Source organism: Mesoplodon densirostris, chromosome 6 (genome assembly GCF_025265405.1).
Source record: "Mesoplodon densirostris isolate mMesDen1 chromosome 6, mMesDen1 primary haplotype, whole genome shotgun sequence".
NCBI classification, from domain to species: Eukaryota; Metazoa; Chordata; class Mammalia; order Artiodactyla; family Ziphiidae; genus Mesoplodon; species Mesoplodon densirostris.
The window spans coordinates 36,382,375-36,526,553 of NC_082666.1; the positions used below are offsets into that span (position 1 = coordinate 36,382,375).

The 144,179-nt window shown below is 40.1% G+C and overlaps 2 protein-coding genes and 2 pseudogenes across 5 annotated transcripts; 1 reads left to right on the forward strand and 3 right to left on the reverse strand.

Moving 5' to 3' along the window:
- Positions 1-1,781: 1,781 nt before the first annotated feature.
- LOC132492651 (small ribosomal subunit protein eS25-like) lies at positions 1,782-2,162 on the reverse strand (annotated as a pseudogene).
- Positions 2,163-4,327: 2,165 nt separating this feature from the next.
- ECPAS (Ecm29 proteasome adaptor and scaffold) lies at positions 4,328-113,904 on the reverse strand. Of its 4 annotated transcripts, none has more exons than XM_060101285.1 (50): positions 113,608-113,904; positions 104,161-104,264; positions 86,453-86,583; positions 77,906-78,022; positions 76,947-77,065; positions 75,661-75,810; positions 72,558-72,726; positions 69,574-69,713; positions 66,529-66,610; positions 63,650-63,769; positions 61,620-61,705; positions 61,312-61,390; positions 59,177-59,226; positions 58,087-58,153; positions 57,871-57,993; positions 55,302-55,405; positions 54,778-54,901; positions 53,078-53,158; positions 51,396-51,621; positions 50,870-50,961; positions 48,329-48,463; positions 47,353-47,515; positions 46,735-46,907; positions 45,460-45,561; positions 42,004-42,127; positions 40,578-40,723; positions 40,089-40,143; positions 39,270-39,384; positions 38,525-38,590; positions 37,145-37,262; positions 36,710-36,877; positions 34,053-34,132; positions 33,339-33,444; positions 32,303-32,350; positions 31,129-31,250; positions 29,417-29,567; positions 19,768-19,833; positions 18,472-18,561; positions 17,316-17,382; positions 16,628-16,719; positions 16,482-16,548; positions 15,840-16,031; positions 14,979-15,187; positions 14,083-14,126; positions 13,794-13,986; positions 12,111-12,249; positions 10,078-10,183; positions 9,703-9,791; positions 7,209-7,280; positions 4,328-5,759 (listed from the first exon to the last, which is right to left on the reverse strand). In XM_060101285.1, exons 2-50 carry the CDS (start codon positions 104,180-104,182, stop codon positions 5,620-5,622), a joined length of 5,520 nt encoding a protein of 1,839 aa, XP_059957268.1. In that variant the 5' UTR covers positions 104,183-104,264; positions 113,608-113,904; the 3' UTR covers positions 4,328-5,619. The 4 variants fall into 4 exon arrangements, with proteins under 4 accessions (XP_059957268.1, XP_059957270.1, XP_059957269.1 ...); XM_060101287.1 differs by lacking the exon at positions 113,608-113,904 and adding an exon at positions 112,957-113,308; XM_060101286.1 differs by lacking the exon at positions 104,161-104,264.
- Positions 113,905-124,793: 10,889 nt separating this feature from the next.
- ZNF483 (zinc finger protein 483) lies at positions 124,794-135,386 on the forward strand. Its single transcript, XM_060101295.1, has 6 exons — positions 124,794-124,841; positions 126,547-127,081; positions 127,549-127,637; positions 129,513-129,639; positions 130,016-130,111; positions 133,756-135,386. The coding sequence occupies exons 2-6, from the start codon at positions 126,694-126,696 to the stop codon at positions 135,324-135,326; spliced, it is 2,271 nt and encodes a 756-aa protein (XP_059957278.1). The 5' UTR covers positions 124,794-124,841; positions 126,547-126,693; the 3' UTR covers positions 135,327-135,386.
- Positions 132,022-132,507, reverse strand: LOC132492085 (large ribosomal subunit protein uL15-like; annotated as a pseudogene).
- Positions 135,387-144,179: the final 8,793 nt, after the last annotated feature.

Here is a 144,179-nt window from a genome sequence, read left to right on the forward strand (position 1 = left end):
GTAACTAGACTTACCCTGGTGATCATTTTGTAATGTACAGAAATACCAAGTCATTATGCCGTGCACCAGGAACTAACATAGTGTTGTAGGTCAATTTTACTTCAAAGACAAACTCACAGAAAAAGAGATTAGATATGTAGTTACCAGAGATGGGGGCTGGGAGGTAGGAAAATTGAATGAAGGTACAAATTGACAGTTATGAGTTAAATAAGTACTAGGAATATAAAGTACAACATATAAATATAATTAACACTGCTGTACATTATATATGAAAATTATTAAGTGGGGTGTTAAAATCCCCTGCCATTATTGTGTTACTCTTGATTTCTCCCTTTGTATCTATTAAGATTTACTTTATGTATTTAGGTGTTCCTATGTTAGGTGTTTTAGGTGTATGTTATGTATTAGGTGTTCCTTTATGTATTGAGGTGTTCCTATGTTGGGTGCATATATATTTACAATTGTTGTATCTCCTCTTGGATTGATCCCTTGATCCTTATGTAATGTCCTTCTTTGTTTCTTGTCACAGTCTTTGTTTTAAAGTCAATTTTTCTGATGTAACTATTGCTACTCCAGTTTTCTTTTCATTTCCACATGCATGGAATACCTCTTTCCATTCTCTCATTTTCAATGTGTGCATCTTTAGATCTGGCGTCTCTTGTAGTATATGGGTCTTGTTTTTGTATCCACTCAGCCACTCTGTGTCTTCCAATTGGAGCATTTAGTCCATTTAAAGTAATTATTGATGGGTATGTACTTTTGACATTTTGTTGTTTGGGGGTTGTCTTTGTAGCTTTCTTGTTCCTTTCTTTTTCTTTTGCGCTCTTCCCTTGTGATTTGATGACTATCTTTTAGTATTATGCCTGGATTTCTTTCTCTTTTCTGTGTATCTATTACAGATTTTTGGTTTGTGGTTATTATGGTTTATATATAGCAATCTGTATATATATATGTGATTAAGTTGCAGATCCCTTAAGTTTGAATGCATTTTAACATCCTTGCATTTTTACCCCCTCCACGTTTACTTTTTTTTTTAACTTTTTTTTTTTTTTTTTTTTTTTTTTTCCTTTTTGCGGTATGCGGGCCTCTCACTGTTGTGGCCTCTCCCGTTGCGGAGCACAGGCTCCGGATGCGCAGGCCCAGCGGCCATGGCTCACGGGCCCAGCCGCTCCGCGGCATATGGGATCCTCCCAGATCGGGGCACGAACCCGTATCCCCTGCATCGGCAGGCGGACTCTCAACCACTGCGCCACCAGGGAGGCCCTTTTTTTTAACATCTTTATTGGAGTATAATTGCTTTACAATGGTGTGTTAGATTCTGCTTTATAATAAAGATGCTACGAGAAAACTACTAGAGCTAATCACGTTTACTATTTTTGACATCATATTTTACAGTTTTGTTTTGTGTATCCCTCAACTTATTGTGGATATAAATGATTTTACGGTTTTTATCTTTTAATGCTCATACTAGCTTTATATGTGGTTGATTTACTATCTTCACTGTATATTTGCCTTTACCAATAAGATTTTTCCTTTAGTGATTTTCATATTTCTAGTTGTGGGTTTTCCACTTTTTAAAAACCAATTGTTATTCTAATCAAATAATCTGGTACTAGCTTGAAGGGAAAAAGGAGGAAAAGCATAGAAGAAAGGGAGCAGCTTAGGCTTTTTAGCTGCTACAAGAGAAAAAGCAAGGTATCTCTCACCTTCAAGCATATCTTCCACAGACTAAAAAAATTTTGATTTAATAAAGTTTTATTTTTCAAAATATACAGTTGGTGGGACCTGTTCACGCATCTTCATCAGCTGCTGGAGCATCTCCACCCTTGGTATTTCTGGTGTAAATTACTTGAGCTCTGTGCTTTGAAACCAGTTTAGTAAGTCCTTTACTAAGGAGCTCCTGAAGGGCTGCCCTGGCCAGGGAACCACAAGTCTTCAGTATCTCAGGGACAACAGCTGGAGTTATAAGCTTATAGTTGGGTACTTCTTTAGAGTTTGTCTTATGTTGCTTTGTCAAACAAGACTAGATTATTGAGCTTGTCCCGAACTTTGCCTTTGGACCACTTCTTCTTTTTGGCCTTGCCCCCAGATTTGTTCACTGGGTCTTTGTCTTTCTTGGCTGACTTTCCGGCATCCTTCTTCTTGTCGTCCTTGGGCGACATAGCGAAGCCGGGAGAGCAGCTGCTACCACTGCACCTCACTAAGATGCTGGACAAAAAGCCACAGCCTAAAATCTGTTTGGCTATTTACAACATAGGATGTACCTATAGCTCTGATATTTTATGTGCATAGCCATGTATGTTAATCTTAACCAAAAGCAGAACTGCTTGTTGTTTCTATGTGTTCATCAGGGATTACCTATATCAAAAAATCCAATCTTTCAATGATTGCTTCTCTCCAAGCATTTAACAGTAATTATTCAGGTGCCTTGCCTCTGTTTGTGTTTTGCCTTGGAACTCCCAGACACTTAAGCCAACAATTTCTGCTTGGTAGATGTAGCTCAGAATACTGCAGGCAGTAGGGCTTTTTTTGGTCTTTAAAGTATAACCAGGCAATGCCTTGGAAGTTAACTATTTTCCCAGAGAACCAGTAAAAATTAATGCACCACTTCAAAGAACTGATCATGCAGCTTTTATTTACCACTTAATATCTTCTTGGGCATGGGAAGGATTTTTCCTTTCAAGACTACCACATGCTTAGCTAGCTTAGTACATATTGCAGAGGATTCTATGAAGACTTTGCATATAAAATACAAAAATCTGTCACATATACATCCATTTAACAACAGTTTGTACATTACAATGAGTGCCAATGTCAAAATAACTCCCTGTACTTCACAAGCAGCATGAATATATTGTGGCAGCAGCAGATAGAAACTTCCCCCAACGGGCAGACAGTGTTCACACAGTGCAAATGCTACTAGAGCACAGACCAACAAGGTCACATCTTTTTTTCTTTTCTCTTCTCATTAGTGAATACACAAGTAAAAGATGGAAGGGTAAAGCAATGGGGATTTGGTGGCAATCAGTTTTATTGGGCAGGTACACTGTATTACAGGCAAACACACTGGCAATTGTAAATTAGACACAAACATTAATTAAAGAAATGGCTGCTCTTTATCACCAAAAAGACAATTTTATACTTTGTTTTGATTTCCAATTGCCAAATTTCAGGTACCTCCTTTTCGCATATCAATAAATTTGTGACGATATATCTAGTGTGATGATATATATTCCAGGAATAAGGAAGTCAGTAGACTCTCTGTATCAGTTGCCTATATGACAAGTAGCACTGAATATTCCTAGGGAAAAAAATAATAAAAATCTGTTCCACATAGCTTTGGAAAATGAAGGCCAAAGATATAAATGTTCACGGGTCCTTTTGCCATTTGTTCACTAATATCAACATTCCACAATGACAAACTCTCAGTTATTAACTCTTTTAAATAAATATGTGTGCCCATGCACACCAACACAAGCTGCATTGGGAGACCATAGTTAACATTACTGTTGTACAAATGACTTGGCTGGTCAAGATGAAGGCAGTTAAGTGTAAAACTTAGAAATGTGCTTAGAAAACTAAAACAAATTAATTCAACAGCACTAAGGTTCAAGTATCTTAGCACCTCTCTCAGCACCATGGGAAATTCCCAATATTGAATAACAAAAAGTTTAAAAAGCATAAAATCTGATGAGGTTTTAAACTTGATACGGGCCAAGAGCACAATTCTTGCCCTTACACTCTTACCTTCCAACAATACCTGACCTACATGGCACTCTTGCCTAGGAAGAGTATCCCAGGTACTGTAAATGAAAGTCAGAGAGCACTTCATGGAGGGGGAAATACAGATCTGGAAAACACCAAGTCCTATGAGGATGCAAGCTTTCTGAAAAACACCCAGAGTTGATTTTTTTTCCCCAAGCAAACACCACTCTCAAGTGGAAGTCCATGATAGTTTACTTAAAATTCATGATGCTACTAAAACTCACAATTATATTTAGTACCAGCTAAGAGGATGTTTTGGTAATAAACACTTAAATTTTCATTTGTAAACCCCTTTTCCAAACAGAAGCAACCCCAGAACACAGCATATGCAGCTAGGTTTAGGTACTATCTATGGCAGTGTTTTTCAAACTGTGAATAACGACCCATTTATGAGTCAGGAAATGAATTTAGTGGGTCTGAAAGAGCATTCAAAACGGTGGTGGGGAGTTGGCGGGGAGGGATCAAAGCAGATCACACATAGTATGTACCATTTCACAAAACATTTTATTTCAGTTAAAGATTTTATATTCATTTTTTGTTTCTCCCTCCCTCCCTCCCCTCCACCCTACACACATTGTTCTGGGTCATGATGAAAAAAGTTAGTTTTACTATGGGTCACAGTCAAGAAAATTTTAAATACTTTGGTTAATAGAGACCACAAAAAATAATAACACGGAGTTCCCACCCTGGTGTTAATGTCGGTAAGGGGTCAGTATTGAGTGTAAGCCAATTTTGTGCTTGGAATCCAAGGTGAGCTAGAGAGTTCTCCTTTTACTTTAATAAACACTTATGTTAAATGTGTTTTTTCCCCTTACCCTACATCCTTAGGCAGGGGCCTGAGCAGCATAAGGAAAGGAAGAAACCCTAGCTGCAATTATTTACTTTGAATGGTATCAGGTTATTCCCAGATGGCTAATTAAAATGCTTTCCTTTCTATCCCATAGTCATGACTGTTAGCATAAAAGTGGGTAGAAAATTTTAATTTGTCTTTACAGTTTTGAGATTATAAATGGTCTAAACCAAGCAGTCGCGATTTCGTTGTTGGTTTGTGTTTTGCAAAATACATAACAGACAAAATGAACAATCTTGTCCTAATCTACCTTCATCTGCTTATAAGAGGAGGACGATTACATGGACACCAAATTTTCCCTCCCTCTCAACCTGTAAGGTTGGTAGATATTCATTTTCTAAAAACCAGTCATCTAAACAAATGACAAGACAATGTTCAACTTCTGAATTTCAAGAATCCAGTGGTGCTTACATAATGGGTCAGTTCAGTTCTGGTGCCAGGACTGCTGTACCATCTCATCTTGGGAGTTTCTCAGGTAGGCCAGGGTTAGCACTGATTAGCAGCAGGTTGTAAAAGAAAGTGTCCCAGGCAGGTCATCCATCACACAGGTTCCAGCCTCGGCACAGGCCTCCGAAAGGAAGCTACGTCATCTCATAACCTGTTTCTTCAGGTGTAAAGAGGGCGTTAAACTAAGTAGTTGATACAACCCCTTCCTGAAATAACTTTTTAAAATTTGGATGCAGTTCTAAGATTTTTATGCAGCTTCCTCTGCAACTTCGTCTATTCCTTTAATAACAGCTTTAACTCTTTCAACAGCTATTTCTGTCAGTTTCACCTACAACCACCTCTCAAATATCCAAGGTTCCATTTCGCTTATTCAGCCCAGATACTTTTAAAACATCAAGTAAAATAAAGCTAGTAAGGAACAAAATTTAAGGCATTTTTTTTTATTTCAGCCAAGGAATGATGCATGCTACAGATTAATCTTTACTTTTCCCCACAAAGAGTACCACCATTTCAACCCCCAATGAACATGGCACTTATTTGTTTCTTCCCCTTCTAATTTATTCCAGATTTTCAAGTGTTTTCTTCAGTAACGATGCTTTCTCCTGCAGCTCCGGTCTGCTGTCTGTCTCCATAGTTGCTAAAGACTCAATCAGGAGCACTCTGCATTCAGATGTCAAACTTTCCCACTGTTTAGATTCTGAATGGAAAAAGAAAGAACAACAAAAGAATCCTTACAGAAGAAGCAAGCAGAGAATCCCAAACTATTCTTTCTGCTTTTCTTCCACATATCCTATCCCCAAAATAAATGCAAAGCAACCCCGTGGTAACAATTCTGTATATACTGATCACAGGTTTAAGAGTTGTCTCCAAACCTAATTATTGACAATAACCTGAGGGCCAATCAGGGAGTTTCATCCTCTGTCCCCAGAGCTGGTGGGACAAAGAGAATGAAGGGAGCCTGAAGCCAACTGGGAAGCAGGAAGTATCGAGGCAGGGCACACAGTAACAAAAAAGCTATTTCAGCAATTGAGCTGAATATATCTTTGTAAGATATGCTCAGTAAAAAAAAAATCCTCAATAAATTTCATAATTGCAAAGACAGTTTGAACAGATGACACTTTATTACTCCTTTCAGAAAAGCATCAGAGAACTACAGGCATACTCAAAATATCAGAAATTCATAAAGTACATCAGATTCTAAATCTTGTTTATGAGGTTCTGATACTTCCTGGTGATGTGGTTTCAAGCAAGTTATCTCACTGTTTAGCTTCATTTTCCTCATCTAGAATACATTCATACATATCTGGCAAACTGTGAGAATTCAGAGATACATCTAGGTGTCTAGCTCTTCTACTTCAACAAGGAAAAAAGGGATTATGACACGTGTAGTGTCGCTGAGTCTAAACGGCCTGTTTTACGGAGCCCTGAGAGAGGTGCTTTAATTGCTAAGCAAAGATAGAGGCAGAAGGAGAAACAGCAGATGCACAATGCTCTAGAGAAAAGTGTTCCATATGCCCCATTCTTCATCCACGTGGTTAAAATAATAAAAAGAGGAAAATGAAAAAAGAAAAGAGGCCTCCTTTTGAAATCAGTAACAGATACACCACTGGAGAAAATGCTAACATTCTTCTTTTACCAGTGATAGAACAGACCATTAGACGAAATCTGCTTCTTTGTAAGACGGTTTAGAAAAAGGAAAACAGAAAAAAAAAAAAAGGATTAAGAAAACTGCTATCAAATTTGATAACTCAGGTAGATAATTGTTAAATGTTCTCCTAACTCCACTTTTCAGCGTGTCATTCTGTTTACATGTGTATAGTGAGCTCTGTTCTGCCACTGTCAGCTTCTTGCTGTAATTAACCAAGATTAACTCAAGATTCACGATGGAAACCAAAACTTCATTGAGATAACCACAGCTTCATAATGCATTAAAAGTATATAAAATAATAGAGTACCAATTTAACACTTCATAAAATTGGAAGGTTTTAGCTATGTATATTCTACTTCCATGTACAAATATATTAATTTGTATTTTGGAGTATATGCTTATTAAAAACAAAAACAGAAAATAAAAAAAATTCCTAAAACATATGCCATAAAGTCTCCTGGCTTTCCAGTCCTCCAATGAGAAGTATCAAGAACTCACCTTCAAGTTTTTTAAGCAGCAATTCTATCACAGATAAAGCTTCTGTTCTCACAGATGAGTAGGTCTTATTTTCTAAGAAGAAAATCATATAGTTCACATTATTTGTTTTATATGCCTTACAAACAGAACACCTAAGGTTAAGTTTGTGTTACCGAAAGAAAGATGTTCGGAAATTATAAATTCAGGGAACGATACATGTGCTCCTAAGTAAGCTTCCCTTAGCCAATTATCATCAAATACTTGAAATGTGCTATATGTCCACATTCCTTACTTAAAAAAAAAAAAGCTGTCAGCCAAATATACCAATCTCCATAACAAATGGCAATATTTAAAGGACCCATTTTAGAAGTCGACTTCACAGGATACCTAAGAAAGGTCTTTAGGTTTGCATGACCTCTTCATTTTACCAAAGAACATTACATCACCCAGGGGTAAGGCCAACTCAGGGACACCTGGCTGCGACCCGACCCTGTAATGACTAGTTTCTCAGCTGCCAGTTATTTATCCAAAAGCATGTGGCTACCTCCAAGAATCACAACTGAAATATGCTTCCTTGGTGTCTACTCTAGACACTGCATCTAGTTCACAGTGAAACTGTTTACTGAAAAAACTAACACACAACCAGACCCAAGACAAAGGAAGCAAAAGATGAGCTTATAACAGGCTGTCATGCTATGAAGTACGCAAATGCTTAAAAGAATGGTGGCGAGACAGAAATAGGACAAAGGAGACAGCTCGAAGAGGCTTCCACTGGCCAAATCTGGGATAATCTGAGCAACAAATTAATTAAGGAAAATAATTATAAACAAAGGGGGAAATAAAGGAATCCATGAATCAATATGGATAATAGATAAATAAAGAGTTCGAGAGAGGGAGGGACCTTGCTTATGAGAGGATGCCAACTGTCAAATGGTAAATGTGGAAGAAGTGCTAGAGTTGGAAAATCATCTTAGTAAAAGCTGGTTCAGGAAAAACCCATCAATGCATGCTAAGTCTAGAAGAGACACTTTGAAGAGGAGCAGTATATCTGCATGGTTTTAAAGTGTCTTCTCCCAGACTGCTTAGTAGACACAGTTCTGAAGAGGAGCAGGTTATCTGAATGGTCCTAAAGTGTGTTTCCACAGGCTGCTTATCAGACAGAAGGGGGAAAAATAGTAACCATACAGCAGAGGAAACTGAGTAGTACCTTGACCAGGTAATAAAAATTAACACTGCTAACGAGGGCAGGTGGACACTGTGTGCCTCTTGATGTGAGAGGACATAACATCACTTATAGAGCAGCCCTACTGGGAATTCATAACCTGGATCTCATCACAAGGAAACATCAGACAAACACCAAATGAGAAACATTCTAGTTTTAAATGGGGGGAGGGGGAGGCTTTTTTTCAAAATTGTCAGTGTCACATAAGACAAAGAAAGGCTGAGGAAGTGTTCCAGATTAAAGGAGACTACGACGATACGACAACTAAATTCATTAAATGATTCCGGACTGGATTCCTTAATGGAGGAAAGGAAAAGATTATATAAAGAATATTACTGGGGCCTCCCTGGTGGCGCAGTGGTTGGGAGTCCGCCTGTCGATGCAGGGGACGCGGGTTCGTGCCCCGGTCCGGGAGGATCCCACATGCCACGGAGCGGCTGGGCCCGCGAGCCATGGCCGCTGAGCCTGTGCGTCCGGAGCCTGTGCTCCGCAACGGGAGAGGCCACAACAGTGAGATGCCCGCGTACAGAAAAAAAAAAAAAAAAAAAGATTACTGAGTCAACTGAAAACCTAGAATATGAATGGTTAAAAATAATGCATCAATGTTATACTATCTAAAGTTGGTATGTAAAAGAAGGCACACTGAAGAATTTAGGAGGAAAGGGGCAAGATGTAAGCAATATACTTTCAAATGGTTGAGGAAAAAGTATGTATACAGAAGTGCAAGTAATAAAGTAAGTGGTGCAAAATGTTAACAGGTGACTTTGGGTAAAGGATATACAAGTATTACATGCATTATTATTGTAACTTTTCTGTAAGTTTGAAATTATTTCCAAGTACAGGTTTTTAAAAAATACTGGTCACAGGGCTTCCCTGGTGGCGCAGTGGTTGAGAGTCCGCCTGCCGATGCAGGGGACACAGGTTCATGCCCCGGTCCGGGAAGATCCCACATGCCGTGGAGCGGCTGGGCCTGTGAGCCATGGCCGCTGAGCCTGCGCTCCACAACGGGAGAGGCCACAACAGTGAGAGGCCCACATACCGCAAAAAATAAAAAAAAAATAAATATAAAAAAATACTGGTCACAAAGGTTTTTCTAATCTAGGTGTTGAAATCCTAAATTACAGTTCCAGATTAATACATTCCAGTTTGGGGGCACATATTGAGTATATTAAATAGGAGAGTTCAGTAGTTGTTCCATAAATTTAGCTCCTAGCACAAGGCAGGGAATGTTTGAAGCTTAACTCCTTGAGCTTTAAAATGAACACTCCTTATCTATGTCAATTTGCCACTCACCTAAAGAATATGTGATTGATTTACAAGTTTCAAGGAGAATTTCAGCCAGAGCCTCAGGATCTGCATGTTCTTCTTCTAAAAGCATTAATCTGTACAAATCAGAAAGCAAGACACAAATACTAGTTATTAAGAAACATTCCAAAACCTTTCTGGCACAAACAATTTCTATCCATATATATTGCTTTATGATGTCACTTTAGCTTTTAGTTTTAAAATTTAAAAGAATGCCACTGCAGCAGAAACTAACACAGCATTGTAAAGCAATTATACTCCAATAAAGATGTTTAAAAAAAAAGAAAAATTCCACTGATTATATATAAAATGCTAAGGGGTAGGGGAAGGTTAAATAAATGACTGAACTATGAAGCAAATTACCCCTGAAAAAAGGCATTCATTGACTGTAGGACTCCCAGCTGCACTTTCCATGTGCTGAGTTTTAGCTGCTCACACATCAGTTTGCAAAGCTCTTGACGGTAACAACCTGGAAAACAAGAATGGGGCAGAGCAGGACAGAGCATGTGAAGGAGCAAGAGACAGAGCAAGTGAGGGGAAGACAGAGAGACAGAGAGAGACAGGGACAGAGAGGGGTAGCCAGAGAGAGAAGGGGAGAGGAGAAATTAAAACAACAAATGCCCTTAATTAAAGCCATGACATTTCGGAAACACTTCAGCATGACTTTATGCCCAATTCCCACAAACTTCCCTGATCAGAAACACCCCCTCCCCCCAAAATCCTATATATCTGTTCATAAGTGTTCTTTGTCAAGGCAATATCCTTTTCTAAGGAACTGACACAGAATCTAAACCACACTGCCTTTTCCCCATAAAACACCCTGAATGACAGCCAAAGAGAGCAGAACTCTGGAGGCTCAGAAGCTTCTGCATGTTGTAGGCTTAAGAGTCAACAGTGCTTTATCCAAACCTGTTATGCCAACTGCACTTGTTATTATAATTATATAATTAATATTATGCTAAGTGATGAAACAGGAGTATAAAACTCAATGTTAAGTAGCTATTTTTTAAATGCTGCAGAATTTAGTACGGTTCACAAATATAAAGATGGATGAGGGTAAAAAATCTAGAATTCTGCACTTGAATTGCCTCCTAAGAGACTGTAATTTCTTTCTCCACTATAAAGAAACAAAACCAGAAACTGAAGATAATACATTATGAGTAAGATGTATACGAGAAGCCAGTGTGGAACAAATCCTCAAAGGCCCTGGCCCTTCCCCCAGATGACAACCAATCCAGCAAATGTACATTTCTGTTCCTTATACTAAAACTGCTTTGTGTATGTATCATCTTTTTATATAATCCCCTACTTTAACTTCTTCTACCTATCAAGCAAAAGTTAGTAGTCCTAATGATGTCAAATAAGTGGACTTCCACTGCAGTCCATAACATAATACCAAGAAATAAGACCTCTTACAGATCTGTATCTTTTGGAAAACCCTCCCTATACATAGCAAATATACTTTCTGAAGTTCACACAAAGGATGGCAAGGCTCAAAGACAATCTTAAGTCTGATTTTAGAAACATCCAATCACAGTCAACAATACTTTTCATAACATTCATGAATATTAAGATGTAGGATGCCCTGCAGGAACCAACACAAGGCAAACTCCTACTAACTACAACCTAATCCAACAGTAAAGGTTTACTGTTTATTTACTTAATCCTTTGGCAAGATATGTTCAATTCTGAAAAACTCTCAGAAAGTTTCAAGTTTCTCAGGGAAATACAGATTTCATTTGCTTATTGAAGATTTGGCAACAAGGCCATTAATTTTGAGATGAAGAGACCCCACTAATAAGTTGTGTGGATTCCTCTGAATACAGCACCATAAAGAAGAGTGAAAGAATTCTTTTTGTAGTCAAACTATCTACATAAAATGTATCATGGTTGTTATGGGCTGAGCTGTGTCCCACAGACTCACATGTTGACATCCTAACCCCCAAGTACCTCAGAATGTGACTGAGTTGGGAGACAGGGTTTTAAAGAGACCATTAGGGTGGGCCCTAACCCAAGACGACTGGTGTCCTTTTAAGAATGTACTGGACACAGAGACACGGATGGCCATTTACAAGCCAAAGAGACAGGGCTCAAAAGAAACCAACACTGTTGACACCTTGATCTCAGACTTCTAGTCTCCAGAATTGTGAGAAAATACAGTTCCCTGGTTGAAGTCACCCAGTCTGTTGTACTATATATTACAGCAGCCCTAGCAAACTAACAGTCAATGAGATTATCTGCCAATGCAGGAGTAAAATTTATACTGGATAATTCTCGCCGTTAATCAGTCAGGCTCTACAGAAACAGCAGCTATAACTCGTCACATGGAACACCTTCGCTGTCATGAAGTAAGCCCTGGCCACAGCAGTTCTTCAAATGCAGGTTCTGCTGCTTACGTTGGGTCTCCACATTTCGGGGCCAGGCTTTGCCCAGGCCCTCAAAGGCTCCCAGCAGAGATTCCAGCTGGAGCTCCTTTTCCTTCTCATTCTCATCTTCATTTTTGGTTCTCTGGACTCCAATGCTTTCAGGTGAGTTCTAGGACATGTCAAAAAAAAGGAAAGCAAATTTTAATTTTTTTTTCCTTAAAGTTACAGGCATACTATTAAAACAATCAGGGTACCAGAGTAGGAGATGTTAACCAAGAATTAAATGTTACAGTCTCTACCATGAGTTTTCCTATTTGTAAAAAGATTTTGTAACAGGAGTACTACACCTCTGCAATAAATTTCGGAAATCCTCTAAAGGAATCTGTAAGCAAAGGTGAAAAAAAATACCATATATGTAGTATTTTGAGCACAACATAAAAAAGATTTGCATTAGAATCATGGAATTAAAGGAGGAAGAACCCGGTAATAATCTAAATCCAAACTCCTTCTTAATAAGATATGGAAACAGGCAGAGAAGTGACTTGTTCAGCAAGCTGGTGATACAGACTGCCAAATCCATACACTATCATTATGTATGTGACAGAAATTTTTTTGATAGTTAATTATTTTACTTTGAATTTATTTTTTTCCACTGTTTTTATTTATTTTTTTTACAAATCTTTATTGGAGTATAATTGCTTCATAATACAGTGTTAGTTTCATTGTAAAACAAAGTGAATCAGCCATATGAATACATATATCCCCATGTCCCCCCCTCTTAACAGAATTTAAACAGCTTTTTTACAACAGCAAATTAGCAGCAACACAAGAAACAGAATGAGAATGCTATTTAAGATTTTTCATGTTTCACAAAAAAGTAAATAGGTAAACCATACTCTTCTTTCTTTGAACCAGTGCCCAACCTTTAAAAACGAGCGCTTCATTTTCCAAATGAAACCAAAGTCTGCTTTTGATCAAAGTCCCCCAGCATGTGGCAGAGTCTATCTTCACTGCGGGGTGCCCGGGGTGGCTGCAGCACATGCTTTCAAGGCAGAGTTTATCAGCAGCAAGACAGGGCCTGTTTGCCCACTCCAACACCACTCTCGGGAACTCACCGCTCCCACGGCCTTGAGGTTCCCGGCTTGCAGGATGAAACCCTTGCAATAAATTCATCGTTCTGCTTTGTTTTTTTAAAAAAACAGCCACGCTTCTCCCATGGAGGGGAAACGGATACCTAGAATGAAGACTACTATTCCCAGCCTCACCTGCAGCCAGGTGTGGCCACCCGGCTAAGCACTGGCCAGTGGATTAGAAGTGAAGGGGCCCTCTAGCAGCTTCCAGGAACTCTCCTTAAGAGAGAACTGACATACCTACTTTGATCCTTCATCCTTTCTTCATCTCCTCTGCCATCACCCACCTGGAATGCAGATACACGGTGGACCGTGAAGACAATGGCCACACCCCAGGGAAGGCAGAGCTGTGAGCTGCAAAGAGCCAGACTCCCTAAACTCTTGTGTGAGAGACTAACGTCTACCGTGTTTGAAGCCATGATATTTGGGGTTTTTTCTGCTATTTGCAGCTACATGAATCCTCCTAAAATATGCAAAAAGGACACAGGAAAATCTCTTCCTTCTTTCTTTTTTTTAAATTTTTTTTTATTTTTTTATTTTTTTAAAGTATAAACCAGACCTGAAAGGATATGGCGATCATTACCTTCTTGATGAGAGGTATGACAATGTCAGCAAACTCCTGGAATCTGTCTTCTTTGGTGGCCTTTAAGACATCCCCTGCACAGCTGATTGCTGCAAGCTTGTATTTGGGATTCTCTTTGCAACACTCCTTCAGAACAGCCTGGAGGATTTCACTGGTGCCAGGCTGACTGGGCACAGGCTTCTCCAACTCTGCACTGCAGGATCCATACAAAAGCATCACAACAGTTAATAAAGGCTGCAGCTTTCAGGTGCAGTTTAAGAAATGGCACCTTCACTGAAGGAACACTTACCTGCAAGCTGTCACCACACAGGCAATGGCTTTCAACAGTTCTTCCTAAAGGGTTGAAAGATGAGGGAATACTATTAAGCAAACGTGTCACTTACATACGCTGTACATGACTATAATTACCTCATAAATTTTTAAAAATTGTGACAACAAAAATTAACCAGAGTCACCGTATCTTTGACACACTTAACTGTTTAACAAGCACATCCACAGAGTTTTACTCCAAACCACGGAAGCATGTCTTCCTCTCCATTTCATAAAGCCTAGAGAACCAACTTGTCCAAGGTCACAGAGGCAGAAGCGTCAACAATGGAATCAGAACTGTGTCTGACTCCTAGACCCGTACTTCATCTACAGTTCTGCACTGGCCACTGCTGGCTTCTACCACGTCAACCAGACTGCGTATGATGCCACAGTCTCGCGCTCCCCACTGAGTAGTCACTGTGTATAACCTACCATCACCCTTGTATAAAAAATGACTTTTACTAATTCAGAGGCCCCAGAGATGGGCATCCTCAGCCCGGGGTTTAGACACAGCTTGCCTTGCTACTCAATTTCGCATGTGCCCGAATTCTGATCTGTTCATGAGGTCAACAGGGACAAAAGGGTGACCACTTGGTTTAAGACTTCTTTTGGAAAGCTGAACATGATAAATAAAAATCAACCTCCAGCATTACTGTGCAGTATTCAAGGACACGTGGGTTATACTTCGATGAAATATCACACTTAATCAGGCAAAGTTTACCCAAAGCTTCCCAACTGCCTAGGAAATCTGGTTTACAAAAACAACCCATCTGATGTCCCACAAAACAACATTCTAATTTTTATAGAAAATGAAAGATGAAGTCATAATCCTTTAAGGATACCTTAAATTTAACTGGGCATGAATGGTTCCTTTACCTTTCCTGCCCATGTTCGTCCAGCTAGGCCTTGCAGTAATGCAGTCAGTATCATTCCCAGATACGGAGGTACCAGGGAGGTGGTTTGTTTTGCAATTGATGCCATGGCAATTGCACCCTGGGCTTTCATTTTCCAGGACTGAGACTGTAAAGCCTTCTGGGTGATAGTAATCAACTCCTGCAGGTATAACCGAATGCCACCAAAGGAACCTAAAGCAAAATGAAAAGCAACTCTTAAGTGACAAAAAAAAAAAAAAAAAAAAATATATATATATATATATATATATATATATATACACACACACACGTGTATATATATATATATATATAAACTAACTGATTTTTCTTTTCTAAGTCTGGAATAAAAGTCAGTGACCAGCGGTCTAAAGCAGTGATTCTCAATGGTTACATCACATCACTCTTTGAAAGGGAGAAAAAGTGGGTGGTGGTGTGAGAAATCGTTACAACAGCAGGACGTTATGAACTTGGATATGTCCACAGGAGGGCTCTCGTCCATTAACGTGTGTCAAGATGAAGAACAGAGTGGAGAAGCACTACTCTAAAATAATACTCAAGGCAACACGAAAATCACTGTTCATTCTCAACTGAAATAAGCAAAGCTCTGCTTCGCCTGGGCAGTTTCTATTCTCTCACATGGGCAGCAATGAGAGAGGAAAGAAAAGAGCTCTGAGCGCCAACCTGAGAACTTGGAAATTTGGATGCGCTGAGAACCCAATGGGACACACATTGTTAAGGTCCCAGGAAAGTAACTACAGAAGTTTATGAATAAAAAAATATGAGTTAAAAATTTCAACTGTGGTTCTTAAGAAACAGGTTTAATTCACAGGCACTGTTTACTAACCAGGTACATTTTCCTGCCATACTTCAGTCCATAAATTACATTCTTCTTTTTCTGCTTTCTCCTCATCAGCAATTTCATGCATGCCTAGGAATGCCAAAGGCAGAACTTCTTTGGCATGGCTCTTCAGTACATCAGGGCTGTACCGTCCAATAGCATGAACAGTCAGAGCACAAGAGGTCTTGTAGATGGGTTCTAAAGAGAAGCAGAAAAAAACAATCTTTATGACACTTACTGTGTTTAAGGGTAACTGATCAAAACAGACCACTGCTCTGGGCTTCCCTGGTGGCGCAGTGGTTGAGAGTCCGCCTGCCGATGCAGGGGACACGGGTTCATGCCCCGGTCTGGGAGAATCCCATATGCCACAGAGCGGCTGGGCCCGTGAGCCATGGCTGCTGAGCCTGCACGTCCGGAGGCTGTGCTCCACAACGGGAGAGGCCACAACAATGTGAGGCCCGTGTACCGCAAAAAAAAAAAACAGACCACTGCTCAACTTGTACCACAGCAAAACAAACCAGTAAAATCAATCAGAAATGTTCCTAGCAAACCACATAAAATCAGAAAGGGTAAGACCTGATTTGTATTGTTTCATTAGGTTGTTTACATCTAAATTAACAATAATTTAAGTAGGAAGAAAAAAGGTACCTTCTTTCTCCATATACCAGCCATTGAGTTTCTGCAGGAGTTTCTCTGTGCTGCTATCCCGTGACGTCTGGAAGGGAAACAATCCTGGTCAGTTCTTCATAATTATCAAAGTATACTTACTTAACTAAGTAAGAAACTCAACTCACCCGAACTAAATGGCCCATGGCAAATGCACAGGATTTCTGAATTACACCATTCCGATCTGTCAGGCCACTAAGCAAAGCACTCATGAGTTTACCTAGTGGAAACAAAGAAGAAAAATCTGATACCTGGCTGACCAAATGCTCGGCTCTGTTCGTAGGGCCAAAACAAACTTAACCCTATCATTAATATCTGATTTATTCCATAGTAGTCTAGAACCCTTGCATGTTACATTTGTGTATCCATTTGCTTCTCTTTGCCTGGCATAAAATTAAAAATTAATCTGTTATTAATTAATTGATCTAGACTATTATGGGGACAGTTGCAAAAACAAGAGTTAGGTACATAAAGTTCATGAGCCCCATCTAGAACCCAATCCAAGAAAAGAAAAATGCTGATGTAAAATTAAATATAAATAGTAATAAACCATTTATACAGCACAAAATAGCAGATACTCTCACCTCCTTATACCACCAAGAAATAAACACTTATAAAACAGTAAAAACTTGTTAAACTGGATCATCCTGTACCTCTTGCAAACAGAGATAAAGGTAGAAGTGGGAGAGTTTGAGGAAGAAAAAGTACACGATATCACCAAGCATGTCTGAATGATCACTGTTTTTCCTTTTAAAACCTTGTCACGCAAGACATGGCCATACAAAAACATCACCCCAGTGGTTTTGACAAACTCACCTGAGTAAGGTGTTAGGTCCTGGGGACACTGAGTGGTTAATGACACAATGACACTGGCACAGCCTCCCTACAGGGTTACAAAGGCAAAGGTCTAAATTTGATGGTCACAATGTTCTATCAAACCCTTGGTTTTAGGAGTCAAAGATTTAAAGAAATACACAAAGCCTTACAGCCCCTCCAAGATTCTATCTAGAAAGAGTAAAACTCTTATTTTAAATTATTAACACAAAGATCTCCTTCAAGACTTCCTGCAGAGGTCTTGCTGCAAGTGTACACTGCTCTCATACATTTCAAGTGAGAAGGAGACTCGTACAATCTTTTGGGAGGGCAACATGTCATCCTGTCCATCCTTGTTCTAACATTTCCCGTTCTAGGAATTTAACCAAAGGAAGCAGGTTCAGATGTGTCCAAAACCATTCATCACAGCGCTTTGTTTAGTATCAAAAAATCTGAAAACAAATCAGGTATTCCTTGATGGGTTAAAATAAATGATGTTTCAGCCACACAAGAGAGCATATGGCCATTAGAGAGGACATTGTAGAAGACACATGCACAGAAAGAGACCAGAAGGACACATTTTGAAATATCAACAGCAATTACCTATGGGTGGTAAACTTACAGACAACTTTTAACTTTCTCCTGATCTATAAATGCTAAAATTTTAAAATACAAGTAGATGTTAATTTTGTCAGGAGAAATAAACGTGAGTTGTTTGTTTTCAAAGTGTAGGGCATGGGATCTGATCCTTGAAAAATCTTGGAAAGGAAGACATTTTTCCATCTAAATACCTGCTGATTCCTCTGTGAAAAATGCTAATCACCACCTTAAGCAACCATGACTTGATAACTGGATGAGCATTTCCACTAATAACTGATTATGAACGAGGACCCAGAGGGCATGTACCTGGCAACCAGGGGACAGAAATGATTCCACTAAAAAAGTAAGACAATGTTTACTGAATATAAGTCACGTGTTTTATATTCTGAATGAGTTACATGTTTTAAGTTATTAGTGCAGTCATAGAAACAGAATAGTTAACATAAAATAAAGTCAGGTTTTAAGAAAAAAATGAATTTCACACATGATGGCTGTTCTATTTTTGTGGCCCAAACTAATGAAGATGCAAATTCCTCTTATGAAAAATACACTTGCTTACCTTAGTTCCAAGACCTACACCACTTCTGATCAGTTCACATAACCTAGGAACTAGCTCACCCAGCACCGACACATCAAGATACTGCAGGCACTTTTGGAAGAGAATAAATATAAAGTTAACCTTAGCAAATAATTCAGTCAGTACCACATCTTCAATTAAAAGCTGCCCACGTCAACTATGTACCCAACTGGTTTTGACATGAAGTGCAAAAACCACTGGTTTGATTTTGCTCCAATTTCAATGTTAAAATCATTATACTACAAACAAGAAAATCATTCATCAGTGGATCAACATTAAAAACAAAACAAAAATAATAAAAAACATTGATTTATAAAGGAGAAAATAAATAATGAGTTCCCAAGAAGAGAGGATCTCTCTGGGCCTACTTCTTCTTTAACAATCCATGTTTAGTGTAAAAGACCTAGATGAAAACTGACCTTCTTCTGTGGGCTTGCCCTATCAAGCCATCTTATTAAAGTTGACTTCTTAGCTGAATTTGCTATACTATATTTTTGAAAATGTAATGACATATATTCTATTACTGATGAGCATATCTATAAGGTGTTTGCTAACTATTCCTATTTCTTTAAGCTTTCTTTTGCCCTCATAATCCAACGAAGACATCCTTAGACCAAATTTTGGTAATAGTTCCCCAGTAAGCACTAAAAAAATTCCTTCTTCTCTTGTCTAGTCCTGTGATCTGCCCATCAAAACAATTTCCAGTAGCTCACAAGCTCTCAATTAACCACTCCAGGGCATGCACAGCAGAGTTGGCTTTTGTGACCTTAGAGACTCTTAACCCACGATTCCAGAAACATTGGAATTTCGAAATTTGGTGCCAAGCAGCTCTTTTCTGCAAATCCTCTTCCTTTAACTGAACAACCTACCAACATTGCTCAGTTCTCTCTCCCTACCTTCTATGCTTCCTACTTCACTAACACCTCCAGCTTACACCTTCCTAGGTCCTCCCAGAAACAATGCTCAGGCAGAGACAAGTATCCGAAGTTTCTAAATAGGCCAAAAGATATACAGATATAGATTTATAGGCAGACCTTTTAATATATTGTTCTCCTGTGTAACACAAAGCTGGACTAATGCAATCTAGTATTGGGGAAAGTATTCCATTTAGTAATACAGGAAAAGAAAAAAGAACTATACTAAGAAAAAACTAGAGTCACAACACCTGCCTTGACTCATCCCTTAAACCTCTACTTCATTTAATGTAACCTGAAGACTTTGAACAATTACACTCTAAGGTAAGCAAACGTAAATGTTCTCATTACGTGAGGCACTTACCATGTTGATTGTTTCCATCATGGGAGAGGATTTGGCAGCACTGAGTCGGGCACTATCCATCGCAGCCTGCGAACACGAATGCAAGCACATTCAATCAATTAAGAAGAACCTCCAGGGAATTCCCTGGCAGGCCAGTGGTTAGGACTCTGCGGTTTTCACTGCTGAGGGCGTGGGTTCGATCCCTGGTCAGGGAACTAGGATCCCACAAGCTGCACACGGCACAGCCAAAATAAAAGAAGGACCTCCACACACTCAAATTGGGCTTTACTGACAAATTAAGGAATATTTTAAAAAATAATATATAGATACAACAAATTCAGACACAAGTCTCAATAATTTCTTTTGTCCTACACTCAACCATATATATGTAGAGGTAGCATCTCACCGTAAGTGAGAAATGCAGACAACAGTTAGAAATTAACTGCAGTTAGAAAATATCATAGTATGGCTCTGAGCAAGTTATCCAGCCTTCTTGAGCCTCAGGTTCTCCCTCCATTAAATAAAGAAACAGACTAAATAATTTTCTATCTAATACACGATTTTTAATTTTATACATGTATTGTTTTAACTTTATAAAGGACCCTCCTATCTATTGACACAATAGCATTTTAATCAAATAACTATGGTATAGGAGAGGTTGACACTATCCAGACATAATAAGTGAGAAAAATTAGGCATACAGAAGCGACTTGCCTAGGGCTGCAAAGTTTGGACTAGAATTTATGTTTCCTAATTCTCAACACCTAGCAGGTGAGAACCTAGGAAAGGCAAGATTACTGCTGAAAGAGGAAAGCATGATGACTGGAGAAGGAACAGCCATATCAGAGGCAAAGGGAAAACAGAGTAAGTGATCAGAATAGAATAGTTCAGGTAAGTTAAAAACCAAATAGTGCACTGAGAGAAAACTTCTACAATCGAGCCCGGAGGAAGATGGCGGAAGAGTAAGACGCGGAGATCACCTTCCTCCCCACAGATACATCAGAAATTCATCTACACATGGAACAACTCCTACAGAACACCTACTGAACGCTGACAGAAGACCTCAGACCCCCTAAAAGGCAAGAAACTCCCCACATACCTGGGTAGGGCAAAAGAAAAAAAGAATAAACAGAGACAATAGGATAGGGACGGGACCTGCACCAGTGGGAGGGAGCCGTGAATGAGGGAAGGTTTCTACACACTACAAGCCCCTTCGCGGGCGGAGACTGCAGGTGGCAGAGGGGGAAAGCTTCGGAGTAGCGGAGGAGAGCACAGCAACAGGGGTGTGGAGGGCAAAGTGGAGAGATTCCGGCACAGAGGATCGGTGCCCTCAGGCACACACCAGCCCGAGAGGCTTGTCTGCTCGGGCCGCCGTGGCGGGCGGGGCTGGGAGCTGAGGCTTGGGTATCGGCTTTCAGTCGGAGCGCAGGGAGAGGACTGGGGCTGGCGGCAGGAAGAGAGCCTGAAGGGGTTAGTGCACCACGGCTAGCCCGGAGGGAGTCCGGGGAAAGGGTCTGGAGTTGCTGAAGAGGCAAGAGTCTTTTTTCACTTTCACTTTTGTTTCCTGGTGTGCGAGGAGAGGGCATTAAAAGGGCTGCTTAGGGAAGCGCCGGAGACAGGCGCGAGCCGCGGGTAAGGCGTGGACCTCGGAGACGGGCGTGGGCCGCCGCCGCCGCCCGCCGCCCGCCGCCGCCCGCCGCCCGCCGCCCGCCGCCGCCGCCCGCCGCCGCCGCCCGCCGCCGCCGCCGTGGCCCGCCGCCGCCGCTGCCGCCGCCGCGGCCCGCCGCCGCCCGCCGCCGCCGCCGCCGCCGCCGCAGCCCGCCGCCACCGCCGCCGCAGCCGCGGGGCCTGTGTGCGAGCGCGGGTCACTGTCCGCCCCGCCTTCCGGGGGACCTGTGCACCCCGCCACTGCCGGGGTCCCGAGACCCGGGGACGGCTTTCCCGGGAAAGCGCACGGAGCGCCACGGGCTGCTGCAACGTCACGCCGGCCTCTGCCGCCGCAGGCCCGCCCCACACTGCGCGCCCCTCCCTCCCCTCTGCATGAGTGAGCCAGAGCCCCCGAATCAGCGGCTCCTTTAAACCCGTCCTGTCTGAGCGAAGAACGGACGCCCTCCAGCGACCTACGCACAGAGACGGGGCCAGGTCCAAGGCTGAGACCCGGGAGCTGTGAGAGCAGAGTCAGGGAAATCTCTCTGTGCAGCCTCGGAGGCAGCGGACTAAAGCTCCACGGTCCATTTGATGTGCCCTGCGTCTGTGGAGTGCATGAATGGACAGCGAATCATCCCAAATTGAGGAAGTGGACTTTGAGAACAAGATTTAAGACTTTCCCCCCTTTTCCTCTTTTTACAACGAATTATTCCAAAGTAAGGAGGTGGACTTAGAGAGCAAGATTTCAGACTTCTTGCCCTTTTCCTCTTTTTACAACGAATTATCCCAAATTGAGGAGGTGGGCTTGGAGAGCAAGATTTTTGATTTTTCCCCCTGCTCTCTTTTTGTGAATGTGTATGTGTAATCTTCTGTGTAAGATTCTCTCTGTATAGCTTTGCCTCCACCATATGTCCCAGGGTTCTATCGGTCCGTTTTTTTTTTTTCAATAATTACTTTCTAATTTTAATAACGCTACTATATTTCATACTTTATTCTATTTTACTTTACCTGCTCTTTTTTTTTCTTTTTTTTTTCCTACCTTCCCTCCCTCCCTCCCTCCCTCCGCTCTTCCTTTCCTTCTTTCTTTTTCTTTCCTCCCTCCCTCCCACCCTTCTTCTTTCAACTTTCTTTTTCTTTCCTTCCTCCCTCCCTCCCTCCCTTCTTCCATTCACTCTTCCTTTTGCTTTCATTGCTCCCTCCCTCCCTCCTTTCTTTCCTTCTTTCTTTCCATCCTTCCTCACTCCCTCCCTCCTTTCTTTCTTCCTTCCTTCCTTCCCTTCTTCCTTTCTTTCCCTCTCTCTTTCTTTCTTCTACTAATTCTTTCTTTCTGCTTTTTCTCCCTGTTATTCTGAGCCGGGTGGATGAAAGGCTCTTGGTGCTGCAGCCAGGAGCCAGTGCTGTGCCTCTGAAGTGGGAGAGCCAACTTCAGGACACGGGTCCACAAGAGACCTCCCAGCTCCACATAATATCAAGCAGCGAAAATCTCCCAGAGATCTCCATCCCAACACCAGCACCCAGCTTCAGTCAACGACCAGCAAGCTACAGTGCTGGTCACCCTATGCCAAGCAACTAGCAAGGCAGGAACACAACCCCACCCATTAGCAGAGAAGCTACCTAAAAACATAATAAGGCCATAGGCACCCCAAAACACACCACCAGACGTGGACCTGTCCACCAGAAAGACAAGATCGAGCCTCAACCACCAGAACACAGGCATTAGTCCCCCCCATCAGGAAGCCTACACAACATACTGAAACAACCTTAGCCACTGGGGTCAGACACGAAAAACAACGGGAACTACGAATCTGCAGCCTGCAAAAAGGAGACCCCAAACACAGTAACATAAGCAAAATGAGAAGACAGAAAAACACACAGCAGGTTAAGGAGCAAGATAAAAACCTACCAGACCTAACAAATGAAGAGGTAATAGGCAGTCTACCTGAAAAAGAATTCAGAATAATGATGGTAAAGATGATCCAAAATCTTGGAAATAGAATAGACAAAATGCAAGAAACAGTTAACAAGGACCTAGAAGAACTAAAGATGAATCAAGCATCGATTAAAAACACAATACATGAAATAAAAAATACTCTAGATGGGATCAATAGCAGAATAACTGAGGCAGAAGAACGGATAAGTGAGGTGGAAGATAAAATAGTGGAAATAACTGATGCAGAGCAAAATAAAGAAAAAAGAATGAAAAGAACACAGGACAGTCTCAGAGACCTCTGGGACAACATTAAACGCACCAACATTCGAATTATAGGGGTTCCAGAAGAAGAAGAGAAAAAGAAAGGGACTGAGAAAATATTTGAAGAGATTATAGTTGAAAACTTCCCCAATATGGGAAAGGAAATAGTTAATCAAGTCCAGGAGGCACAGAGAGTCCCATACAGAATAAATCCAAGGAGAAATACACCAAGACACATATTAATCAAACTGTCAAAAATTAAACACAAAGAAATCATATTAAAAGCAGCAAGGGAAAAACAACAAATAACACACAAGGGAATCCCCATCAGGTTAACAGCTGATCTCTCAGCAGAAACTCTACAAGCCAGAAGGGAGTGGCAGGACATAATTAAAGTGATGAAGGAGAGAAACCTGCAGCCAAGATTACTCTACCCAGCAAGGATCTCATTCAGATTTGATGGAGAAATTAAAACCTTTACAGACAAGCAAAAGCTGAGAGAGTTCAGCACCACCAAACCAGCTTTACAACAAATGCTAAAGGAACTTCTCTAGGCAAGAAACACAACAGAAGGAATATACCTACAATAACGAACTCAAAGCAATTAAGGAAATGGGAATAGGAACATACATATCAATAATTACCTTAAATGTAAATGGACTAAATGCTCCCACCAAAAGACACAGATTGGCTGAATGGATACAAAAACAAGACCCATATATATGCTGTCTACAAGAGACCCACTTCAGACCTAGAGACACATACAGATTGAAAGTAAGGGGATGGAAAAAGATATTCCATGCAAATGGAAAACAAAAGAAAGCTGGAGTAGCAATTCTTATATCAGACAAAATAGACTTTAAAATAAAGACTATTAGAAGAGACAAAGAAGGACACTACATAATGATAAAGGGATCGATCCAAGAAGAAGATAAAACAATTGTAAATATTTACGCACCCAACATAGGAGCACCTCAATACATAAGGCAAATACTAACAGCCATAAAAGGGGAAATCGACAGTAACACAATCATAGTAGGGGACTTTAACACCCCACTTTCACCAATGGACAGATCATCAAAAATGAAAATAAATAAGGAAACACAAGCTTTAAATGATACATTAAACAAGATGGACTTAGTTGATATTTATAGGACATTTCATCCAAAAACAACAGAATACACATTTTTCTCAAGTGCTCATGGAACATTCTCCAGGATAGATCATATCTTGGGTCACAAATCAAGCCTTGGTAAATTGAAGAAAATTGAAATTGTATCAAGTATCTTTTCCGACCACAATGCTATGAGACTAGACATCAATTACAGGAAAAGATCTGTAAAAAATACAAACACATGGAGGCTAAACAATACACTACTCAATAACGAAGTGATCACTGAAGAAATCAAAGAGGAAATTTAAAAATACCTAGAAACAAATGACAATGGAGACACGACAACCCAAAACCTATGGGATGCAGCAAAAGCAGTTCTAAGGGGGAAGTTTATAGCAATACAATCCCACCTTAAGAAACAGGAAACATTTCGAGTAAACAACCTGACCCTGCACCTAAAGCAATTAGAGAAAGAAGAACAAAAAAACCCCAAAGCTAGCAGAAGGAAAGAAATCATAAAGATCAGATCAGAAATAAATGAAAAAGAAATGAAGGAAACGATAGCAAAGATCAACCAAACTAAAAGCTGGTTCTTTGAGAAGATAAACAAAATTGACAAACCATTAGCCAGACTCATCAAGAAAAGAAGGGAGAAGACTCAAATCAATAGAATTAGAAATGAAAAAGGAGAAGTAACAACTGACACTGCAGAAATACAAAAGATCATGAGAGATTACTACAAGCAACTCTATGCCAATAAAATGGACAACCTGGAAGAAATGGACAAATTCTTAGAAATGCACAACCTGCCAAGACTGACTCAGGAAGAAGAAAATATGAATAGACCAATCACAAGCACTGAAATTGAAACTGTGATTAAAAATCTTCCATCAAACAAAAGCCCAGGACCAGATGGCTTCACAGGCGAATTCTATCAAACATTTAGAGAAGAGCTAACACCCATCCTTCTCAAACTCTTCCAAACAATTTCAGAGGAAGGAACACTCCCAAACTCATTCTACGAGGCCACCATCACCTTGATACCAAAACCAGACAAGGATGTCACAAAGAAAGAAAACTACAGGCCAATATCACTGATGAACATAGATGCAAAAATCCTCAACAAAATACTAGCAAACAGAATCCAACAGCACATTAAAAGGATCATACACCATGATCAAGTGGGGTTTATTCCAGGAATGCAAGGATTCTTCAATATACGCAAATCAATCAATGTGATACACCATATTAACAAGTTGAAGGAGAAAAACCATATCATCATCTCCATAGATGCAGAGAAAGCTTTCGACAAAATTCAACACCCATTTATGATAAAAACCCTGCAGAAAGTAGGCATAGAGGGATCTTTCCTCAACATAATAAAGGCCATATATGACAAACCCACAGCCAACATTGTCCTCAATGGTGAGAAACTGAAACCATTTCCACTAAGATCAGGAACAAGACAAGGCTGCCCACTCTCACCACTCTTATTCAACCTAGTTTTGGAAGTTTTAGCCACAGCAATCAGAGAAGAAAAGGAAATAAAAGGAATCCAAATCGGAAAAGAAGAAGTAAAGCTGTCATTGTTTGCAGATGACATGATACTATACATAGAGAATCCTAAAGATGCTACCGAAAAACTACTAGAGCTAATCAATGAATTTGGTAAAGTAGCAGGTTACAAAATTAATGTACAGAAATCTCTGGCATTCCTGTACACTAATGATGAAAAATCTGAAAATGAAATCAAGAAAACACTCCCATTTACCATCGCAACAAAAAGAATAAAATATCTAGGAATAAACCTACCTAAGGAGACAAAAGACCTCTATGCAGAAAATTATAAGACACTGATGAAAGAAATTAAAGATGATACAAACAGATGGAGAGATATACCATGCTCCTGGATTGGAAGAATCAATATTGTGAAAATGACTCTACTACCCAAAGCAATCTACAGATTCAATGCAATCCCTATCAAACTACCACTGGCATTTTTCACAGAACTAGAACAAAAAATTTCAAAATTTGTTTGGAAAAACAAAAGACCCTGAATAGCCAAAGCAATCTTGAGAACGAAAAAAGGAGCTGGAGGAATCAGGCTCCCTGACTTCAGACTATACTACAAAGCTACAGTAATTAAGACAGTGTGGTACTGGCATAAAAACAGAAAGATAGATCAGTGGATCAGGATAGAAAGCCCAGAGATAAACCCACGCACATATGGCCAACTTATCTTTGATAAAGGAGGCAGGAATGTACAGTGGAGAAAGGACAGCCTCTTCAATAAGTGGTGCTGGGAAAACTGGACAGGGACATGTAAAAGTATGAGATTAGATCATTCCCTAACACCATACACAAAAATAAGCTCAAAATGGATTAAAGACTTAAATGTAAGGCCAGAAACTATCAAACTCTTAGAGGAAAACATAGGTAGAACACTCTATGACATAAATCACAGCAAGATCCTTTTGGACCCACCTCCTAGAGAAATGGAAATAAAAACAAAGATAAACACATGGGACCTAATGAACTTCAAAGCTTTTGCACAGCAAAGGAAACCATAAACAAGACCAAAAGACAACCCTCAGAATGGGAGAAAATATTTGCAAATGAAGCAACTGACAAAGGATTAATCTCCAAAATTTATAAACAGCTCATGCAGCTCAATAGCAAAAAAACAAACAACCCAATCCAAAAATGGGCAGAAGACTTAAATAGGCATTTCTCCAAAGAAGATATACAGACTGCCAACAAACACATGAAAGAATGCTCAACATCATTAATCATTAGAGAAATGCAAATCAAAACTACAATGAGATATCATCTCACACCAGTCAGAATGGCCATCATCAAGAAATCTAGAAACAATAAATGCTGGAGAGGGTGTGGAGAAAAGGGAACACTCTTGCACTGCTGGTGGGAATGTGAATTGGTACAGCCACTATGGAGAACAGTATGGAGGTTCCTTAAAAAACTAAAAATAGAACTACCATATGATCCAGCAATCCCACTACTAGGCATATACCCTGAGAAAACCATAATTCAAAAAGAGACATGTACCAAAATGTTCATTGCAGCTCTATTCACAATAGCCCGGAGCTGGAAACAACCTAAGTGTCCATCATCGGATGAATGGATAAAGAAGATGTGGCACATATATACAATGGAATATTACTCAGCCATAAAAAGAAACGAAACTGAGCTATTTGTAATGAGGTGGATGGACCTAGAGTCTGTCATACAGAGTGAAGTAAGTCAGAAAGAGAAAGACAAATACCGTATGCTAACACATATATATGGAATATAAGAAAAAAAATGTCATGAAGAACCTAGGGGTAAAACGGGAATAAAGACACAGACCTACTTGAGAATGGACTTGAGGATATGGGGAGGGGGAAGGGTAAGCTGTGACAAAGCGAAAGAGAGGCATGGACATATATACACTACCAAACGTAGGGTAGACAGATAGTGGGAAGCAGCCGCAGAGCACAGGGAGATCAGCTCGGTGCTTTGTGACTGCCTGGAGGGGAGGGATGGGGAGGGTGGGAGGGAGGGAGATGCATGAGGGAGGGGATGTGGGAACAGATGTATATGTATGACTGATTCACTTTGTTATAAAGCAGAAACTAATAAAAAAAATAGAAAAAAAAAAAAAAACTTCTACAATCATATAACAGGAGTTTGACAGTTCTAATAAAGACCAATGTAAAAACATAAACAAGTGAAAAACAGACATAGAGTAGAAACAGACAACTCACAGAAGAAATACTTATAAATGGCTAACACAATACGAAAAGACAATGGGCAACACTAATAATAGGAAACTAAATTAGAATAATGAGATTCTTGCTTATCAGACTGATATTATTCAATGTTGGCAAAGATGTGGAGAAAACAGAACTTTCGTAACTTTTGATGCCACAAAATCTCTCACACAAAAGTTCAAAATAATCTCACTGTAGGATACTATGCATGCACTAAAAAGAATGAAATAGATCTATATATACACAGGGTATTTTGTTAAAAACAAAAATCAAGTTGCAGAACAATATTCGCAGCCTGATTCTATTTTAAAATTAGTATGTTTGTTTGATTTTGCAGCCTATGACTACAAAAGAATTTGACAAAAGACCCAGGAACTGCTGACAGTGAGCACTCCTCAGGAAATGATACTGTGCTGCCACAGCAGAGGGGACTCCTAGGGGATTACTTTCTACTCTTCTATGTTGTTTTAACTTTTCACAATAAATGTTTCATCTGTAATTAAAAAAAACAGAAGAAAACTTTGATCAGAGACTAGGGAACTACAGTATACCTAAAAAGCAGAATAATTTTGGACTATGCAAAAGTCTAGCTACAAATCCTCTTGATCTGCAAAGCAGGAATGGTCCCTAGAAGGACTCTGAGGGTGTAGACCCAACCCCTAGAAAATAAACAAACATGTACAAAAAACCGTGTTAAATAAATGTATTGATATATTTTTTTGGACGGAAGTGTCATTTTTCATTCACTTCACATAACAGTGTATGAGCCCTCTCCGCCCCCCACTAAAAAAACTCTGCATGTGGTTATAGAAGTTGAGCTGTTTCAAGGGTGGTGAAAGTATCATCTGAGTCATGGAGTTTGTCTAAGGACCCTGGAAGGCCTGTTGAGTACCTTAACAGGGCTCTCCCTTCATGATAATTACCAATATGGCTGTGTCGTCAACTCACCTTTTCTTGGTCTGTAGCCCGGAGACTCAAATAATTGAGAACTTGAGGCTCCAATACACTTAAGGATTCTAGCAGAGCTGGGATGAGTTTTGGTGCATGTGGTTTCAACATGGCTCCTGCACTTTTGCTGATCTTCACGAGGGTGTTAATGCTACAGACACACAAAACACAACTCCTGAGTCCTTTTAACGAAAGCAAGAAGCCCTACAGGTCTAATCATGAGGAGTTTCTGCACTTTATTGCATTAAGGAACATACTCCCTTGGGTACAGAGCCTGGTCTTAGCTCTGTGTTGGGTTTTTTTTGGTTTTTGTTTTTACTTTTTATTATAGAAATTTTCACACATATATGAAAGTAAAGAGAATCATAAATGCAATTCTGTATGTTCTCCACCCAGTTCAACAATCAGCTACCTTTGGCCAATTTCTCACTTAGGCATCCACCATACATACAGACCATTCATATACTTTTCCCCCTGCCACTGTAGTATTTTGAAGCGTATTCCCTAACTAAACTTCTGCATGTATCATGAAGAGACCCAGACTTTTTATCATAATCAAAATACCATTTCACACCTAAAAAATATGAAGAATTTTTTTCATATCATCTAATATCCAAATTTCCTGATTGTTTCACAAGTGTCCGTAAGAGCTGGTTTGCTGAAATCGAATCCAGAGTCCATCTACACATTGCAATTTACTGCATTTCTTGAATCTTTTTCAACAGTGGTCTTTCTGTCCTCTTTTTTTTTAAGCTATTGATTTGTATTCTGATGGTGTCACTTAACAGGTTCCTCTGTAGCTTACACAGATCTGCAGGCTAAATCAAGTTCAGTTCAATTTTTTTTAAAACAAGAATTTTTCACAGGTGGTCATGTCCTGTCTCATCACATCAAGATGCTTATCTTTTTTTGTGCTGTTAAAGAGCGAAGAGCAGGTTCAAGTTTGGTCGGCATGAACCAACCACCCATTATAATGCTCCTCCCGTCAGCCTTTACCAGTGGACTCAGGAGCCACTTATGATCATTACCTGGATTATCTTACTGAGGACAGCAAAATGGTGATATCCTAATTTTATCATTCCTTTGCATTTGTTAGGTGAATCCTTCTGAGAAGAGCTTTCCCATACCAACTATTTAGTTACCATAAAATAGTGTTGGTACTATTAATTTGATCTAATTTCAAGAGTGAAATAAAAAATGGAACAGATGAAGTTCCCAGATAGCACTCTGGTTAAAAAAAAAAAAAAAAAAAAGAATCCTTCACTGCTGATCTTAACTTAAAAGAGCCATATATATCTAAATGTGTACTTCTTGAGTATTTCACAGGCAGTAAACAGTTTATTTTAAACATAATAATCTGTGAAACATTACTAAGTGGTATAACCAACAAGCAAGCTCTCAAGTACCTGAGGCGTAGCAGAATAGGAAGATGTGCCTGCTGGGGGCAGAGGCCAATGACAAGAAAATAACACACTTTACTCAAGGTTGAGGCAGAGTGGCAGAAGGCTGGACAAAAGCAAGGCTCCCATGAGAATGTCTCTGCAAAAATGTTCTGACTCACCACTCCTCACATTTGCTATTGGGTCACTCCACTGGATTCTCCTCATTTCTCCATTCTTTCAAGAATCTAACATTCAAAGAAACCCAGTTTCTACTGGGTGGCTAAGAACTAAGTAAATCCAATACATTCAATTTCATCAACTGATTCAAACCTGAGGGCTCGAACTTCTGTCACAGGACTCATCACTCCTTTGTCCAGAAGGCAGGGCAGAAGGACAGCAATGGTTCTCTGGCCAGCTGCTCCGTTGGCAGGGTCACACATTTTCACACAAACCTCACATACAAAGAGCATGGAAATTAATGAAACTGACCTCTCACCCAGTAACGCGTTCATCTGACAAAATACTTCCTACTTCCTATATCCATAGAAAAGGATAAGTGACTCTACTTTCTACGATATCACAGAAAGAAAAAGAAGATCTCATGATCTGGGATTGAGTCCTATGTCTGCCAATAACTGAACAGAAAATTGGTAATGCATTTTACTTTCTAAGCTTTGGTCTTCTAATTTGTGAAACAGGAAACAGTTGAAGATGAAATGAGAAAATGTTTAGAAAGCACTCTGAAGAAGGCTTAAGGTATTATTATCATGATCATCATCAATAACTTTGGGTGGCAGCATAACACAGAGGTCAAGAACACAAATGTGGAATAAGAAACACTTGGATTCAAAACCTTCTAATACATTAGAAGGCACTGATATACCACAAAATCAAGTTCAAGTGGGAAACCAGTTTCAAAAAGGCGGCCAGGGCTTCCCTGGTGGCGCAGTGGTTGAGAGTCCACCTGCCAATGCAGGGGACACGGGTTTGTGCCCTGGTCCGGGAAGATCCCACATGTCGCGGAGCAGCTGGGCCCGTGAGCCACGGCTGCTGAGCCTGGGTGTCCAGAGCCTGTGCTCCGCAACGGGAGAGGTCACAACAGTGAGAGGCCCGCGTACCGAGGAAAAAAAAAAAAGGCTGCCAACCTCATAAGTATGAAAGGCAGATTAACTTATAAACATAGCAATAATAAAGAGAACAGATGTTGCTTGATCTAAATGTAATGTGTACTTCAGGGTCAAGAGAAAGTCCTATCTTATATAAAGGCCCAGAAGAGCTCTCCATTTAAAGAGCCCAGAGACACACTTTGTTAAAAATACTAGTATTCTAACGTAACAGCAACCAGTTTCCCATTCATTGTTAAGAAGTGGGCTGTCACATGAAGCCAGTTACACTGCAACTAAATGTCACTTTACATGACAAAAAAATAAGTCATAATTTTCACTGTCACATAAGAGTCCTGCCCCACTTCACCCCCCCCCCAGTATAAGACAAGAGTTTTCACCTTGCTCAGCGTTTTCAGAGCCAGTTCTGCTGCTTTTCGTACAGATTCCTAAAAATGAGAAAAATATGACATTATACAACGTCAGAGTTTCCTTCTCATCTACCCCAAAATGTGTATTTAAACTGCCTCCAAATCTACACAAATTGGTGAAAAATCCTACTTTCATTACTAGGTAAAAAATGGTATTTCACTAGGCTCTTTGCCCGTCAAGGAACATACTACCATGCCATACTACTATTTTTAAAATTAGATACAACCTATTTTGACCTTACAAAAATATGAATATTAGGTATAACAGTTTAGAAACTAAATGTATTACAAAAGCAAATGTATAGAGATCTATGTGAAGATTCTGAAAGACTTAAAAAAACTCTGACGAATAAAGCAAAAAACTGAAGTGCCTAATTTTAATGGTAAGATGGAAAAATTTTAAATTTAGACTGCCGAGGCAAAAGAGAAACTGGTCACGTTATTTGGGAATGACTGATCCAACTTATGAAGCTGATCCAAGTAGAGTTATTTTGGATTATTTCTAAACTGTTATTTGTTCCTCATCAACAGCATCACAAGAACTCTACTAAAAGAAAATCAGGCAGTAGTTACGCTTTTTATTTTAACTTTAATTAAATTTAGATCTAAAGATACCTAAACTTGCCGCTTCACAGACACATCAAAACTGAAACTTTGGGGCTTCCCTGGTGGCGCAGTGGTTGAGAGTCTGCCTGCCGATGCAGGGGACGCGGGTTCGTGCCCCGGTCCGGGAGGATCCCACATGCCGTGGAGCGGCTGGGCCTGTCAGCCATGGCCGCTGAGCCTGCGCGTCCGGAGCCTGTGCTCCGCAACGGGAGAGGCCACAGCAGTGAGAGGCCCGCATACCGCAAAAAAAAGAAAAAAAAAACCTGAAACTTTGGAGGAAAATTCTGGTCTTTTAAAAAAAATTGTCTGGATATTGAATTTTGAAATATGTAACATACATATTTTAACAATTCCAATTTATGCTATTCTATAAATAAATGCAGATTTATGTATATAGTACCTTTATATCATCTTGTACTCTAAAGAGAGTTTCCCAAATTTCTGGAAGTTTATCAATGATGTCATCTAGGGGTCTTCCTCTCAATAAATCATTCAGAGCTAAACAGCTGAAAATAAACAATTTGGTTTCAAATATATGATCAAGAAAGCTCAATCTTTTACTATGAAACATTCATATCAAACAAGAATATGGATTCTGCCTATATTTCTAGTCTTAACCCCCTCACCCCAAGACGGCAACGACTACTCTCTTATTGGTGCCTCAAATATACCACAGGCACATGGCATGTACACTCATCAAATGTCTATTTCCCACAACTATAATATAATCTCTTTAAGATGATACATCATTTTTTACTTACTAATATACCTCCAGGGCCTAGCACACTGCCAAGCATATAGCAGGCACTGAATAAACATAAATTATACATGTAAAAATAAATGCTACCCTACAAAGTCATGAGAGTGTATGAATGTATCTTGATGTCTAATTTAACAAGTGATCTACTTCTGTTATTTCATACTTACAAAAACTAAGACAACTTAGGAAAACCACTGACTAGAGCTTAAATATCATTAATTGTCTAACCCAACCAGAAATATGCTTTTTAGTGGTTTTAACTTATTCCTTTTGCACAAAGTATAAAACTTGGAAATTTGAAGGGAAAAAAAATTCAATTTTATTTGACTAGTCTTATATTTCCAAAAATGGTACCTGGATTCTCGAACTCGCCACATACTGCTGGTTAGATTCTTAACCAAATCTTGAAGAATTTCCTTCAAATACTTATCCACCTAATGAAAGCAAAAGGATAAAACTGAGAATGCAAAATCCATCAATAATCAAATGATTCATCTCTACCACACTGTGTTTCTGTATGTAACAGCCTAAGTGTCTCCCTAGGCCTCTCAGTCCACAACTCTCTCCCCACTTTAGTTGCTGAAAGCTGCCCAGCTGATCATCCTGAAATGCAAACATGATCCTCTTACTTTCCTCAGTGCATGAAAATAAAGTCCAATCACCCAGGCGTGGGTACGAAGCCCTCCTGGGACCATCTAGCTCCCAAGTTCTTGTATGTCCTGTCTCACCCTCCTCTCCCTAGCACACACTACCTCTACCTCTTCTATCTCCTACTTGTCCAAGATTCAAGTCAGGCATCACCTTCGCAGACAGGACTGGCCTACTCTGCCTTATGTTCCCACGGCACCTTCTTAAGCACATTGTATCAGACAGCACAGTAACTGTCCTGCCCCTTCACACTGAGACCTCGAGGGCAGGGGCAGTGTCTCACTTGTCTTTGCCTCCCTGGTAGCCTGCACCACGTCTGGCACATAAAGAAGCACTTGATTGTTCAGAATGAAGACAAATTTAATCTTTTAAGCCTCTTTAGTTTTGATATACACTTATCCACTTGGTAATAACTACACACACCGATAGTAGATTCACTTTTTATGCTAATCCAAAGAACTTCAAAACTTACGGCTTTTCCACTTTTACTCTTGTAGGTAGGAGAGGGTTTGTTATCCTCACTTACATTTAAGAAAACCAAGACAGGGAGGAAATAACTCACCTAAGATTTAAGAAACTGATGTCTTTCTATGTCCATGTCTCTAGACAGTCTCCATAGTCATCTCATCCACATCTGTGGCTTCACCTTCCACTCACACAGAGGTGACACTCACATCTAGAGAGCCTAAGCCTGGGCCCTATTAGAACTCAACCTATTAGATCTCAGTTGACCCAGTGGTACCAAGTACTCTCCTAGAGCAAACAGAACTCACCGAACCCTCCAGGTGGAACCCTCCAGTGCCTACCAGCATCAGACTGGAGACAGAGGAAAGGGCTGCATCATGCTCAGGCATGGAAAGACAGGGTAAGGGTCATGGGGTTTTTTTAAAGTGAACTAGGAAGCCACCAAAGGATTTTAACCCAAAATGCAATCCAATTTGCGTTTTTTAAAATCACTTTTGCTATTGGTAATTAAATGAAAGAAGGCAAAGAGAAGAGAAAGATGACAACCTGTTCATCAGGGAAGAATTAGGAAAAAAGAGAATAGATTCAAGAAATACTTTGGAGGGAATTCCCTGGAGATCCAGGGGTTAAGATGCAGCGCTTTGGGCTTCCCTGGTGGCGCAGTGGTTGGGAGTCCACCTGCCAATGCAGGGAACACGGGTTCGTGCCCGGGTCCGGGAGGATCCCACATGCCGCGGAGCGGCTGGGCCCGTGAGCCATGGCCGCTGTGCCTGCGCGTCCGGAGCCTGTGCTCCGCAACGGGAGAGGCCACAGCAGTGAGAGGCACGCGTACCGCAAAAAAAAAAAAAAAAAAAAAAAAAAAAAAAAAAGATGCAGTGCTTTCACTGCTGTGGGCCTGGGTTTGATCCCTGGTCAGGGAACTGAGATCCTGCAAGCCACACAGTGGAAGGAAGGGAGGAAGGGAGGAAGAAAGAAAGAAAGAGAAAAAGAGAGAAAGAGAGAGAGAGAAAGAAAGAGAGAAAGAGAGAGAGAGAGAGAAAGAGAGAGAGAGAGAAAGGAAGGAGGGAAGAAGGGAAGGGAGGAAGGGAGGGAGGGAGAAATACTTTGGAAGTAGAATCCACAGAATTTGCTACTGGATTCAATTGAGGGTGAGGGTGAGACAGACAATAATCAAGGATGATGCCCAGTTCCCCAGCTGGGGTAAATGAATGAACGCCGAGGAGAAGAGAGGGGGAAGTTTGTTTTTTTAAGTCCTGTTCTGGACATATTAAGTCTAAGGTATCTCGAAACAACATCCAAGCGACAATGTCAAGCAGGCAGTGAGACAGACAAGTCAGGAGCACAAGTCGTGCCTGGGCCAGAAGTAAAGACTGGGAACCATCACAATCAAGATGACACGTAAGCCCTGGAACTGATGAGCTCATCTAACAAGAGAAAGTGGAGAGAGTCAACGGTACTCAGAGGCAAGCCCTGAGAAATCCTAGTATCTCACAGTGAAGGAGGATATGAGAAGCAGCCAGATGAGAAAAAAACCAAATATGGTAACTGCCTGATTCCTTATCTACCTCCCCAACTACGTGAACTCCTTGAAGGCAAGAACCACGACCTGTTCTCCGCTACGTCAGTGGTTAACTATCGACCGACATACAGTTTTCCATTTGTGTGGATACACTGCCACTTCCTTAACCATCCACCCAATGGACATTTAGATTGTTTCCATTTTTGAGATTTCAATAAATGTTGCCATGAGCATCTCTGATACCTTGAAAGAAGGAAGAAAGCAAGGGATGAAGGGAAAGTCTGTTTGTTTAAACAAAAAAGTACACCAAGTAGAAAGGAAGATGAGCGTGGGTTTACATGCCATGTGTCACCTGGGACAAGGGCTCACAGATACTTGCCGTTGACTTGTCAGTGACCAGCGCGTTCCAAATACTTGTCATGGCCTGTCGAATGCCAAGGTTGGGATCAAACTGATAACGATAAAGACGAGGAACCAGCTGAGGCAGGAAAGGAGCTAGCTGCTCTCCAGCTCTGGTAGCAATTACATTAAAACCAAAAGCAGCACCCTAAAAAAATAAAACAACGTGGCTCAGATATGATATCCACATATCAAATATCACAAAATTCTTCCTCCTGTCCTTGTCCCTGAATAGAGCCTGATTTACTGGATGTCCAGCTTTACCAATCAATAATAGCAGCTATGTGGTGATCTAGATCTCCCTAATCACAGACTTTTACAAAACACATTGCATAACAGTTGTCCCCGTCTGCCAATGCAGGAGGTTTGATTTGGAGGGAGGAAAAAAATAAAATGTCCAGCAATAGCCACTTACCTTCCTAGAGTTCCACATTGCGTGATGGTTGGCTAGATTCATAAATTTATACACCAGATCCGGCTGACTAAGATCACTTGCCAGAGAACAAAGCTCCTTGTAAGTAGAGAGGCCCTGGCTTGAAAACAAAAATGAAAAAGTATGCTGTAATGTATTTCTCCACCTCCAGACTATTAAAAAAATTACATTACCAATATTACTAGGACATTTTAAAATTATGTTTTCGCTAAATTTCCAATATTGAGTTATCTCATTACCACAGAGGCAGAGAACCAGGGTGACGAGAATATAAAAAGTCGCCTACTTCAGTTCTCAGCAATGGCTGGTAAATGACCTAAGGCACCTGTGATGCCCATGAGGGTGGAGCCCTCATCACCTCAGGAGACGGCAATAATTCTTCGGTACACTGTGCACCCATCTCTCTCAGGATCCTAAGAAGACCGTCTGAAGACAACTTCTGTCTTCCCTACACCTTTTCTAAGCTACAGCGTCCCAATCCTGATAACAACTTCTTCAAGTCCTGTTAACGTCCCTCTGTATTTGCTCAACTACCTGATCTTTTCCATTATTTTGTGAAAAGTGAGCACTTTTTTTTTTAAAACTCAGAGGGAGTCTAGAGGGAGGATAAGTGGAATGAAACAACTTCAGTGTGAAAACACGGAGCTTCGGGAGAGACAGCCTGAGGCAGGGCTCTGGGGACTCCCCAGCAAGGCCCAGCAAGCTGCAGCTGGACCTGAGGGTTTTCAGAGGAAAAGCAACAGTATCAACCATGATGGAATAATGGTAAGACAAAAGAGGTATAAGGCTCTGCGAAGTAATTTGAAATGCCAAGTTGGTGGACTCCAAAACACCAAGTACAGATGCCCCCCAAAAAACTAGGTGCAGTGGGTGCCGATTCCTCCCTGAGGACCCACTGGCTGGGAGCTGACAGAAGTGCCCTCAGTCCAAGGTCAGGTCCTCCCCGAGAGCAGCCCACCACCAACGGCTAGTCGCTGAGGGGGTGAAAAGACCTGAGGAGGGGACACAGAGCAGGACCTCCCTGCAGGCCCTCCCAGCCCAGTCCCAGAGCTCCGTGACGGGTCACGGTCTCGTGAGCGGGGGCAGCAGTTCAGCTCCTCCTCGGCCACTGGACCTGTCCTGCCTCCTCACTCCCCCAGGGTGACGACCCCAGGCACCCTTCAATAAACTTCCAGCACACACACCTCCATCTCAGTCTGCTCCCCCAGGAAACCCAATCTTAAAACACTAGGCTTTTTCACTGACATTTTCTTCTTCCACTAACACACAACACCTCCCACGAGGGTGGAAATCAACCTGGTGAGCACCTTTTCCAACGGAGAGATGTCTACAGTGACTGATCAATGGATCGGGCACACTTACCCATCAGGGGTTTTGCCAAGGCCTCCTTGAAACACCACTGTCTCTCCAGAAACTTCATGCTTAGTTCTAAATGAAAACAACACCAAGAATTTAAATTAGCCTCAAAATTTTCATACCACCATTCAACTAATGCATACATTTCATTTGTAAACTGATAAAATCAAATTCCCTATCAAGTATCTACAGTGTGCAAGATGTAAAAGTCAACTAACCCTTCCCATCAGCCAGAGAACTTTGTAAAATGAAGTCTAGGAAGAACAAATAGATATAAATGACATCCCACATAAAGTTACACTGAATTAAATGTGGTCACACACTGAGAACTATTCTTCCTACAAGGAAGGTAACATAAAGCAGCGACCAATTACAAGAATGACTGCCCCCCTCTTCCTCTTCACAGATCGGACTTGCGTGACACACTTCCTCTCCACGTCTTCATTCCATTTAGCCAACGGTAATTACGGTACTTCTGTAATCCAATGCTTTACCTGTCCCAAGATCATTCAATTTTCAAAGCCTGAATTACTGGCCTGTTTCTAAACAGTAGTTTAGTTTACTTTCTAAACAGTATACACTGGATAATTAAACTGCTATCCACAGTATAACAATCAATGACTTGCAATTTAGAAAAGGCTTAATAAACAGGAAAATCACAAGCTGAACTTTCCTTCTTCCACTTCATATTCTCAGTATGTGCAAAACTTGCCCTGCGTGTTCAAATCTGAAATTTTCAAGTTCACTGTACCTTTTGCCAGTCATCAGTGTTTCTACAAGAGTAGAAACCAACTCCTGCTGATCTTGTTCATTGCCCAGTTCATACACCAACCCAAGGCCCTTTGAGGCAACATCTTGGCTAAGTTCTACACAGAAGTCAGACAAAACAATATTCTTTTAAGAAAAATTTGTCCTCTGGCCATCAAGTAAAAAAAAGTTAAACTTGTAACATTAACCCAAAATGATATCAAAGTAAAGATATGAAAACATAATCAACCTGTCTATTTTGTTAAAAACATACTAAATCATCTGAGTGGACATGACACCAGCAAGTCTCTGTAAATGAGAACTACATTCACAGAACATCCAACTCACAAGCCAAGTCAACCCTGCTGGGCCTTAGTGTGCAGTGCATGGTTGACAAAGGGTCAGTGGATGCACGTCACATACATGAGAGGTAATCACAGGATTTCAGGATGCCCACGTGCAATTTTTAAAATGAAAAGTCAACATCAGACCACATGTTTAAAATTAATAAAACAAAGCTACTATTTAAATGTCTAACACAAATATTTGCACTCTCTCCTGGCTTAAATCACAAAGAAAAAAGGAATTCTAAGTAACAGGAGAAGAAAGCTATTATTTGGTACAAGTACGAACGTTAAAGAAGGCCTCGGCTCCACTTTTAAATGCAAAACTGATCTAATGAATAAATGATCTAATTAATAAATAAATACATTAAGAATCAAGTTTCCTGTAGCCTTCTTCTATGTTCATTAATCCAGATTTTTCAAAATTTAAAATACAAGTTTAAAGAAGTTTGGAAATCAAATATTTACCAATTACTTACCATCATTTTCTGACAAAACAGAAACAAATGCACTCTGAATTTCTTTAAGATGAGACTGAAAGAAGAAAAAAGGCATTCAGAACACTGAAACTCCACCTCCTTGGGAGAATAAAAATCTTGCTCTCAGGGTACACAACCCCTGTGAAGTCTCACAACCAGAGGCAGTCACAAACCCTGCTGTGCTCTCACCTTCGAAGGTGGCCAAATTACCTGAAGGCTGTAGCACTTACAGGTGGTCTAACGCACACAGTCTGAGCCTCCCCATCCTCACCACTTCCTCTGACGTTGTACCTTCAACTTAAGAATCACCTTCCAGCCCATATATATCAGGTACCATCCTTCATTCCTTCACGTATAGCTTATTTCAAAATATGTGTTACTGGTTAGTGGCCCTCACTCCCATACACTTCCCTTCCTCCTACCTTTCTATTAGAAATATTTCATAAACAGTTTCCAACAGAGCTGGATCACATTTACAGAATGGCTTACCTTCACTTCTTTATGGGTACTTAGCTTCCTCACAAGGGAAAGGAGCCAGATGCAAGCTGCTTGCCTCACATGTGGGTTGGAGCTGATGATATGTTTATTTAAAATCAGATCCAACACCCAGGGGACCACATCATTAACTTTAGCTCCTAAAGGGAAAGGGAAAGAATGATAAGAAGCAATTAAAATAACTGAATAGAGCTTCCTGAAAAAGACTAAATTTTAATCAACGTTTACTCAATACAACATATTAAGATCTAAATGACTAAGGTGTTTAAATAAATTGCTGAAGGAACTGATAATCACTCACTTCAGAACCTAGCATAAACGAAATAACCTTTTAAAGGTACTCAGATAACTTTAGTTCCCTAGAATGAAGAATTATCACCACCACGGGGGAGGCCAGGCGCGCGCAGGGGGAGAGGGTGCGGGAAACCGCTGCACCTTCCTCTTAACGTTGCTCTGAACCTAAAACTTCTCTTTTTAGAAAACTGTCTTCAGTTTTTTTAATACCCATATGATTAATGTAATTTTACTCATTTAAACAGTGATAGCAGGAAAGAAAAGTATTTCTCTTCCTTTCTATTTCCTTTTAGACCTTAATTGCACATGGAGTTCTTAAAATAAGTATTTTTTTCTTTTATTTGTTTGTTTGTTTTTAAATTTTTATTGGAGCACAGTTAATTTACAATGTTGTATTCGTTTTGTCTTAGTTTTTTTTAATTATCCCCATTCGTCCTAGTGTCAGCCATTTTTCTTTCTCTCCCGTATCTTTCCCAACATCTCCATCTAAACACTAACAGGCAAACCAGCCTCTATCAACCTCACTTTCCTCCTCCAGCTACTACGCCATTGTTCTCCTTTCCTTTGTCACTTCAGAGTTCCTCAACCTTGGCATTACTGAGGTTGGCAGGACACTCTGCTGTGGAGAGCCATCCTGTGCCCTGTAGGATGTTCACAGCATACGAGACATGTGAAATCACAGTACCTGTAACACGTCATCAGAAAACGCATGCCCCTTCACCTATGTGGTCACTAAAAGCCACAGTGACTTAGTGGAGAGGCACCTGCTGCACGACCTGCACTGTGTGATAAAGGAATAGGGGACACAAAACTTGGAAACTGCTAGGCCTAACACTGGCTAAACACACCAATCCTCACGAATAGAGCACAAGTCTGAAGGTAATCGATAGCTAACTCCCCTGCCTGCTTGCCAAAGGACTAAAGAAACAGTTCTCATTCATTTTGTGCTCAGTCTCCTTTAACCAACTGTCTTTCTTGACTGAGCCAAATTGATAAAGACATATATAAATATTGGAAAGAGAGTTAAAATGGAATGTATACATTTTTTTCTTTTGCTCAAAGGTGATAACAAGAACAGAAGAGGGTTACTTGGTGGTAATAAACTGATTAGCTGACTATATGGTACCGGCAGGGGGCGTATATTCTTCTTCAGCCACCAGCCAGGCATCCCGGGCGGCCACAGAACTAGTTCCTATTGCAGCACTGGTGATGGCTTCGCCGATAGTGAACTGAAGCTCTATCTGCTTGGCCTGCAATGAAGGGGATAAAAGTGAGGAGTCAGAGAGAACATTGCCCCAAAACATCCATTTCCACAAAAAGCCTGCTTACTGTCTTGTTTCTTGGCATGCTTTGTTTTTACTCTTTTGCCTGCAATGCTCTCAGATAACGGGATGGCTGGCAAGTGAGGCAGGGTGAGGGAACGGAGAACCCAAGAATGACTTGAGGATCTTTTCCCAAGTCTGTGCTGCACTCTTCACCCTCAGCAGAGAACCACTAAGCAGGGATTTTTAATCTTTGGAAGAATGAAACCATTTACTTGGCGGAGAAGGGCATGGACTGTGAAGCCATATGGATCTTGGTAGAAATTCTGTTTCTCATCAGCTACATACACTTATGTAAACTCTGAGACTCAACTTTGTCATTTGTAACATGAGCATAAATAATACCATCATCCACCTCATCAGGCCATAGGGATTAAATGAGGTTAATGTACATAAAGCATCTAGTAGACACGTGACTGGTAGTAACTGCACCCTTAACAGCGGCCTTTATCATTTACTAACAGCTCCTCTCTGCACGCTTAAATTACATGATATCTGCAAGTTCCTCTCAAATGGTTCAGAAAAAAAACCAGAGAATGACAAAGCAAACGTGGTAAAATACTGTAATTTGGTAAGTCTGAATAAAGGGTATACAGGAGTTCTTTACATTATTCTGACAACCACACTGTAAATTTGGAATTGTTTCAAAAATCAAAAGTTTAAAAAATTCTAAACTATACATACTCAAATTTTTAAAATCAGATTTAGAAATTGACACATCTCACAATTGTGAATCACTGACTAATATGGAATTGGGCCAGCCTCAGCTCCCTTTGGCATTTTTCTCTAATGTTTGCTGGGAATCAGAAAAGACCTAAGAATAGGAGAGTAAGAAGAGAATGAAGAACAGAGAATATGAGGGGTATGGGAATATGGGCCTTTTGGGAGAACACTGTAAAGCATACAGACAACAGTCTAGCCATTTCCAAGCTCAATCAACTAAATGCTCTAGGCTTGCTGAGGTATTAAGTGCTGATACCACACACTTCCTACTCGGAGAAAAAATATTTGAAGGCTTCAGTCCTACAGCTTTCCTGGTTAAAAGTTTCTCTTGGCAACTCTAAGCTGAGAAAAGGTTATCTCAACACAGAGGATCCCATATTAGGGAGTCATTTTATGTGCCTGTTTTTACCTGTTTACAGTTAATAACAACATGGTTGGCATTACAAACAAAAACAAAACTCCCTAACTCTATTTGTGAGAATGATATCCAGATTTTGCTTTAAATATTCAATAAATAAAGAGTGGGTAAATAGGGATCATTATATTATTATTCTCTCTACTTGTGTGCATGTTTGAAATTTTCCATAATAAAAAGTTAAAAGAAACAACAACAAAAAGAACCTTTAGAACTTTGTCTTAGATGACTGTGAAGACATGTTGCTTCTCTTGATTCCGGCTTTTTTTAAATTCTCCTCCTTCAGTCTCTCTAACATGCTTCAAGCTTTTCATACAGTTCTGTACTTCTAAACTCTTAAAATAATGTCTTCAGTAGCAAGTTAAGAACCGAGACAAACCTTCATTTAAACAAAACTGGAAGAAACCCATCTCTATCATAGATATATAAAAAGAAAAGGGCTTCCCTGGTGGCGCAGTGGTTGAGAGTCCGCCTGCCGATGCAGGGGACACGGGTTCGTGCCCCGATCCCGGAGGATCCCACATGCCGCGGAGCGGCTGGGCCCGCGAGCCATGGCCGCGGAGCCTGTGTGTCCGGAGCCTGTGCTCCGCAACGGGAGAGGCCACAGCAGTGAGAGGCCCGCGTACAGTAAAAAAAAAAAAAAAATAAAAAAAAAAAAAGAAAAAAGATGAGAAAGGAGACATCACAAGATTTTCTCCAAGACGTTACAATGTCAGTGACATCCAGGGAGAATGAGATATGGTTATAATTTCTTGTCAAAAAATTTCACCTTAAAAATACTCCATCAAGAATCCAGAGACCTGCATCCTGATGTCGGCTCTATCACTCAGCTGCCTTATTACTCAACCACAGCTCTCCTCTCTCCTCCCTCTCTTTCTTCAAGGCCCAGCAGCGACTTTGCCACCAAAAAACGTGCACCAGCTCCCCCACACAGAAGTGCTCACGCCCGCCTTCGTGAGTCCACTGCCTTACATGCAAACATCTCTTCATTCAGTTACTCTTCCAAAAATGTTTGAGGTCCTGCTACTACCAATTACGCTGCCAGGCCCCTGTTTTATAAGGGGGTGAGGATGGGGGTGCAAAACAGACTTTGCCTTCAGCCTAGTGGGTAATTAGCAACTGTGATAAATGTTGTGAAGAAAAGTACAGAGCAGCATGAAAGCACAAATAAATAAATAATCTACTCTAGTCTGAAGGGTCAGGAAACTTTTCAAAGAGCTATAGCAACAACCTGAGAAAGAAGGAAGCATGGGTCTTTCAAAAGCTCAGAGCAAAGAAGGACTAGAGGCTGGTGAACAAAAGCGGCTGGTGAGTAAGTGACAAGAACCAAGGCCCAATCAGGGGCCACATCAGACTGTGTTAGGTCACTCATATTGGCTAGCAGTTGTCTACTTATAGGTCTTCTCCACCACACTGGACATTTATCTAGAAGACAGAAGCAAAGTCATCAGACTCAAGGGCAACCAGAACACTGGCACCCACTCGCCACATCTAGTTGAATGGGTACGTTTCCCCTTCTACCTACAATGCACCACGCTTTACTCAAAAATGATGAGAAGGGCTTCCCTGGTGGCGCAGTGGTTAAGAATCCACCTGCCAATGCAGGGGACACGGGTTCGAGCCCTGGTCCAGCAAGACCCCACGTGCCAGGGAGCAACTAAGTCCGTGCACTACAACTACTGAGCCTGTGCTCTAGAGCCTGCGACCCACAACTACTGAGCCCGCATGCCACAACTACTGAGCCTGCACTCTAGAGCCTGTGCTCCACTACAAGAGAAGCCACTGCAATGAGAAGCCCGCGCACCGCAACGAAGAGTAGCTCCCGCTCGCCGCAACTAGAGGAAGCCCGCGCACAGCAACAAAGACCCAACACAGCCAAAAATAATAAATAAAAATAAATAAATTTATTTTTTTTTAAAATCATGAGAAAAGGACTTCCCCAGAGAGGTGATTTAGTCAATGATACGATTACCACAGTGATGGGCCCACAGATGGTACTCAGTAAGTACTTGGTGAATAAATGAATAAAGTTTTAATTTAAAACCTCACAGCACGCAAAATTCCAAGTTAAGAAAAATGCCTTTTGTTTGAACGACTAACAACCAGATAGCAATATAAATACCTCCACAGAATCCATCAGACCTTGCAAGAGGAGTTTCTGGTGAGGAAAATCTCCATCCCCAACTGGAAAATACCCCAGTGTTTGGATAGCTCTTTCTTTCATCTGGAAGAACACAGAATTTTTTTTTTTTTAAATGAAGTATATAACAGTTTGGTCCCAGAAAAAATGTTTCCAAAATGAGAAAGCAGGGAGGAGGAGTCTGTCTAACTAATGCATCAGCACATTTTTTTTTTTTAAGTATCCAATTTTACAGAATTATGTCTATACGACATTGGAGGTAGAAAGACATAAAACTGAGTTCATTAAGGGTCTACAGCTGCAAAAGAAGGAAGAACAAAGTCTTTAACTAGTTCATTATCCTACAAGCTATAACAGTTATAAATGTAGATTCTGGGCCCAGAGGACCTAAGATCAAGGCACAGCGCGACCATTTTTATAGCCTTTACAACTGTGTGACCTCAGGCAAGTTACTTCACCTCTCTGTGACGCTATTTCCTCATCTCGGAAAACAGAGATGACAACTGTACCTACTTCACTAGATCTTTTGGGGATTCAATTAATTAATGCATGTGAAGCACTCAGCATATGCTTGGCAGATTGCAAGTGCTCAACAATGGATGGTAATGAGTAGTTGCTAACATCTAATAAAAACTACTGTGATCTCAGAAAGTTTTAAATAGTAGCTAGATCAAGAATAAAATTACATATTTATTAAACTTGTAGTAAACTGATTTTTCTGTTCATTAAATCATCTTATACTTCAACACTGAGGTGTTCTTATCCCAAAGAAAAATTTTAAAGTCTATGAAAGTTTTTATCTAAAACTAAAAAAACCACAAGTGTCCTTTTCCTCAGAGATTACTCACACTGCTTACTAATGCCCAGATTTCTTAAAACCAAACCAAGTACAGGAAGTTAAGATTTAGATTGGGTCTGAAATTACAAAAATCGTAAAACTATTTAACACTTTATTACCCCCCTTTTGCATGACAAAAGAATTACCTGATGCATTTAATATTTACCCAAATCTTAACAGTTACGGGCCTAAATTGGAGTAACTGGGTCAAACGGTACACACACAAAAGCAGTACACAAATCATCCCCAACTCAAAATTAAACAGTCACCTAGACTTTCTTCTTTATCACTCTTTTTCACATTCAATCCTTCCTCCAGCTGTAACGCCATCTATCCTGACTATGATTCTGTTTTTATTCATTTATTTATCTATGAATACAAAGAATTTCAGAAAAGAAGGATAAAACGAAGAGACTTGCCTTATTTGTTTCTTTACTGGAGGGTATTCTATTTAGCAGGCTTTCCACAAGATGCAACTTAGTAAAGCCAGATCCCTCACTAGGGATTGGGAGTGGACCATTTCTGCCGATTTCACCCAGGGCTGTACAGGCAGCAATTGCCAGGAGGGGTGATGTACTGTCCAAAAATGAGCCTGTAAACACATTTAGACAAAAGAGAATTTTATATCATTACCCATGGAATGCAAAGCAACCAGCAATGTACTCAAGATTTTTTTAAAGACAGCAAACCAAAATCAAGGTCTATAACATATTTTCCAGTTGATAATTTGTTAGCATTTCTTTAGTAATAAAACACCAGAGTCATGCCCTTTCTTAATGTTTACATTTTTTCCCATAATGGAATCATCTCTGTTAAATAGAAACATATAGAAAAAAAATATATAGAAAAACTAGAGTACTTGCATTGTTATTAAAAACAGAATTTATTTAGCATCAAGATTTTGTGGAAAAACCTCGTGTATTTAGAGTTCAATGCTATAAAAAGAAATTTAAATGTTACAATAAATTTTAACCTAATTCAAAAAAATTGTAACCTACTTATGCTGACATCCAAATCAGCATAAACACATTAATTACCGATAGTTTCTGTGGCACTCTGAATGAGCTCCTCTTGTTCGGGCAGAAAATCAGCATTTGTCTCCACGTCTTGCTGCTCTGCCATTTTCATTTTCTTCTTAGCCAAATATCTTCCTACTGTGAATCCCAATGCAAGCAAAGATCCGTGCTGTATCTCCGGGCTCTGGATTTAACAACACAATACCGTACGTCTGTCTCTCTCACACGTGCGTGAATGCAATGAAATAACTGTGTGTTTACTACAGTCATCTCCCCAATAAAATATAAGGCCAAAAAATGAAGTGATCATGTGAGGCTCCACTGGATGTTAATAAATCGGTTAGGCAAGAAGAGAAAACTTGAGTTTCAAACACAGAATTCTGAGAAGTTAAGCTGAGTCCTGACTCACTTGGATTTAGATTCCCTAATCCGATACCCAAATCCAACTCTGGGTGAGGTGACTCCATAAGTGGGTGCTCTTATAAGCACCCACACTTTCTTCTAGCTTATAAATAACACTTAGGTAAATACACCGTCATAACTTTCAAGCACAATTTTCCTCTACTGCCAACAAAATACAATGAACGGATCCTATTTCTAATTGCTAAAACCTCCAAATGCCAATAAAATATTTGAAAGCACATGGTTTCAACAGTGTTTCCTAACGGGAAAGGTACAATGAGAGGTGGCAGTAGATGGGGAAGAAAAAGGAACTAACATTTCTGAGCACCAAGCACTACTAGAGCTTCTCATGTATCCACTCCCTGCCGTATTCGTAGCACTTAAAACAATGCCTATGAGACACAAGGCACTCAAAATTTGTCGACTGAACTGACTGAATCCACGTATTATCTATCTCATTTAATCTTTACAATCATAAAGGCAAGAAATTTATGAGTTCATTTTACAAGTGAGAACACAAAAACTAAAAATATATTAGATGCTTTTGTAAAACTATTTCCCACAAAAAAGGATAAAGACAAAACTGATAACATACATGATTGTCTTTTGTAGTCTTTATAAGCTGTTCTACCATTGACTTCAACTCGTTTCCTGACACTGTAGATACCACCACAGAATAAAACAATGCTGCCAGTTCACGCATCTCTTCTTTACTGCTATTCATCAGACTCTGAGCGGTGTAGAAAAAGAAATACACACATAATATATGATCATCTCCTTGCTGACAACGTCTAACATTTAAAACATTATAATGTTCAATCTACTGGTAACTATGAGAAAAGAACACAACAAGCTATTATTTCAAAATGAAATAAAAGCGGAGGTATAGACCAAAATCTTACGTGCATTTTCATTAAAGATACAAAGTATAGGGCCTCCCTGGTGGCGCAGTGGTTGAGAGTCCGCCTGCCGATGCAGGGGATACGGGTTCGTGCCCCGGTCTGGGAGGATCCCATATGCCGCGGAGCGGCTGGGCCCGTGAGCCATGGCCGCTGGGCCTGCGCGTCCGGAGCCTGTGCTCCGCAACGGGAGAGGCCACAACAGTGAGAGGCCCGCATACCGCAAAAAGAAAAAAAAAAAAAAAAAAAGATACAAAGTATAAAACAGGTGGAATTAATACAAAGCTGATCTGAAACAGAGGTGAGCATGTGTTTTCTGTAAAGAGCCAAATCTATCGCAACAATTCCACTCTGCTATTGTAGAGCAAAAGCAGTCATAGACAACAAATGGGTGTGGCTGGATTCCAGTACAATTTTACAGACACTCTAATTTTCACGTCAGGAAATTTTATTCATCTTTTAATTTTTTTTTCAACCCTTTAAAAATGTAAACAGGGCTTCCTTGGTGGTGCAGTGGTTGAGAGTCCGCCTGCCGATGCAGGGGACACGGGTTCGTGCCCTGGTCCGGGAAGATCCCACATGCTGTGGAGCGGCTGGGCCCGTGAGCCATGGCCGCTGGGCCTGCGCGTCCGGAGCCTGTACTCCGCAGCAGGAGAGGCCACAACACTGAGAGGCTCAGGTACCACAGAGAAAAAAAAAAAAAATGTAAACAGTATTCTTAGCTTGCAGCCCATACAAAACAGGAGGCGAGCCAGATTTGGTACATGGACCACAAGTTAATGACCCCTGATCTACAAGATCAAAGGTCAAAAACTCTAAGATCATTTTAAAATCAGCAAATATTCACAAAGAATTTAAAAACCTTTTTAAACTAGATGAGACTTCATGAGACTAGATTTAAACTTCATGAGACTAGATTTTCCAGAACAGTACAAAACTCACTCCTCTTGGTAAATTACCTCACGCTTTCACACTTAAATAATTGGTACTTTTTACATTAATTCAAACTGCATTTTCCAAAAAGAACTACATTATGTAGCACAAAAGGTATACAAAACTATATGAGCCAGACCTGTAATAAAAAAAATTATTCACTATTTATCTGAAATTCAAGTTTAACTGAGTATCTTGCTTTTTTTTTTTTTTTTTTTTTTTTTTTGCAGTACGCGGGCCTCTCACTGTTGTGGCCTCTCCCGTTGCAGAGCACAGGCTCCGGACGCGCAGGCTCAGCGGCCGTGGCTCAGGGGCCTAGCCGCTCCGCAGTATGTGGGATCCTCCCGGACCGGGGCACGAACCTGTGTCCCCTGCATCGGCAGGCGGACTCTCAACCACTGCGCCACCAGGGAAGCCCAGTATCTTGCATTTTTATTTGCTAAACCTGGTAACCCTTTTGGTGTGACCACGGGACAAAAATACTCTCCAACATGGCCGGTGGGAGTGTGAATTGGAACTACTCATATGCAGGATGTGCATTATCTATTAAAATTGCATCCATGTGTCCTCAATTCCACTTCTGGGGAATCTATCTAAAAATATACCCACTCATATTCAAAATGATGGATTGTTCATTGCAGCAGACTGGAAGTACCCTAAATGACCATCAATAAGGACCTACAATAAATTATGGCACATTCATGCAGTGGAAAACAATGAAGTTATTAAAACAAAGAGGATGTTCTCTCTGTAGTTATATAGGAGTAACTCCTTGTTCTAAAGCTAAGTGAAAGAAGGTACAAAACAGTGTGAAAAGTATAATACCCTTTTGTGTGAAAAAAGGAAGAAAAATCAAAAATGCTAATTTCATTTGTGAGTATATGCATAAGTAAACTCTAGAAGGGACACCATATACAAATAAGTGATAACCTACGCATGCCTGTCAGGTGAGAGAGGAAGAGGCAGGAAGGTGAAGGGATCTGGGTAGCTGAGAGACTATGCAAAGGAGACGTCTTACATAATTGCTTACTTAAATTATACATATTTATTACTTTTTTAAACTTTTAAAACAGAAAAATAATTTTTTCTCACTTATAAGACTCTCAATTCATCTCCCCCTCTCACCTAAATGGATCACTGCAATACATGGGCCTACACGTTTCCCAGTAAGTGTTTAATGATGAGAGTTTCAAAATGACCTAAAGGCAGAAAAGGCCACAGAAACACTGGTAGGAAGGCGACATCATGAGATCAAAGTTTAAAATATACAGAATCAAAAAGAAATACACATGCACAGGATATACCTTTATCCATTCGGTTTTGTCTACAAATTTGGTAGCCAGCTTTTCCGGATACACTGAGACAGCTTCCAATAGACAGTACATGACTGGCAAACCTAAATAAGAAGGAATTCAGAACCATTCTGATTTCAAGAAAAGCAACAAACGTACAGGGATCACTAAATTCCTTTAAAGCATAAGGCTACAGCTTTAGGAGGCATTCCCCAGTTTTACAAAACAAAAGTTAACCTAAATACAGTATGTGATTCAATACAGCAAATTTACAGACTTATTGTCTATAAAAAGATGCCCTGTTCTTCACACCCACTTCCAAAGTAAAAATATATTACCTATTGTTCAGCATTTCTTTCTGAAAAGAGAAATAGTGTATCAAAGATGAACTCAGGAAAGTTTAGAAAAGAAACAGAGATTCATGTTCAGTTGTAGGAGAGAAGACAGAAAATAATTTTGCTATAAATTCTCAGCTGAGTTTAAAATTAGATTTTTGTTTAAGTGCTTTAGTATAATCCTCAGCGTCATGACCTCCTACCTCCAACACCTGCTAACAGCTGCTGAAGCAGGCCGATGTAGATCTGAACAGGGTTGGTTTCCCCACTCTTGGAAGAAGACGAGGAGGGTATTGCCTGGCTGCCCGACATTAAAGTCCGTATATAGCGTCCAATGGCTGGGGCGTGATCTTGCATATCAGCCAAACTCTGAGAGGTGGGCACCACTCCCGCACTGTGAGCCAGGCACATGCGCAAGTACAGGACTATCTACAGACAGAAGGAAGAAGGACACCAGAGAAGCGTCTCAAAAAATCAAGGTGGGGGGGCTTCCCTGGTGGCGCAGTGGTTGAGAGTCCGCCTGCCAATGCAGGGGACAAGGGTTCGTGCCCCGGTCCGGGAAGATCCCACATGCCACAGAGCAGCTGGGCCCGTGAGCCATGGCTGCTGAGCCTGCGCGTCCAGAGCCTGTGCTCCGCAACAGGAGAGGCCACAACAGTGAGAGGCCCACGTACCGCAAAAAAAAAAAAAAAAAAAAATCAAGGCAGGGGCTTCCCTGGTGGCGCAGTGGTTGGGAGTCTGCCTGCCAATGCAGGGGCGTGGGTTCGTGCCCCGGTCTGGGAGGATCCCACATGCCGTGGAGCGGGCTGGGCCCATGAGCCATGGCCACTGAGCCTGTGCGTCCAGAGCCTGTGCTCCGCAGCGGGAGAGGCCACAGCAGTGAAAGGCCCGCGTACCACACAAAAAAAAAAAAAAAAAAAAAAAAATCAAGGCAGGAGATGTTCTTCAAAGTGACAGTTCCCAGTTTTGATTCCCCACCTTCCTTCATAAAGCTATTCAAAACCCTCACAGAAGCTGGAAAACACGACTCAACGTGTGAACTGAAATTACCACAATGGAGCAGAATTTATATAACCAGCTTTTATAATCCAAAGAGTGCATTTTAACAGAGTTTAATGGAGTTAAAACACAAACTCCACTTTTAAAGTCTAAAATATAACAAGGAAAATCATTATTTTTTTTTAAAGATGTGTGTGTATGTATGTGAGAGAGACAGACACTGGGCAGAAACCCAGGACCAATGATCTGTTCGTGTGGAACTTGAGCTGCATTTAATCTCCACTGACATGAGAATTTGAGAAAATGGGTTCAAATCATCTACAGAAGAGTAGCTACGACGTCATTAAAAACCTCTGACATAAATTAGCTACTAAGGAGTCCTCTGGAAGCTCTTTCCTTGACAGCTAGAACAGGACAGGCAGTAATTTCATCGTGGGTCTCCTTACTCACTCTGAACAAGATTATCTCTTGGCATTTAATTAGTGCAAGTCAATGACTAAAACAATAGAATTTCCCTTAGTAAATGAGATAAATTAATCTAATTCTCCAACCTTCAAAACTGGATAATCGAAATAACCTCAATATATCGTTGGCTTTAAATTTCAAATCTAATTTGCTGTAAATTCCCAATAGCAATCAATGCAGAGCATCTATTTCCTTCACGAAGAGAATCTCACTGAGATAAATGTATTTCTAGACACCACTATGATTTAAAATAATACCAATTACTAAGTACTGTTTTCCTAATAAACAACCTGGTATAAAACAATGACGTCACTATATGGGTTTACCTAGAACACAAAAAATTCACGGTCATCTCTTTGACTGTGACATTACCGTTAAGAACCTTTAGCGAAAGCAAAATAGAAATATATGTCAGTCCTACCTCTCCAAAGGCTGCTGGGTTAAATGGAAGGACAGTGGTCCCAGTCATGTACTTGGCTGGCGTTTTCATTCGATGGGAAGCCTAATAAAAATAAACCCCAAAAATCAATTACTGGAAAACAAAGCACGTGTACCCTTTCTCAACTCAAAAATAACTATTTCTAGCTACATTATTGCCTGCTACTGTTTTTTTTCTAGTCAAAACATTTTTCCATTAACCATGCTTGATTGTGCATGGACCTCAAACCCTAAGTTACAGATGTGTTACCTTCTAACTGGCTTGTTTAAAAAAAATAAACCTGGGCTTCCCTGGTGGTGCAGCGGTTGAGAGTCCGCCTGCCGATGCAGGGGACACAGGTTCGTGTCCCGGTCCGGGAAGATCCCACATGCCGCTGAGCCTGCACGTCTGGAGCCTGTGCTCCACAACGGGAGAGGCCACAGGAGTGAGAGGCCCGCGTACCGCAAAAAAAAAAAAAAAAGAATAAACCTATAAATCAACTATACTTTAAAAAGAAAGGAAAAAAGAAAAAAGCTGCAAAGATGACACAGTAGCAAGTAAAAAATATAAAATAAAATAAAAAGAATAAACCTACTCCAGGCATCTACTGACAGTCACCCCAGGGCGCTGCATGCCAGTTATTTTCATTAATAATAGAGGCAGAAGGAAAATATTAGCACAAAAGCATCTCTGCCCACAAATATGACAGTGTTATGGAGAAGAGAATCATGGTTGCTACATACTGACCTCCAGCACCCTTAAGATGTCTATCTAAGCAAAAAGCTAAGACCACCAGTAGAGGTGAAAGGCTGTAAGGTATCCCCCCAGCACACTAAGAGAAACATCAATGTAAAAAGTAGGATAGTGTCAGGGTGGGGGGTCATGACTGTCAATACTCTGATCTACCAGCAAAAACAGGAGACTTGCAAAAGCAGATGCAATGCTCTCTTATGATCATGGTGGAAAAAGTCTGAACTGCTCCCTGAAGCATTCTTAAACTTATGCTGCCCTAAATAGTGCCCTTAAAAATAAAGAAGATATATTTTAAGCATGTCATGCCAAGGGGAAAAATTTTAACCACAGCCAATAAAAATAATGGTACAAATGAACTTATTTACAAAACAGAAATAGAGTCACAGTTGTAAAAAACAAACTTATGGTTACCAGGAGGGAAAAGGGGGGAAGGGATAAACTGGGAGATTGGGATTGACATATACCCACTACTATATATAATATAGATAAATAATAAGGACCTACTGTATAGCACAGGGAACTCTACTCAATACTCTGTAATGACCTATATGGGAAAAGAATCTAAAAAAGAGTGGATGTATGTTTATGTATAACTGATTCACTCTGCTGTACAGCAGAAACTAACACAACAGTGTAAATCAACTATACTCCACTAAAAATTTTAAAAATAATAATAATAATAAATAAAATAAACACAGCCAAAATGTTGAAAAACATAAAAGGAATTGTAAGTAATTTAGATTTGGGCAAAACAGATTAATTACATTTGAGATTTATATTTTTCTCCTCACTTCGTACCTTCCTCTTATTGTATTAACATTGTTAGAAACTTTACGAACTATTCAACATTTAGTGATTAGCATTTTAAAATGTGTCACCTAAAAAAATATAAGTTTATTTTCATCATTCACTATATGACTTAAACTATTATCTGAAGTTAAATACCATACCTTTTCCTGGATATAATATACCATTTCTGGAAAAGATGGCATCTGCTTAGAAGTACTTTCTTTTCTGTTTCTACCAGGAAGACACCTTAAAACTCGTTGTGCCTCTCCATGAACTTCCTCCCGTCTTTCAGAAAGATAAATAAGAAACATAAATAAATTTCACCAACTGGAGAATGATCATATGAAGACTAAGAACAGCAATTTTATTTGTCATCTGTCTTAAATATATTTTTGGCTCTCTATGCAAAGAGGCATAAAATACATGATAAGCAATCGCTTCTTTTTGGAAATTTCATTAAGATGTAGAGAGTCATGTGGCTTTCATCTTTGAATTTTACCCACAGGAAAAAACAAGACAGGGTATGACTACAGGTCTATGTATTGTATCAAGGGAGCCATACTTTTAACTCTAATAAATTGCTCCTAAATTCCACAGACGAACACTGCAAACAACATAAATTTTATTCAATTTTCAACTAAATTTTAAATGAACCCAAATTCAAATTAACACCTTTGAAACTTACGGATCTCCTGCAGCTAATAAGAGCAAATATCTGGACGGTATATGATCTGAGGGAAACACCGTGCTGGCAAATTTCACAGCCACTTGTCGAACTTGAACTTCAGGCTATTTGACACATAAACGTACAAACACACACACACACACAAATTAAAAAAAAAAAAGAATTCAATTACCAACAACTCATTCCAGTCGAGTCATTTTAATTGTAAACAATCAAAATTTAAGTTGATATTTCAATAAATATATCTAAATAAATAAAACATCATTTAGTCAAGATCTTTAATCATGTTGTTTAAGAGTCTTTGGACAATGACATTATTTAAAGAATACTATTATGATCTAAGAGGATGCTCCAAGTAGAGCAGGAAACCCCACCAAGACCATAACCATAATCTCTCTGTAGGTGTACATCCTCAGCCCAACCATCAGACCAAGGTCACTGTGGCAGTTTCTAGCCACCACCTCTGCTTCTCCAACTCTTAAACTCTCAGTCACATGAGTGAAATTCAGATATTTTGCAGGGAACACAAACAGAGCTTACTTGGAATCCCTACAAATTTAAAGCAAAATACCACCAACGCTTTCAGATTAGCTCTTAAATTAAAACTGACTCCAAAGCAAAGCTTCAACTACATAAATATATCCAATTAACTTAAATAGATTAAGACTGTAATCTATGAATAGGAAGTTCAACCAGAAAAGCAATTGTAGAGTCTACTGATGCTTAAGCTTTATTCTCAGGTATCTTCCCCCTGGGTCATTCCTCCAGTCACAACATAAGTGAGATGAGAGATGCTTAGAAACATGTACTACCTCATTTATTCAGGTGTTCTTGCTCTTTAGCATTTTTGGAGCTACTGTAAAGGGCAATGATATTAAGGACCAGTCTATATGATTTAGCCCAGGGTCTGGCTGCCTTACATGTAGTCTGAGAAAAGAAAATAAATTACCTTTGGCTTTGTAATACTGTTACATGATTTGATCTGCATAAGTATGACCAGCACCCATGTGCATTATACAAGCATTCCATTTCCTTGTACGGTTACCTACAAAAAGTTTTAAGTATTTGACTCTAATAAGCTTCCAAATAAGCCTATACTTCTTTGTCCATGTTATATGATCATGAACCAGGTACACTGAACACCAAGAGCATTTGACAATGGGTCGCTATATATAATAAGCCTTCTGAGTGTACATAATTATCCTGTCATATTTCAACAGAAACCAGATACCTTCCTGAACCTTTAATAATTCCTCAGTATAAATGTGTTAATAAACATGGCTGAAGACCTAACAAAGACCCAATGCAGCCAAATTTCAGTTAAGATGTAATTCATATTAATCTCACCAATATTTGACATCATTCCCTCTTTAATCTCCCTCTCTACTCCTAGAAATGGAGGACAAAGAACTGACTAAAGCAAATACATAATGTATTATTTTATATTGCATATTATATATCATGTATACATATGTGTATATAACCACAGATATTAAAAATTCTCCTGCAGGGCTTCCCTGGTGGCGCCGTGGTTGAGAGTCCACCTGCCGATGCAGGAGACACAGGTTCGTGCCCCGGTCTGGGAAGATCCCACATGCCGCAGAGCGGCTGGGCCCGTGAGCCATGGCCACTGAGCCTGCGCATCCAGAGCCTGTGCTCCGCAACGGGAGAGGCCACAGCGGTGAGAGGCCCGCGTACCGAAAAAAAAAAATAATAAAATTTCTCCTGCAAACTCCCATGGCAGGCAAATGAAGAGGACTAGAGGGAAGAAGAGTATGTATGATGGTACTGGCTTACTTCCTACAGACTCATTTTGATCCATAAATTGTGTCTTTCTTTCCTTCTGCTTTTCTCCCCCAATGTTACCTACAGAACTCTACCTCAGTGAACTGTAGTGCTCAGCTACCACTTAAAACAAACACTTGCAACTGGTAGAGCATGATATTAAGAACAGTTTTCCAACAAGGAAGGCTTTAAACATAAGGCCTCTGTGAATATCACTACTCCTTCTTCCCTAAAATCAGATTGCAATAACGAAGAATTAAAAACAGATCATAAATCACAGTCCAAGTGAAAGCAAATATTCCTCTTCATTATAGAGTTAAGGCAAAAAGCAACTCAAATTTTGATCTTAAAAATGTAGGACTTCCCTGGTGGCGCAGTGGTTAAGAATCTGCCTGCCAATGCAGGGGACACGGGTTCAAGCCCTGGTTGGGGAAGATCCCACATGCCACGGAGCAACTAAGCCCGTGTGCCACAACTACTGAGCCTGCGCTCTAGAGCCCGTAAGCCACAACTACTGAGCCCATGAGCCACAACAGCTGAAGCCCATGCGCCTAGAGCCCGTGCTCCGCAACAAGAGAAGTCACCGCAATGAGAAGCCCACACACCGCAATGAAGAGTAGCCCCCGCTCGCTATAACTAGAGAAAGCTTGCACACAGCAACGAAGACCCAGTGCAGCCATAAATAAATAAATTTTTTAAAAAAACTGAGAGCTTAAAAAATGTTTAAAAAAAAATGTAAAATGCATATACCACCAGCCACTGTAGTTCACATAGCTGGACCTACCTTTATTAAGTACGAAGCCACAAGTGCCTCCATGAGAGTCCGCTGTGCTCCTTCCAAAGTACTATAAGCTCCAACCATCATGGATAGTGCTTCTTGAATAGCGAGTCGCGTCTCGGGCTCTTCCTATGAAGATGATAAAAACAGTGTTTCCCTCCCTGTTGGGTTTCCAAGTGAGCATCCAAACAGAAAGCATACACTTGTCAGGTCTTTCCCTACCTTACATAGGGCTTCAAAAAGCTGCTGCACAAGAGCTATATCCTTAGTGAATAAATGGGGCATTCGACTGTAAGAGAATATGAGGTCATCATTACTATCAAAAATTTCCATAAGATGGAAAAGAAAAAGAAACTAAACACAAACTTTCCTAAACTTGCACTTTCACTTCTGAACCATGTGAGCATCACTGGATTACCTCCCCCAAAGAACCAAACACTTTTTAAAGTAAATATTTAATTCTTCAACTGTCTAATAATGTAATTCTAGATTAATATACCTATTATCCAGATATTCTCACTAGAATATTCCATGCATTCAGTTAACATTTCTGATTTTAAAATAAAGAAAGTAGATGAGACTAAATGCTATTTAAACTAATGACTCTGGTGACAAGGAGCTTTGTCACTTCATGCCAACACACAAGGGACAAGGTTTGTTGACAACCCTATGCTGTATCAGCTGATCTGAAGTGGCTGTCTTCTGAGTCCCCCAACTCCTTCCCTACACAGTGCAGAAGAGCAAGACCCAGTCTACACAGGCCAACACAGAGCCTGTGCCAGGGTGTAAGCAGCACCTCCTACCACTGAGGATGCTGCTCCTCTATCTCCCTGCTCTGAAATACAGTGAAGGAAGAGGAAACAAGGAGGAACTGGGTGCAGGAAACCATACTAAGCAGAAGAAAAAAAATCCAACTTTGGAAACAGGGCCACTCAGAATCATAATATAATGCTATCAGAAAAGAGAATCACTAGAAAAACTCTTGATTATAGAGATTATAAACACTGGTAGTAAGTAGCAACAAGAACACTTAAGGTCAATCAAATGTCTCTAGGGTACAAGAAAACTGTAACACATTATGACACAATCCAGTTCAAAATCTCATTTCAAGACTGCCATTTAATGTGGTAACACATCTTCAGATATAAGTTAAAATGTCTCACATTCATTATCCTTCTACAAGGAGGACATTTCTAAACAACCTATGACCCTTTCAGAATCATAACAAATTTATTCTCCATCCATTATTAAATGCCACAATTGTTCTTAGTTTACCAACAGGATATCTCTCACTGAAAAAGAGTTTACTCACCTGGAGAGTTTTCCAACAGCTGAATATGCCATTGACAGTAGCTTAGGGTCCTTGAAATTAAGGGGAAAAAAAAGAAAAGAACAAAAAGCAGACAGAACAAAAAACACAGTAAACAGCAAAACCTTTTTGCTGCAATTAAATGTATTATTTTACTCCTTGTTAAACCTAGGTCTCACCCTGCCTAACTATGTGATATCAGCATCTGAACAAAACAAATAAAAATGTCCAAACCCAGAATGCATCACACTACTAAAAGGAAAAACAAAACTTTACCTCCCCAACTTACTCCAAAAGGAAAATGCAGTGGTCATATATGAAAAGGTTCTCTTAGCTGGTGCTAAGTGCAGGATAGTTTCAATACTATATAACCTGCAAATACCAAAATTCACCACCAACGTACTAGGAAAACAGCTTAACTTATTAGAAAATTCACCTGCCCAACAGGCTAGGATCCACTCTCTCTCACCCAAAATTGTAGTAAGCTGGGGAGCAACTGTCTAAAAATCTGCACCATAGGAAACAGCTTCTTCTCATATCTTCCACCATAAAAAATTAAAGGGATCATAGTATTCAGGTGAGTTAACAAGGTTCCCACTCAAGATACGGATAGAATTTTACGTGGTTTTATGAAAACCAATAGTCTGACATTACTTAGAACATAGTAACACTTCCATGAGCTGAAGTTTATACATTTAACATAGGATTCACACACCTACATGGCCACTCTTACAGACTCATCTGTTGGGAAGACAGGCAGTGTCATCTGGAGGTAAAAGGATTACAGCCCTGTAGTTTATCTGGCCTCTCTAACCTATCTTCAAATATACAGTTCCTCCCCTAGAAGCCCCAAAGCATTTTTATTTCTACCAACCATCCAAAGAATCTGACTACGCCATAAAAATAATCTGAAAGTTTCCCAAGGCCTTAAGAACCATGCAAGCTCTATTCAATCAACAGAAGAAGACAGGAGAGTCAGGCCTAACACTGCCCCAAAGCACAGCTGCACAACAAATGAATAGCTCTTCATTAATAATATCTACTAATATGCCTTTACTGTGCTGAATAATTTACATGAATTATCTCATTTAATCTTCACAATAATCCAATGAAGTGATACTATTATCCTCATTTTTCTGATAAAGAACAGAGGTCCAAAGAATTTAAGTAACTCACCAAGGAACAAAACTAGAATTCAAACTCAATTCTAAATCCAAATGGCAAAATACTGGTCATTGTACTAATGCAAACATGCATTCATGTTTAGCTAAGACTTAGGAAGAAATACTAACTAGAGTTCTTGAAACCTTACCTTTTTTAGCAAATTCCCCTGAAATACTAGAAATGGTAGGAGTGATACAGCAAGGAAAAACAGGATTTGAAAATCTACAATCCAAGGAATCCTCATTCCACTTAGCTTAAGGAATCAAAAATTTACTGAATGCATGTTCTGACAGAGTTTGTTTGTTTGTTTTATCATCTTTATTGGAGCATAATTGCTTTACAATGGTGTGTTAGTTTCTACTGTATAACAAAGTGAATCAGCTATATGTCCACATATATCCCCATATCTCCTCCCTCTTGCGTCTCCCTCCCACCCTCCATTTCCCACCCCTCTAGGGGATAAAAAGCACCGAGCTTGTGCTATGTGGCTGCTTGTGCTATGTGGCTGCTTCCCACTAGCTATCTATTTTACATTTGGTAGTGTATTTGGTAGTCTGACAGAGTTTTGAATCAATAAAATCTCAGCCCCTAAGAATTAACACTGTTTCTCAAAACAAGCAAATCCAAATAGACCTATATGGAAATAAATCATAAAGTAAAATTTACTTCTTTTCATTCCATTTTTGCACAGTGCCTAAAAGTAACATAAAATGTACTAGCTTTTTAAAATGTTATTTAAAGAAATGATAAGACAACCTCAAGATCCGTATCAGTTTTTAATACTTATTTCAAAAAAAAAGGGCAAAAGATGGTGGTAATTTCTGAAATTTGCACCACTTCAATTAAAAATGTTAAGAAATGATGGAACAACAGCAAACTTTAACTATATCAACATACAGACCAGCAAAGTTTATAACAGAAAATACTTTAAAATATAAAATGTTAACAAAAATTTAAAAAAACAAGTCACTTACTTCTTTATATTCATTGATTAGCTTGGTGAGGCCATTCAAAAGCATTGGACCTAATGGCTTAATCTTGATTTCTGGACAGCTTTTTGAAAAAATAACACATACAAAGCAAGATATAAGAATCTCATAATTACAAATCTTTTCAGATTATTAGTTAAAATAGAGACATAACTGAAGTAAATTTAAATAATCTATTAAAATATGAAATATTTTAAGATAAACAAACAAGATTTCTTTCTAGGTAAGATATACTTGCATCACTTCATCACTCCAACAGCTTGAAAACTTTATAAATAGTTCAAAAAACTTACGTTACACAAATGTGATGCACAAATTGCAGGGATAATGTTCTTAATTTTGAATTTGTATTTGTACCAAAGAGTCCATCATACACCACCTATGAAAAAAGAACAACGTCAAGAATACCAATTAACAAGAACAGCAATTTACTATCTTCAAATACTATTAAGGATTCAATCAAGAGTAGGTCTTTTGCACTACACCTTGTTCTTCAAAATTAATGCAGTTCTCTTTCATACAAATATTTTAGCTGACGGCCTTAGGAAGCCAATCAGTAGCTTCAATTAACAGTCTGTGGAGTAACAACAAACACAATGGTAGATGTTACAAGTCTGCAAAATTTGTGGGGCTACCACTAGAAAGCAACACAGAGTTCACGCTGCAGTGGGCTGCCACTCTCACGCAGGGGCCATGAGCAGAGAAGGTTATTTTGGGGGTATTAGGTTTCTTAATTACACGTGGACTCATTTTGAAAACATAAATAACTACAAATAAAGTGTACACCTACAGGATGTCTATGAATATTCTGCCACAAACTTCTAGCTGCTTATTATATAATGTAGTGTTACTACAACCAAATTTTCTGAACCAAAATTATCAAAACACTGTCAGGGAAACAGTGCCTGGAAAGTGAAATGGAAGAAGCTCTGTGATTATTTTATGTTTATGGAAACACAGAACAGAGTACTTGAAATCAGTCAAATATTAGAGAGCCAGATACTGGGAATAAAAGTTGTATCACCTAAAAGGAGGAAGCAGCCACTTAAACAAATAAGCCTTAAGAGGGAGAGATGTGAAGGCAGAAGCCAATGTCTACCACACACATACAGTGAGCAAGAGGACAGTGTTCTTACTTTGGGACTGAAAGAGATGAGAGGCAGGAAATGGAAACACTTCAGACAGGAAGGGGCACACCAGAGCAAATCCTGAAACTGGAGTAGATGTTTACCAGGCTACAGTGGGGAGGGCCACTATGCCAGGAGTGGAGACACAGAGCCATGAAAACAGCATGCTTAAACAGCAACAATCTCTGTTGGAGCATAAGGTACAGGGCAAGGGTATGGTGAGATACGAGACCAGAAGGGAAATAACTGCTGCCTTTCCACCATTTACTGAGAACTTGCTAACTGAATGAGTACTAGCCACCCTGCTCTAAAGCTTCTACCTGCTAACCTACTCAGTCTTTACAACATTGCTATGAGGTAGCTGTATCATTACATCCATTTTACAGATTTTTTTTTATGTTTAAAGAAAAACAGGAAAAACCCTGAGTTTTATTTAAGATCAAAAGTAAGTAACTAATGACAAAATTATGCTCAAATGAATCTGTCTCCAGAGCTGAGCTGGTCATGACTTGGACCAAAAGGCAAGAGCTTTTCCGGAGGGGCTCACATCCCACACCAACAGAGGACAAGAGTTTCCAACTGCAAAAATAACTCTGGTGGCAACACACAAAACAGACTGGCTGTGGGGAAGACTAGAGGCAGGGCAACAAGGAAGACGACTGTGGCAAGCAGAACAACAAGTGACAATCCTCATTAACGTCAGCATTCGGCAGACGGGGGTGAAGACACTGCGGCAGCAGCATCCAGAGGCTGTGGCCGCTGCCCTCACGAGGGAGTCCCGTCAAGGATGACTCGCTTTTCCACCGAGGTGACCAAGTTTCTGGTGCTACCATTTTTGGAAAAAAGCCACTCAGAAAAGCACTAGTTTGAAAGGAATTATCACCGTACTTTTAGGGTGAATGGTAACCACATACAGCATATATTCTATAATAAAAATTTATAATATATATATTATATATACTATATATTTATATATAATAAAATATATATTACTATATTAATAAAATATATTTTTATTATAGCTATAATTAAAAAGTATTTTCTGCAGCTAAACTTGAGAGAGAAAAAAGAAATCTCATTAACCTTGTTATACATATCAACCTACCTCCTGAATATCCATTAACACAGTTCTTTGTCTAGTTAAACAAACATGAAAGTTGTAAACAGGCCATTTTTCTCGGGAAAGAATGAGTTACCTGAATGTTAGCCGGGAACGTTTCAGCAGCTTGTCTAGAACGAAGGAGGTGGGGGACAATCTTTAACTTAACCCTTGTACTGACTGGGTCCCTTTTCAGCTCTGGCTTCAGAACTGCTCCCTGTTGAAAACATGTGTGATTATAACTCAGCACTTCAAAATTATTGTGAATTGAAAAAAATCATGAGAGATCATCTACATCAATGGTCGCTCAAACTTTTGTTTCAGGATCCCTTTATACTCTTAAAAATTACTGAAGCTTCCGAAGAGCTTTTGTTTATACTGAATACCTATCAATATTTAATATACTAGAAATTAAAACTGAAAATATTTTAAGTACTTATTCACTTAAAAATATTAAACCCATTATATACTTTCATAAATAACGTATTTTTAAGAAAAATAAAAAACTATATTTTCCAAAACAAAAAACTGCACTGAGACAGTGGCGTTGTTTTATATTTTCTGTAAATCTCTTCACTGTCCACCTTAATAAAAGAAAGCTGGATTCTTATATCTTTGTCAGCATTTAATTTGTTGTAATATGTTGTTTTAAGTATGTTAAAAAAAACAGCTTCACAAAGATATGTGACTGGAAAAGTGGGGATGATTTCAGCCTTTTCAGATAATTACAGATATTTGATGCCACCCCCAAACTTGATATGCAATAGGTTCTTAAAGGTTAACTGCCATGTAGATTTGAAACCATATCAAGGGAACATCTGCATACTGTTCTACTAAATTCCACCAGTCTATCTGCATACTGAATGGCTCCCTTACCCTGTATGCTTCTGTAACATCACTGGTCATTTGGAAAATACTGGCTCACCGAGTTAAGCAAATATTTCATTATAAAACATCCACGCACACACACAAAAATCACATTAATATCATGACCAATCTCATCAGAAAAGTCTGTAAGCACTGACAAGCTGTCAAGCTCATCGTGATGAATACAAATTTCCCAAAATTCTAGCTTTTGCTTAAAAGCTCAACTTTCATCTTTGCCAATAAAGCATGTTAACTGCTTTCTTGAAGCCTCATTTTTTCATTTTAAAAGAGAAAATACATGCCAAATACCCATCTCAATAACTAGAGTTTGCCTCTCTACTCTTTTTTTTAAATAAATTTATTTTTATTCATTTATTTTTGGCTGTGTTGGGTCTTCGTTGCTGCACGTGGGCTTTCTCTAGTTGCGGCGAGCAGGGGGCTACTCTTCATTGCGGTGTGCGGGCTTCTCATTGTGCTGGCTTCTCTTGTTGCAGAGCATGGGCTCTAGGCATGCAGGCTTCAGTAGTTATGGCTAAAGGGCTCTAGAGCACAGGCTCAGTAGTTGTGGCGCACGGGCTTAGTTGCTCCGCAGCATGCAGGATCTTCCTGGACCAGGGCTCGAACCCATGTCCCCTACATTGGCAGGCGGATTCTTAACCCCTGTGCCACCAGCGAAGCCCAGTTCTTAGTTTTTTAAGGAAATTCCATATTGTTTTCCATAGTGGCTGTATCAGTTTACATTCCCACCAACAGTGCAGGAGGGTTCCCTTTTCTCCACACGCTCTCCAGCATTTACTGTTTGTAGATTTTTTGATGATGGTCATTCTGACCGGTGTGAGGTGATACCTCATTATGGTTTTGATGTGCATTTCTCTAATGATTAGTGATGTTGTGCATCCTTTCATGTGTTTGTTGGCAACCTGTATATCTTCTTTGGAGAAATGTCTATTTAGGTCTTCCACCCATTTGTGGATTGGGTTGTTTGTTTTTTTGATATTGAGCTGCATGAGCTGCTTGTAAATTTTGGAGATTAGTCCTTTGTCAGTTGCTTCATTTGCAAACATTTTCTCCCATTCTGAGGGTTGTCTTTTGGTCTTGTTTATGGTTTCCATTGCTGTGCAAAAGCTTTTAAGTTTCATTAGGTCCCATTTGTTTATTTTTGTTTTTATCTCCATTTCTCTAGGAGGTGGGTCAAAAATGATCTGGCTGTGATTTATGTCATAGAGTGTTCTGCCTATGTTTTCCTCTAAGAGCTTTATAGTGTCTGGCCTTACATTTAGCTCTTTGATCCATTTTGAGTTTATTTTTGTGTATGGTGTTAGGAAGTGTTCTAATTTCATTCTTTTACATGTAGCTGTCCAATTTTCCCTGGAGCTAATATGATTTTTTAAATAACTATTAATGGTTTAGAAAGCAAACAAATAATCTTGTATGTCCAGGTTTCAACTTGGAACACTTTTAAACACAGTTAACTAAACAGATAACTTATGTTATTAAGCAAACATCTTATTTCTAGAATTCAGAAGAACCCACCTATTGTTCTAGATTCTAGACCACGGGTCAACAAACTACAGCCCATCGGCCAAATCTGGCCTACCATCTATCTTCATAAGGTCTGTGAGTTAAGAGTAGTTTTTACATTTTCAAATGATTTTTTAAAAATCAAAATAATATTTTGTAAAAGTATTATTTCATGAAAATAATATGAAATTCAAATTTCCGTAACAATAAAGCCTTACTGGCACACGGCCACGCTCATTCAGTTCTGTTCTGCCTATGGCTGCTTTCATGCTACAGCAGAGTTGAGCAGCTGCAGCCTCAGAACAATATATTCAATAAAGCCTAAAATATCTACAGGAAAAGTTCATTGAGGCATAATCTGGACAATCATTATTTAAGCATCTGAACTGAAAACACCAGATCAGGTAAACAAAGTTACCAGGAGATTTTAATCCACCTAGACTAGTATGGCTTAAAACTAGTATCAATATTTCCCATAGCATAGGTTCAACTTAAATCAAAATAACCTGGAGAAAATGTTCAAATACATAGAGCCATGTCAATAAAATGCTTTTTATGATGATGTGAGAGTAAACAAAAAGAACCTACCTCTTTTGTCTTCAGTGGTATATCTCCAAGGTATACCTTGTACATCTTATTAATGATGGCAGGATTATTCCAGTCAATCAAGCTACAGAAGGTTTCAACAACGCTTGTTAAAATTATTATTTTTTTCTCCCACTCCAATAATTTCAAAAAATCATAGCCTTAATATGTGTTACCAAAGAAAAATATTATAAATACACAAGTGAAATGGGCAACTGACACTGCAGAAGAGAAGGAAAGGGATTAACTTCTATCAAAGTTAGTTTTCAAACAGAAAAAAAAGTCACTTATCCCACCATGATTCAACGTAAGATAGATCAGTGTATCCAGTGGCCCAATTTGGTACTACTCAAGAAATCTGGACTGTCTTCCACTCTCAGGGCCAATGCCACAGAGCATTCCAACACAGCAGAGCCATACTACACTTGTTCAAAGAGCCCTGAGGCACGATTCTTCTGTTCAGCCACTTGGAAATTCAAAAGTAATACAGAAAGTGACAAAAAACATTTTACCCATTAAAGCCACAACCCTAGGAAGCCTGCAACCCACGGCATTTCTCAAATACCATGGCACTGTGATCCCCAGTATCCCCTCCTTATCTCCCATCATCCACTTGCAATTTTAGCACCTAATTCTACAGAGCAATCCTGCTGCCCTTAGTCACTAAGACTTATTCCTAATTGGGGACCACAATAAGGTGACTTACTATTGATGGTCACCCACCCTCTGCAGCAGCCCCTGCCAGTCATTTTACAAACCCAGCAATAACACAATCCTGCATTTCACTTGATTAGTGAGATTTAACCATACTCTATTCTCTCTTTTGACAATGATTCTGCTTTCAAACTATGCTGTATTTGTGCAAACATAATTTATCATGCTGCTTTGACTGTTTTTCTAATCCATCTCTTCCTTCATAGCTAATCAATCCACCTCTTGTTTGTATATCCACAATTCCACTAGCCTCAAAGACATTCTATAATTCTACTTATTATTTACCTATATCTTTCCTCAGCTGATTGCTACTAACTAATCCTCAAGCTCCATCTTTGTTTCCTTCCTATAAATACTTCAGGTTTAGAGATTTTTGACAAAACACACACACACTTTAGTAAAACAAACTAAAAACTTAATAGTGATTAACTAATAAGGATAAGGATAATTTTCACTGTTTCTTCTACTTTTCCCCTTGCCACCTTTCTAGTTTTAGTTTTCTGATTACATGCTTGTGAAAATTCAGAAATGAATAACACAGAAAATAAAATTCCTCATAATCTGCACCATAACCCTCTCTATTCCTTTTCAGTAACCACTAACTTAGGTGTATCTTTTTCTAGACTTCTTTCCTATGCATGTAAAATAGTTGGATGGGCATGGCAGGTAGATAAAGAAACAGACGTATCACTTGAAGAGATACTTTTATTTAACAAAATGGGTATCTACATATTGTTCTCAACTCACTTTTTACCTCTTAACAATGTTATGCTATTTTTTGGAAAATACAATTGTTTTAATAGACAAAACCAAAACTAATTAGAATACTTCAGCACCACATTTATAGTTCCAACAATCCAATCTATTGTATGGTGTAAAGAATGGAGTCAGTTCAAACACAATGAGAAGTTTTAAAGGAAGATTTTTTGGAAAACAGAATGGAGGTTCCTCAAAAAACTAAAAAGAGAGTTGCCAGTGAGATCCAGCAATCCCACTGCTGGGCATATATCCCAACAAAACAATAATACAAAAAGATATATGCACCCCTATGTTCACAACAGCACTATTCACAATAGCCAAGATATGGAAACAACCTAAATGTCCATCAACAGATGAATGGATAAAGAAGATGTGGTACATATATACAATGGAATATTACTCAGCTATAAAAAAGAATGAAATAATGCCATTTGCAACCACGTGGATGGACCTAGAGATATCCCACTTTGTTAACTACATTTAGCATTAAAATAAATTCAAAAAAGAACTATTCCATAATTTGATTTTTTTAACAAAGTATCTTCAATTTTTCATGTGTTCTCCAGTCTTTGCACATGTCATTTATTAAAATCAGTACATATATCATTTTCTATTATGCTTTATTCATTTGCCATTACTTGGAGGCAATTTACATGTTGCTTTATTATTTTTATAATTATTTGGGCAGATATATAATATTCCATATAGGTCACATAATTTATTTATTTACCTATTGTGGAAATCTGAATTTGTTTCCTTTTTTTTTGAACAACTATAGGAAATGGTATAATGAATGAATCTGTAACATTTTTCTAAATATAATATTTTTCTTCTTTTGAATGATTCTCTTAGGTTAAATTCCCAGAAGATTCAGATAAAAGATTGTAAATATTTTTATGATTCATTACCTAATACAAACTACTTTCCAAAAATTATTTCAACTTACAGCGTCAATCAACAGGGTATAAGAATAGCAGTTTCAACAGAAACTTAAATGGAGTAATCAAACGTTGCACAATGTTATTTACCAATGGGTACAAACTGGCATACCACTGTTTTTTTGTGCATGATTTGATTTCTTAAACACAATATTTTCTATGAGCCTATTTACTATATGTATTTCCTCCTGTGTAAATTAAGATCTATTCAACACCTCTTTTCACAGGACCTGATTTTCATCATATTAACCATAATACCTACATATCCTTTATTAAAAGTCATATCAAATAATTTGATAGGGGAAGAATCAAAAATGAATAACTTCCGGGTTCTGACATTTTTTTCTTAACATCAGTTCTTTAAGTTCACTTACCTAGACAAAGGTTTCAATTCTTACAGTTATAATCCTAACCCATTCCAATTTTAAACTACTTCTCCAAACAGCTTTTCTTCTTTGTCTTATACAGAATTCTGCTCTTTAGCAAACTGTCTTTCATACAAATTAGGTATATTTCACAATCTCATAAACTGAATGTCTCACTACACAAAACCCAAAAAGAACAAATATGTGCTGAGCAAGCTTTTAGAAATCTAGCCTCTTTTTAATTTCAAAAGTTTAAAAGGGAAGCAGTTTACCTTTGCTTGCTTTTCAACTCCAGGTCCGCTGCTGTGGCTACACTGTGGCGTGTGTCACTAGAAGCAATCACCAGATGAAGAACAGCTTCGAGCTCAGGCACCTGCTCAGCTTCTATGAATTTCACTATACCCAATTTGCACTGTAGATAAATGAAGGGAAGGAAAACCACTTATCAGAGAAACAAAGACCACCAGCCTAAAACATCTGTTTCACATATCAGTATGCTCATAAACCAAAGATTAATAAAACAACAGTAGCCACTCCTATTTAGGCTTACAGTGTGCCTGGGACTATACTAAACCATATATATTCATGATTTCATTTAGCCCTCACAATCTGTGAGATGAGTATCATTATACCTATTTTTCTGATAAGGAAACTGAGGCAAGGCTGAAGAGATTAAGACACAGTTAGTAAACAATGAAGGCACAATCCAAACCCAAGTCTCGGACTCCAAGGCCATTATGATACGAAGCCTTCCTACTTAGGTTAACAGCCTCTCTAAAATGATGAAGCCTTGAACTGAAGTCCAAATCTGGAGCCTCCAGGTAGAAGTGGGGTACATCAGAAGTAAAGTACTCCATGGATTATTTTGACAGTTCAGAAAGAACTAAACTCACAGTCCATGAAGTTCTAATCTATTGTTAACATACTAACTCTGTCCTCAATATTCTTACATACTGAAAAAAACATGATTTCAAACATATGCAAGAATTGCAAATGCAAGTGAAATTCTAATCAAACAGTATTCAATCTAACTGGCTAAAATGAAACACAGACTGAAGAGAGAGTCTGCTTAGAACTTCATGCAATGTGAAGGAGCTATGAATTTCAATACAAATAATTCTATTTAGGATAAATATACCTGAAAAATGAAACTTTACCTTTAAGAATCAGTTACATGATAGCTCTCATGTATATGAATTAGGACTGATAAAGTGTACAATAACTAAATGACAAAGGATGCAATTAAAAAGGATCATAAAAATGCCTGCCTTCCCTCCCCATGTTCAACACAACTGACCTGCAACAAGAGCTACAACAGAGAAGATGCAAGCATTCACTGCACCCACAGTTATGGAAGTCAACTACACAAAGATATACACAAAAAAGTGTGCAAAGGAAGGGCTTCCCTGGTGGTGCAGTGGTTGAGAGTCCGCCTGCCGATGCAGGGAACACGGGTTCGTGCCCCAGTCTGGGAAGATCCCACGTGCCGCGGAGCGGCTAGGCCCGTGAGCCATGGCCGCTGAGCCTGCGCGTCCGGAGCCTGTGCTCCGCAACGGGAGAGGCCACAACAGTGAGAGGCCCGCGTACCGCAAAAAAAAAAAAAAGTCTGCAAAGGAAACTGAGAACAATACTTATGTCCAGCAATAGGAGACTAGTTTAAAAAATATGTGGTTTACACATAATTACATTTAATACAGACATTAAAAAGGACATTATTTTAAAACCTGATATACTATTAAATGAAAAAAATGAAGTTCAAATAGTGTGTTATGTGATACGTAAAAATGTATTGTGTAAAATTATATTTGTGTACACACACATGTACACAGAGCAGGCTGTAGGTGAATGACAAACTAAGGTGGCAGGATTCCAGGTAATTTTTAATTTCTCGTTATAATGTTCTATATTACTTGAACATTTACATTATCACTAACTTTATCATTTGAAAAAAATAAAAGCTGTCTTATCTGAAAGAAAAAAATGTAAAAAACAAAAGAGATATTTAAAAATTAGAAGAAAACAGCTTTCATCCTTGAAACTAAACTGTTCAACACTAGATCATGAAATTGACAAAAGGCATACAGAAGCCCTCAGAAATCAGCAAATAACGGCCAATGTAAGATTACAATTTATAATGTTAACAATGATTCTCCAGCACTTATAGCTTTAGCCCTCAGACAGACCTAGATTCAAAGCCTACTACTAGGAGTGAGACTGTGGTGAATCTCAAAACCTCAATTCCTTTTACAAAATGGAACTAAATTTCTATACCTTGTCAGGTTGCTGTGAGGATTAAATGAGATAATGTATTCAAAGTACTCAGTATAGTGCCTGTCACATAGATCACACTCAATAAAGAGTAGCTTCTGTTACTATTTACCCTTCTTTCTTACTTACATCATGGTTTAAGAAGAAAAAAGATCTATAAAGCACGAAGATGTTAATCTAATCAAACAGAGCCCTTGCTGAACAAATCATTCTATAAATTTGTTGAGTGGCAAGAATGCCCACTTGCCTTTTTCCCTTTCCTGGGAAAACTGTTTTGATCAGTGATCACTTACACTGCCAAAAAGAAAAGGATCAAATCATTTAGACTGCCATGGAGAGATAAAGGAAGGATTGGAAGACTAACCCATGTTGCTTGAATTCCAAAATAATTACATACTGATCTCATCTGTTCTTCCCTGAGGTGCCTGATGACACAGACACAGTGAGGCACCTTCTCTGTAGAGCACCAGTCTTTTTTAAAAGCTGCTCAGAGAACATCTGTGTCCTGTTTAAATCCAGAATAAAATTCTTAATGCCAATTTTTCAATTCCCAGGAAGAAATATAAAAGGGCGTCATGCTTTTCCCCCCATATGGTCACTTGTTCCTCACTTTACACAAAATGTACAGCCCTAAAAAGCTGAATAATATAAGATAAATTGTATTTCAACTGCACCAAAGCAGCTAGATAATTATTAAACCTGTAATTAAAAACTAAAATGAAAGTTACTCAACTTATAAATGGGCTGTATTTTATACTTGGAACATGTAAGCAGTATTAGAAAAACTAAACAGCATTTCCCACTCCTCCCTTTCCCTGGGGCTTTAACCAATAAATGACGTGATGACGAGAACACATTACATCAATCGTATTTCATTACTTCATTACAGAGCCTGAATACGCTGGAATTATGTAACACATGCTTCCACGGACTTCAAAGGGGCAAGTGTGCAGGGTTAAGCTCCGTATGAACAAGCAGTGTGTGATACCTGTTCCAACTGTTCAGGTGTCCATGGGTTATCTCCAATAACTCGTTTAGCTGCATAAAAGCTCATTCCTGGGGGAGGCTGTGGTATTCCAGAACCTCCCCCACTATTTGAAGAAGAACCCTGTGCTGAAGATGAATTTTGGCGACTCTGGGATTCATTTAACACATATCTGGAAAGGAAATAGGAATTTAACCCCTCTATAAACACATACAAACACATGCATATATATAGCACATTCAATTATATACTTTCCTCCCACAGAATTTTGTGAGAAGAATAAACACTTGAAATTAAAATTTTATCATAAAGAAAAATTTCAGAGCTATCTAAAAAAGGTATCTACATCTTCAGCAAATTAACCATTAGAGTACATCTGCTCAACCTGGTTACAAATGAACTGTAACAGTTACCAAAAATGAATATATTCTGTTCACTCTCAATCTATAAATAATTGTTCTAAAAGCCACTATGGGCCCACTACATTTTGAGTTTTTAGTTGACAAATACAAAGGTTTACTGACTGTAATGGGGTGGAGGGGGAACTACTGTTTTATACCCAAAGCAGAGAATATTTATAGTCATTCCCATTTCTGTTCAATTCTCCTTGAACTCCTTATTTTCTGCATTAGAAAACCCACTGAGGGCCCCCCTGGTGGCGTAGTGGTTAAGAACACACCTGCCAATGCAGGGGTGACGGGTCTGAGCCCTGGTCCGGGAGGATCCCACATGCCACGGAGCAACTAAGCCCATGCATCGCAACTACTGAGCCTGCGCTCTAGAGCCCACAAGCCACAACTAGTGAGCCCGCGTGCCACAACTACTGAAGCCCACACGCCTAGAGCCTGTGCTCCACAACAAGAGAAGCCACAGCAATGAGAAGCCCGCACACCGCAACAAAGAGTAGTCCCCGCTCACTGCAACTAGAGAAAGCCCGTACGCAGCAACGAAGACCCAACGCAGCCAAAAATAAATTAAATAAATTTATTTTTAAAAAATAGAAAAAGAAAACACACTGAAACCTCCAAACCACTTACCATACAAGCACATACACCCCAAAAATGAAAAAATTCAGAAGGATCCAAAGAGGAAAAAAATTCTAATAAGGACCAGCTTTTTCCATTATATGTTCAAAGCACACAGCTTTGCAGCTAGTTATTAATTTATCATCCCATTTCTTTTTTAGCTTCTATAGATTAAAAATAAGATTCCTTATAAATTCATTTTGAACCAATTAAACTAGGATTCCTCATCTACAAAATGAAAATTTTGATATGAATATTAATTCAAGTCCCTCTGAACTCTAAAATTCTATGCTGACAAATTACCAGACTGGATATTAAAATAAAATACCTGTTATAATAAAAATTAAAGAAAACACCTGAAGCCTAATGGCACAGTAAATTATTCCACATTACTATATACCATATTTGTTCCATTCCTAAATTCATCTAATTTTTTTTTAAAAACCTGTTAAAGAATCATTTTAATATTTTTATATAAACAAGGCAAATTCTCACTGGTAAGAAAAATGTGAGTAACTACTGGCTTGGGTACATTGTGTGCCTAAGTTAAATTTGGATTTCAAAGTTAAATTACCAAAGCCATCATCACCTGCCAGTTCTGGCTGCCTCCTGATTCAACAACTATAAAAGGAGGTTTTCATTTATTTCTCAGTTATAGCAAGACTGGCAGCAGTTAGTAAGTCAATTAATAACTACTGAACAGCTAACATCGTGCAAAACACCATCCTAAGCACAAGACAGAGGAACAGCAGGAGGTGTAAGACTGAGTGTCTGCCATCTGGAGCAAGTTGAGACAATAACAACACAACATGTGCAAGAACATATGATGTTATCAGATGACAAAGAAACTGCAGGGAAGTAAGAAATGATATGACAGAGGTAGTGGAAGGTCCAGAAAATAAAGCCGCCAAATTAGAGGAGTGGGAGGAGAGCAAAAAGGAGAGGAAAGAAATCGTACAGTGTGAACTCTCGTGGCTGGATGGAGGGACAGGGGATGTGGAGACCCCCATGCCACGCTCATAGTGTATCCTGCATTTTTAGTCAGGGAAGAAATGTAATGAAAGCAATACGTTAGAAGAATCTCTCTGGCAGCAGGACAACCTAGAAAAGGAGCAGGCTGGAAGCAGATGACAACATGGGCGCGACGCCAGGAACCAGAGCTAGAGTAAACAGCTCCTGACTTCAAAGCGCTCCCAATCTATTAGGACGGGATAAGCCAACGACGCAATAAAAGCACAAAGTGGCACTTCAGATGGGTGCTTAGCCTTATGAGGACAAGGAAGAGTCCTGTGCCTAGGGCAGGGATTTAGTCAGAGACAACAGAACTGGCCTCTAAGCTAGTTTGTGAGGCTTTTTCAAAGTGGTTTTCCTGGCTGTCGTTTTCTGTTGTTTTCTTTCTTTCCTTCTTCCTTTCTTTCTTGATGGGGAAGCATTCTAAGCAGAGAAAACTGTCTTCTCTTAAAATGTAGACAGGCAAGGAGATACAGAGTACATGAAATGCATGAGTGCATGTAATGACTGGAAAATAACAGCCCAGGGATTTTAAGGGGTCACCTGATAAAATCTGTGTTTTAAAAATCAGGAAACTCTGTGGCAGTGTAGAAAGTTTTGAAGAAGAGCAGCTGGCGAGAAAGTCATGAAAAGACTTGAAAAGAGCCGAAACTAGATGGCAGCAGTGGGAATGGTTCCAGGACACATGGAGGAGGAGGAAGGAGGTCTTACGGAACTGATACTGCAGCAACGAGGAAGAGAAAGCTAGAGGCAACTTATAACTGAGCGCCTACAAGGCTAAGAGAATCATCACAGCACTGATGGTAGTTAAAGAAGAGAAACTGTGTTTACTGGGAAGCCTGATTTCAGCTTGGACGGGGAAAGTCTGAAAGCACAGCAGCAGCTCCACACCCATAAAGTCAGTAAGCAGCGGCGCTGGAGTTTAGAAGAGGTCAGGGCTGCAGCAAAGCAAATCTGAGACATTCATTTTCAAGTGAAAGTTGAATCACTGAAAAAAGTACTTGACTGCACACAGTAAAAGCAATCAAGAACAAGGTTGCTTTGTTTCGTTTTTATTTTTTTTTACTTACCCATAAGGCATCAAAAGGACATCTAGCATGAAGTCCAAAAGCAGCTGCACAGTCTTTGGTTTCTCAGCAAGGTTAAACGGAGAAGCTGATTTTGATGATTCAACAGGGTATTTCATGTGAAAAAGGGTTGGTATTAAAAGATGCATTAAGCTGAAAAAACAATTACATTTATTGCAACTATTTAAAAAATAGGTTTTTTTATACATGCAAATAACAGACAAAACCAAAAAAAAATTCACATAACAAAAAGTAGCAATCGTAGCAAGGGCCATTCATTTTCAATACCACTAATTTACAAAGTCCTAATATAGGGAGTGGCCTAGATTTCATTCTTATTAAAAGCTCAGGATATTGAGTAATAAGTGACATTTAGCCAATCTGGCTCATCACCAAAAACACCTGAGAAAAATGTACATAATATGGGCTCAGTGTTAATATCTATTACCACAAGAGATTTAATATTAAACCTTAGGTAAAGTTCAACTTATAACATGTCCTGTCAATCATTTTTTTCCTTTCCACATTTAATTAAAAATAAAGTCATTCTAAATATAAAGAAATTAAACATCAATCATGTCAATATTTGGAATATAATATTAAATTTCCACTGTGAATTTAAGTAACAGATTCTTTTCTTCTTTCACTATACCTGTTGCTATTAAAACGTGAAAATTTCAAACAGTGTTTACAATGTCTATTAATTTTACTTGTAAATATCTGTATTATAATCTTTTAAAAACGTTTATGCTCTAAAAAGTGAAGTGAAAACATGATTTAAATCCATCTTTCCTCCACAACTTCTTTTCATGGTTGTCACCACAACAGGGCTAGAATACAGAAGTTTTGAGCTAAGCCTAGAAACTAAGGATGATATTCCTTTTCACCTCTCCAATTCCCATATTAATACAAACGAGTAATTAGTTCCTTAAAAAACTGCTCTGAAACTTTATATCCTCCAAGAAAGAAATGTCTGATGAAAAGCATATTAGATCTCAAATTTTTGCAATCACAGAAAATCAGTTGCTTCAAAATAACTAACCGAAATAAAAATGCATTTAGATTGAGAAAAATGTTAGTTCTACACATTTTTTGATATGCTCACAAGAAATTTTATAATTTATAAAATTAACAAAACAGTTATGTTGAGGTAACACAGAACTGTCAACTCAAAGAGCTCAACTCAAGCCTTTGTATTTGCCCAAGTGAAACCAAATGTGTGGATCTATTTTTGAATGGCAGCTGTTGACTCTCACAGGTGGGCAATAAGGTAACTGAGGAAAGCATACCTGTCCTGCTGGGGCTGAGGCTTCCCTTCCATGGCAGTAAGAAGTGTAGGAGCCAGCTCACATTGTTTTTCCACTGGTAGGCGAGGATAGCCCATCTTAACATAAATTATAGTAAAATTCTAATGCAACAAGAGAAAGTCAAGTAAGTATGAAAGAAATACTCTAGAATTTCAACAAAAACACATGACTAATAACCTAGGCAGCTTTGTTATAACAAAGAAATTGAATCCTCCTTCCTCATGTTTATCACCTGTTTATTACAGCTTGACCAACTAGTATATCTCAGGAAGAACTCCAGCCCCAGTTATTCAAAATGCTTACTTTTAAGATGGGCTTCATATGAGAGAGTATGATCTAGTCTAAAGCACTTATACGTATATCAAATCATCACATTGTACACTTTAAATATAGACAATTCTATTTGTCAGTTATGCCCCAATAAAGCTGGGGAGAAAATAAAGTACACATATGTGCAATTACTTTTCACTGAAAAGAAAAAAGTAATCATTTGACCTACCTAAACCTACATACTACACATCAGTATCAGCTCTCCCAGTTTGTTACATTAATCCTTTCAAGCTAAGAGGAGACCCCATGTTAAACCCTAGGCTGCCATTTCCCAACTGGTCAATTACTAAAATAACCTCTTTTTAATTCAGACTGACCTCTCATAATCTTTTACTAAGAATCAATCATTCTTTTGTAAATCAACATACCTGACAAGTCATTACACCAACATTCCTTTGCCCTGTGTAAACGGCCATACATTATCCTGTTCCTACCATTTCCTCCAGATCAATACTCAGTGGAAAAACAGTGTGTCCTTTTGAAGAAAAACACCTCACGTTTCATTTAGTCTAAGGTGAAATTCTAGGCTGGCCAATATACTGACGACATCTAATAAATGTTATGAAAGAAAACTTCCTGTAAGTCAGAAAATATTCCAAGATAACACTCACTGTGACAAAGGAAACTGCAGCAGGGTCCTGGTACTGAACCAAGAGTGTCTCTACTGGGAGCTGTATCTTGGGGCGGCTTTTTATACGCTTATTGAGATGGACCAATAGTTCCATTACCTAAAATACAGGAAGATATGAACTGACATTATTGATCATATCTTAAAAACGAATTCATTTCTCAGATATTACTTATTTTAATGAATAGTAGCTACTTTATTCTCTTAAAGGAGGTAAATTTGACATCCCAGAAAGGGAGTATACAATATTAGAATCTTGTTCCAAAATGCTATCCCCAAGAATCCATGCACCAGATTTTTAGTAGTGAATTTATTTTTACAATGTCCTTTAGTTAATTAAACTTGAGATTCCAGATGGGCCTACACTGAGGCACAGTCTCCCAGAAGACCTGTGAACAAACGATAGCAACACACCATGCTACAGACTGAATGTCTGTGTCTCCCAAAATTCACGCTTTAAAGCCCTAAACCCCACTGTGACGGCTTTGGGAGGTAAACAGGTTTGGAGGAGGGCGGGGTGGGGTGGGGGCACGATGGGATGGGTGCCCTTCTAAGGGGATGAAGGTATCAGAGTTCTTCCTGTCTGCCGTCTGAGGATAAAGCAAGAAGACAGCCCTCCGTACACCATGAAAAGTTCCCGACGAAGAGCCTGACCATGCTGGCACTCTGATCTCGGACTTCCAGCCTCCAACACTGCGAGAAACAAATGCTGTTTATGTCATCCAGTCTGTGGGATACTGTTATAGCAGCCCAAACTAACTAAAATACAACATGAACACTACAGCAAGAGAAATATACAAGGTACTGAGAGTTTCAGGAAGAAAAAGTATCTACTAAGATCAAGGAGGACTTCTGGGAGGAACTGACAGGAAACTAAGTCCCAAAGAGCAGATGAAATTCCAAGCAGGAGATCAGTTATCAGAAGGTATAAGAGGTCTAAAAGAACATGGTGCACTGCATCTGACTGAAACACAGAGTGGTAAGAGATAAAAGCAGGACCTAGATTACAAAAGGATTTGGGTAAAATGCTGAAAATTTTTTACTTTATTTTGAAGATCATCTGATTCTACTAAAGAGTTTTAAGTAAGTAATATCAAGCTTCCTCTCCTTTATGTGGGAAAAGACAGAAATAGAGGTCAACAAGTCAACAATACCCATGGGTGGAAAGGAAGCTGCAGAGGTTTACAGTCAAATGACCCCTAGCTTACAATAAAAGTGGGATTATCTTGCTAAGAAAGGAGCATTGAGATATATGGTTTTTAGACTTTAGATTTAAAGACTCAAGAATTTAAAGTGACTATTCCAGAGGGCCAGGCTTACACTATTCTCCATCACTTCTGAAATTTGAGCTCTAGCTTCAAAGCAAGTATTAAGGAGAGCTGTAGGGATGTTCACAGCAACAGCAAAAGTTCAAAGTTATCTACAGCAATCATGAAATAAGTGAATTTAAAAAATAACAACAAATCTAAAAATCAATATTTGTTAAATGAGTGATAAGAATAATCGTAAAATAGCTGACATTTACTGAGCAGTTTCCACGCAGGACAGCTCTTTGCATTCCTTATCTCATCTGATTCTCACGACAACTGGAGAGGTGCTATTGTCATTCCCATTTTACCCGTGAGGAAGCAGAGGCTCCGGAAGTGAAGTGAACTTGTCCAAGGTTACGGAGCCAGCAAGTGGCATAGTGAAGATCTGACTCCAGAATCCATATTTTTAACCTTATCAGACACTGACAGCTGAGCTTAATTCAGCTAAAGTGTCTGTCACCGTGAGACACCCTTGGGAGCCCTCATACATTACAAAGACCTAGAAATTTGCATTACCACACATACCTCACCCAACCTCCTGCCTGTCCAGACCTGTGATTCAGCTGGATGACAGGGGAAAAAATCAGGAGGAGCCAGGCTAAAGGAAACAGCCCTCTTCTGATGCTCTAAGCTAGGCCGATTCCTAGAAGGATCCTATGGAAAATCATTATTGATGGTGGTAGACAATCATGCCCACAATGACATACTTTCTTTTTTATGACAATTTTTAAAATTTTAAGTAGATTAACTACTTAATTTTCTTCTAGCAATATTATCACCTTAAATATTGACTCATTTCCTAAATTTGGTTATCCACTGCCTGCAATCCTCTATAAACCCATAAAAATTAAGAAATCCGCTGAACCAGTCCTTCCCCCAGCTTAACTGACAACAGTTAACCTCTGTCAGTAAGCCTGCAGAATTACCAGCCTCGGGTATATAGTATTTTGTCCCTATCAGTTCCCCTTATTACTCATTCATTTATATTCATTTACTCATTAGTAAACTTTTTAATTGAAGTATAACATATAGCTGAAGTGCAAAATTGAGAATGTATGGCTTAATAAATTTTCACAAAGTAAACACACCTTTGTAACCACCAGAAGTACAAAGGCCCTGCACCCCACTCACTAACCCCTCTTCCTGACTTCTAACACCATATTTAAATTTATATAAATGGAACAAATAGGATGAACTCGTGTGTTCTTCATTCTATATTATATCTGAGATTTATCCATGTTGTTGTTTACTTTCACTGCTCTAGTAGGAAAAAAACAGAATTTATCCATTCTCCTGTATCATGATAGATATAAGATTATTTCCAGTTTGGACCATTACGAATAATGCTATGAACGTTCTTAGCTATGTCTTCTGGTGCACAGGTATACACACTTCTGTTGTATACAAACCCAGAACTGGAAATGCTTGGTCATGAAGTATACATATGATAAGCCTTAGAATATTTCCAAACAGTTTTCCAAAGTGGTTATACTAATTTACACTCCCGCCAGCAGTGGTCAGTTTTTAATTTTTACCTATTCTAAGAAGTCAGAATATACAAGGTTCGCTGTAAAAGAGAATTCTACATAACATATCTCATTTTCCTTAAAATAGTGATATGTCAGTATAAGTCTAAAACTTATTTCTCTTGGGAATTCCCTGGCAGTCCAGTGGTTAAGACTCGGCGCTTTCACTGCCATGTGGCCGATACCTGGTCGGAGAACTAAGATCCCACAAGCCACACGGGGCAGCCAAAAAATAAATAAATAAATAATAAAACTTATTTCTCTTTCACCCAATTTATCCACAAATTATCAGCTGCCACTTTACAGGTATCCTGCTTAAGCCTAACAAACATTATGAAACTGACAGTTAGGAGCCCTAAAATTACAGAACTGAAAGTCAATACTAGATTAATCCCTAGTGTCACTGACTACAAAATTTTAAGCTTTTATTAAAAAATACTCTGCTTTCACATGACAGTCTTATTTTATACGGTAAAAAAAGGTCTAATAATTGTAACTGCATTCTAGATTTGTGATCAGTATCTATATCCTTTGTTTTATTAACCATTATATAATAACCAAAACTCCAATTATCATATTGGTTCTATTTGCAAGAGGTATTAGTATGAGTACAGGACTGTACAAATCATGAAAGTCTGAACAGGTAGCTATATTTCAAAGTAAATAAAAGTCTGACCGAGTATCTATACTTAAAAGTAAATAAAAGTCTGACCAAGTATCTATACTTCAAAACAAATAAAAGGGAAACACACATCAAGCCTCTACTACTGGGAGTCAAAATAACATGCAGGCAAAATTATGTTATTGCTTTCAGACATTCTTTTTATCCTCAACTTTCATTCACTGACCCCTCATGTACTGAATTCACTTTCATACATAAGCTAAAGAATGAACGTGTCTGCCATCATGTGAAGGCAAAGCCTGGCAGAAATCATTTAGTCTTGGAATTCTCTCTCATGTGTAAAGTCCCTTGTTAGTCATGTGACACAAAGCAAGTTATTTAACTTCTTTGAGCCTCAGTTTCTTCCTAGATAAAATGGGAATAACATGAGCACCTATACCCCACAGAGTTGTTAAATGAGTTGTAATGAACTGAAACAATGCCCCCATAGGCATTTAATGCTTTGCACTATTATCATTTTCTTAATCACTTTCCCCCATTTGCAGAAATCGAATGATAACATTTCACAGGCTATTATGAGGATTAAATGGAAGGATATGTCAGAGTCTAGCATACTGCTTAGAATGTAAACAGGTGTCTCAGCTGTTATATCTATTTTCCCTTATTCCAGAAGTTTTCAAACTTACTTAACAACAAAACCCCTTTACCAAGAGAAATCTGATATGTAAAAAAAGCAAACAAAATTAGTATTTTACAATATAAATTAAATACATAAGTTCACAATGATTATATCTTTCTTTATTCTATTTTCTTGCTTTTTCAAATTATAATAGAAAAACACATTTATTACAATAAATTAAGTGAAAAATCATAATTATCCATTTTCCCTATCCATTCATAGCCACTCGAAGACACCAGTATTAATACTTTGGTGTTCATCTTCACATCTTTCTCTGTATCCACAAAAACTTCTACAAACATATTTACATCTTTATTTTTTTTAATAGATCTTTATTGGAGTATAATTGCTTCACAATACTGTGTTAGTTTCTGCTGTACAACAAAGTGAATCAGCCACATGCATACATATGTCCCCATATCCCCTCCCTCTTAAGCCTCCCTCCCATCCTCCCTATCCCACCCCTCTAGGTCATCACAAAGCACTGAGCTGATCTCTCTGTGCTATGCTGCTGATTCCCACTAGCTATATCTTTAGATTTTACTTGTTTATTTTTTACAAAAATGAGCTATATATCATTCACGTTAGCACAGAGTCCACTTTGTTTCCAATTAAAAATATATAAGCTTCTTAATTTAGACCTAAATCATTCTTTGTAGTAGTTGCATAATATTCCATGGGATTCAAAGTTGTTTTTAAAAATCATCTGGGGCCTCCCTGGTGGCGCAAGTGGTTGAGAGTCCGCCTGCCGATGCAGGGGATACGGGTTCGTGCCCCGGTCTGGGAGGATCCCATATGCCGCGGAGCGGCTGGGCCCGTGAGCCATGGCCGCTGAGCCTGCGCGTCCGGAGCCTGTGCTCCGCAACGGGAGAGGCCACGACAGTGAGAGGCCCGCATACCACAAAAAAAAAAAAAAAAAAAAAAAATCATCTGTACGACTCATCAAAGTAAACACATTTTCATATATTTCCTTCAAGCTTTTTGTAAAAAGGTTAGAAAAATTCACCAATAGATCAAAGTCAGCATTATTTGGAATATGAGAAGAAAAAATCAAAGGAAAATTTCTAGGGAACAACCTAGTAAGAAATAATAAGAAATATGGGGATATACATAAATGTATAGCTGATTCATTTGTTATAAAGCAGAAACTAACACACCGTTGTAAAGCAATTATACTACAATAAAGATGTTTAAAAAATAAATAGATAAATAAAGGACAACATGAAAAATAAATATAAATTAAAAAAGAAGAAAAAAGAAATAAGAAGGTAATTATTATTTCTAGTAAGAAATATAAGGGTAAGGGGAGAAGGAAGAAATCTGAACAAGATAAAATACTTTACTTGATGGTAACTGAGTAAAACATCTTGTTTACTTAGATACAAATTTATGACTGAAATGTTAAGAATGTGGATAGAATTGCTTGATTAATCATTATATTAAAACAGAATATAGGTTATCAAACTCTTAAACAGAAAACGTGTGGCAGGAAGAGGAGAGAAGGGAGAAGAGGGAGAGATGGAGAGAATGAGAACAGATCAAGTGATGAGAAAGGTTAATAACCGGAACAACTGATGTACATGCCCTCAATCCAAACCTCAAAAAAAATGTGACATCTCAATTACATTGATGAAGATATGTAGCTAAAGTAAATAAGGTTAAGATTGCTGGCTGGGGCAAAGATTCTTCAATCTAACTTACACCAAAGGAAAACACTGGCTACAATACTAGTCTTAGATGATAGAGGTATTGGGGAAAGAAATCTTAAAAGAGATTTGAAAGATAAGAAAAGTATGTAATACAATACAAATTACTAAGAAACACAAGATCTTAAACTTGTGCGTCAAAACACATCAAGGAAGCGCAAGAGGGAGGGGATATGCAGATATATGTATGCATATAGCTGATTCACTTTGTTATACAGCAGCAACTAACACACCACTGTAAAGCAATTATACTCCAAGAAAGATGTTAAAAAACTCATCAAGGTGAATCTATTAAAACTAAAAGGAAAATCAGAAAAACTACAATAGCAGCAGGAGATTGTAATTCACTATTAATTTACAACAGGACTGGAAGACAGGTTTCTTGAGAAATGAGAGCACAGTGTTGAGTGGCCTATCCACACACTGAACTCCATATTCCACCAAGAGGAAATATTTTTTTAATTTTATGAATAGCTTTTATGAACATCAGAAATAATATGCTTTAAAAGACTAGAACATTTGCTCACTGTGGTTTCAAATCAGAATGCAGTAAAAAACAGACAAATTTTACACTATTTTGAAACCAAAAACAATGTTCTTATAAACTAATTATTAGGTCAAAAATAAAATAACCTAATACTGCTCACCAGTGGAATTATGGGGTATAACCAAAATAGTAATCAAAGAGAAATCCGGAAACTGAGGTCGTTTTCCGTTCTGTTTTTCTGTTATCTGACCTTAATGAAGTCACTTAATCATTCCAAGCCTCAGCTTCATCTATAAAATGGAAATAACACCTACACCTCACATAATCTTATGAGTATTTAAATGATTAGCATTTTTCCTGGCACATAATGACCTTTACCATCACGTACTTTACAAACTGAAATCTTATGTGAAAAAAACATATCAAAGGAAAACAAAAAAAGGAATAATTTGAATAAAAATAGAAGAAAAATACACTTGAAAAAATTAATATAAAAGCTCTTTTTCCTTTTAAATTGGCCCATTAAAAAAAGCAAACCTTTGGTAGTAACAAAAAAATTAGAAACAAGAATGGAATTTCTCCACTTGAATGGTAACAGAATATTAAGAATAATTGTATGATAGACGTGAATAATATACAACTGAACATATAAAGTAGACAGTTAGAGATGAATGATTTTCTACAAAAGATAAAATACAAGGAAACATAAAACTCCTAAGTAAATAAGTTAAAAAAAAAAACCAACCCTATTGAAAATACTCAGCCTAGAAGCCTGGACTAATGCAAAAACTTCCTTCTGTTTACTCTCCTTTTCTCCACTGCAAGTCTTTCTCCACCCCACAGCCAGAATGATTATGTCACTACCACCAATACCCTTTCAAATGGCTGCCGCTGGAATCCCCATGCCTGAACTCCTATCACTCTTCCTCTGGTGCACAGGGTGCATCTCTGTGGGCTTCTTCAGCTCCCTGAAGGTTTCACACTCAGTTCCAGCTCAGAATCTCTACACAGGGCCTTCTCAGCCTTTAGTGGTCTCCCCATCTCTATGCCTGGCTACTTCCTACACACCTCCGTTACACCCTATACTTAATTTAAATCAAGTCCCCAAATATATTCTTTCATACAATTCTTTGTCATCTTAGCATTTATTGCCATTTTAACTCTATACTCTTTGCCTTATTGTTTAATACTCATCTCCCCAAGTAGACGTTTCTTTCCTTCACCAACGTATCCCTAACACCTGGCATATAGAAGGTACCCAGTAAATATTTGCCAAGTAAATGATGAGACTGATGAAGCTAAATAAGGAAACAGAAACCAACACATGAAGGCCTTTTATACCTAGTTATTCTTAGGGTAAGAAAAGGCCATAGAAGAGTTTTAAATAGGAGAATGACGTGATCAAACACGTTATCTATCTTAGCAAAGCAGTATTAACAACAGGCGTGTCAAATACATGACAAGAATGCCCTATTCCTTACTGTAAACATAACAGACATTCTTAAAGATACTCTTTCTCCACTGAACTCAAATCAGGCCTCAGAATCCCTCTCAGGGCAGACCTCTGGGAAGGTCACTGCCAATCAATTACAGTGGCTCAAGGACTGAAACCTGATGATAGCTCAAAAACCCAAAGGTCTAGTATAAATACACAAGAAGACAAATGAATTATTTTAAAGGTGAAGCGTCCAAGTGTTCCATGTAGAACATTAGGTTAAGAAAGAAAATCTCGATGTGACAGTTACCCAGCTTTTACTAATAGTTCTTCAAAAAATTCTAAAACAGGAGCTGTATAACAGTATCTTGCTTTTAAAAACATTTCTTTTGCTTACTTTTAATTAAGGCCATAATCACAGTCAGCCAATGATTAAAGAATGTTTTTGACCCATTACCACCTGACTTTCATATTGGACTCAAGGGCATAGATTTTAAATCAGACCTCCATACATTCCAGAATAATTATCTCAATTATGTCATCCAGTACTGATGCCAAGTGTACAGCTGGAGCTAAATGCAGCTGTGCTAAGCATACAAAAGGTACTTTTAAATCATGGAAGCTGGTCCTAGACTTACTGTCCATTTTGAAAAGCTTAATTGGGATCATGAAGCTAGATTTCAATAATGGGAACAGGAAACTCACTTCATAAAATACATCCATTTATTCACTATTTAATTCCCCCAACTGTCCCAGCATGCTTACCTTTTTACGTACACCTTCTTGGGTGCTGGACAGCTTGAGCAAAACAGGAGGAAGGAATTTAGATATAATATTCTGTAATTGTTCATCTGTTTCAGCATGGCCAAGTCGTAAAAAGACTCGTTCAAGCTGATCTACAATATAAAAAGAGAAAAGGATAACTTAGCAAATCAAACAGAACTAAGACTAATCACTTTTATAGCTTAATTCTTTTTTCTATATTGCAGATCCTTCAGCCAGAACTTTAACCATAGCTAGCCCTGTATGCAGATGATTTTGACACAGCAATGAAACAACACTAAAAAGGTTTACTAGCTAATTATACTGTCTTACAACTGTCCTGGTCATTTAACCTATAGAAGAGAGGAAAACAAAGACATGAACAACAAATTTCTCTCCTATTTACAAGGTTATTCAGTTTTTCTAAAGGATGTGGATACCAGAAAAGATACAAAAGTTTTGAAGAAATCGTCTAGACCTAGCTAGCAGAGCCATGCAGGAGAACTTTAATCAGATACCAGGGATAATATTATATCTTTAGTGAAACCATCTTACTGATGAAATTTCTTCAAAGACAGAATCACTGCCCATTACTGTTGGAATTAGCCAACCAGAATGTGAGAGACAAATTTCCACCAAGAAAGCCACTGAGAAACATATTAACACCAAAGGGATGCTCTCAGCAAAACCCAGGCAACTACAGAACAAGCAACTAACACACTCAGAGCTTCTGTCTCTTCAATCAATACATTGCAGGGGAGGGGAGAGTGCTGAGGTGAAAGGGGAACCTACCAAGGGCAAATGACTGGATACCTGATTTTTTTTAATTATTGTTAATTTTTTAGGTGTTACAATGGTATTGTGGTTATGTTTGTTTTTTAGAGGTTCTTACAAAAATTATCCCTAAGTGATTAGGGAGCATTCTAAGGAGCTGGAAATGTCCTACATCTCAATCTGAGTGATGATTACACAGCTATATACATTTATAAAAATTCACAAGCTCTATCCTTTCATACTTTCTACTGTATCTATTATACCTTAATTTTAAAATTTAAAAATAAAAAACAAAAAAATTTATTTAAAGGAGTCCTTTTTTTCAGAGATAAAAACTAAAATATCTACAGGTGAAATAACAGTTACTTAGATTTACATCAAATAATCAGGGGTGTACTGGAAATCTGCTAAGAGAGTAAATTTCAGATGTTCTCACACACAAAAAAAGGCAACTGTGAGAAATATACATCTTAATCAGCTTGACTGAAGTAATCATTTCATTATGTATATGTGTATCAAATTATCACATTGTACACCTTAAATATATACAATTATTTCAGAATTATTTCAAAATAAAGTCATGGCCTCATTCAGGTCCTCATTTTAAAATAAATAAATAATTGGGGGTGCTGGGGTGAGAATGGGGAGGGGCCGTATAAGTGAAACCAAGATTGGTCACTAGCTGATAACTGTTCGAGCTATGTGATAGATACTGAGAATTTGAACTTCTGTATATGCTGGAAATTTCCATAATAATTTTTTACAGGAAGAGATATATATATACATATAGATATAGATACATAGATATAGATATGTATCTCCAGAGGGAGCCTAGAAGCAGTCACAACCTGGCACAACCTAGTAGCAACAAGCACACCCAGCACCCGGATCTTGGGTTTTAAACACCATTCTCCAGTAAAAGGAGCCAGACTTGGGGGAAATGGCTGATTCTAGGGCTGGGGCAGGGAAAAAACAAGATGAACCTGAAGCATCCTGTAGGGCCAGAAAGGAAACAGGCCCTGATAAGTCAAAGGGATGCAGGAACCACCCTGAAAGAGCTCCATTATAGCCAAGGCTTGAACAAATTTGAGGAACAAAATAAATAACATAGTATTGGATTCTAACCCAAAGTATAAAATAAATTTACATGACTCCATGATATAAATAAATGACTGAATGATTAAATGCACTGGGGAAAAGAGACAAGTCTTTCTTACAGAATTCCAAATAATTATGTAGATACCTCCCCCTACAGGAGGTAGAGCTTAATTTGTGTCTCTACGCACCCCTTGAGGGTAGACTAGATTTAGTGACTTGCTTCCGAAGAACACAAGAGGGAAAAAGGAAAATGTTAACTTTACAGTGGCGAAACCTGATAAATACTGTTTTAACCAAGCGATGCCATGTGGTATCAGGATCACTAACATGACAAGAAAGGCATTTCACCTCTGTGGTATTCCTTCCAAAAACTCATAACCCTCATCTACTCATGAGTAAAACAAAAAACCAACAAAAACACCAAGTTAAAATACATTCTACAGGCTACCTGGCCAGTATTGCTCAAGACTCTCAAGATCGTGAAGAAAAAAACAACAACAACAAGAAAGACTATGAAATTGTCACAGACTAGAGGAGTCTGGGGAGACAGGACATCTAAATGCAGTGTGGTGGCCTGGACTGGATCCCAGAACAGAAAGAGGACATTAACGGAAAAACTGATGAAATCCAAATAAAGTCTTGAGTTTAGCTTTTAAAATTAATAATAAGGGAAGGAAGGGAGGAAAGGCAGGAAGGCTGACTCTGAGATTATCAGACCAAATGCTTCTACTTGCTAATAGTTGAATGCTACTATAAAAGGAGCTCTTAGGAACAGTGGATTCAATCCACAACATCCATGGAAGTTACAGGTAAGGAGTCTCTGCCCCAGCGCCTTACAGATCTTAGGCAGTGGAAACTGCCTACAGATTTTAGCTACAGAAACTTAGAAGAACTGTCCTGTGGAAGAAGGCCGAAAGTTAAATTCTTCATAACAAACTGACCTGCAAAATCTGTGCCAAGGGCTTAAAAAAAAACCAAGTGATATCTGGTCCTTTTCATTTTTCATACAACCATTTGGGTGCTTCCTATGTATCCCCAGCATAACACCTAACACTTTCTAATCTTCCTCACTAGAAAGGAAAAGATAACATCCTCAACACAGTAAAATTGTTTATGATGGGAACGTGGGAATGGAAAGAAAGGGCACCAAACATCACACAGGGGTCTTTTTTTTTTTTTTTTTAAAGAAGATGTTGGGGGTAGGAGTTTATTAATTAATTTATTTATTTTTGCTGTGTTGTGTCTTCGTTTCTGTGCGAGGGCTTTCTCCAGTTGTGGCAAGTGGGGGCCGCTCTTCATCACGGTGCGCGGGCCTCTCACTATGGCGGCCTCTCTTGTTGCAGAGCACAGTCTCTAGATGCACAGGCTCAGTAGTTGTGGCTCACGGGCCTAGTTGCGCCATGGCATGTGGGATCCTCCCAGGGCTCGAACCCGTGTCCCCTGCATTAGCAGGCAGATTCTCAACCACTGCGCCACCAGGGAAGCCCACACACAGGGGTCTTTGTCAAACAGGTCAAGCATAGCCAAGGAAGAGGCAAAGGAGGAGGATCAATGTAACACGGCTGCGTCCTTCTGACCAACATCTATACTTTAAATAAGCGATCATCAAACATGTTCAAACTTTATGAAAAGAGATGTACATAAAAGTGCAGATATAATCAACCACTAACTTTTTCAGCCTACCAAAGTTAGCAAAATATGGGCAAAGATTTAGCAACAGTATGGTGCCTGAATCCTGCTGTTAACGGCACAGAAAGGTGAACCCTGTGCCTTTACCCTCAACCCTGGAAACTGAGCCCCGTGAAAGTGACAATCCAAAATAGGCCTTTGCCCCCAAACGTGTCTATTCAGAAACAAGAAGGGATGTAACCAAAAGTTCTGAAAATTCAAAAGGAATCTAAAACTCAAGTTCACCTTTCACAAGGACTCAGTGTTTAGTTGTAGGAACTGAGATCCTCCAGGTCATCACCAAAGTATCTGAGGTATGACAAACATTACTTTAGAGTCGGGGCAAGTTCCACCCTCTCCACAATTTTGATATTATTCCTCTTACTCAAACTCATATTGAGTTAATTTCGCTTACAAAAGAATTAAAGACATCACTATAACCTCAGATAGTCACTGTTAAATGTGGGGAATATATTCTGAACTATTTTTTCCTATTCATACACTAACATTATTTTAACCTAAAAACTGGAATATGACACATACTGTTTTACAACTTGCCTTTTTTTTTTTTTCCTTTTAGTTAACACAAACACATTATCTAAAACCCTTGGAGCAATAGATGTCTCAGGGCTTTTCAGATTTTTGAATTTAAATAAAGTGTATATGCTGTGTATTTCAAATAACCCTATCCACCCTGTGTGTTCTAGGGCAGTTCCTATAATTAAATACATTCAGATTACTGCAATAAGACATATGGATGCTCACACTAAGTGGGATAGTCAAAGATTATAAAGAACCTCATATCCATTCAGGTCAGGTTTTAATACCCGAAGAATTACACTAAAAAAAAAGTGTGGGTATGTATAAAATCTTAAATATCTCTGCATAGCACTAAATAAAGATCTAATTGATAATGGCAACTATGTCTATAGAAGTAGTATGATTTATTTAACTATTTGTGCTATTACCAGATTTATAGTACCACAAACGACGCTCCAAAGAACATCCTTAGATATGGGGATATATGTATATGTATATGTATAGCTGATTCACTTTGTTATACAGCAGAAATTAACACACAACAGTAAAACAACTATACTCCAATAAAGATGTTTAAAAAATGTTAACAAGGGCTTCCCTGGTGGCGCAGTAGTTGAGAGTCCGCCTGCCGATGCAGGGGACACGGGTTCGTGCCCCGGTCCGGGAAGATCCCACATGCCGCAGAGCGGCTGGGCCCATGAGCCATGGCCACTGAGCCTGCACGTCCGGAGCCTGTGCTCCACAACGGGAGAGGCCACAGCAGTGAGAGGCCCGCGTACAGCAAAAAAATTAAAAAATTAAAAAATGTTAACAAAATAAAATAAAAAACAAAGAACATCCTTATCCATGAGTATCTGTGCACTTGTATGGGTTTCTGTAAGCTAAAACCCTAGAAATGAAACTGCTGAGTCAAAGGGTAGGAGTGCCAAGTTTAAGAGATTTTTGAAAAATGTCCTTCAAAAAGGCTGTGCTCATTTATACCACCAGCAGTATATGTAAGTACCAATTTCCCTATACTCACTCCTACAATGAGTAATCAATCTTACAAAGATTGTAAGTAATCAACCTTAGCTGAATATGATAAATTTTAAAAAATCTCACTGTTGTTTTATATTTTTTATTACTGAGGTAAAGTTTGTTTACTTATTTATTTATTTATAGCTGTGTTGGGTCTTCGTTGCTGTGCGCAGGCTTTCTCTAGTTGCAGCGAGCAAGGGCTACTCTTTGTTGTAATGCACGGGCTTCTCATTGCAGTGGCTTCTCTTGTTGCAGAGCACAGGCTCTAGGGCGCGCGGGCTTCAGTAGTTGTGGCACTTGGGCTCAGTAGTTGTAGTGCATGGGCTTAGCTGCTCTGTGGCATGTGGGATCTTCCCAGACCAGGACTTGAACTCGTGTCCCCTGCCTTGGCAGGTGGATTCTTAACCACTGCACCACCAGGGAAGTCCCTTATTGGTCATTTGAAATATCTTCTTCAGCAAATTACTTTATTCTTTTGAGTTGCTGACTTCTAAAAGCTTTTATACAATATTGAAAAAACTACCCCGTTCTTCCATACATTAAAATATTTTTTTCCTAGTATGCCTTGTGACTCTATACTACATTCTTTCTTTTCATATCTAAGTTTTTTAAACATAAATTTACCATTCCTTTGTTTTATGGCTTCTGAGTTTCTAGTCATGCTCAGAAATGCCTTTTTAACTCTAAGATGATAAAAAATATTATATTCTGCAGAGAAGAGTTAACACAGCGGGCCTGAGACTGCTATCCTTACAAGGCTTTGTTTGCCAAGGCTGGTCCTTGGCTGCCATCTGGAGACTTGGATTTCAGGAGGGTTCCCACCATTTCCAGAACTGATGAGAGTTACTCGCTGTGCCTGAACTGTTTGTGCAAACAATATGCTTTATGCTCAACCGTGGTTTCCTCCTGCGAATCCAGAATGCTAGTACGTGTTGGGCAGAAGGTGCCAACGTGACCAGCACCAAATAAAAACCCTTGGTAATGAGTCTCTAAAGAATATCCCCAGTAGACAACATTTCACACGTGTTGTCAAAACTCATTGCTGAAGGAATTACGCATGTCCCATGTGCCTCAACTGGGAGAGGACTCTCGGCAGCTTGCACCTGGTTTCCTGCAGACTCCACCTCATGTGCCTTTTCCCTTTGCTCATTTTGTTTTTTATCCTTTTACGGCAATAAATGTTAGCCATGAGTACAAATATGTGCAGAGTCCTGTGAATCCTCCTAGCAAGTCATGGAACCTCGGGGTGGTCCTGGAAAACCTGACACATATATTTATCTATGTTTTCTTCTAGCTCTTATGATTCTCCTTTCTGTATCCAAGTCTTTAATCCAGCTGGAGTTTCTTTGGCACATGAGGGATGTAAGAAACCTAGTCTTTTGTGGGTTTTTAAAATCTTTTCTTCATTGTGAAATAAAACATTTAGAAAAATGCGTACAAAACATAAGTGTAGTTTAATGAGTTATTATAAACACCTATGTAACTACGGCCCAAGTCAAGAAAAAAAAATTTATTATGTAACTTGTACAAAGAAAGGTTTCTACTCCACTTGGAGTTGGAGAGGACTGAAAGACTGCTGAATATAAAAAAGCACAGTGAGTTTTAAGGTCACGGAGGTAATTGCAGTCAAGCAAGAACGAGAATAGGGTCTTCTGACCTTCAGTCTAAAAACCCTTACCTACCTATGCAACTGTCTACAACGATGACCCTGGATTTTATATGATACTATCCCTGTATACTGCACCTTCTACAGGGAGCCCTGTTGGAGAGAATCACCAAAAGGTCATAAGAATTTGCCTCATTCAAGTGGTATTTATGACAATGGGAAAATGTACAAATTCAAAGGTCAGAAAACAACACCAGAGAAAGCTCACTACTATGAATAAGAAGCTAAGACCAAACATGTCAAACTAAATTTACCCTTCTCCCTGCTCTGCCAAATTCTCTCCTCCATCGAGACCCAGCACCCTGCTATCTTCACCCTGTGAAGCACTAATTCCCCTATCTAGATCACACATTCACTCACACACTCATTCAAGTATGTACTGAAGCCCTACTGTGTGCCAGAGCTTGGTGGTCATGGGTATAGAGTAGAGAAGGAAGAGGCAAGGCTGGTGTCCAGGTTTAGCACACGTGTATGGTAACTGCAGTAGAAAGAAAACAACAGAAGGCCTGAGATAGACTGCTCAAGACAAGAGCATTTAAGGATGGAGGAAGGAGAGTCTGAAAAAGGGAAGGATAGGCAACAGACAAAAATAGGAAGAAAATTGAGTATGGGGTCATAACAACTCAGGAAAGAAAAAAATGGACTAGTCAGGAAGAACTGGAAAAAATGTGTTTCCCCATTAAAAAAAAAAAAAACTAAAAAATCCTTGCAGGTAAATTAATGACACAAGTGTAAGAAGCAAGATTTTAAAGCTTTTAAAAGAAAACTGAGAAGAGAAAATTAAAACTCAAGCACAAGGCATTAAAGACTAACAGGTTAAGATTTTAAAATATCATAAAACACACCATAAAGTAAAAGAATAAGCTATAAATAGCTACAATGTTTTTTGGGGGGTATTTTTTGGTACGCGGGCCTCTCACTGTTGTGGCCTCTCCCATTGCAGAGCACAGGCTCTGGACGCACAGGCTCAGCGGCCATGGCTCACGGGCCCAGCCGCTCCGCGGCATGTGGGATCTTCCCGGACCGGGGCACAAACCCGTGTCCCCTGCATCTGCAGGCGGACTCTCAACCACTGCACCATCAGGGAAGCCCCACTACAATGTTTTCAAATGAAAAGAAATTGAGTACAGAATATACTTTAAAAATTCCTACAAATCAAGAAAAAGCAAATTAATCCAAAGATTTTAAATGGACAACGAATCTAAGCAGGCAATTCAGTGATGAGAGTCATATATTTAATAACACATAAAAAGATGCTCAATCTCACTGATCAGGAATACGTAAAATTAACACAATAATGAGATACAATTTTGCACCCTACACATTAGAAAAACTCTTCAAATGTTAGCAAAGACTGGAAACCAACCAAGAGGAACTCAGGCTCACCACTGATGGGGTGTACACTGATACAATCTCTGAGGAACAAAGCTCTAGTTAAGTGGTCGGTCTCTACTGAGGTTCAAGACGCACATCCCCTTCAACCCGGCACTCCTGCTCCAGGGGAATATACTCTAGAGCAGTGCCCAGCTGCAAAGTAGCGCAGCTGCAAACTGTTTGTCACCAGCCCTCTAAGAGAAAAGGAACATTTCTTGCTTCACTGAGAAAGTCTTACCAGGATAAGAAATGTTAAATAAATTAACAGTGATTGTTGATTTACATTCTGCCGCAAGTTCCCTATTTGCAAGACATAATTCCCCAGTCCTCAGACCACACTTCTTTGTGTATCACTGTCCTGGAGAAAAACTCCCAGGGAAAGACAAGCACAAGGACACTGTAATAAACTGTTCACAGCCACGGGGTCAGTAAATGCAAAAAAAAAAAAAAAAAGAAAGAAACAATCTAAAGGTCAGTCAACAGGAAAATGGATAAAGAAAATGTGGCAGGGTCATACAACAATGAAAATAAGCAAGAGTCACATGTCACATGGACCAACATGACAGTATCTTAAAAACTAAGATCAAACAGAGAAAGCAAGTTGCAGGATATGTACATTATGGTTCCACTTATGTCAAGTTTTTAAATGCAATATATACATTGCTTATGATATGTACAGCACAGGAATGACAACCCTTGGTCAAGAAGATAAAAGAGAAGAAAAAATGAAGGGGAGAGGAGAGAAAAAAAAGAAAGAAAAGGAAAATTTGTAAGGGGTAGCACAGGGTGTTTGAATTGTATCAGTAATGTTTATGTCTTTAAAAAATAAAAGATCTGGGGCTTCCCTGGTGGCGCAGTGGTTAAGAATCCGCCTGCCAATGCAGGGGACACGGGTTCGAGCCCTGGTCCGGGAAGATCCCACATGCTGCAGAGCAACTAAGCCCGTGCGCCACAACTACTCAGCCCATGCTCTAGAGCCCACGAGCCACCACGACTGATGCCACATGCCACAACTACTGAAGCCCATGCACCTAGAGCCCATGTTCTGCAACAAGAGAAGCCACTACAGTGAGAAGCCCGTGCACTGCAACGAAGAGTAGCCGCTGCTCGCTGTAACTAGAGAAAGCCCGCGTGCAGCAACAAAGACCCAACGCAGCCAAAAATAAATAATTAAAATAAAAAAATTTTTAAGTTAAAAAATAATAATAGCTAAATAAATAAAAGACCTGAAGCTAATAGCAAAAAATGTACAGATTTGACAAATATGAGTGGGACGTACCTAAGTGTTCCTAAGGTAATTCTCTATACTTTTCTTCATACTTGAAATATTTCATTAGTTAAAAAGAATATATACACCATAATAATTGTTTTATGATACTATATAAAAAGAAGAAAATACATCAGTAATTTTTCTTCTTTATATTTTCATGTACTTTTCAAATGCTCTTCAGTAAAAATACATTTCTTTTTAGAAAAAATAACATACAGAGCAAATGTTTAAAATGAACCCATGTTTCGAGGATAAAGAAATTTAAATCACAGAATTTTACAACTTGAAAGGAACCTTAAAGAACATGGAAGTGGACTTCCCTGGTGGCGCAGTAGTTAAGAATCCGCCTGCCAACGCAGGGGACTGGGGTTTGAGCCCTGGTCTGGGAAGATCCCACATACCGCGTGGCAACTAAGCCCGTGCGTCACAACTACTGAGCCTGCGCTCTAGAGCCCACGAGACACAACTGCTGAAGCCCATGCACCTACAGCCCATGTTCCACAACAAGAGAAGCCACCACAATGAGAAGCCCACGCACCACAACAAAGAGTAATCCATGCTCCCCGCAACTAGAGAAAGCCCACGGGCAGCAATGAAGACCCAATGCAGCCAAATAAATAAAATAAATATATAAATTAATTTTTAAAAAAAGAATATGGTAGAACAAAAATAAGAACGTTTACTGGTAGAAATGCAAAACGGTATAGCCATTTTGGAAGATAACAACTTAGGAAAACTAAACATACTCCTACCATACAATCCAGCAATCACACTCCTTGATATTTACCCAAGGAGTTGAAAACTTATGTCCACACAAAGACCTGCACATGGATGTTTACAGCAGCTTTATTCATAATTGCCAACACTTGGAAGTAACCAAGACGTCCTTCAGTGGGTGAATGGATAAATAAACTGGTACATACAGACAATGGACTATTACTCAGCGCTAAAAAGAAATGAGCTGTCAAACCATGAAAAGACATTGAGGAACCTTAAAGGCATATCACTAAGTGAAAGAAGCCAATCTGAAAAGGCTACATACTGTATGATTCTAACTATATGACATTCTGGAAAAGGCTTAACTATGGAGACAGTAAAAAGATTAGTAGTTGCCAGGGAGGAAGAGGAAAGGAAGGATGAATAAGAAGAGCACAGAGGATTTGTAGGGCAGTGAAAATACTCTCTGTGCTTTTACAATGATGGATATATATCATTATACGTCTGTCCAAACCCACAGAATATACAACACCAAGAGTGAACCATAATGTAAACTATGGATGTGCGGTAATTATGATATGTCAGTGTAGGTTCATCCTTGGTAAAATATGTACCATTCTGGTGAGTGATGTGGATAATGAGGCTGGCTATACAAATATGGGGGCAGGGGGTATATGGGAAATCTCTGTACCTTCCTGTCAATTTTGTTGTAAACCTAAAACTGCTCTTAAAAAATAGTCTTTAGGGGCTTCCCTGGTGGCGCAGTGGTTGAGAGTCCGCCTGCCGATGCAGGGGACACGGGTTTGTGCCCCGGTCCGGGAAGATCCCACATGCCACGGAGCGGCTGGGCCCATGAGCCATGGCTGCTGAGCCTGCGCGTCCGGAGCCACTGCTCCACAACGGAAGAGACCACGACAGTGAGAGGCCCGTGTACCGCAAAAAAAAAAAAAAAAAAAAAAAAAAAAAAAAAGTCTTTAAAAAAACATTCAGTCTCAAAGGAAACATATCAGAAACACAGATTCTTAAATCCCCAAATGAACAAACAAACAGTAAAACAAATCCCAGTTTAGCTTATGTCAGCTATTACATTCGTGTGGGGGAAAAAAAATCTACTAAGAATAAATATATTGGGACTTCCCTTTTGGTGCAGTGGTTAAGAATCCGCCTGCCAATGCAGGGGACATGGGTTCGAGCCCTCGTCCAGGAAGATCCCACACACCACGGAGCAACTAACCGTGCACCACAACTACTGAGCCTGCATTCTAGAGCCCGCAAGCCACAACTACTGAGCCCGCATGCTACAACTACTGAATCCTGTGTGCTTAGGGCCCGTGCTCTGCAACAAGAGAAGCCAACGCAATGAGAAGCCCACGCCCCCCAACCAAGAGTAGCCCCCGCTCGCTGCAACCAGAGAAAGCCCATGCGCAGCAACGAAGACCCAATGCAGCCAAAAATAAATAAGTAAATAAATATTAAAGAAAAAAAGATTTTAAAAAAAGAATATATACATTTACTTTCCATTAAATAATTCTCTAATTCATATTATTCGCTTGTCTTTAATTTCTCTATCTAAAGGGAAAGATGGGACCTTCCTTCCTTCTACCCCACAGGAAGAAATAACCAGTAAAGGTTTAAGGACCTCACTTCAGTGTTATCTACCATTGGCCACTGATAATTCTGAAAACATGTAATTATTCCTGAGAAATAAAACTGTCCACATAAATCACTCATTCTTCATACCTCTCCAAAAAATACAACTTTGGCTTCAGAGTCAAGGAAGAAAGGCTATTTTTTTCACAGGATTATAAAAGGCAAATACTGGCTTTTCACTCATATCATCACTTGTGGAAAAAATATTTTAAAAAATAAAAAAGAAAGAAGGAAAGAAAAAGCAATAAATCACTTTCCTTAGATGAATCACCTCTTCATGACAACTTGAACATCAAAACATTCCTTAGAAAGTATGCAAGAAAAACATTACTCTCAAAAAGACTAGGGAAAGGGCTATATTTAAGGTAGTGATTATCCTTATGTGGTGGAATTTCAGAGGATTCTTTTTTGGCTTACTGGTTTAATTCTATGTCATTACTACCTTACTTCATGAGCGTGAATTACTTGTGTGAATTAAAAAGAGAAAATGGTTATTTCAGTGTGACAGGTTTCAGATTTCTTTACATTTGTTTAAATTTTCTACAAAGAACATCATTTTTTTCTGAATGTGAAAGTAAATTTTAAATTATAAATCAGGTTAGAAGCCTTAAGTGGAAGCTGAGTTTGAAAGGGAAAGCTGAAAATACTTGGACCACTGCCCATTGCATCATAAATCAATTAATAATCTAATGTTACAGGATATTTTGAGAAAGATCTGTCAAGTTAGTACCAAAATACACTAGACTATAACAGAATAATTTCACAAGGAAAACAGTCTCCCTAATAGTATTTAACTTCTTCTGCTTCACACATATGTAAATACATTATAGTCACAGAGCAGTTTCACATGGCCTTCTGAGCCTCAGAAAAACACTGTGAGGTGGGCAGTGATTATCTGCATTTGTAGATGAAAAACTGGGGCTCAGGATCTGACTGACTTGCCAAAGGTCACCAAGCTAATGACACAAAGAATCACAAGTTGAACCAAGAGAGGTCTTTATCCTCCAAGTGCACAAAAGAACACAGTACCTCCCTCTAAAGTACTATTTATTGAAGTAGGTAATATTAGCTTCAACTTACAGATGAGGAAACAGAGCCTAGAATTCACTGAGAATGTTGACCAAGATTACAAAAGTTGGAAATGAGTGGCAGGGCTAGGATTCAAGCTCCAGGCGGTCAACTGAAAACCCAATGCTCCTTCTAGTATGCTAAATTACAGCACAGCTGAGGCAGAGAAAGTAGGCGGGGATGACACTAAGCCTTACTAGATAACTATGCACAACATGACTGTACCCTGACCACAGTCAATGTGACAGGAATGGTCCCTGACTCATTTATCCTTTCCTCAGGAGCTCAGAATTGGGACCAAAGAGTCAAGCCTCCCTTGAGTGCCTGGACCTCTAAGAGTAAGCCAGGAGATATGACATGGGCATCTTCAGCCTACGCCATGGAGCACAAAATCAGAAGAAGCTGGTCTGAAGAAAGAATGGCAGGGGGTGCAGAGAGAAGGTGGAAGAACTGGAGGACATCTAGTCCTTAGTTCCAAACCCCTCCTGAGGGTCCCTCTTATTTCCGTAAGACTCCATGATTCCTTACAGTAAGTGCCCCATTTTTGCTTATACCACCTTAACACTGTGTCCAAATGCAAATGGAAGGTTTTTACCAAGGGAGAAAAAAAAAATCTACTTCCATAAAAGCACATTAAAAAATAAGCAGCTAGCACATGTAGCATATGCCGGAGGTGAATATCAGATGAGAGAGGAAGTCCTTCCTAAGAGTAGACCAATCTAGCCACAAAGAACCTTCTTGACCATGCATCACACTGCTCCCCAACAGCTGTCCAAACTGCAAGAGCTTCGTAAGTGCACCATATGTTCTTCTTGTACAATTCTTTTGATCAACCAAGTCCCTCATCCAGGAATACTCTACCAACCTCTCCTGACCATTTCTCCATCTCCACATATCCAAATCCTCTCCATTCAAGATCCAGCTCAAATACTACATGCTCCACACTTACACATCCCATCCTGGCCCTACAAACTCCCACAGACCTTTTCTACATCTCTCCTGGCACTTGTTATCTTTTGCCGTACATTATGTAACTGCCCTATCATCCCTTCCCTAGACCATAACAGCTCTTTGAGGTGTGACTCCACCTGAGTGCCTACTCATTTGCTCCATCCATCTCTAGAGCTCCTCAGGTTGAGAAACTGTGACGTAGTCTCTTGGTATCCCAGCATTTAACTCAGTGCCTTGTAGAAAGAAGTTGCTCAAATATCTGTTGAGTGTATGAAATATTAATTCCTCATGTTTGGAAAAGCCATTTAGAAGTTTATACATCTAATATCTGTGGCAAAGGAAAGGAGGGGATTAGCGGCAATTCATAACACCTGACATCAGAATCTCTTGGAAAAGGGACTATATGTTTTTATTTTTTATTTTTTCAATTTATTTTTATTTTTGGCTGCGTTGGGTCTTTGTTGCTGTGCGTGGGCTTTCTCTAGTTGTGGTGAGCGGGGGCTACTCTTCGTTGCGGTGCACAGGCTTCTCATCGCGGTGGCTTCTCCTGTTGCACAGCACGGGCTCTAGGCACACAGGCTTCCGTAGTTGTGGCTCACGGGCTCTAGAGCGCAGGCTCAGTAGTTGTGGCACAGGGGCTTAGTTGCTCCGCGGCATGTGGGATCTTCCCGGACCAGGGCTCAAACCCGGGTCCCCTGCATTGGCAGGCAGATTCTTAACCACTGCACCACCAGGGAAGCCCTATGTTTTTAATATCATGATAAGTGCTTAAGGTTTTTTAAAAAAAAAAAAAAAAGAAGAGAAGGAGATAAATTCCGGAAGGTCTGACTGTGTGACAACTATTCTGCTCCAAATCAGGAGTGGTGCAGTAGTTACTGCAAAGAGAAGGACAGGAGAAAAAAAAAGATGGAAGGGGAGGACAGAGCAGGAAAGGGCAGAAAGTCAAGCCCTTTCCTCATGACTCACCACATCTAAGAGCTAAGAGCTCTTGAAGCGCTGAGTGAATTATTGAAATGCTTGGGAAAAGAGGACTCCGTGTGTGTGTGTGTGTGTGTGTGTGTGTGTGTGTGCGTGTGCGTGTGCGTGTGTGTGTGTGTACCAGTGAAACAAGCGGGTTTCACGTCCAAACTGACATGGGTGGAACCAAAACACCATTTTCAGAAATGGGAGCCCAGAAGCTAAGAAAAGCATAAGTTAAACTAAACTAGGAAATTCACAAAAATTGGATGTGATAGATTGCCTGGGTAGGTGGGTGAGTACCTCTGGACTTTGACAATCTGCAATTAGGAGTCTGAGGCTAAAACTACGAAGAATAAGGAAGCCCTAGCTGGCATCTAAATTTTGTATGTAATACTCAATCTCTTCTGGTAGATCAATCTACCAGAATTAAAAATCTAGGACTTCCCTGGTGGCGCAGTGGTTAAGAATCCGCCTGCCAATGCAGGGGACATGCATTCGCTCCCTGGTCCGGGAAGATCCCACATGCCACGGAGCAACTAAGCCCTTGCGCCACAACTACTGAGCCTGCGCTCTAGGGCCCACGAGCCACAACTACTGAGCCTGCACACCACAACTACTGAAGCAGGCGCGCCTAGAGCCCGTGGTCCGCAACAAGAGAAGCCACCGCAATGAGAAGCCCACGTACTACAATGAAGAGTAGCCCCTGCTCTCCCCAACTAGAGAAAGCTCGCATGCAGCAACGAAGACCCAACGCAGCCAAAAATAAATTGATTAATTTTTTTAAAATCTAACCAAATACTAACTGGTAGTTAAAGTCCACATCATCTATTGGTTCCTATATACCACTTCAATTCACTAAATGCCACTCTAATACTTGGCAAAATCTAAATGAGGCCAGTAGGATACTTCTTTAGGAATTAATGCTTAGAACTGTGATGTCTACTTCTGTGTTTTTAAATACAGGCTTGCCCCCATTCCCTACTTTTTTAAAAAAGAACTCATTAAACACCAATGTATTAAAAGGAAAATGTTGAATGTTGAAAAGTCCAGCAGTAAACACAAATACAGTAAGTCAGGGGCTGGGGGAGGATTCATTCCCAGAAAGAGATAATCCATCATGGTTCCTGTGGGAGTTGCCCCCCTCCACCCAGGGCAGCCCAAGAACCAAGGGGTCAGTAGATAAGAACCTTTGCAGGCAATGAGGTCCTGAGCAGGAGGTTCCTGCTGACAAAGTCCCTGCTGATACTCCTTTCCCCCAGAACTAAGGCAATCAGACAAGCCATCTTCCTGTTCCCTAGCCCACCAGTCTTACCCCCAGGGCCCAAGCAGATACCCCAATGTGGAAACTCCCGCATCAGGATGCACTAGTGACTAGACTGTTTCCAGGGAAGGGGAAAGAAGCCTTTCTTCTGCCACTTCAGAAGTCCTAGCCATTTGCATATGATGTCAGGCTACTTTAAGCCCCCTACCAACCCAGTATAGCCCAAAGTAAGGCGATGCCTCCCTGTTCAGACACAGCCCCTGCCCATCACTCCCCAACCCCCCACAACACCACACACAAAGGAGGAGGGACAGAAGACATCACAGAGTTAGCCTGGCAGGGCTGGGTCAAGTGAGGAAACAGCAGCGCTCATCTGTACCCTAGATTTAATGAACAAGTGCCAGACTCCAGATGCACCGAGGTCCACAAACACTTCCAACTCCCAAGGAGGCCCTTTCCCCCAGATACAGCAGCTGGCAGACGCCCAATTAGAAATCAGTGTTAGTAGACTGATGAGCAGAAAGATTAGTTCAGCTTATGAAAGTCAGCTTAAAGGAGATGATACATTCTATGCAAGAGTTCAGACTGCATACAAGTCAAATGTATGATAGTTAAGATCCACCCAAAGCGGCTAATTACCTAGAACAATACCCATCTGGATGTGTAAACTCTAGAATGTTTTTTATTTAAGTCACTATTTAAACCCCAGCATTGTGGTTTGACCTGCTTGCCTTCGCTATATTGCAATTAACACATCTATACAGGTCCAAAAGCTCTAAAAAAGAATCTAGGTGTAAATAATGTCATTTCTCTTCTAAACACTTTCTCCAACCTTCCAATTTTCCATTTCTCTATAATGGAATGAAGATATGTGAAATAGTAAAAATAAGCCAAAGTTTATTCTAAAGTTGAACTTTGGTTTATAAAATATTCCATTCATTCCATCACTCAAAATTTCACCTAATGAATTAAGGCATCATACACCACTGGCAGCAACATACACACCAAAAAATAAGAGAATGCACTGAGGGAAGGGGAATCCAGTAGTTACATTGAAAGACGGCAACAAAATGCACCTTTGGATTGAAGCTACAAAATCTCAGGTACTCCCTGGATATTGAGCTCATGATATCAGAGAATTACAATCTGAATTTACAGAATTTCAATCAAAGGACCATCCAATATCATCCAAGAGTGAAAATGACACCATACTCTTGTTCAGCCTCAGAACAAAGTAGAATTAAGTGGCTTTTCCATCACACTGCATGTCAAAATGGCAGAATCAGGAATATCCAAATACCATGATGATGCCTTTCTCCTTACCTCTTTTCACAAATAAAACAATTAAATCCATGATGACATTCCTGGAGCACATAAAATCATACTTCGTGGTCGTGGCAGACAATACTACTTGTAAACTAACACCCACAGGCTTTTCCTTGCACACACTGCTAAAGGACATCTTCCAAGTTTTATCTTTTGCTTGCTAATTTTTTAAATTAATGTTTATGTGATGACAGAGAATAGAAGCTTCAAGCATATATAAACTAAAATGAACTTCACTGATTCTCTCAGGATAGCTAAAAATGGAGAAAAACCCATGAAGATCTTGGGGGGAAATTGCTACTTGATAACCTACGCATTTTTAAATGCTACTACAAAAAATGCACACATCCTAAGGAACTAAATCTACTAACCTCTACAATCAATGTGATACATGGTTTATCCAGTCTTGACAAAAATCCTCTGGATCACCAATGGTGTGTTCATCCACTCGTACATATGCAATTGTATAAAGAATCTATTATTTGGAACACCAGGGGAAAAAAAAACAATTAAAAGATTTATACTTATAGCTACCATTTAAAAAAACAAAATAAACACTTTTCATTTCCATGCTAAGAGCTCCTAATTTGATGCCCTGCTTTGCAAATTCAGAATGAGGGGGGGAAATCATAGTGATTACCAAATTGGAGAAATAGTAAGGAATAAGTCCATAAATAAAATCTGGTGTGTAGAAACAAGGTCCTACTGTACAGCACAGGGACTATATTCAGTATCCTGTAATAAACCATAATGGAAAATAATATGAAAAAGAATATATGTGTATATATATGTGTGTGTATAATTGAATCACTTTGATGTACACCAGAAACTAACACAACATTGTAAATCAACAATACTCAATTTAAAAAAATTGAGTGTGTAGAACAAATATGTTAATACTTAAAATACATACATACTGCTAGTTATTCACTGAAGGCTAAAAAACTCCAATACAACATACATTGTGGGTGTGTACATATATATCATAAACATGCAAAACCTTACATTAAAATTAGAACAAAGTGTCTGATTTACACAATAATCTTATAAGAAGAGTATCAGTGGATGGGCACACTTGATTAACACATTATAACAACTGAGAATGCAAACATTTGATAGTCATAACCCTGGGAAACCTTTGCCCTCTCTAGGCACTTCTGATCCCCTTCCCTGGTTCTTTTCTGTCTTCTTCTCATCCCTATATATTCATAGCCCCCAGACAGCTGTCCTCTGGACAATCCGTCCACCATCACCCCACATTCTCCCACGTTTCAGAACCAAAGCTCCCACACACCTGTAATCCATGTGCCCAACACTATACCAAGTTCTTAACATGCATTATCTCTTCCCATTCTTACAACCCCATAAAATAGTTTTGTTATCCCATTTTACAGATGAGAAATCCAAGGATTAAAAGTTAGATCCCTTGACATTAAAACTAAAAAGTGGCAGAGTCAAGATTCAAAATCAGTTCTGACTTCAACACCAGAGGTTTTAGTCACTATTCAAAACAGTCTCCCTAAACCACTCGACATGGGTGCCTCAATAATTCAACCCATTCATTCAACAAATGATTTATTTCTTGAACACAAACCTGCTTTCTCTTCTCTCCACTCTTACCTCCCCAAATCTGTCTAGAGGCTGTACTCTCGACCCCCTTAATCTCCAGGTAGATTCTGGGAATCCTCTCTAACTCCTTCTGTTGAATAAATCTCCACTACTCAGCCAATAGTTTCTACATATTTTAGGGATTCTAGATTATATTACCTGTCAAATCCACTTCCACTATCCCAGTTCAGAGCCTAAGTTTCTTCTAACTTGGCTACTGTAATATCTTCCTTTTAGTCTTGCTGCTCTTGGTCTCTGGACCCCTGCAATCAATGTTATACCACTGCCACCTGTTATCCTTATAAAAGGGTCTACTCAGGTTACACCCCTGCTTGAAAGCCTCTGATGGTCCTCTACTGTCTATAGAACAAAGTTCAAACTAGTTGTGTTGGGCTTCCCTGGTGGCACAGTTGTTAAGAATCCACCTGCCAATGCAGGGGACACAGGTTCAAGCCCTGGCCCAGGAAGATCCCACATGCTGCGGAACAACTAAGCTGGTGCACCACAACTACTGAGCCTGCGCTCTAGAGCCCACGAGCCACAACTACTGAGCCAGTGTGCCACAACTACTGAAGCCCACACGCCTAGAGCCCATGCTCTGCAACAAGAGAAGCCACCGCAATGAGAAGCCCATGCACTGCAACAAAGAGTAGCCCCCACTCACCACAACTAGAGAAAGACTGCGCACAGCAACAAAGACCCAACACAGCCAAAAAATAAATAAACATTAGTTGTGCTGGCATTCCTAGACAAGCTGGTCCCAACCTTATCCTTAGCTTTTTCTCCTACTACCCCCTCCACTAAAAATAATAATCTATACAGAATTTAATTGTTTACACAGTGCATTAACATGTACATTAAGCCTAACAACACTATGAGTATTTCTAATTATCCCAATTTTATGAGAAACTTAAACTTAGTGAAGTAAAATAATCTGCTCAAGATCCCAAATTGTAAAAGGCACAAAAGGCCAAGTCTCAGACTCCAAATTTTAACTCGTTTCCTAGGACTTCATGCAGCCATGGTACCCCCATTCTAGCATATCAGACTCATTCCAACTTTCCCTGAAAATGCACAATAGTTTTCAAATTCTATGACTGAGCTCAAGCTATTGTTCCCTTAGCCTGGAATACTATCCTCACTCCTTGACATTTCTAAAGAACTGTGTTAGGCATTTTTCATATCATACTTCCTATTAGCTATTTACAGTTATATATAAATCTGCCTCTACACTGAATTATAAGCCGTGTGAGGCCAGGACCATAAGTTAGTAACTCCATTTTTTTTTTTTCCTTTCTCTGCGGCATGCGGGCCTCTCACTGTTGGGGCCCCTCCCGTTGTGGAGCAAGGCTCTGGACACGCAGGCTCAGCGGCCATGGCTCACGGGCCCAGCCGCTCCGCGGCATGTGGGATCTTCCCGGACCGGGGCACGAACCCGTGTCCCCTGCATCGGCAGGCAGACTCTCAACCACTGCGCCACCAGGGAAGCCCAGTAACTCCATTTTTAAAGACTGCTTATTGAATTGGAAAATGTGTGGGGAAAACAAGTCATATAAGATGGCAAGCATCAAGGCAGAGACCGGCCAGGCTTGAAAACAGAGACCACCAACTTAGATCAGACCATTTGAGCACACTGGCAGTGCCTACAGTTTTAACATCTATCTTCCGAACAAGGTCGAACGCCCCAGTGCCAACTATTCTCACCAACACTGGCCTTTATTAAATATTACAATTTACTGAAAGCATAATTCAAAACAAGATGGGGTAGAAGTGGAAAACTAGAAATTATAAAAAACAGAAATATCATCACTATTTTCCATTTTAACCTTCCGATCTGGCTAAGTACCCAAAATTAAAATAATACAGGCTTGATGCAGCCTTTCTACATAGCTCAGCTCAGCTGCATATATGGCTGTCACTAAAGCAGACATCTCTCTGGGGCTGTTTCAGTATGCTCACAGAATCACGTTCACCTACACAGCTACACACACAGCTTCCCCATCTCATCCTCTAAAAGAGCCACTAGGATGTCTGGCACTGGCAGAGACTCTCTCAGAAGACACCTGACATGTTGATTATCTGGCCAACTTTTGCAACTGAAGTGGCTGTGTCGAATGGTCAAATTGAATAGCATCAATGTGCTTTAAGATTATAGGCTGTTGCTCCTTCATGAGCTGTCTTTATCCCAATGAAGATCAGATTCTAAGGATGCCTTAGAATTACAAAGCCCAGAACATGAAACCAATGAACAGCTGACCAGGTGAAAAGCCTCAAATGCTTCCTTCCCTCTGTCAGAAATCTCCCTACCCATTGCTGAAATATAACTACAATGTCAACTTTTCCATGAACTGGCAGAGGATAATATTAGAAGAAAAACTAGCCCACATGCCTTGCATTGAATTTCATTCCATTCCAAACAGTTATATTATCCTAAATATAAAGAAAGAAAACTACAGACTATGACCTTAAGTAATTTACAAACTAGATTTCAGAAATGCCTTTAACAGTCAGAACTAATTGTTCTCTATTTTGGCATCTTACCCCCAAATCTAATATGTCCTCTTCAATGAACCAGAATATTGCCATATTTTATACACTACAGCAGGTTTCTTCTGGAGGTTAGCAAGACATTGGGAAAAAAGCCATGTTGACCTTCTTATAAACTATACTTTCCCTTTCAGAGACACTAGTACAGTAGCAGCACAGAATTAACATAAACTTTGGAATCAAAAAATCTGAGTTCAAGCCCTAACTCTGTAGTATGAGGGAAGCAACACCAGATAACAATAGTACCAAAGTCACAGGGTTGTTGTAAGGATTCAATCAATTAATTCATACAAAGTGATTAGAACACAATGGTAGGCTCTCAAAAAACATTAGCTTTACCATTATTCTATTACAATCACCTGACTCAAAGTGACAATTACAGGATATTTTTGAAAGGATAACAAACCCCAACCCAAGATTATCCTGCTTACCTTTTGACAACTTTCATACATGATACTACTCGAAAAAAAAAAAAGAAAAAGAAAAGAAGAAAAAGAAAGAAAAGAAAAGAGATAAGTAAAAGACAAACCTGTCAATTCTGCTTCTCAGGAGCTCCTACAGAGTGTAGTATCAGATACAACTGAAAGCAGCTACAGATTTCATTTAAATTTATGACATGTATATCACTTCAAATGCAAAGGTAAAACGCATTGATTTAAAATCTATAGAAAGGCAGTGTCACGAGTTATACATCTCAAAATCACAGACCTGGGAACCAAAAATGATAATATTACTCTAGCATTACTAACTATAACAAATCATACACTTTGGTCCTTACATATCTGTTTACAAGTATTCTTCCTCTTTCTTCTCAGTAGTATTATAATTCCATCAGTAGACTTTTCATGTTTCTTTTGTACACCATAGCAGTGTTCAACAGCAGTCAAATAATTGGATTAAAGTAACAAGTAGCTAAGAATTTAGCAGTGCATCTGATTTTATCTCTTCATCAGCATGAACACTCTATAGAACACGGAGGTAACTCAGCCTAAAGGCTGGTTATGAGTGCCTGTGAGCCACCTGGAATCCAGTTCCAACTCCACCACTTACTAGCTGAGGGACCTTGGGAACCTAAAATGTCTGTTTTCCACTCCACAAAACAGCAATAAGAACTTTACCTACCTCTTAGGATTATTTTAATGAATAAAAGAATATAGGAGCTTCCCTGGTGGCGCAGTGGTTAAGAATCCACCTGCCAATGCAGGGGACACGGGTTTGAGCCCTGGTCCGGGAAGATCCCACATGCTGCAGAGCAACTAAGCCTGTGCACCACAACTACTGAGCCTGCACTCTACAGCCTGCAAGCCACAACTACTGAGCCCGCAAGCCACAACTACTGAGCCTGCATGCCACAACTACTGAAGCCCACGCGCCTAGAGCCCGTGCTCTGCAACAAGAGAAGCCACCACAGTGAGAAGCCCGCGTACCGCAACAAAGAGTAGCCCCCGCTCACCACAACTACAGAAAGCCCGCACGCAGCAACAAACACCCAACACAGCCAAAAATAAATAATAAATAAAATAAATATTAAAAAATCTTTTTAAAAAAGAATATAATATACAAAGCACTTAAAACAATACTAGTGCAAAAAAAAAAACAATGCTAGTGCTGAAATATTTAGGGGGAAGGGTACTGATGTCTCCAATTCACTCTGAAATGCATCAAAATAAGATGGATTGAGTACTTAATGCCACTGAACTGTACACTTAAAAATGGTTACAATGATAAATTTTATGTTATGTATGTGTAACTTATCACAATCTTTTTCAAATAATAAAATAACTAAAATAACATTTTTAAATGTGGCTTGAAAATGGACAGATATGTGATAAAGTTAGTAGTAAAATATCACATGTAGAATCTAGGTAGTGGGTATATGAATGCTCACTTTCAATTTTTCTGTATTTTTGAAGAGTTTTATGATAAAATATTAGGGGGAAAAACAATGCTGGCATCTAGTAGTTTGCTTTATCATCTACCAGTCAGAAATAATAGCCAGCTAATATTCAGATACTTAGCTCCTTTCTTTTATAGCAGAATTCTAAAAAGCACCTTTTTACCAGCCATCTCTCCTTTTACTATAACCTTTCTGAAACTGAAAATGGCTTATTTGAAGTTCCTTATATACATGTTCGGTATGTATGAGTGTGATTTCAAGTTAAATTATTCCAAGGTACCAACTGCCAAGTATTTCATCTCGCCTGAAGAAATGCAGAAACCAAGTCAACAGACATCTGTGGCCAAAGACTGGTGACTTGACCAAACAAAACAATGAAAAAGCAAGCACTGGAATTATTTCTTCCTAACTTTTCCAGTAGCTGCTAAAGCCAATAAATTCCTCAACCAGAAGAACTAAAAACGTTTTAACAGGTACCTGATGTACAGGAGCACAATGCATAAATACAAATACATCAGACACTTAAGAATGATATCCAATTCTTCCTCTAGTTTTGTTCCCCATTCCAACTAGTAATTTATATTTTAATGTGTTTAGTGCTACATGAACTCAAGATATCTTGCTGTAGAACAACTTAAAACGTCAGACCACCTCACACCCACTGGGATAGCTACTATCAAAAATATAGAAAATAACAAGTGTTGGCGAGGTCCTAGAAAAACTGGAGCCCTTGTTTACTGCTGGTGGGAACATAAAATGGTATAGGCACTGTGGAAAGCAGTATGGCACTTCCTCAAAAAATTAAAAATAGAATTACCATATAATCCAACAATCCCACTTCAGGGTATATATCCAAAAGAACTGGAAGCACAGTCTCAAAGAGAGATGTGTACATCCATATTCATAGCAGCATTATTCACAATAGCTAAAAACATACAAGCAACCCAAGTGTCCCTCAACAGATGGATGAGAAAATATGACATATGTATACAACAGAATACTACTCAGCCTTAAAAAAGAAAATCCTGTCACATGGTACAACACGGATGAACCGAGGACATTATGCCAAGTGAAATAAGCCAGCCACAAAAAGACAAATCCTGTATGAGTCCACTTACATGAGATACCTAGAGATATCAAAATCATAGAGACAGAGAGTTCCCTGGTGGCGCAGTGGTTAAGAATCCGCCTGCCAATGCAGGGGACATGGGTTCGATCCCTGGTCCAGGAAAATCCCACATGCTCTGGAGCTACTGAGCCCATGAGCCACAACCACTGAGCCTGCGCTGTAGAGCCCGTGTGCCACAACTACTGAAGCCTGTGCGTCAAGAGCCGGTGCTCCGCTACAAGAGAAGCCACCACAATGAGAAGCCCGCACACTGCAACAAAGAGTAGCCCCGCTCCCCACAACTAGAGAAAGCCCGCACACAGCAACAAAGACCCAACACAGCCAAAAAATAAATAAATAAATTTATTTTTTTTAAAAAAATCACAGAGACAGAAAGTAGTACAGTAGCTGCCAGGGGCTGGGAGGACGGGGGAAAGGGAGGGTTTAGTGGGCATAGAGTTTCTGTTTTGCAAGATGAAAAGAGTTGTGGAGATAAACGGTGGTGATGATTGCACAACAATATGAATGTCCTTAAGACCACTGGCCTGTACAGTTAGAAATGGTTTTGATGGTAAATTTTATGTTATGTGTATTTTACCGCAATAACAAAAAATGGAAGAAAAAAGATCAGGGAGCTGATCTCCCCAAAAGGCCTGGTGGTGCTCCAGCTTGGAACTGACACACAAGCAATCAACTCTGTGGCTATCAGGCCCTGTTTATCTCTAACCACCGCATGAGACCTTGTCTACTCAAGACTCCCCATCCTGCCCAGGGTGACACCAATTCTTTATTTCAGCCTCAAAATGTGCAAACACCACTGCTGCTACACCAGTTTTGTGTCAAAGCAGCAAGGAACTTATCTCTCTAAGCCTGCCTCCTCTTTAAAACAAGGATAATTACTACCTACCTGCCTTACTAGGCTGTTAGGAGGACAAAAGTGAGATCATGTATATAAAACTATCTTTAAACTGCCAAGCACCAAAGAAACAGAAATTACTGTGCGTATAGCTACTTTCATATGAAAATTCAGAGGGGGCTGTAACAACAGAAACTTCACAAGGCTTGAGACACCTCACCCAGGCTTCATTCCATTTAAAACCCACCTCATCCCTAAATAACACCTTTCTTGTTCTTCATAAACTGAAGGGCAGCGTTGAGAAAACACCTAAAGCTTTTCACCTAACCACCCCAAAGGCAATCAGAAATTGTCTTGCATGTCCTAAGAAAATTCAATTTTTATGACCCCGGCGTGGGCCTGCGGCGCCCGGGGACTACACTTCCCATAAAGCACCGAGGCGAACCCGGTGGCCTGCGAGGTGGCCTGCGATTCAGGGTGACCACCGCTCTCCCCGAGCGTGGATCGCCGTCCCCCGGAAAACTGCAACGTTTAAGGTCAAGTGTGCACTGGCTCTCCTTTCTGAAAGCGCTGTCACCCCGAGGTTTCCCCTGCGGCTAGCGCCGCGACCCTGCCTGCTCGCCCGTCCTTCCTGCTCCACCTGAGGGTCACCGCCTGTTCCTGACCTTTCCGCTGATTTCTAGTGTCACAACACGGCACCTTCTCCTCCTCCCCGAAAGCTCCACTTCTAGAACTCGCCCAACAGTTGGGCCCGGGGTCCACGGAGGGGTCAGACGGGCCGGCAGACACAGCCCGCCCCCCTGGGGCTCCGGCCGCCCAGCCAGCCCAGCCCCTACGGGCAGGGGGCTAGGCTCCCCCCACCCCCGGGCCGGGGCGGATCGCACACCGAGATGGCTCCGCCCGGGGCTCCGGTTTCAATTTCGCAACGTGACGGTGCAAACCTGAGGCCTACAAACGCCGCCGGCGGCCGCCGCCCCGCCCGCCCGCCCAACCGCCAGGCCCGAGCGCCCCAGCCCCCCGCACGCCGCGGCCGCCGCCCGCCCGCCAGCCCGGCCCTGCTCCCCGGCCCTCCCGCCCGGCCCCGGCCGCCGCCCCCGGCCCGGCGCTGCGCCGGCTGCGGCTCGCGGCCGCAGGCTTGCCGTGGCACTTACTCAGCTCGTCCTGGGAGGCGGAGGCGGCGGCCGCAGCCATGTTGCGCCGGGGAGGGAGGGAGGGGCCGGAGGGGGAGGGCACGGACGGGCGGCACGGGGGGCTCGCCGCTCTCGGTGCAGCAGAGGCCGGCAGCCGCCTCTGGTAGTTCGGCGCGGGCCGAGCTGCGCCCACGAGGCCCGCCCGCCGTCGCCGCCGCCTGCGTCCTCGCTGCACGCGTAGTTCTCGCCGTCCCCCGCGAGCTCGCGACTCGGGCGCTCCCGCAGTCCGGCGCCTCTGCGGAGCCGCCGCTGTCCGTCGGCCGAGGCCCGGTACGCCCGGCCCGCGCGGCTGCTCTGCGGCTCAGTGCCGCGCTCGCCCAACTCACGCCGGTTTTATATTTAGAAAGAGCTGAGCCATCCTCCCAGCGGCCCCCCCGCCGGGCCCCTCGCGCGCCCGCCCGCCCTCGCTCGCTCGCTCGCTCGCTCGCGGCTCGTCCTGCCCACCTGCCGCCGCCCGCCCCGCGCGCGGGAGCCGGCCCGCGAGCGCTCCCTGCGCGGACCCGGCACGCGGCGGCCTCCAACGGCGGCCCGGCCTAGCCGGTCCTCGCCGCCCCTCCTTGCCCGCGTAGCCTCCGGCGGCTCCGGCGCGGAACGGACGCGCAGGCCTCTGACCTGAGTCCGAGCCGGTCTCCATGACGGGGATGCTGCGCTCGGCGCCGCGACGCGGGCGCCCAGAAGCGAGGCGAGAGGCGGGCTCGGCCTCGGGGAGCCGCGCGCCGCAGTCCGTGAGGGGCTTGGTCGAGCTGGCCCGGGCTGCCCCGGCCGGGGGAGGTCCTCGAGGCGGGACGGGAGCTCTTTCTGTAAAGGTCTGTGGTTGTCACGTTGGCTGGTCCCGACCTGGTGAAACACGCCTGTCCGAAGGAAGAGACGTGGACTCGGAAAAGTTGAGCCGGGTTCGGAGTCGGCGGGAGGAAGCTCCGCCCTGCGCCTCCCGCTGAACTTCTCGGCCCCGCCGCTGACTCAGTCCCGGGCGAGCCCCGGTGCCCAGGGCGCCTTTTTTTACTTAAAGATAGTGATAAAGTGTAGGTTTCTGATGCTCTTCGAAACTACAACTAGGACTACCGAGTGAGGGAAGATCACTAAGCCCCACTAAAGTTCAATAAGCCAAGATTTTTAAAGTTCAATTTCAAGTATATATGCTTATAGGAGTTGTTTTCTTAGATTTTAATTCTAATCCCTACGTTCTTTTTGGTAACCCGAGTGATTTATTTTGAATATAACGATTTTAACTTTATGCCTTCAGTTTGTCCGTGAGTTCACTTAGTGAAAAACACTTGCAATATGGAATTCAAATTAGGGGGTTGCATAATTGCTGTACTTTAAGTGATAGTACTGTCATAAATTAGGTACAAGGTCATACACTTTTTTTTTTTTTGGTATAAGAGGAAGAAATCAAGATCCTAACTAAAGGGAAATTGGTTTTATCCCTAAAAGAAATCTGTAAAGCCCTAGTTAATGTCTTGAAAAATGAATATATGTCATTCCAGATGTAACGGGCACGTACAAGGTACTTACACAACATTAAAGACATTTATGTCCTTTATTGCTTTTATTATAGAGATTATACATGATCTTTGTAAAAATTGCAAATGATTCAGAATTTTAAAATGAAAGTGAAAGGCCTTGCTTCCCCTCCCAGCATCCCACTCCCCTGAGAAAACTATGGTTAACAGGTACAGTTGAACATGCACCCTCCAAGGCCTTGTTTCTGTGCACATGTGTATACGGCCCCCAAAATAACGAAGTGGGGAGGGGGTTCAGACTCATGATAAAGTTCTGTATCAGTGTTTTTCCTCCATAGACATTCTTCCACGTTAACTCAAAAAGCTCTACACCACCACCACTCTTTTTGTTAATGACTTCATAGTATATTAAGTTAACCAGTCCCTTTTTTTGAGAACATTTTGGCTCTTTTTGTTTGATGGTGACACAAAATCGATGCGCAATGAAGTATCTGCAAACAATACTGAAGTGTATAAAGTAAAGGTTGTCCGCCACCTTGCTGCTCACCATCCCCTCATCGTACTCCCTAGAAATAATCCCTGTTAACAGTTTGGTGCATACAACTTCTCCTGACCATTTCTATGAATGTATAGAGTGACTGTACCAAGGACTAATATGGGGAAACTGACTTCCCATAACTTCCAATAGATCCTTCTAAAGCCAAGCCGCCCCCACCCCCCAACCCCCAACCCCTGCCAAAAGTAGAGAATCTAAGTTAAAAAAAGAAAAGTTCGTTTGAAATTTTAACTTCCAGTCAAGGCCAGTTAGCATCTCATAAATTCCTCCTATATAGACATTCCAGAATCCCACATGTGTGCAAATCACATATAGGTATTTATACGCAGATTTTGTTTGACAAAAATGGAATCCTACTATACATATTACTGTGTAACTTTACCTTTTCACCAAACTATATATCACAAGTATCCTTCTATATCAGTAATAATAGCTAATAATAATTGTGCCAGGCACTATTTAAAGTGTTTTACTTGGATGAATTCATTTAATCCTTACAACAATCTTATGAAGTAGGGATTTTTATGATACAGGATGACTGAGGAAAAAAACTAAATTGCCACCAACTAGTAAGTGCTGAAGCAGGAATTTGAACCCAGACAGTGTGGATCCAGAGTCTACATTCTTTTTTTTTTTTTAAATGAATTTTATTTATTTATTTATTTATTTTTGGCTGTGTTGGGTCTTTGTGCTGCACGGGGGCTTTCTCCAGTTGTGGTGAGCAGGGGCTACTCTTCGTTGCAGTACATGGGCTTCTCATTGCAGTGGCTTCTCTTGTTGTGGAGCATGGGCTCAAGGCATGCGGGCTTCAGTAGCCGTGGCTCATGGTCTCTAGAGTGCAGGCTCTGTAGTTGTGGTGCATTTGCTTAGTGACTCCGTGGCATGTGGGATCTTTGCGGACCAGGGCTCGAACCCGTGTCCCCTGCATTGGCAGGTGGATTCTTAACCACTGCGTCACAGGGAAGTCCCCAGAGTCTACATTCTTAACCATTCTGATCTGTATGTGCAGAATTACCTCATTCTTTTAAATGACTGCATGATAGTCTTTTCCAAAGACTTGCAAAAAAAAACCTTTCATGATAAGTACATGACAAAATTTAATCATTCCCCTATTGATGAGCATTTAAATTTTTACAATTTTTTACTACTGCAAACAATACTACTATAAAACATTCTTATAAGTATATCTTTATGAAGTTACATATTTCTATATGTAGACATGGAATTGTTAGGCAAAAAAAAAGATGGCTTTAACATCTCATTATATACAGTAGTTTATAGCAGCTTACAATGCTGCTTCTAATCACTACTGTTTAAGCTTTTTTATAGTTGCTTCTTCCTTCAAACTACTTATAGTTTATTTTTCCCACTAAATAACATCATCATCTTACTAGGCACTATGGTTTTGAATAGTAGCCTTGAGATACTTCCTATCTAGAATTTATTTCAACTTTAAAAAACAGACAGGACACTTCTCTGGTGGCACGGTGGTTAAGAATCCGCCTGCCAATGCAGCAGGGGACACGGGTTCAAGCCCTAGTGCAGGAAGGTCCCACATGCTGCAGAGCAACTAAGCCCGTGCACCACAACTACTGAGCCTGCACTCTAGAGCCTGCGAGCCACAACTGCTGAGCCCACGTGCCACAACTACTGAAGCCCGTGCACTTAGAGTCCATGCTCCCCAACAAGAAAAGCCACCACAATGAGAAGCCTGTGCACTGCAACGAAGACCCAAAGCAACAACAACAACAAAAAAACCCAAGAAAGTCCCTCATGGACCACTGGTAGGAATGGTAATTGGTGCAGACACTATGGAAAATAGTATGGAGGTTCCTCAAAAAATTGAAAATAGGGGAATTCCCTGGCAGTCCAGTGGTTAGGACTCCGTGCTCTCACTGATGAGGGCCTGGGTTCAGTCCCTAGTCAGGGAAGTAAAATCTAACAAGCTGTGCAGTGTGGCCAAAAGAAAAATTTGAAAAAAAAAATTGAAAATAGAACTACCACATGATACAGCAACTTCACTTCTGGGTATTTACCTGAAGAAAACAACACTAATTCAAAAAGATACATGCACCCCAATGTTCATAGCAGCATTATTTACAATAGCCAAGATATGGAAGCAACCTAAGTGTCCATCAATAGATGAATGGGTAAAGAAGAAATGGATACATGTATACAGGAATATTATTCAGCCATTAAAAGAAAGAAATCTTGCCATTTGGGACAACATGGATGGATCTAGAGGACATTATGCTAAGTGAAATAAGTCAGACAAAGAAAGACAAATACCATATCATCTCACTTATATGTGGAATCTAAAAAGCAAAACAAAGAAAACAAAATGAGGACTTCCCTGGTGGCGCAGTGGTTAGGAATCCGCCTGCCAGTGCAGGGGACACGGGCTCGATCCCTGGTCTGGGAAGATCCCACATGTCGCAGAGCAACTAATCCCGTGTGCCACAACTACTGAGCCTGCGCTCTAGAGCTTGTGAGCCACAACTACTGAAGCCCGCACACCTAGAGCCCATACTCTGCAGCAAGAGAAGCCACCGCAATGAGAAGCCCGCGTACCACAACAAAGAGTAGCCCCTGCTGGCCACAACTAGAGAAAGCCCACGCACAGCAACGAAGACCCAACCCAGCCAAAGATTAATTAATTAATTAGTTAATTAATTAATTTTAAAAAAAGAAAACAGACTCATAGATACATAGTACAAACAGGTGATGCCAGAGGGGAGGAGACTGGACGGTAAAATGGCTGAAGGGGATTAAGGGGTACAAACCTCGTTATAAAATAAATAAGCACAGGGATGTAAATATACAGCATAAGAAATATGGTCAATAATATCATAACTTTGTATGGGGACAGATGGTTACTAGACCTATTTTGGTGATCATTTATTTCATAATGTATGCAAATGTCAAATCACTATGTAGTACGCCTGAAACTAACATAATATTGTACATCAACTATTTTTCAGTTTCAAAAAACAGACAAGAAGTAATTGGGGGAGGGTAAGAGGGGGCCAAGAAAGGCCAATGAGAAACCAAAATAATATATCACAAAATCCAGGAACTAAAAATTTGTATTTTACTCCTTAGAAGTCCCCTCTTGTAGGTCCTACTCACACTAAATATCTGCATGATTCTGATAAGGTGAACAATCTTGCTTCCATAGTCAGTCAAAGCAGACTAGAAGCAGAATATTAGAGGGCACTCTTGTGGGCAGGTACATGGATGACAAAAGTACTAACGGACACACTGAAATCAAGGGAAGAAGAAGGAAAACTATGAAAAGAAGCTATAAGAACTCAAAAAGCAAAGCACGTTGGGGTTATTTATAAAGCACTGAAAGCACTACCCACCACATAGGTCCTGAAATCATTTCACTTGAATAAGTGATGTTTATGGTGCTAATCCTGACATCAAGAAATGGTGAAATAGGGACCTCCCTGGTGGTCCAGTGGTTAGGACTCCGTGCTTTCACTGCCAAGGGCCTGGGGTCAATCCCCTGGTTGGGGAACTGAGATCCCACAAGCTGCGTGGCATGGCCAAAAAAAAAAAAAGAAATGGTGAAATTATGTCTAATTTCAAGCAACAAAAATCAAGGAAGTATGAAGTATATTTTACAAAGCTTTTCATCTAAAATGATTATAATAAGTAAGCAACTTCTGGTGCTTAAAAGTTTAATTCTAAGCTATCTAGAAAATCCAGCTATCCTAAAAGATTCAATTATCCATTCCCAAAGAGCCCCAGACAAGCCAAAATTCTATATAAATAAGTCTAATATAAATAAGACTTATATAAATAAGTCTAATTGTTTTGGTTGCTGAAAAAGTTAGGGACTGGATCCAATCTGCCAACAGAGGCACAACCCTAATGATCTTCTTCTCTGCTCTTTTCGGTCAGTTATTGACTGAAGACATATTTCACGGCATATCAAACCATGTCATGACTCAAAACATTCCACTTTCTAAAACTTGAACTCAGAAACATCAGTCTCTAACCACCATATAAATCTTTCCTCTCTTTTACTAATTCCTGTGGATTGGAGTACATTTTTTAAATCATTGAACATTTTTTTTTTTTTTTTTTGCGGTATGCGGGCCTCTCACTGTCGTGGCCTCCCCCGTTGCGGAGCACAGGCTCCGGACGCGCAGGCTCAGCGGCCATGGCTCACGGGCCCAGCCGCTCCGCGGCATATGGGATCCTCCCAGACCGGGGCACGAACCCGTATCCCCTGCATCGGCAGGCGGACTCTCAACCACTTGCGCCACCAGGGAGGCCCGAACATTTTATTTTTAATTTTAATAACCAAGTAAAACAGTAGGCTTGTCATAGCAAACTAGAGAATTAACAAATTGGGAGATAGAGGAATGCTAAAAGTATGACTTTCAGAAGAATTAAGAGAGAGAAAATACAAAAAATGAGTTTGAAAACATAGAAGCTTCAAACTTCTCTATTAGAAGACTAGGTGGAAAGAACATAGAAAATTGTGGAAAAGCAATTTTTGAAGCAATTCCAATTGTGGAATGGCTGACTGCATCTAGAAACTAATGCAATAGCTGTAATTTGTTTAGAAGGGTCTGAGTCAACAGATATGTCATTTTTGCTTCCTGCCTTTTCTGTTAATTCTGCCTGGAATTTAGACAACGCTGGAGCTCCAGTGACCATGTTGTGAATATGACATACCTACAGGCCATTTAAGCAGAAACATAGCACGAGGCCAGATCTCTGAATGTATTGTGAGAGCTGCCATACAAGCTATGGTCAGCCTGATTCCGATTTTATTACTGAATGAGAAAAACAAAATCCTGATTAGCTTAAGCCTCTATTTTAGGAACATAGAGTACATTTTAGATCCTCATCATCACCTGGAAGTTTTTGACCACTTTATGTTCATGGCAATGAATCCTTATTAGCACCTTCAAGTTTTTCTTTCCTTGATTTCTCTCTTACATACAGTGCCAATCAGTTCCCAACCTTGGGCAAACCCCACCATTCATTTGATTTTTCCCCTCCCAAATATCACTGGAGAAAGGCAAAAAGCTCATCTGGTCCAGTATAATACTACCCGTTGCATTTTGGAGAATGAGGCAACCTGTGCCCTATCCTCTAGAGATAGGATTTATCCCTATACCAGAAGATTCTACCTCCTCTGATTTCCTTAGGACAGTGACTTCACAGGTTTTTGTTCACGTCTCCCCCCAAAAAATTTTTTTTGAAAAACAATGTAGCTCATTTGCACATTTTTAGGTTGGCATCTAAAATTTCCCCTTATTACTTAAATAATTGAAAAGAAGAAATTTTGACAATGAATTCTATTGTAAATAGTAGCATTTTAAATAAAGGCCCAGGGACTTCCCTGGTGGCACAGTGGATAAACTCCACAGTCCCAATGCAGGGGGCCTGGGTTTGATCCCTGGTCGGGGAACTAGATTCCATATGCATGCCGCAGCTGAGGAGCCCGTGTGCCGCAACTAAGATTCCAAGCAACCAAATAAATAAATAAATATTTTTTAAAAAATAAAATAAAATAAAGGCCTGGGACTTCCCTGATGGTGCAGTGGTTAAGAATCTGCCTGCCAATGCAGAGGACACGAGTTCGATCCCTGGTCTGGGAAGATCCCACATGCCACGGAGCAGCTAAGTCCGTGTGCCACAACTACTGAGCCCATGCTCCGCAGCAAGAGACGCCACCGCAATGAGAAGCCTGCACACTGTAACAAAGAGTAGTGCACAACAATTTACACTAAGGCAATATAGTTTTTTTTTTTTTTTTTTTTTTTTTGCGGTACGTGGGCCTCTCACTGTTGTGGCCTCTCCCATTGCGGAGCACAGGCTCCAGACGCGCAGGCTCAGTGGCCATGGCTCACGGGCCCAGCCGCTCCGCGGCATGTGGGATCCTCCCGGACCGCGGCACGAACCCGTGTCCCCTGCATCGGCAGGCGGACTCTCAACCACTGCGCCACCAGGGAAGCCCTAGACAATATAGTTTTAACCTTGAAAGTCTTATTGTTTACTTTATCATCCTTTTCTTCAACAAAAATATGTATATAAATTTAAATATTTGAAAATTTTTCTATGGTTATTTTAAAAATTACTATGACTGAATAATCATAATTAATTGTACACAACTTATCAAAAACAACATAAATACAACATTTTTAAGGTTTCAACTATTAGTGATTAGCATATTTTTTATGTTACAGCTTTTTTTTATGTTACAGCTTTTGAAAGTTATTAAACATGAAAAGTAAAATTTTATTGGAAATGTATCTCAATGAAAAGGACAGGTGCTTTAAAAAAAAAAAAGATACCCAGTTGCTGTTATTCACTTCCTCATTACCTAATATATCAAATTGTCCCTTTGATGGTAGTCGTCAAGTTCTTCCTCTGAGGACAATCAACCCTCTTAGTCGGGAGATGGCTGAGAGGCATGGCTTGCTTTTGTAAAGTGAGAGAAGGGCCATTGTGAAATAGGACATCCTGATTTTTAAAGGCATTCTTAGGCAAAGCAATTTGAAGAAACACTATATATGATCTAGAGATTGATTTTCTTAGTACTATCCATGCTCCTATATACTAAGAAAATCTTCATGTACTCCTGAGGACCCTTGTTCCAGAACAATGTGCATCTTCAGTGTTCTTCCTTCTTATCCTATTCTGTCCCTAGTCTCTCTGAAAAAATAACCTACCCAATACCTTCTCTTTCCATTCTCATATTCAGGCTGCACCTTTATTCTTTCCCCAACCGCCTGGACTTCCCTGAAATTAATTGCCTGAGGATCAACCAACTGCAAACTCCGTGGCCATTTTTTCATTCCAATCTCATTAGAACTATTGACTCCATCGTCCCTTTCAAAATTCTCCTCCGTTGGTTTTCCTTTACCAGTTTCTCCTGATTCTTTTCTACTTACCAGTTAACTTCATTGCCTTCTCTCTCCGTCACCCCCTCAAAGTCAGCATTTCCTTGGGTTTTAACCACAGACCGCTTCTCACTCCACCTGCTCTTCATTGCAATCCTCACTCCCTCATCTTCAATTACTAAATTACTCTTTCATTTCTTTCTCCAGTTAAGTCATCTCTACCTAGATGTCCCACATGTGCTTCAAACTCAATGTATCTCCAACTGAATTTTAATCTTCTTTCTCAAACCTTCTTCCTGTGTCCCTTAGTGTATGTGGAACCAGCATCCAGTTGATCAAACCAGAGACCCTGGAGTAGCCTATAATCCTTTCTTCTCCCTCACTTTTATTCACTATCTACATATTGTCACTGAGTACTGTCAGTTGGGGTTTCTCTGGTTCCTGGCACAGAAAAATCTCATGTATGTACAAAAATATTTGAAGAAGAGTACTGGAGTAGTTCACAGAAACAAAGAAAAACTAAACATTATGAAGGATAGGAACTGGGCAGCTCCCAGGATCTCTGCAACAGAAATTGAAGATCATACCCCAAGGAACTGCAACCAAATGATCCAGCAACAGCATAGCCTTTCATTTCTGGATGTTGCAGAATGAGAATCTGAAGTCCCAAACTTTGATTCAAGCTTGGTTGAAATTAAAACAAACCGTACGTTGAAATGATAATAGATAAGAGGTAAATGACCTTGTTGACATAAGTTCTCTGGGAATCCAAAGTACTCTGTTGGTCTAGCATTTCTCAACAATAGAAGAGATAATTAGAAAAATTGCATTCTGATGACTAGAGGATCACAATGAATAAGAGATTAACTCTTAAAGGGGCAAAGGTCATGTTTAAATTTCCAACCTATGAATTTTCTATTTCTTTTATTATGATATAGGTCTTTTTTTTTTTTTTTTTTTTTTTTGCGGTACACGGGCCCTCACTGTTGTGGCCTCTCCTGTTGCGGAGCACAGGCTGCGGACGCGCAGGCTCAGTGGCCATGGTTCACGGGCCCAGCCGCTCCGTGGCATGTGGGATCCTCCCGGACCGGGGCACGAACCCGTGTCCCCTGCATCGGCAGGCGGACTCTCAACCACTGCACCACCAGGGAAGCCCTGATATAGGTCTTTAATAAGAGGTCCCTGTCTTAAGCAATTGAATTTTCTTTTTCTTTTTTTTTTTTTTTGGCTGCATCAGGTCTTCATTGCTCTGCGTGGGCTTTCTCTAGGTGCAGCGAGCAGGGGCTACTCTTCGTTGTGGTGCGTGGGCTCTAGGCGCGCAGGCTTTGGCACACGGGCTTAGTCGTGGCTCGTGGGCTCTAGTGTGCACGCTCAGTAGTTGTGGTGCATGGAGCAACTAAGATTAGTTGCTCCATGCATGGCATTTGGGACCTTCCTGGACCAGGACTCGAACCCGTGTCACCTGCATTGGCAGGCAGATTCTTAACCACAGCGCCACCAGGGAAGCCCCCTCCAGCTTCTCCTTGATGTCCCCTTCATTTTCAGCCAGTCAAGGGGAGGTGGTAGAGGAGAAGAATATGCATTCAGACCTGGGACTGGACAGCTTCTTGACTTCAGGCAGCCACGTTTCCTCGGCTTGCCTTGCTGTCTGTGAGATGAGTGCAGGGGTTCATTTAGTTGAGCTTGTTCTGTTCCTTTAAAGTCTCAGAGCCTTGACTCACCCTGCTCCTTCAGTCTAGAATGCTTTTCTCTCCCAAGAGCACCGCTCCAAAAGTCACTTAGTTATAGGACACTCCCAGCAATCCTTCCGGAGTTCGTCAGCCCTTTTTGCTATTCCCCCAGTAATCCCTGCAAGTACCATTCACATATTCAACAAATATCTGTTGAGCACCTACTACATGCCAGGTACTGTTCTAGGGCCTGTAGAGTGTATTTCCATGGAACAAACCAGATAAAAGTCCTTATCCTTGTGGAATTGATAGTCTAGCGAAAAAAACAGACAATAAGCAGTAATCAAGTAAGAAAATGATATATGTTGAAAGGGGAAATAGGAGTGGGGATGGGATTCCACTTTAGGCAGAGAAGTGACAGAGCTTCACTGAGAAGATATGAACGGATGGGAACGTTAGCCATACAGGATACCTAGGCGGGCAGCAAGTTAGCCATACGTGCCAGGCAGGTTGGAGGGAGAGGGAGAGCGAGGAGGCCATTGTGACTAGAGCAGGGAAGTGGGGGTAGAGGTCAGGGAGGTTATGAGTGGCCAGATTCCATCGGCCTTGTAGCCCACTGTAAAAATTAGAATTTCTACCCTGGGTGAAATGGGAAGCCTTTAGCGGGTTTTCAGTAGAGAAGTCTATAATCTGTTTTTCGTTTTTTAAGCATCTCTCTGGCTGCAACGTGAAGAGACAAGAGAAGAAAAGTGAAATCAAGAAGCTATTGCAATAATCCAGGCGAGACATGATGGTGGTTTGGACCATTATGGTGGCAGGTGTGTAAGCCATAAAATTAATATTTGTTTAATTCAAGTTGCGGCATTAACTATGGCTTGCAGTGAATGCATCACTAATATGCTTCTGCGGTGGGTTTTCGCAGCCTGGATTTCGGAGAAGGGTAAGGAAGAGGGGAGGGACGGTTTGAGGTTACCAAGGAAACAGAACATCATAGATCTGAAAACCTGAGATGGCTCTAGGCCTTTAGGCTTCTGGCGCAGCAATAATTCCGCAGCTGAGACCACCAGCGCTTCCCAAAGACCATGCGCAACAGGCCGGGCTGGGAGCCTATGGAAAGCACGGGAGTTTCGCAAAGCGGGACAGGCGCATCCCGGGAATCGTAGTCCTGCGCCCCTGCGCAGGCGCAGTGAGCCCCCCGCCGGTGGGGCTTGCGCGCGCAGCTCCTGCAGGACCAGTTTCTAGAAGCTTGTTGCGGTGGCGTGGGTCACGGCTGCAGGTCCTGACGCAGGTAGTGGTTACCCCGGGCCCTTAGTTTGGGGCTGTGGCCAGGTCGCCGGCTTCGAGGGCGCACCTTGGGTGGGGTGGGGGCCGAGGGCAGTCTCGCTGTGCACACCCAACGGCGCAGCTTCTGCGGGAGGTGGGCGCGCTTCTGGATGGAGCTTTCCTCCATCGCTTCCCTGCGCCCATGGTCTTGCAACTTCGCTACTTTGGTATTTTGGGCGGGAAAATTCATTGTGTGAGCATGGGGGTAGGGGACTGTGCCGTGTATTGCGGGTTGTTAAGCAGCCTTTCTGGCTCCACTCATTAGGTACCCGTAGCATCCCTCCTCCTTAGTCGTGATAGCCAAAATGTCTTCAGACATTGCCAGACGTCCCCTGCGGGGCAGATTCCCCGCCTCACCCCCCTCGTTTGAGAACTTCTTACTGCCTGCGTCACATTTTCGCAGAGCCTTTATTGTAAGCTCCCTGGAGATCGTGACAGGTGCCTTTCTTAGCCACTGCAGAGTCTCAGGTGTCCAGCGCGGCGCCAGGTACGTGGTGGGCGCCTAATATTTGGCGGAGGAATAAATGACGTCATGCATACTGTGTGCCGGCCTTTGTGCTCGGAGGTGGGTAATTATTGGTATGATAGTTGCAGTTGGAGGACAGTGTCCTCACTTGCTGGAGTGAAGCACATCTCAGACTGTATTGTCATTTCTTGGATGCTCTGTGAGGGTGGGGGCCCTGTCTGTCCGTCCATGCCTGTCTCCTTTGTGTGCCGCTCTCAGGTCATTGTATATGGTCAGTTATTTGTGGAATGAGAAAATGCATGCAACACAGGGCAGGCTCTGTGCAGAATAGCACTTGGGGATCAGAGAAAGCCTCATACAAGAGGTGACAGTGGAAAGGAGTCAAGTTTTAATGAGTAAGCTTGGTAGGAGAGGAAAAGAAGGCAGCATTCCAAGGAGAGAGAATGGCTCTAGTGCAAAGGCAGAAGGAGTTAGAGTTTCTGGAAATGGAGAGATACCTTCTTACGGCTGCAGTGTCCATCAGGGGCAGCTAGAGCTGCAGGTGAGGTCATCAGGGCAGGGTTTCCATCAGGGGCAGCTAGAGCTGCAGGTGAGGTCATCAGGGCAGGGTTTCTAGACCATCACTTGTGGCTTCAGTGTTTGAATTTTATATTGAGGCAGTTGGGGAGTGATAGGACCATATCTTGCATGTTAGAAGGACTCCTTAGGCTTTGGTGTGAGACTGAATTGAAGAAGGCTGTACTTAGGTAGTTTCAGTAGGAGAGAATGGAGAGGTTCTTATGAAATAAAACCACCAGAACTTGGTTATTGATTTTGTGAAAAATTTGAGAGTCAAATATGAAGTCGGGTTTCTCAGTTGAGCGGCTGGTGGGAAATTGTGTGGCCATTCATTGAGAGAGGGCAGGAGTGGAATAGGTTTGGATCCTCTTGTAGCAGTGAGCCTTTTCTGATATGTTTTGCTGATGAGGAGTATTTAGTCTGAAGAAACTGTTTTCTTGGAGGGTACCTTTAATTACCCTCAAGTAACTTCTCAACTTTTCACCTACAGGGAAAATTATTCTTTTAATACAGTAGGGTGGTTCTAGGCCTCTGAGAATGTGTGTGTGTGTGTGTGTGTGTGTGTGTATCAGAACCAAACTAAGAACAGTGTTTTTTAGGAGTCACAATTTGTTTCATTTATTTCATAACTTATATTTCTTGACAGTTTCTGCAAGACCATAAAGTGGATCCTTGGAACACTTGATATTTTGCTGGAGAGTGCCTTTTGGTGGCCTGTGTTGACACTCAAAGTCTAAAGGGAACCGAATTCCTCCTGGTGATACACATTGCAATCCAAAGTAGCCTGAACGAGATGACAGCCATCTCCCCAGATCTTCACACTTTGGTCTCAAGTGAACAAAACAAGGTGCTAAGAATGGAGACCCCTGGGGGTCAAGAAGCTCTCCTAAGAGGAGACACTGCTGACCCAGAGTTTTTCAGACAGAGGTTCAGGTGCTTTTGTTACTCCGAAGAGGCTGGACCCAGAAAAGCCCTGAATCAACTGTGGGAGCTCTGCATTCAGTGGCTGAGACCAGACATCCACACGAAACAACAGATTCTCGAGCTTTTGGTGTTTGAGCAATTCCTGACCGTTTTGCCAGGGGAGATCAGGATTTGGGTCAGGTCACAACATCCTGAGAGTAGCGAGGAAGTGGTGACCCTAGTGGAGGAGTTGACCCAAGTGCTTGAAGAAAAGGAAGGTGAGATTAATAGATGGAGGGAGGAAGTGGGAGAGAGATCCTCAAGATATGAAAGTAAACTCCCCAAAAGAGCACTTTCATTTAATAAGTGATTCTTGCTCAAGCCACTGTGCAAGGACTAAGAAAACACATTACTACATAAAACAGATGTGCTATTTCATCTTAATATACCTTATAAATATTTCAAAGATTATTATGAAAACTAAATACATTAAAACAGTGGGTATATGGAATGAATGAAATCAGATTTTGTGAGCTTAGAAATTGAAGGGATATTTTATGAGGTGGGGGGGAAGCTTGGGTTTTAATAGGAAACTGTATCTTTGGCTGTCCTCTGTGTCTTCAAAGCGTAGGGAAAACTTTTTTTCTGTTTTTTCTGACCTTTTTCTCCGGAGTGACATATATAATAATTTCTAGTCTGAGGAGCTCATTTAAAAGGTTGGACTGTTTTTTTTCCCCCTTCCTAGATACGATCTCTCAAGATTCTGTTATTTCCCAAGAGGAGAACCCTGAAGAAGATAAAACAGTTTCTGTTCCTCCAAATACTGAGTCCCAGGTAAGCTTCCTTTCACTGGTTTTCATTCATTCATTTTTTTTTTTAACTGGAAATTTTCATTCTTTTTAAGTTAATTTGTTAATTGAGGTCTGATTGACCTACAACATTGTATTGGTTTCAGGTGTACGATGTAATGATTCGATATTTGTATATATTGTGAAATGACCATCACAGTAAGTCTAGTTAACATACATCACCATATATGGTTACAGGTTTTCATTCTTAAGTAGATACTCACTGAGCTCCTCCTGGGTGGTATAAAGATGCTAGAATAATTAAGACAGTCTCCTTTTCCTCACAGTCTTCACATTCTTAGAGCTCATTCTTCATATGCTATTTTACTTCAGTTACCAGAATTGATCATGTCTGACTCTAATAAAAACAAAAATATTTATTAAAATTCAACAGTTATTCCTGATAAAATTGGTCAGGTGGAAATAGAATTATATTTCCTGAACACGGTAAGAAAATTCTCCAGCTGGATAATGTTGGAAAATTAAAAGCAGTCCTCACAATAAAAAGTAAGAAGATAAGGATGTCTTACCTTACTGCTATTAATGAGTATTTTCTGAGTATTCTAGCCAATACAGTGGTAGAAGAAGGAAATGAGGTAAGTACAGATATGAAAGAAGCAAGTGTATATTACTTACAGATAATGTAGTCTTTTTGGAAAACCTCAAGAGAATCAACCGAACATGTACTGAAACTCAAACAATAGCTGAGAAAAGTAGCTGGTTACAAATCAGTAAGTTTCCTGTATACCAATAATTATCAGTCAGGAAAAAAAAATCTTATTCACAATGGTAAATAATAGTGCTCTGGTAGGCTGATAATGGCCCCCTGAAATATGTCCACTTCCTAATCCCTGGAACCTGAGAATGTTCCTTTATTTGGAAGAAAGGTCTTTGCAGATGTGATAAAATAGGGATTTGAAATGAGGAAATAACTCTGGATTATATGGGTGGGCCCTAAATGCCATCACAAGTGTACTTAGACAGAGAGAGTTTGAACACAGAACAGGAGAAAGGGACATGGCGATTGGAGTGATAAGGCCACAAACCAAGGAACACCACGGAATGCTGACAGCCAAGGAAGCTGGAAGAGGCAAGGAATGGATTCTCCCTCAGAGCCTCTGAAGGGCGTGCAGTTCCCGCAACACCTGGATTTCAGATTTCTGGCCCCCAGAATTTGGGAGGATAAATTTATGGTGTCTTGAACCACCAGAGTTGTGGTAATTTGTTATAGGAGCCACAGGAAACTACTCCAAGTGCTAATAGTCGCTCTGCTGTACTGCCTCTCAAAATGTCATGCTGTAGAGGATGCTATGCAAAGTGTGTTTTAATGATTAATTGTGCTCATTTGTAATTTGGAGTAATTGTAAGTGTGAGTTTGTCACTGAACACAGATCCTTGTTTGATTGTGATAGAAAATAATTGCTACTTAGAGCCAACTAGAAATTACAGTTTAGAGTATAGTCACTGATGTTACTCTTACATATTTAATTATTGCCTGTAGAGCTTACATTAATTCTGCAGATTCTGGGTTTGGGAATGTAATTTGTATCATTCATTTAATATTTTCTGTTAATCCTAGAAATCAGTGTGTTAGGGTGGATTTGATCAGTGTTAGACATTCCAGAGAATCCTGGTACAGCATTTCACACCAGGAACTAAATGGCAAAGGCAGGGATTGTTTCATAATCTTGTTCTGTGTCACTTGTAATAGATGTATAACAGCTACCTTGAAGTTTGCTTTGGAATTCTCAAAAACTTGAATACCATCAAAACTAGTACTTTATATCCTAACTACTTCTCTGAATTCTTAGGATCTGTTTGGGAATAACCCAATGCAAAAAGGCTGTCTTTGGTGTTCTAGGAATCCATGACACTCAAGGATGTAGCTGTGACCTTTTCCAGAGGAGAGTGGAGGACGCTGGAGCCTTCTCAGAGGGAGATATATAAGGAAGTGCTGCTGGAGAACTATAGGAACCTAGAATTTCTGGGTAAAGACATCTTCTCTTCATAATCGAGCATCTAAGCTGGGTATCTTTTTGTCCATTCTTATTGAAAGATAAATGCTATTAACTGTTTTGGCTGGGCTTACAGGGGTGATGTGACTAATCCTAAAAATGGGTCCTAAAAATGTACTTTTCTACAATGTTTTCTCCAAGAAAGAGTCTTTGCTTCATTGAGCTGAAAATGTTGAGCATCATTTTGCTCTCGCCAAGGCCATACCTTCCCTGATGTTCTCCTCAAATGCCAGTATTGAAGTCTCTTTGGCAGCATTTTTTCTTCCCTGGAGAACCAGAGGCTGTGAATGTTGGAATGTCTTTGTTCTAGGCAAAAACAGCCATTTTCTATTCTTTTCTCTGTGAGCAGGCTTTCCAGTTTCCAAGTTAGATTTGATTTCCCAGCTAAAGTGGGCTGGACTACCACAGCTGCTGCAAAAACAAGCCTCAAGAGGCTCCAGACCAGGTGAGTTGGTGAAAAGTGGAGGAGGAAATTGAAGTAGTTGTTTTACCAAGCCATTCGGAGGAATTTTGGAAATGTTGGGTGGGCTAGGTGCTAACATAGAAAGATGATTAGAATATCCACCTTGCCTTCCTGGAATGTTCATTTTAACAGGGGAGACTGTTAGTTTGGGTCCTCGAGAAGCAGGTGCCCAGATACGATTAGCCAGGTCAGAGACTTACTGGGGAGAATTCCAGGGAGGGAAAGCGGGGAGGGGACTGGAAGAGGCTGGGGTTGCTGTTCAGAGTGTGATGCAGGTCTGACACCTGTGACGAGAGAAAGAAGGAAGGAAGGAAGGCTGGGTAGGACGAGTCTTAGGTTGAAGTGCAGGTTGAAGAAGTCTTGGCAAAGGCAAAAAAGAGTGTTCCCGCCAAGAGTCACCTATCACAGTCGTATGCCTCACGGAAATGGGCCTAGTATCCCTGCCATACTTGTCATTGACTGGGAGCAGCCGTGGGAAAGCGGCCTTGGTGTGATGCTGTGGTGGTCAGTGAGCAGCAGCGGGGGGCTGTTGGGTAAGCACCCCAGAGGAGGAGCTCTGAGAGGCACGTTTCCATGGATGCCATAGATGCAGACATCAGAACTAAACGTGTTGGTAATGGGATGTATGTCATAATGATGGCATGTGTAAGGAGCAGTGGGAAGATACAGGAGCAAGGGCTTATTAACAATTGAACTGAGTCTTGGAGAAGAAATATTTTGTTCAATGGACAGCATGTATAGTATAATCAATTTGTTAAAAGGAAAAAAATACACATACATATGTTTATATGTATAGATACATATGGGGTTTTACTGTCTGGAGAACATTCATGTTAACCCTGGTTATCATTGAGGGATTACATTTTTTCTTTATTCTTCCTTACACTTTAATAATAAGTTTGTATTTTTAAAAGTTAAAATAAATTATTACTTATATATCAATACCTTGGTTTAAGGAAAAAAACAATAATTTACTTTGCTCTATTCCATCTTATTAACCATTCATTTTAGTCAACCTATTGGCTGTTTCCAGCATGGTTACACAAATAAAGGACAGCAGTTGTCTTTTTATGTTTAAGTACATTTGGGAGAGTTATTTTGAAAACGGATTCTAAAAATGTTTTGAGTAAAGTCTAGCAGCATTGGTATAAATACTGCCTCTTCCCCCAAGATGGTTATGTAAAAGAAGCATCATTTAGATGTACAACTTATTTAAAAAGTCATTTACAACGGAATGGAGAAAAAGGTTTTGACAGACAAAGCCAGAATCAAGGGCTATGATTTATAAAAAGCTTGTGCAAATCAGTAAGGAACACTGAGTATGTTAGAAAAATGAGCAAGGAACTTCAGCAGATAGCTAACCAAAATAACTGACAAAAATAAAATTTAAATAGCTGTTAACATGAAAAAAGTGTTCCAAACCACTGGTCAACAATGTAATTTACATTTAAGGAACAGTACTATTTATTATGAATCAAATTTGCAAAGGTTTAGAGAAAAAGCATTTGACCATAGATGAGTAGTCAGGTCCTTGTCATCATGTATTATGTGGTGATAGAATTTTTCTACCCTTTGGTTCAGTGATTTCACTTTTATGACTCAGTTCTGAGGAAATATTAATCATTTGATAAACATGCCATAAGGAAATAACTAAATAGTAATATATTGATGATGGATTATTATGTGATTAAAATCCTGAAGAATTAACCAATGAGATGGGAACAAATTATGAATTAAAAAAAGTAACCCTACATATTATACATAGATATTCTATTCTACAATGTACAGAAAAACTTCCAGAAGAAAATACACAGAATTTTTAATAATGGTTAACTTCTGGGTAATAGGATTTTATGTCTTATTTTATTTCTTTATTTTTTGAAAAGCACTTGTTAGCATTTAATGAACCTCCCTCCATGTAGCTTCAGGCTGCCAGGACAGTGCCCCCGCCCCCACCCCGCTCCCTGCCAGTCTTCTCAGCTCTTCTGCTGAAGAATTTGGCCTTCAGAATGACAGGCTGCTTTAGGAGCTCTCTCTTCCCTAGAACTTTGTAGTAGCCTGATTGCTCCACATTAGTGATAGGAGCAGCTCCAGTCTTGTTTTTGGCAGCATTTAGTGTATCTGCTCACTGACCAAGGTCCACAGTTTATCCAGGTTGACATTGGGGCAGAAGCTCTAGTTCCTTGCTAAGTGGTAATGCCTCGTACCAACTTTCCCAGAGTAACCCTGGGTGATATTTGTTGAAATTGACCCTGTGGTGACATGTGCCACCAGCATTACCCTGGCCTCCCAGATGCTTCTGGTGTTTGCTGATGTGGTCATGGCTGTGGCTCATGTGGCCCCCTAAGCTTCCAGGTCTTCCTTAGTCTGGATGGCATGTTGGTGACTGTCAAGTCTGGAGAGCCATCCAGGGTTTCATATTTTATAGTTACCTGGTTAAAAAAACAGTCTTACGAAAGTGACACTGGAATCTCATAACTAAGAGCCAGGATGAATGATGTGGTTAATAAAGGAATTCAGGGTTCTGAGAGGAGCACAGATCTCGAGAGGGTGGTGTTGGAGATTGTGGGACTCGTACCCTAGGCCCTATCAGATTTCTGTGTTCGTGATAGTGAAGGTGCACAGGGATTGAATTCTAGGCAGTATGAAGTAATAGGATGCGGTCGTGTAGTAGGGACTCTAAATGGATGCCTGGTTAGAGTATTCATAAGGTTGGTAGGGCCAGATTGTGGTAACCTTTGAAAGTCTCCCCTAGGTGTTGTTGCATATCTGTGATGTGATTAACATTGTCTATAAACTTAGTTCTATTTGGCTGCTTTGAGGAGAGGCAATATGGTATAAGGGTCAAAAATGTGGGCTTTGGGCCTCCCTGGTGGCGCAGTGGTTGAGAGTCCGCCTGCCGATGCAGGGGATGCGGGTTCGTGCCCCGGTCTGGGAGGATCCCATATGCCGCGGAGCGGCTGGGCCCGTGAGCCATGGCCGCTGGGCCTGCGCGTCCGGAGCCTGTGCTCCGCGGCGGGAGAGGCCACAACAGTGAGAGGCCCACATACCGCAAAAAAAAAAAAAAAAAAAAAAAAAAAATGTGGGCTTTGATGTCAGACTGGGTTAAAAATCTGGCTCTACCACTTACAGTACATGTGACCTTGGGAAAGTGGCTTACACTCTTTGTGCCTAGTTGTCACATCCATAAAAGAGGGATAATAATAGGACCTACTTCATAGGGTTATTGTGAAAATTAAGTGAAATACAAGTAAAGTGCTTGGTATGGGACCTGGCATTTGGTAATTATTCAATAAATGTTTGCACTATCATTATTATTTGGAAGGAGAATAGATTGGATGGTAAGAGGAATAAGTTTGAACCTATTATAGAAATTTGAAATGAGGGTGAGAACTTGCATCTCTAACTATAAAGCACAAACCTTTCATCTTCCTCAGTATTTTTCCTAAGCTCTAAGTTTCCCCAGTTCCCTCATGTCACTTTTCCCTTCCCTGTTTTATGAGACTCTGAGAATTGTCCACACCCTGTTCCTTACAGTCTGTACTGTCTCTATTCCTATTTTAGTCCCAAATGCAGCAGCTTCCTTTATTGCAAACAGGAAATATTCTATTTGTTATTTCTTTTAGAGTGTGAACTTAGCGGTGAATTGAAGGAATCTGGCGGAAATCAAGATGTTCTTATGGAAGAATCGACTTTAGATAAAATAATAGAAAGGTATCTAATGAGTGGTGATTGTGACTTGACAGGAGAATCCTGGAAACATTATGGCAGACTAGAGGAATGTCATAGCGATAGAGAACATTCACAAGTAGCAATCACACAAAAGAAAACTCATGGGAGAGGCAATAAGGGTGAGGAATTTGACTCAGAAAAGAGCCCTTTTGGAAATAACTTCAAACCACCTTCAGACCTAATTAAACATCTCAGAGTCTACTTAAGGAAGAAATCTCGGAGGCATAATGAAGGCAAGAAACCCTTCAGTTTTCATTCAGACCTTGTCCCGAACCGCAAGGAACACAGTGGAGAAAAGCCACGAAAATGTAATGAAGGCAGGAAAGCCTTAAGTCACTCTTCATCTCTGACTGAACATCAGAAACATCAGAAAATCCATTTGGGGGAAAAGTCCCAGAAGTGCAGTAACTGTGGGGTAGCCTTTACTCAAAACTCATCCCTTGGTAAGAGAAAAAACTCCTCTACGTGCGAAAAATGTTGGAAAGATTTAGGTCAAGATGCAGCCGTAGATAAAGACGAGGGAACTGAAACTGGAGAAAAAACCCATAAATGCAGCAAATGTGGAAAAGCCTTTGGCTATAGTGCCTCACTGACCAAACATAGGAGAATTCACACTGGGGAGAAACCCTATATGTGTAATGAGTGTGGAAAAGCCTTCAGTGACAGCTCATCACTCACACCACACCACCGAACCCACAGTGGAGAAAAGCCCTTCAAGTGTGATGATTGTGGAAAATCTTTCACCCTGAGTGCCCACCTCATTAAACATCAGAGAGTTCACACTGGAGAGAAACCCTATAAATGTAAAGAATGTGGGAGGCCCTTCAGTGACAGTTCATCTCTTATTCAGCATCAGCGAATTCATACCGGCGAAAAACCCTACACGTGTAACAACTGTGGAAAATCCTTCAGTCATAGCTCATCCCTTTCCAAACATCAGAGAATTCATACCGGAGAGAAACCCTATAAGTGTGGTGAGTGTGGGAAAGCCTTCAGACAGAATTCTTGCCTTACCCGACATCAGAGGATTCATACTGGAGAAAAGCCGTATTTGTGTAATGATTGCGGGATGACTTTTAGCCATTTTACATCTGTGATTTATCATCAGAGACTTCATTCAGGAGAAAAACCTTACAAGTGTACCCAGTGTGAGAAAGCCTTCCCTACCCATTCACTCCTTAGCCGTCATCAGAGAATTCATACGGGCGTCAAGCCTTATAAATGTAAGGACTGTGGAAAATCCTTCAGTCAGAGTTCATCTCTTAACGAACATCATCGAATTCATACTGGAGAGAAACCCTATGAATGTAACTACTGTGGAGCAACCTTTAGTCGAAGCTCAATCCTTGTAGAACACCTGAAAATTCATACTGGAAGGAGAGAATACGAATGCAAAGAATGCGAGAAGACGTTCAAAAGTAATTCTGGCCTCATCAGGCATCGGGGATTTCATTCTGCAGAGTAATTCTTGGAAATATAGTATGGTGGAGGGTGGGATTTAGTCACAGTTGTCCCTTATCAAAAACCTGGGGTGTAAACTACCACAACATTGATTAGTAGGAAATTTAGTCACAATTGTCCCTTATTAAAAACGGGGTGTAAACTACCACAGCACTGGTTAGTAGGAAATTTAGTCACATTAGTCCCTCATTAAAAACCTGGGGTGTAAACTGCTGCAGCATTGATTAGTAGCTGCAACTTTGATGGGTTGGCAGCTAGGCAAAAGATACTTTTTGTCATTCACCCCTCTTTGCAAGGATGTCAACTTTTGGTAGATAGTGATTCAGGTTAGTTAAGTCACATGAAAAGAGAAGAAAGTAGTAGCATGAGATGTGAAATGATTCTGAAAAGCCAAATGTGAATTTAAAAAGCAGGAGAGGGGTGCACAGGGCCCATCTTACTAACCTCTTCAGATTTTCTTCTCTCCTAGCTTCCGCTTTCACTACCATGTAGTTTTATAGAAAGAGGACCTGACTGTAGTCAGGTAATCTGGGTTCTGTCCCAGTTTGCTGACCAAATTCCTGTATAACCTTGGACAAATCATTTGACCTTTCTGAATTTTAGTTTCTTTACTGGTAAAGTGAAGGAGTGGGACTAATGATTTCTGAGGTTTCTTTCTTTGGTACTTCTTGTACTTTCTGAAGCTGTGGGAATAAGTTAAACATTTTTGATTCTGGCATTTTCAAGTTTCCCTAGTAGAAAATAACTCATTTAAGCTACTGAACTTCTGGCTAAGTGACAACGCAGTATGCTTTTTGGATACTCGATGCCAGAATTGCTCAAATGCTGTGCACAGGAACAAGTCAGTAGAGCTCAAACAAGTTTGCTTTCAGGGAATGTTTTGATTGGACAAAGCACCCTAACCTGTTTTTCCTCTAGATTTTGGCCGTGGGGATTGGGAATCTCTGTGGCATGCTCCTGGGCCGTCTCAGCCATGAGAGTAACAGTCCTAGGAAAATAGGTGAGGGGTTGGGGGGGTAAATGGGTACTGAAAACAGCTATTTTGGCTGGATTCTCTTTTGCAAAATAGAATTCTATTTTTTAAAAAGTTTGCCTATACTAAGTACAGCTTCTTATAAGTGCAAACATTCTGTATGGCAAAGGTCACAAGCTAAGGTTGGGCCCTTTTACATGTTTTAGTTGGCCTATATGGTAAGGTGGTCGTGTGTGTGTGTGTGTGTGTGTAATTAGTTGTCATCATTTAAAAATTAGGAAATTTCATACCCACCAAAAAAGAGTCTTGTTTTGAAAAATTATAAGGGCTGACAGTACTGGGCCCATATTTCAGTGGGGCAGTCAGCTGGTTTCGGATGTCAGCTTTTTTCGGGTAGCAACTGCTACCATTATATGGGGAATCTATTCTCGTACTTGCAGAGTTACCTCATTTATGTAGCTTGACTTGCCGACCGTAGGAAAGTGACATGATCCCCTACCATCTGGAGAATACATATCTTAAAATCTAAAGGGACTCCACTGATAGTAAAATTCAAGAAAAGAATGTAGAAATGATACAGAATAAATTTTCAGTTAAGTTTTCTGTTATGAAATTAGACCTCACAAGAATAGACTATACAGATGTTAGTGGGTTGCATCTTATGAATGTCAGTGGTGAAGTCTGAATAATAATTTCTAACTGTGAAAAAGGAACTGAAAACCCTGGGTCAGTTAGGTTTGGGTCTCAGGTCATAGGGTTCTAGAGGAGCCCCACTGACTCAGCAGTGGTGTAAAGTTCCTAAAGTTGAAATTTGAGGCAGCTCCTATAGAAAGAGAACGAAACGGGTAAACTTTCGGCTTGCGGAAGTGAAGAGATGCTTAATGCTCATCTGAGATTCAGCAATATTTGCTGTGATTTAATGGGTTTAGTTTGCAATGCTACTTCTGGATGATGTTTTTGGTTTCTTCCTTGTGCACCACCCCACGGTAGTTCAAGTGTTGCTGTGGGATAAATTAGTCTGTAGTTACTGCTAAGTGGAGCAGCCAGAGACATTCTAGTCATGAAAGGAATATGGCTTATCAGAATTATTCACCCCGGCTTAGGTTTTTTTCTGAAAGGATAGAAACCTTGGTTTTTTTTCTGGAAAGATATCATCTATAGAGAGAATTAAATACATAAAAATCTTGAGAAGAGGCTTGTTCCAGGATGTTTACTTGATACATTCCCCAGCATTCATAAGAGGAAGTTTTATATAAATACCAGTTGGGAATCCGGAACATAACCCCCCCGCCCTTTTTCTTTAATGTGTTATTGAGGTATAAATTATATATTGTAAAAGTCATTCAAATGTATAATTCAGTGAGTTTTAGCCAACTCACTGAGTTGTACAGTTGGTGCCACAATCTGATTTTAGAACATTTTATCGTCTTGATAAGATCCCTCACACCCATTTAGAGTAATCCCATCCCTACCCTGATCCTAGGCAACCACTAATCAGTCTACTCTCTGTCTCCTTAGAGTTGCTTTTTCTGGACATTTTATTTAAATGTAAACATATGTGATTGTCTTTAGTTTTTCATTAACTTGTTTCCGAGTTCATCCGTGTGGTTTTCTGAATTCATCTGTGAAGTAGCATATCGGTACTTTAATCCTTTTTATTGTCAAATATTATCTGATTGTATGGATGTGCCATATTTTGTCCATTCACCAGCTGAAGGACATTTGGGTTGTTTTCATTTTCTGGCTGTGAAAAATAATGCTGCTTTGAACATTAGCGTGCAAGTCTTTGTGTGGACATGATGTTTTCATTTTTCTTAGATGCCTGAGTGGAGTTGCTGGGTTATATGGTGAATTTTAGTTCAACTTTTTAAGAAGTTGCCAAGTTGTTTTCCAAAGTGACTATGTCATTTTACGTTCTGAACTTGAGTGTATGAGGGTTCCTGATGAAGTTACATCCTCACCAACCCTCATTATTGTTTGTATTTTTTATTATAGCCAACATAGTGATTAAAGTGGTATCTCTTTGTGGTTAATGATATTGAGAATCTTTTCATGTGTTCTTTAGCTATTGATGTACCTCCTTCGGTGAAAGGTGTTGTCCACATGTTATTTTTATTATTAACTTGCAGTTCTTTTTATTCTACCTTTAAGTCCTTTATCCAGTATGAACTTTCTAAATACCATGTACTAGCCACAGAAGACAACCTCAAATCCTGCTGTACAATATTCATCAAAAGTTTGGTTTCAGTAACTGCTTACATAAAATTGCCTAAAGTATATTTAGTCTGGCCTATTATCTAAATATTTAACTTCATTTTGGGGGTTATATCAGACCATCAAAAGGTTTTAAACTTCTTTGGATTCCTTATAGAATTGCTTTTATTAACCTGTTTTACTCTATGCTCTATCTATGACACATTTTACTTTAAAATGAAGAACTTGCATTTAAAAATGTTTCCACTTAATGAGTTTCTATTGAAGAAATTTCTTTTCAGTCTCAGGACAAGACAAGGCTTCTCCTATCAGTTAATTCACTTTTATTTACTTATTTTAGAGTTCCTTTTAAAATTTATTTTTTATTTATTTTTGGCTGCATTGGGTCTTTGTTGCTGCGCGTGGGCTTTCTCTAGTTGTGGCGAGCGGGGGCTACTCTTCGTTGTGGTGTGCAGGCTTCTCATTGTGGTGGCTTCTCTTGCTGCAGAGCACGGGCTCTAGGCACACGGGCTTCAGTAGTTGTGGCTTGCAGGCTCTAGAGCACAGGCTCAGTAGTTGTGGCACATCGGGCTTAGTTGCTCTGCAGCATGTGGGATCTTCCCGGACCAGGGCTCGAACCTGTGTCCCCTGCGTTGACAGTTGGATTCTTAACCACTCTGCCACCAGGGAAGTACCTAGAGTTCTTTTTAAATGTGGTAGAATATACATAATATAAAATTGACCATTTTAATTCTTTTTGGGTGTACACTTCAGTGGCATTAAGTACATTCACACTGTTGTGCAATCATCCCCACTATTCATCTCCAGAACTTTTTTCTTTGGCCACACTGCGTGGCATGTGGGATCTTAGTTCCCTGACCAGGGATCGAACCCATGTCCCCTGCAGTGGAAGAATGGAGTCTTAACCACTGGACCGCCAGGGAAGTCCCTCCAGAACTTTTCCATCATCCCTAATTGAAACTTAGTCGTTAACCATTAGCTCCCCATTCTCTCCTCCCCCAAGCCCCTGGTAACCACTATTTGACTTTTTTTCATTCGTCTATGATTTTGACTATTTTAGGCACTTCGTATAAATGGAATCATTCAGTACTTGTCCTTTTGTGTCTGGCTTGTTTGACTTAGCATGGTGTTTTTAAGGTTCATGTTGTATCATGCATCAGAATTTCATTTTTTTTCATTATTTTAACGCTGAGTAATATTCTGTTGTAAGTATATACCACATGATTTGTTTGTGCATTCATTTTTCAATGGGCATTTAGGTTATTGCCGTCATTTTGGCTCTTGTTAATAACACTGCTGTGAACAGTGGTGTGCAAATACTGTTTGAGTCCCTGTGTTCAGTTCTTTGAGATACATACCTAGAAGTGGAATTGCTGGATGCCCTCAAGGTTCATCCATGTCGTGGCATACAACAGGATTTCCTTCTTTTTTAAGGATGAATAATATTCTATTGTATGTAGATATCACATTTTCTTTATCCATTCATCCATCAGTACACTCAATAGGTTGCTTCTATCTTGGCTGTTTTGAAAAATGCTGCAGTGAACACGGGTGTGCAAATATATCTTCAAGATCTATTTTCAGTCTTCTGTGTATATATTTAGAAGTGAGATTGCTGAATCATCATAATTCTATTTTTAATTTTGTAAGGAATTTCCATGCTGTTTTCCACTACAGCTGTACCCATTTCACATTTCTACCAGCAGTGCTCAAAGGGTTCCTGTTTCTCCACGTCCTTGCAACACTTAACTGTTTTCTGTATTTTGATAGTGGCCATCCTAACGGGTATGAGATGATATCTTGTGGTTTTGATTTGCATTCCCCTGATGATTAGTGACGTTGAACATCTTTTCGTATACTCATTAGACATTTCTATGCCTTCTCTAGAGACGTGCCTGTTCAAGTCCTTTGCCTCTTTTTTTAATGAAAAATTACATTTCTTATTCTATTCCTTTTCACTGCTTTGATTGTTTTCTTTGCTATGTAGAAGTTTTTGTGTTTGATGTAGTCCTATTTGCCTGTTTTTGCTTTGTTTTGCTTGTGTTTTTGGTGTCATAGACAAGAAATCATTGCCAGATCCTATTTCATGAAGTTTTCCTCCTATATTTTCTTTCAGGAGTTTTATAGCTTCAGGTCTTAATGTTTAGGCCTTTAATCCATTTTGAGTTAATTGTTGTGTGTGGTATAAGGGTCCATCTTCATTCTTTTGTCTGTGGGTGTCAAGTTTTCCATGCACAGTTTGTTGAGATTCTCCTTTCCACATTGTATAGTCTTTGTACCCTTGTTGAAAATCATTTGGCCATATGCACTGGTGTGTTTCTGGGTTCTCTATTCCATTGGTCTGTATGTCTTTATGCCAGTACCATGCTGTTTTAATTACTGTAGCTTTGTAGTGTGTTTTGAAATCAGGACATGTGAGGCCTCCAGCGTTTTTCTTCTTTCTTGAGATTGTTTTGGCTATTTGGGGTCCTTTAAGATTCCATATGAATTTGGGGATGGTTGCTTGTGTTTCTGCAGAAGACCACTTGGGGTAGTATAAATATTTTAATATTAAGTCTTCAAGTCCATAAACATGGGATGTCTTTCCATTCATTTGTGTCAACTTTTCTTTCAGCAGTGTTTTGTAGTTTCCAGTGTACAAGTCTTTTACTTATTTGGTTAAGTTTATTCCTAAGTAATTTATTCTTTTTGATGATAATGTAAATAGAATTGTTTTCTTAATTTCCTTTCTGGATTGTTCACTGTTAGGGTATAGAAATGCAACTGATTTTTGAATTTTGATTTTATATTGTGTAACTTTGCTGTATTTGCTTATTAGTTCAACAGTTTTTGTGTGTGTGTGTATGTGTGTTTGTAATGTTTAGGGTTTTCAACACATCATGTCATCTGTGAAAAGAGATAATATTACTTCTTTCTTCCTAAGCTGGATGGCTTTTAATTCTTTATCTTGTGTGATTGCTCTGGCTAGGACCCAAATACTGTGTTGAACAGAAGTAATTAAAGTGGGTATCCTTGTCTTATTCTTGATATTGGAGGAAAAGGTTTCAGTTTTTCACTGTTGAGTATGATGTTAGCTCTGATCTTTTCATTAATGAACTTTATTATGATAAACAGATTTGCTAGATATAGAATCCTCAACCAACAGTTTTTTTCTTTATGCACTTTGAATATATCAACCCACAGACTTCTGGTCTCTAAGGTCTCTGAGAAGAAATAAGATAGTTTTATTGGGGATCCCTTTTATATGATGAGTTACTTCCTCTTGTTGCTTTCAAGGTTCTTTGTCTTTGGATTTTGACAATTTGATTATAGTTTGTCTAGATTTGTGTATCTTTGTGTTTACAGGCATACCTTGGATATATTGTGGGTTTACTTCCAGACCGCTGCAATAACACAAATGTTGCCTAAATTGGATTGCACAAATTTTTTGGTTTCCCAGTGCATATAAAAGTTATGTTCACACTCTACTGTAGTCTGTTAATTGTGCAATACCATTATGTCTAAAAAACCGATGTTCATACCTTAATTAAAAAATACTTCATTGCTAAAAAAAAAATGCATCTGAGCCTTTAGCAAGTCACAGTCCTTTTGCTGGTGGAGGGTCTTGCCTCATTGATGGCTGCTGACTGATCAGGGTGGTGGTTGCTGAGTTGGGGTGGCTGAGGCAATTTCTTAAAATGAGACAACATTGAAGTTTGCTGTATTGGTTGACTCTTCTTTTCATGAACAATTTCTCAGTAGCTCTCAGTGCTGTTTGATAATATTTTACTCACATCAGAACTTCTCCCAAAATTGGAGGGACTTCCCTGGTGGCGCAGAGGTTAAGAATCCGCCTGCCAATGCAGGGGACATGGGTTCGAGCCCTGGTCCGGGAGAATCCCACATGCCACGGAGCAACTAAGCCTGTGCGCCACAACTACTGAGCCTGTGCTCTAGAGTCCGTGTGCCACAACTACTGAGCCCGCTTGCCTAGAGTCCATGCTCCGCAACAAGGGAAGCCACTGCAGTGAGAAGCCTGCACACCGCAACAGAGAGTAGCCCCTGCTCGCCGCAACTAGAGAAAGCCCATGCACAGCAACAAAGACCCAACACAGCCCATAATAAATAAATAAATAAAAAATAAAAAATTTGGAATCAGTCCTTTCAAACCCTGCTGCTGCTTTAGCCAAGTAAGTTTATATATGTAATATTCTAAATCCTTTGTTGTCATTTCAGCGTTCTTCACCAGGAGTAGATTCCATCTCAAGAAACCACTTTCTTTGCTCATCCATAAGAAGCATTCCTCATTCCTTAAAAATTTTATTATGAAATTGCAGCAATTCAGTCATATCTTTAAGCTCCACTTGTAATTCTAGTTCTCTTGCTATTTCCACCACATCTGCAGTTACTTCCTCCTCTCAGGTCTTAAACCCCTCAAAGTCACCCATGAGGGTTGAAATCAACTTCTTCCAAACTCTTGTTCATGTTGGTATTTTGACCTTGTCCCATGAATAACAAATGTTCTTAGTGGCGTCTAGAATGGTGAATCCTTTCCAGAAGGTTTCAGTTCACTGTACCCAGATCCATCAGAAGCACCCATCTCCATCAAGTCATCTTTTCATTCTGTTAGCTCTTAAATTTCTCCAGAATCCTGTTTTGAAACCCTTCACACACACCCCCCACTTTTTTTACCATATCCACAATCTCTTTAATCATTTCCTTGGTTGGCTCTGTTGTAAGTTTCGTGGAGTCATGCACATCTGGACACAGTTTTCTCCAGCAGGAGTTTATTGTTTCAGGCTTGATGGCTTTCATGGCTTTTTCTTTTAACAACGATGGTATCTTTAATGATGTAATCCTTTCAGACTGTAATGATGTCCTCTCTGTCTAGGTTCTCTTCCATAGCACTGACAGCCCTTTCCGTAGAGTACCATGTGGAATGAGCCTTAAAGGTCCTATTACCCCCTGCTGCAGGGGCTGAATTAGAGATGTTATGTTGGGGACAGGTAGATCACTTTGATTCCTTCATTGTTGAACTCATGGGGTTCTGGGTGGCCAGGGGCATTGTCCAATATCAAAAGAACTTTAAAAGGCGGCCCCTTGTTGGCAAGTTACCTCCTGACTTCAGGGACAAAGCACTGATGGAACCAGTGCAGAAAGTGTTCTCGTCCTGACTGGTGTTTATCTTTTCCCTTCAAGGTTCCGTGTTACCAGCTTCATAGTTGAGGGCAGTCCTGATCATAAACTCCACTGCATTTGCACAAAACAGAGTTATCCTGTCCCTTCCTGCCTTAAATCCTGGTGCTTGCTTCTCGTTGTTACTAATAAACGTCCTTTGTGGCATTTTTTCCCATAATATGGCACTTAAACATCTGCATTAAAAACCTGTTTAGGCAGATATTCTTTCTCAACAATTTTCTTAGTGGCATCTGGGGAAGTCTGCTGCCTCTTGGTCGGAAGAAGCTGTTTCTGCTGTTATCTTGACATTTTTTTAGGCCAAACCTCTTTCTAAAATTACCAAACTATCCTTTGCAGGCATTAAACTCTCCATCTTTCCATCTTTCAACTTTAAGTTGTCACATAATGACTTTGCTTTTTCTTCCATCATTAAAGTCTATAGATACGCCTGCCTTAGAGCAAGCTTGCATCCACATAAAAGCTCCATTTAAAGGCTAAAAAGGGGGACTTCCC

Bases quoted from the DNA above. Each gene is read 5' to 3' on its own strand.
- ECPAS (XM_060101284.1), bottom strand. From the start codon at position 112,996: ATGGCTGCGGCCGCCGCCTCCGCCTCCCAGGACGAGCTGA. The intron at 75,811-76,946 runs GTATGCTTTCCT...TTGTTTTTTCAG, and splicing joins CCTCAGCCCCAGCAGGACAG to CTTAATGCATCTTTTAATAC. The intron at 7,281-9,702 runs GTGAGTGGCAAA...TTTTCTTCTTAG, and splicing joins ATCAATCACATATTCTTTAG to AAAATAAGACCTACTCATCT.
- ZNF483 (XM_060101295.1), top strand. From the start codon at position 126,694: ATGACAGCCATCTCCCCAGATCTTCACACTTTGGTCTCAAGTGAACAA. The intron at 129,640-130,015 runs GTAAAGACATCT...CTCTGTGAGCAG, and splicing joins TAGGAACCTAGAATTTCTGG to GCTTTCCAGTTTCCAAGTTA. The intron at 130,112-133,755 runs GTGAGTTGGTGA...TATTTCTTTTAG, and splicing joins CTCAAGAGGCTCCAGACCAG to AGTGTGAACTTAGCGGTGAA.